This window comes from Lissotriton helveticus, chromosome 7 (genome assembly GCF_964261635.1).
Source record: "Lissotriton helveticus chromosome 7, aLisHel1.1, whole genome shotgun sequence".
NCBI classification, from domain to species: domain Eukaryota; kingdom Metazoa; phylum Chordata; class Amphibia; order Caudata; family Salamandridae; genus Lissotriton; species Lissotriton helveticus.
The window spans coordinates 597389392-597533570 of NC_136068.1; the positions used below are offsets into that span (position 1 = coordinate 597389392).

A 144179-nucleotide genomic window follows, 5' to 3' on the forward strand; every position below is an offset into this window, starting at 1 on the left:
TAAACCCCTAAGTTTTACAAAATTAGTCAAGAACATAAACTGGTTTATACTGTGAGGTTTATATACAATTTTGTGAGATCTCTAAAGCATATTGCAATCCTGTACATATTGAATATACATATAAATAAACAGGAGAGGGGAGGTAGAGTAGTATTGAAGGATTCTTACTCCACAAACTAATATGCATAAACAAAAGGAATCCTCCTTAGAATGACAGGGAAGTGTTCTCCTCAGTGGTATGGGAGCACTTAGTGTTTTGTAAAATACCCCTCACACACCAAAAGCCCCTTGGTGTCATGCTTCATCATAGGGGTCTTCGCAACCCTCTAGCGGGTTGCAGCGTGCTGCGACCTACGACTACGCGGGAGCACTTTTAAGTTATGTGGTGCGTGTGAGTGGGTAAGTGTTGCGTGTGAGTGGGTAAGTGTTTATGTGAGTGGTGGGATTCAGTGAGAAAATTAAAAAGCACCTGGCTCTTGGGTATAGCAGGAAAAAAAATTATTCATAACCCCGGGCTGGTACTAGTAAAGAAGTGAAGTGCGAGGTGTTGTTTGTTGTGATTATGGACAAAACCTCATGTGTGCGTCAACATGTTTCGGAGGCAGGGCTCCTTCTTCAGGACGGGGGCACAACTTCCCCACCTTACTCACGTTTCACTAATAGTTAAAGATCTGTTTAAGTCAATTTAACAAAAGTGAGAAAAAACTAAATATGTGTCTGTATATACAGGCTATTATGTACCTACAGCGGTTTTGGCTCAAGTAAATGCAAATTACATGACCTGAGAAAAAGGAAACAAGAAAAATATGGTCACCCTAGTCATGGGTAGCTCAAACAGGTGCAGTCACCTGGAACAGACCATCCAGCTTAATCAGCCCTGTGGAAAAAGACACTGACCTGACAAACAACATAGATAACAAATAACACACTCATAAACAGATTGCAATGGTTTTGTCATACTTATATAGTAGAGCTTGCTTGCTTCATGAGCATTCAGAACGTCTGTGGGGTGATTGCTAATATGCAGTCTAAATGGAAAAATATGTAAAGTTATCAGTGTGGTCCCTTTACTTACTTAGGTAGTCTCAGTATGCACTATGTAACACCTATACTCACGAACACGGGAGGAGTTCTCCTCGGTCTTGCCCCACACGCTGCTCCATTGGACTGAAGTGAGAGCTCAAGGCGTGTGGCTTATATACCCCAAGTTCGAGTGTTGATTGCTCGTTATGGATGCCGTTAAAGCGGAAGTCCGGGGATGCCCATGTATGGATAGCCCGGTGTTTAGTTAGGCGTTTCTGTGCTAATTGAATGATTACCAGACCTTCTATGGTGTGTCCGGTACGAGATCATCCCTGTACTGAGTGTTCTTCTTTTGCGCAAGCGTGGGAAAGCCTGACTAGACCGCGCATGTGCCGAAGACGGACTGGTCTTCCCCGCGCATGCGCTAACGGAAGATGTTTATTGTTCGATCTCGGCACGCTGTTTTTGATGGGAAAGCCATTCCATTATGAAATCAGCCTCCGCATAGGATGATGCGAGCTGCATCCTGGCCTCATATGGTATTCAGCGAAATAAAGGCATCAGTTACATTGTGTTGAGGGACACATGGTTGTCTTTATTGAGGTTGTATCGGTATTGCCAATTGAACATCTGAGCTCAAGATAGCATTGTAGTTATTGGCACAAATGGTCTATTTTCTGGAAACCAATGGCCGTGCTCATCAGATAAAATAGAATAAAATAAAATAAACGGAAGGAGGTCTTATAAAGTGCTGACACTCAATGTCTTCTGCTTAAACAAGGCTTAGGGTTCAGAATAAGTTATTACCATAACTCTGTTCTTGTAAATATCGTTGTGACCGAGCCTTATGTTGTGTGGTGACACATCACATTGGGACGTGTTCCTGATATAAAATGTGAATGTTAGGGGTAGTCATGTAGACAATTGTCCCCAAGGGACCTCATCATTCAATCCGTTCTTTTGTGTACCTAGACGGAACACCCATCTCTGTTCCTTCTGGAAGAGGCCTGTCTCGGATGGCATTTGTTCGATTACTGTCCACTTAAGATCGTTCACACAGTGTTGAGCATTCAAGTAGTGTGTTGCCATCGTTGTCGTGCTTTTTTTACAGCGGACGTTGCTTTTATGCTCGTTCATGCGTGTCTTGATGGCCCTGGTGGTCCTACCCACGTATTCCAGGCCGCAGGGGCAGGTGATCAGGTAGACCACGTTTTTACTATTGCAGTTCGTCATTTTTCGCTGCTCCCAGGTCGTGCCATTTCTGAATGTGAGTTTTGTACTTTTCTGTGTCAGATGGCAACTGCTGCAGTTCCCACAGGGAAAATTACCTTGGATGCCTAAGGCTGGTTGCCTCGGCTCCTGATTTGTTTTAGGACGCGTGTGAACGAGTATGTCCTTTAAATTTCTACCAACGCGATGTGCGAACATTGGTTTTTCAAGATTCTAAAGCACCACATGTTAGAATACCCCAGTGCTTGTTGACTATTTTAGAGACCTCGTTGGACATGGTATTGTACGTCGTGACGCAGATTGGCCGTTTGACCTCTGGTTCTGCTTGTTGTCTGTCCTCAAGGAGTGCATCTCTATTGTTATTTTTAGCCCTCTTCATGGCCTTGTTAATTATCCGTGTAGGTTACTGTTTCAGTTTCAGTTTTTCTTTGAGGTCATTAGCCTGTGATCTAAATTCTGCCATATCCGTACATTTCCGCCTCAGGCGTAAAAATTGACCATATGATAAGTTCTCCCTGAGATGGCGGGGGTGGAAGTTGTCGAATCTTAAAAGACAGTTTCTTGCCGTGGGTTTAAAGTGCGTTGTCGTTTTCAACCCTCCGTCCTCAGCATATATGTTCAGGTCCAAGAATACCAGTGACATGGTTTGACACAGAGTTCGTGAATTTGAGAAAAGCGTTCTGATTGTTTAACCAGATCATAAAGTCATTTACTGACCGTAGATCGCCTTCCCAGATGACCAACACGTCATCTATGTATCTTTTCCAGATTTTTATGTTTTGTCTGTAAGGGTTCTGGGTATTGAGAATTCTGTTGGTTTCTAGGTGGTGTACATACAGTCCCGCCAGGCTCAGAGCAAAAGTACTACCCATACTTGTGCCGTGGCTTTGCTGGTAGATGGTTGATTTGTACTGAAAGAAGTTTTTTTGAATTGCCAATGAGATGCACTCCAGGACTAAACCACGGGGCATTTGGTATTGCCATGGTGTTGTGAAGAGTACCTCTTCGATGATTTGAAGTGTCTCGTCATGTGGCAAGCTGGTGTATAAACTTTCTACATCCAAACCCAACAGCAGTTGGGTTGTGGGATTGAAAGTTACGTCCTGGAGCAGTTGGAGGACAGATTTTGTGTCCTTCAGGTAAGTGTCCGTGGATTGTACCAGGGGGCGTAGGAACGCGTCCGCGAATTTCGATAAGGGCTCCAGAATCGAGCAAATGCCCGATACTATGGGTCGTCCGGGCGGGTTGCTGATGTTTTTGTGGATTTTGGGGATGCAGTAGAAATAAGGGATGCGCGGTGCCTTCTGTGCCAAGAACTCTGCTTCTTTTTTACTTAGCCAGTCGTGTGCCAGGCCCTCTTCTATCATTCCTCCTATCCTAATTCGTAGGGTCTCTGTCGGGTCTTCCTCCAGGATGGTATAGTTCCTTCTGTCTGCCAAAAGTCTCATGCATTCTCTGTCATATGCTTCCTCAGTTTGCAAGACTATGGCACCGCCTTTATCTGCGGGTTTGATTATCATGTCTTTTTTGTCAGACAGTTCTTTTATGGCTTGTTGTTCCAGCCTACTGGTATTGTGGAAGGTGTTGGTGTTGGACGGGTTTAGTTTGTTGACCTCTGTCATGATGGCTTTCTCAAAAGCTAGTAGCTCGATGGGTAACCCTGAGTCTGGGGGGGTGAAAGTAGACCTAGGTCGCAGACCTGTGTCCGTTGGTACATTCATAGGTGTTTTATCTTTGAAAAAGACCTGCAATTTCAACTTCCTAATGAAGTCTTGTATTTCCATGTTAAGTTTGAATATATCGGGTCTGTGTGTAGGCACAAAACCCAAGCCCTTGTTTAACACATTCCTCTGTGTTTCGGTCAAGGGCCATGGGGTCAAATTAACCACTAGGTCCCTCTCTTGTTGGTTGAGGTTGAGGGTTGGTTTGGGAGGGATCCCGTCATGCTCCTGGTTGTCCGGGAGTTGCCCTGATCCTGGTCTTCCCATACGACATTGTTGCCCTTCCTGTTTCTTCCCCGTGTTCCGGGGCGGGTGCCTAAAAAAGGCTGTGGACCATAGAATCCCCCATCATATTTTGGATTCCATTGTGGATAACCTTGGTTAGTAGCTGGAGGGCCATACTGGAAAGATGTAAATGGTGGTGGTCCCATGTATTGTGGATATTGGGGTGGGGCTTGATATCCTCTCCACAGACGTTGTCTGGGGAACTGCTGCCTCTTTTGTCTCCAGCCTGCCCTCTAACTTGGAGTATATAAGCCACACACCTTGAGCTCTCACTTCAGTCCAGCGGAGCAGGGTGTGGGGCAAGACCGAGGAGAACTCCTCCCGTGTTCGTGAGTATAGGTGTTACATAGTGCATACTGAGACTACCTAAGTAAAGGGACCACACTGATAACTTTACATATTTTTCCATTTAGACTGCATATTAGCAATCACCCCCCAGACGTTCTGAATGCTCATGAAGCAAGCAAGCTCTACTATACAAGTATGACAAAAACCATTGCAAGCTGTTTATGAGTGTGTTATTTGTTATCTATGTTGTTTGTCATGTCAGTGTCTTTTTCCACAGGGCTGATTAAGCTGGATGGTCTGATCCAGGTGACTGCACCTGTTTGAGCTACCCATGACTAGGGTGACCATATTTTTCTTGTTTCCTATTTCTCAGGTCATGCAATTTGCATTTACTTGAGCCAAAACTGCTGTAGGTACATAATAGCCTGTATATACAGACACATATTTAGTTTTTTCTCACTTTTGTTAAATTGACTTAAACATATCTTTAACTATTAGTGAAACGTGAGTAAGGTGGGGAAGTTGTGCCCCCATCCTGAAGAAGGAGCCCTGCCTCCGAAACATGTCGACGCACACATGAGGTTTTGTCCATAATCACGACAAAACACGCCTCGCACTTCACTTCTTTACTAGTACCAGCCCGGGGTTATGAATACATTTTTTTCTGCTATACCCACGAGCCAGGTGCTTTTTTAATTTTCTCACTGAATCCCACCACTCACATAAACACTTACCCACTCACACACACCACATTAACTTAAAAGTGCTCACGCGTAGTCGTAGGTCGCAGCACGCCGCAACCCGCTAGAGGGTTGCGAAGACCCCTATGATGAAGCATGACACCAAGGGGCCTTTTGGTGTGTGAGGGGTATTTTACAAAACACTAAGTGCTCCTATACCACTGAGGAGAACACTTCCCTGTCATTCTAAGGAGGATTCCTTTTGTTTATGCATATTGAATATACATCACTTGTTCTTTGTGAAACTAAACAGTATTCATACTTGAATGATAAACATTACACACATACAATGTAAAAGTAAGACTTTGTATGCATAAAAGTTCGTCATCCATTTCTAGTTTGATGCCCGATGCATTTTGGGACGGTAGGGTCCCTTCTTCAGGGGCAAAACCTACAACAGATATATTTTAATTATACATATTGAAGTAAACTTAGTAAAACTTAGGGGTTCATGTTTACAAACCCATTGAACAGTGCATGGTACCAGTAGGTTCTCCTGCTGTTTATCACGTATTCACGGGGAGATTTTAATGTCACATTAAACCCGACAATGGACAGATCACACCCACAACCCCATCACTACTCTAACGCGCATCACACACTCAAAAACACTGTAGATGAGCATGACCTTGTAGATGCCTGGTGCACTCTTCACCCGCAAGCGCGAGAAGGATCCTGCTATTCCACTGCCCACTCCTCCTGGTTGCGCATAGATGAATGGCTACTCACTAAAGGGTTAGCAACCTAGATGTCACACTCGTCTCATCTCTTACGCACATACTCGGACCACACACCGGTCCTCCTTACCCTCACACCGCTCCATGAACAATCACCTTACATCTCCTGGCGGCTCGCCCCACAGACACTACTTGACCCCATATTCAAAGTGGAATTAGAGCAAGAAATAACAGACTTCTTCCCTCGAAATGACAACTCAGTGCTACACTACGCTACTATGTGGGAGGCCTTTAAGGTCACCATACGGGGTGTCTGCATCGCCAAAAGTGGTGGAATCTTAAGAGATATCCCGACCACACTTGGAAAATTGGAACTCGGAATCAAACAAACAGACCTGTTGTTACAAACTACATCCACCCCTGAATTAAAAACACTTACAGGACCTGCTTACCAAATACCAAGAGACAGCTGAAAGAGAATGTCAATTCAGAGGGAAATACCATCAGGCACTCCGCTATGGCAAAGGAGAGAGACCGGACAAAGCGATAACCTCCGTAATTCGCCCCCTCCCTTTTCCAATACCGTGTTAGAAATTGAAGATGATGATGGACAAACACTTAGAAACACCCCAGATATAGTGGACGTATTCAAACGCTTCCACAAAAACCTATACAAAACACACAGAATGAACCCTGTAGACTTTACCCCCTTTTTTGAAGACACAACCATTGCCTGGCTAGGAGACGGCCAGAGAGAATTTCTCCTTGCACATCACGAGGACTAGGAGATTATATCCGTTATAATGCAACTACAATTTGGCAAAGCTCTGCGGCCGGATGGCCTCCCAGCTGAATTTTATAAAACATTTTGACAACTGCTCATTCCTGTGCTGCGCCATGTCTTTGAAGAAGCCCATGAATCGAGTATTCTGCCCCAAACCATGCGTGAAGCACTCATTATCTCCTTACCAAAACCAGCTGCGCAATGCGACTCGTACAGGCCCCTGTCCCTCATCAATGTCGACGCCAAGATTTTAACCAAACTAATTGCGGTTCGCATTAGCCCCCTTATGCCTATATTGGTCCTCCCTCAGCAGAAGCACATCCCGCAATTTGCGTACCCTATTTGCGATCCTTCAGGATATCGACTCTCACACGAATGCTGCTCCCATTTTCCTAGACGCCACTTGCTCATTCCTGTGCTGCACCATGTCTGTGAAGAAGCCCATGAATCGGGTATTCTGCCCGAACCATGCGCAAATCACTCATTATCTCCTTACCAAAACCGGGGAAATCAGCTACGCAATGTGACTCGTACAGGCCGCTGTCCCTCATCAATGTCGACGCCAAGATTTTATCCAAACTAATTGCGGTTCGCATTAGCCCCCTTATGCCTGTATTGGTCCTCCCTAAGCAGAAGCACATCCCACAATTTGCGTACCCTATTTGCGATCCTTCAGGATATCGACCCCGACACGAATGCTGCTCCCATTTTCCTAGACGCCACCAAGGTGTTTGATTCCCTGGAATGGGATTATTTTGCCTTTGTATTACATTGTATGGGCTTTCCTCCCCCATTCCTGGCCTGGATAACTCTGCTATACACTGGCCTGCGGGCCACAGTGATGGTAAATGGCACACAATCATCCTCCTTCACAATAGCAAGAGGCACTAGGCAAGGATGCCCCGTCTCCCCCCTTTTACTTGCCCTGGCTATTGAACCTCTCGCTGCCAAGGTCTGCCAACATTTTCGAGACCACGCCCTCATCTACCCTGAAAGACAAATACTAATCTCCCTATATGCGGACGACCTCACCCTCTATTTACGGAACCCAGATGAAAGTCTGAACCCAATTCTAAGATTATTTATTCTCTTTGGTCGTCTAATTGGGGTCACCATTAATTGGGGTAAATCTCAGATATATCCCCTCACCGACTGCACCCCGCGCTTCGCGTCTGACTATCCTCTGAAATGGTGCGATGATACACTTACTTACCTCTGCATAGTCATCTCCCGCAATCGGTAGGAGCTGATGAGAGCCAACTATGGTCGCGCACTGAATCTACTAACTGACAAAATTACAAGATGGATCATGTTACCCCTATCCCTGGCTGGCAGAGCTGCTCTCATAAAAATGGTAGTATTACCAAAGCTGCTCTACCTATTCATTAACATCCCTTATGCCCCAAGCCAACACTTTTTCTCAACTGTCAAAACTCAGCTCACACGACTCACATGGGGAGGGAAACAAGCCAGGCTGAGATGGGACACTCTCACATGACCCTTTTGCGAGGGCGGATTCTAAATAACAGATCTAGAGCTATACTTCATTTGTGCTCAAGCTCATTTAGCCTCATATTGGATAACCCCCCCTTACATGCCTCACCTTGCAATTGAGGACAGCTACATGGCCCTGACTCCATGCACTGCCTACTTAAGTACCCCTGCGGTCCCGCAGCGCTTCACATCCACCACTGTACAGTGCACTACTAGCGCTGGACACGAAATAGCTAATTTGATACAATGCGCCCTGCTATACTTCCCCCTCCTTCCTATTTCCGAAAGACAGGATCTCCCAGTCACACAAGAAGGCGGCTGTTGCCGGCTCCTTCATAAATTGTCCATCCATACAAGGGGGCAACTATACATCGGGGGCAGGTTCTGCACCTGCAAATAATTGTTTGGCTCCACAAATCCTACCCCATTAGAGCGGTTTTATTACGTTAGGCTGCGTCAAGTTAGGAAAGCCCTCACCCCCTGCTTTCCACAAGAACCCACCATCATGTCCCCCTTACACGCCCTATTACAACAAACGGCTCCCGCACACGTGATTTCACTACTATATCGTACAGTACAGAAGGACAGAACATATGCCCCCCTCCTTGTCAGGGGTAGATGGGAGGAGGAACTGGTATGCTCGCTTACTGATGATCAGTGGTCCTTCTGCTGCAGACAAACGGGAGACATTTCTGCCAGCAGCAAATTTCGTGTCATTCTTTACAAATATATCCACAGTCTTTACTACACACCTGCGCAATTACACCAACTACGCCTTCGTAATAATGACCGGTGCGATCGCTGCGGGAGAGAAGGGGCAGATTTTAGACACATAGCCTGGGACTTTCCACCTATTCATAGTTTCTGGACTGAGGTACTAGCAGCACTGGACCACATGACTGGTTTGCACATTCCTGACGACCCCCTAACCACAATCCTAGGATACACAGAACCACTGGCTACCAAAATAAGTAGATACACCTCCTTAGCACTCCTCCTCGCTAAAAGAAGGATTCCCTTCAGATGGGGAAGGGGAAGAGCGCCCAAATTTAAAGACTGGCTACAGGACCTTATCTACTGCCAAGAGCAATTACACACTTATGCGGAACTCCTACTCTCTCCTCCCGCCCACAGGATGTATATGGGCCCCCCTCCAAACATACTTATCGAAACACACCACCACCACAGACTCAGCAGCCACCCCCCCCCCCCAATCAATGAAGACGAACGCCAAATTAGAGACGGGAACTGAAGCGGGAGGAACCCTACCCTTGCCAAAACACACTGGGTAAGGGAGACAATGGGTCACCATGTACTCCTACTACATACCTCAATGATCAGAATGCGTCAACACACATAGGCATGCTCCACCTCCACCAAGCATAACAATGGTACTGTTCTTTTATTGTTTGTTGTTGTTGTTTTGAAGATCAATGATTCAAGATTATCTACCGATGCTAGTGCTCCTTGTCCCACTCGACGCAGCCGGTCCGTAGTGGTTGTAGGGGGTTTGCTGTGTATTCCTCCTCCTCTGCCCTAAACGATTCCTAAAATGTTACATTGCAATGCCGGCCCACTCAGAAATTTAGGCATTATGCTGTGGTTAATGCATCTTGCCTTTATTAAAGGTTTTTGAAAAATAAAAAAAATACAAAAATACAAAAAATCTTAGCAGGAGGGCAGCAGGTTGTCTCTAGTGGGTACACTTTGTACCATGTACTTGGGATTTATAGGTAAGTTTAATATGCATATCAAGTGTTAACCAATTGCACATACACTTTGAGGTGTCACATGCACTGGGGCCAGGTCAGCAGGGCCCACTAAACATTAGAGTCAGAAAACAAGCAAATTCGGTCCAAACATTTGGGGTGGGGGGAATCACGATTGTACAAAAAGAGGCATATTCTTACATGGCTCCCCTCCACAGGAATAGTGTTAAGCAACTAACCTACACTCTCGTAGTTCTCATCATCTTAGTGAAAACCCTCAAAAGGCCATCTGCATAGGCATGGTCACTCCCTGCTCTGTGTTCCAGTGTAAACACCATACTCTGTAGGGAGATAAACCACCTCAACAGTTTGGGGTTATCTCTGCTCATCTATATCAGTCACCTGAGAGGCCTGTGGTCGCTTTGAACTCTGAAGTGAGTCCAAATCAGCTTCTTCAGGGATAAAACCACAGCAAAGGCTTCCCTTTCAATGCAAGTCTGACGCTGCTCCCTGGGGAGGAGTCGCCTACTAATAAAGGCAACTAGCTAATCCTGGCCCTCATCATTTACCTGTGCCACCCCTGCCCCAATCCCATGTTCAGAAGCATCTGTCTGGACAATAAACGCTATGCCATTCATGTGCTTCAGGACAGATGCTGAGCACATTGCTTATTTCAGGGTGTCCAAGGCCTCTGACACTCTTTTTAAGAAAGTACCTCTTTTTAAATGAACGACCCGCCTCCCAGCCACATGTTTTTGGACTGATGCTGATGATATTTCTACTCTTAAATGCCCTATGCCCTGCTGACCAGGCCCTCAAAGGTAGATCTGCAATTGGCTAATACCAGATTGGCAAATGTAACTTATCTACAGGTCCCTAGTATATGGTACATAGTGTGCCCACGCCTAGTAAGTTAAATGTCACTAATGGACTGCAGCACTTATTGTGCCACCACTAGCGCAACAAGATGAGAACATGGCTCCAGTCCTACCACTGCAGCCTAGTCACGCAGTTTTTAAACTGACATCCCAGCATGGCAAAATAAACCTTCTTGCCAGATCCAAACCGTCCTTTTTAATATTTATAAGTCACTACTAGGGAAGGTTTTTAGTAGAGCACAAGGCAAGGTGCTAAACATTAAAGAGAAATATGTTCTCCATTCATATGTTACATGTCCTGACAGTGAAAACTCAAATTGCCATCATCACTGTAGCAAGGCCAGTGGCCCCATTGGGTTGTATGAAATTTCACTAGACCAGACACTAAGGACCTGATTTAGATCCCGGCAGGCAGGTTACTTCGTCAAAATGCTGATTAATAACCTGTCCACCGAAATATAAATCCCATAGGATAGAACGGGATTTATATTTCGGCTGCTGGGATATGCGGGACCATTTTGACGGAGTAACCCGTCCGCCAAAATCTAAATCAGGCCCGAAGTGCTAACTTCATTTGGGACCATCAAACCTTGTAATCCAAAATATCTAATTGCTACATTAAACCATACATTGCTGAATTAGGATTTAAGGTTACTTTTAATATAAAGGTGACTTTGGAAAGTCACCACTTTCTTGCCCCAAAGTTCTAGTAGCTTTCTGATTAACTGCAACAGTTGTCATCTGAGACAGCCTGCGGCCCTCCTATCGAGAGAGTGAATGGCTCCCAGGAAATGGGAACAAAGAGCCTGTTGGTGAGAGGCGATGTGACCTCCTCCTGACAAGATGGTCAGAGGGATGTTGCCACAGATAGCCCAGCTTCAAAGAGGCAGCTGCCTCTGAAGGGCACATTCAAGTCACACTGTAGCCTGCCCAGTTCTTTGTTGAGGTAGACAGAATGGCATCACCCACCCAGATGGGGAAAACCTGTTGCAAGGTTTGCCAGGGGGTGTTGTTCATTATTCTGGACACACCTCAGCGGTGTTCCCATAGCTCTGACCCAGGGAAGAATGGTTCTAACATCTTGTATTTGGCCAGAGATGCACTGTGGGATTGTTTTGTTCCAACTCTACAGAAAGCAATGTGGCACCTGCTGCCACTTGGCTAGTGCTAGAGAGAACTCTTTAGCCCCACAAAACTGCAACTTTTGAGCCTAAAGCTAAAGATAATGAATTTTGGGTACAGACGTTGAAGCTCATAGACTACTGCTACTTGACGGTTTGTAGATGGCCTCAAACACCGCTGAAAACTAAGGCTTCAATCCGACCCCTGGACTTTACATGTCTGTCGACATTAAACTCAACGCCAATCTCAAGCTGCTGAGGATCCTATTGAGGAGCCAGTCAACGAGACAAAGAAGTAGAAATTGTTCTACGTGAGAATGTAAATGTTTGTTCATAAAAAAGCGGAAGGCGCACTCATTGAAATCCAACACAAGTTCTTTCAGTCCAGTAATTATTTTCTTTATTTCGGTAGTTTTTACCAAGAGCGACACACAGCCTACGCGTTTGGTTCCTTGTTGGAACTTCGTCAGGGCTCCAATAGATATATGCCAAATCGGTGTAGCAACTTGATCCAGGTCAATTCAAAGTAATAAAAAGAACACCTTATGGAGATTTGATTCATCAGCTTCGAGGTTTTCCTGTTATCATGCCGGGGACCACCACATAAGATCTAGTTCATGCCGAATAGGTTGTCACCTGCTAGCCACCGTTGGTCTGGCCGTACCAGAGGGGGTACACAGGTGCTTCTTCATTCCTTTTCATATGCCCATGGATATACATCCCTGCGAGTTTGCATTTTATTATTTGCATCAAATTTCCATCCGGTTTCGTTTTTATTAGTCTGAATTGGCCTGGAGCAAGTGTCAACGCCGTTGAGTCTTGAGCCCTTTCCTGAAGTCTGTCAGCGATGACGCAGTCCAAAGGTGGAGTGGCATTGCAGGCTTTGGCAGCAAGATATCTCGGCGAGTGTGCTGAGCGAAGGTTCCTTTCGGGCTTGTGGAAGTGTAGTCGGTGGTTCATGTAGGCAGGTCCTTGGTTGTGGAGAGCTTTGTAGGCGTGGTTCAGGATTTTGAAATGTCATCTTTTCTGGACTCGGAGCCAGTAGAGGTCTTTCCGGTGTTGGGTGATGTGGGCTCTCTTCGGCAGATTGAGGATCAGTCTGGCCGCTGCAATCTGTATCAGCTGTAGTCTCTGCATGAATCTGGTAGTGGTGCCGGTATAGAGTACTTTGCCGTAGTCCAATCAGGTGATGATGAGGGGCTGTGTTTACATTTTCCTGGTGTTGATGGGGAGCCACTTGAAGTGTCCCCTGAAGCATAGAAAGCACCTCTCTCTGGCAGTGTTTCCTTACTCTTCACACTACCTCGCTTCACACTGCTCAATTGATCTGTTCAGAAGCCTCACACTTTCAACGTTAACCATGTTTATCAAGCTCCATACATGGTTTTTACCATTTGTTCTGGCCACCTCGTTTAGTCTATTCATGGATCCCAGATTTTTTTTATGGTGGGTCCTTAGATTCTTGTAAGTCCTACCCATGGCCCCCTTCTCTGCTGCCCTTGCGGCCATTTCATGGACCTGAGGGCTGGGCAGTAAATAAATGTGACAAGACTTCGTCAAACAAAGAGAATCGGAGACTAACCTGCTAAACCCTTTTCTTATAAAACTGCAAGTCACATAGCCAGGTAGTGATAGGCCCCTAGCCTGTCTGGGCAATCCTCACTCTGCAGGTCTCGGAATGTAGTACATTTGAACCTAGTGGTAGTTCCAGAGTTCCGCTAGTAGGCTTGGATCCTAGGGCTCAGGACATAGTGCCACCCTGTGGCCAGTGCTTGGTTTCTTCACCCCGTGTGTGGTGAACATTTTCCCTGAATGCCCATGAGTTGATTTCTCTATATACTGAAAAGTTCCATCTTAACTTCGTTGTTTTTCTTTCATTAAAGTTTCTAGCAGTAGTATTATTTATGTTCATCATGCTCATTAAGAGCATCTAGTAAGCCTGATGCCAAGACACTCCGATGTTGGCTCCTCTGAGATTTTTTTGTTGTCAGTTAAAGGAAACACTTTGGTTTAATTTTGCACCAACATTTGTAGCCATGGGTGATCCACACAGTACTTCGATCAGGACTGGAATCCACACTTGATGAATACCTGCAGCTCAGTTCAAGATTTTTGTAGGGTGAACTATCGTCAGGCACTTCTTTATTGCATGAGCTACACAAATGCCGATCCACAAAAAGAAGTCCATTACAGTGCCTGTTTCGGATAATATGAAAATTGTACTTGAATTGGAATAAAGGATATACAAAGAAAAATCAACACCGCTTTATGGACTTCTTGCTTACTTAAGTGGCTGAAGCAAATTTGACTGTAATGGATTTCTTTTTGTGCCACAGCATTTGTGTAGCTTATTGTTAAACCTCAAGAGGGATTTTCCATCTTGGGAGTTGATTTGGCCTACTATGAGCAGAGGGAGGCTCTATGCCTGGAGAGCACTACAGTTCACTTACATCTGGGATAATTACTTTCCGACGGACGAATGGGATGGATGTGCATGTGTAAAGTGGTATCTCTGCTTTGTTTTTTTGGTGTATTGACTTCTTCATTGCGTCTCTCAAGTAATGTTACAAGACAAACCTCAGCAAGTTCTAATCAAGCTCAACACCTCCAAATACACCATGAGTAAACTTGAGACAACCTGAAACCATTCAAAAGCATGTGAAAACATGTTGCTCTCAAAATCACGAGTGGCAAGTATTTTTTAGCACGGTTGGGCTGACTATAGGATTCCACATGGACTGTATGATGGCGAGCACAGAACATTAGATAGGCATGCTGTGTGGATTGTTCAGTACCTTAGTACGATGTGCCTGGCATGACGGCAAACAGTGGGTACTCTGTAGTGTCCATTCAGACATCATATACATGTGTGGTTTGATGAAACTGCAAGCTTGTGTGATAGACCTCCTCGGAAGCGTTGACAGAAGTTTGGTTTCTTCAACCGAGGCCTAGATGGGCGGATTATAGAACACTAAAAGCACCTGAAGTGGATGCAAGTTTTTGTGCCTGGATAGATTTGCTTGGGAGAAATGAGGAAGTAGCAGGGTTAGATTAGGAGAAGCCAGCTGGTCAAACATTGGCAGAAGGAACATCATGCTTGTGGACATTACAGGGAATAATATCCTATACATCTATCAATATATCCTCTACATCCACATGATTGCCAAAATAACCCTTTCTAGACTTTCTCCTACTCTACCCCTCCTTGCATCATCCGACACCTCTTCTCCTATACCGATCCCATAAAACAAACCTTTCTAAATTCTTTCCTCTGAGTCCTCCCCTCCAAAACTCCTTTTTACACATCCAAAAGCCTCCTCCTATTGCTAAGACCTAAAAAAAAGCAAAAAAATAACCTTTCACTCTTTTATCCCTCCACTATTTTTTTCAATCGAAGTTAACAGACTAACATGTTCACTTCTCAAATTCCATATTAAACTATACTAATATACTACCCAAATAACTGAATAACATATCCACTACTCAAATTACTTCATATATATATATTTTTTTACTATACTAATTTTCAACAGTAATCCTTTATGGGTTCCGGAGTGGCGTGCTACTCGCCAGAAAAGCGATTCAACACCCATCAGGGGTAACAAGTGCTATATGAATGCAAATCTTTCTTCCCCTTTTATCCCTCCGCTATCCTTCTCACTCCAAGTAACTGACTAATATCCACCACTGAAATTACTTCATATTTCACCACGTTAATTCACCACTAATCCTTTGTAGGCTTCCTGAATAGCTTGCGTCAACAAGCGCTATATAAATACAAACCTTTGTCCTCCTCTATCCTTCTGCTATCATTCCAAATCCAAATAACTGACTAACCTATCCACCACTTAAAATGTACTTGCATGTTTCACTATACTAATTCAACACAAATCCTCTATGGGTCCCGGAGTAGCGTGCTACTCGCCGAAAAAGCGCTTTGACGCCTCGTCAGGGGTAGCAAGAGCTATATAAATGCAATTACAATATTCATTGGGAGTACAATTACAACTTGATTTTTTTTTTTTTTATATTTTAAGACCTTTATTATTCAACATGTATGATACACAGCGTTCTGCTGACAACCCATCCGGGCCAGCCGCATATATGGTATATGTTTCATGAACATTTTAATGGACACAGCCTTAAGGCCGACAACCCTGGGGTCCGGCGGCATATAATGGTCTATTTCTGCACTGCACAATCATACAACCATTTGGTAACGTAGAGGTATGGGTATGTAGGCTTTTCGTATTTTATATGCGAACTTATCGTTATAAGGCTCTGTCGGCACTCATCAATGTCTGCAAGTGGACTGCGGCCCGTTTTGACACATGTGGGTCATGAGGAAGAGTGTCAGTGGAGTTCACCCCCAAGAGGGTGTGGGGCAGTTGTATTGAGGGATGAGGCTACTCAGCTTCCTAAGTGTGTCGGTGAGCGAATGTCTGTACAGTTTGTCCACTCCAGTGAGAGTGTCTGGTGGTTGTACTGGTGTTCGAGCAGGATCATCCCGGCCTTGACTGCATCACGCAATGGCCCCATAGGGTAGCGTATACAATAGCCAATTTCGAAAAGCCTGGTCCAAAGGGGAACAGGACCAGCATATCAACAAACTTCAAAACAGTAACATAGAAAATGTATATTAAAGGGAGAGGGAATGGAGGTAGAGATTGCCATGTGTTTAGAGAGGGAAGTGCAGTGCCAATGTATCGATGGTGGTCCAGTGGGCGGGGAGGCAGGAGATTACAGCAGGCAGATCGCCTGTATGTCAGGCGCTCAAGGGAGACACCGTCATAAGTGCGCGTCAAAATCAATAATGCAGTATTGGTCGTGAGGCAGTCAGTAACAGTGCCCCCGGCAGTAGTTGGGCGTGTGGGGGCGCGGGGGGGCAATACACTTGCCATTGCAGGGCTGCTAGATATGTGGCTCATGGTGATCAGGGCATGGGGGTCATGTGGGCAGCGAGCAGCGCATTATATGCGAAGGTGCAACTATGTGCGGGCGCAGGGGGAGGGGGGAGAAGGAAAATTATGTGAGTAGGGGTGTCTGCTGGGTGTGGACGCTCCTCATGATGTCTACTATGGGGAGGGGAAGGGAGGGCAGTATATATCTCATCACGTGATTCCCTGTTCCACACACTTCTGCTGAAAGGATTGGAGGATGTCATCCCAGTATTGTGCAATCGGGAATTTCCTAAGGCCCGCCGTCTCTTCTCGCTGCAGGACAGTACTCTCCGCTCGCGCCCAGTTTGTAAGCGACAGGCTCCAGTGTCGGATGTGTGGGGGTGTGTCAGCCTTCCACCGCTTGGTAAGCAGTCGTTTGGCCGTGATCAGCCCGAGATCCCAGTACCTGGCCTGGACCTTATTCAGCCGTGTGCGTTTGTATAGTCCCAATATGCAGGCCTCCCAAGTCCTCGGTACTTGTTCTTTAGTGCAATGCTTAAGCAGTGTAGTCACCTCAACCCAGTAATGTTGAAGGGCAGGACAGAGCCATAGCATGTGGAGGAGGTCCGCTCCCACCAAGGAGCAGCGGCTGCAGGCAGTCTCCGTGACCAGAAAATACCTATTTATTTTGTCCGGGGTGAGGTATCCACGGTGTAGTATGTAGAGTTGTATAATCTTGAAGCGAGGGTTACGTGGGACGTTTACTGGGCCAGCCAGGATCATCGCCCACTCCTTATCCGTCCAATCCCTCCCCCTATCCGTCGCCCATTTCTCTCTCAGCTGCACAGTGGCGGGATGTGTATGGAGAAGGAGAGCTTGTGCTAGCCAGTGGATTATGTGTGTGCCATTACTCATGACATGAAGGTATTGTATAAAATGGTGTATGGGCAACTCGTCAGATATGTCACCCCAGGCGGTAGTCAGCGTGTGGGTAAGGGACGCATGTAATAGGAACTGTCCAGCTGGTAAAGACGTGTCTTCCGCGAGACTGGCGAAGGGGAGGAGGGCTCCATCAGAGTACAGGTCCCCCAGTGTTCCACTCCCACAGTAGTCCAGCTGTCAAGCTTCACAGCCGTCAGAGTCCCCGCCGTAGTCGGGGTGCCTAGTAGAGGGAGTATCGGGGCATATGGTACTGTCTCCCAGGTTAGGCGCAGGCAGTGGAGGAAACATTTGCGCACCACCGCAAGATACAGCTGTGAAGGGCGGGTAGTCCGGGTCAGCGGATGAAACAGCACTTGGACTTGCATCTGGGACCAGACAGCAGTGTCCGTAGCGGTGTCTCCCAAGCTCTTGCCACCTAGCCATCCTGACACCCACTGCATTTGCGCCGCCAGATAGTATAGCTCCATATTGGGAATAGCCAGTCCTCCTGCTGCAGCAGGCATATATAATTTCGCCAGTGCAACACGCGGCCGACCCTTATTCCAGATCAGGTCGCGTATTAGGACCTCGAGGTCACGAAATACTTGGTTGGGGACATAGGTTGGAATATAGGCAAAGTAGTATAGTAGCCGCGGCAGGACTATCATTTTTGTTAGGGCTACGCGGCTGGGAACGTTCAGTGGTAATGTTTTCCAGAACCCAACTTGCGAACGGGTGGATGCGATCGCTCGCATCAGGTTCCCCTCCAATATGTCTGCAGGGTCACGGTAAACGTGAATCCCTAGATACCTGAACGTCGTGGGATACCACTGTAACCTCTCGCCACCGATGTGTATCTCGCTCTCGGGAGCGTTCGGGTTAAAGGAGTAAGCCCCTGATTTGGCCCAATTCACCTTCAAGCCTGACATTTCCTCAAAGGTGCAGAAGATGTCAGTTAGGGACGCCGGTACATCACTCAGGTCTTTGACGTAGAGGAGGAGATCGTCTGCGTATAAGGACACCGCATGTAGGCCATCTGCCATCGGAATGCCCCACTCTACCCCTCGGGAATTGAGGATCGCAGCCAGGGGTTCCACAGCTAAGGAGAACAGCAAGGCCGACAGGGGGCAGCCCTGCCTGGTGCCTCTCTGTACATGCAGAGGGTCCGATAGCAGTGTACCGGTGCGGACGCGGACCGTGGGTCTGCGGTACAAAAGGCCAACCATCGTCTCATAATCATCCCCCAACTCAAATTTGTCCATGACTGCACGTAGGTAACGCCATTCCACCGAGTCAAACGCTTTCTCCAGGTCCAGCACCAGGCACCCTGCGCGTGGCCAACAATTTACAACTTGATGATGAATCAAATCTCCATACGGTGTTCTTTTTATTAGTTTGAATTGACCTGGATCAAGTTGCTACGCCGATTCGGCATATATCTATAGGAGCCCTGACGAAGTTCCAACAAGGAACGAAACCCGTTGGCTGTGTGTCGCTCTTGGTAAAAACTACAGAAACAAAGAAAATAATTACTTGACTGAAAGAACTTGTGTTGGATTTCAATGAGTGCGCCTTCCGCTTATTTATGAACAAATTGACCTGAACTGCACCTTGGGACGACGGGTACAGGAAGTGTGTCGCACCGAAGTTAGATTTATTGATGGTACTTGTGTTTTGGTTGTGGTAGATCTTGGTTGGTCGTTCTGTTCTTTATTTTTTCAGAATGTAAAGGTTTGACTGGGACAAACCCAGCGTCTGCTTGAAACTTTGGGGCTTAATTATGAGCCCTTGTGTCACTTTTGTGACGCATAAGCAGCGCAAAAAAATGTGCCGATGTAACGGGGTGGGTGCGACACTGCCAATGGACTGGTGGAAAGCTGACTGTACTTCCCCTCCTTCCCTTCAGTCGGATTGGGACTCCAGTCCCCTACTCCCGAACAACGAAGATTACTCGAGGGGAGGCGCCTTTAACTGGGACCTGAGTTGTGATGAAGCCACGCCCCCGTATGACGTAGGAGGACCAGGACTGGACAAAGGCCCGGAAGCCCTCTACTGGGGGTGTGTCGACACCCGGGAAGAAGGAAGTCAGGACGAGGAGAATCGAGGCGGAGAAGACGGCGTGCGAGGAGAGGACGGAGGAGAAAGCGTGGAGGACAGAGGTGGAGAGCCAGGAGGCCAACGACCCGGTGAATCGCCGTGCCACCCTCCCGAGGGAGGAGTGTGGCTTTCACAGGTACGGCGGCGTTGGGCAGCTTGGGTCGGGAGTAAAGGAGCCCGTGTGTAAATACTGTATAGCGTCCCTCCCGTTACCCTTCCCGCTTACCTCAAACCCCCATTGTGCTCACCTATCCGCCCCTCCTATCCTCACTCTCCCCCCCCCCCTTGTTGTTAGTACACCGAGCACCGTAGTACTTCTACAGCACTGGTGCCCTTCACTTTCACTGGGTTCCCCGTGGTAACACCGTTATCAGTGCATTCAACTGACGGTATCCCTCTCTGTTGGTTTTCTCATTGCGGAGCTGACCAGGCCGGACCCTCCCCTGACGTGAAGATAACAGCGTCGTCGCAAGGCAGCACACCAGCCACCACGGACCGAGTGTAGTTTGCAAAAGAACGCTTGACATTCCGGACTAGAAAGACCTTTATAAGAATAAAACCCTCTTTGCGCAGACATAGTGCTCAGCCTGTTCTTGAGTTGCCCGTCGAGCCTAGCGCGCCCGCTCCCACCCCCACGCTACAGCCATGTTGTGAAATATTTATAAAGTAGGATGAGGACATGGGGAAACCCAATATACCCTTGGAGGCTTGGGCAGTTAAGTCAATGATAAGTAAAGGTGCTTTTTCTGTTTCTTCATTCATTGAATATTTAGATTCTCTTAATTTTGACGTATGCATTGATTTTCTAAAGGTTCAGGATCTGATTGGACTGAACCACTAAGTCATTTTATGTAAAGTACACCAAAAGTTATATTTCTCGAACAAAATCCTTGTAGGCACCTCTACTCATACTTTACAAAGTGACGCATCTAGGTAGATGCATCACTTTGTAAACCTCTGCGCCACAATATACCTGCGCCAGGTATAATGTATGCAGGGTCTGCGTTCCGACACAAGTAAGCCTCGTAGACGTGACGCAGTGAAATATATGAGATTTCTCTGCGTCACTTCTAGGACGCAAATGTGTCAATATCTTACGCCTGCCTCACAGCAGGCGTAAGACTGGCGCAGGCACATTTGAAATGGGACTTGCCCATGTCAAAAATCACTTTTGTGACACACTCCAGTAATGCGTCATTTTTGCGCCTACAGATACGTCAGAAATATTGACTTATCTGTAACTCCTTGCGACATGATGCGTCATACTGTAAATATGACGCATCATTGGTGTCGCAAGGAGGGCGCAATGAAAAGTGACGCATTGCTGTTTTCACACAGCGATGCGTAACTTTTCATAATTGAGGCTCTCTAACTTTAGCCCAACATAATTCGAGGCTCATAGAATACTGCTACACGTGAAAAACAGTGATAAAACCTTTTAGAGAGAATTGCAGTGATTTACAAAAACCTTAAAAATTATAACTTCGGTTCCCTTCATCAGATTTTTGTCATTTTGGGGTCTATAAAAATATAAAAATATATACTATTGAGTAAGTTGGAGTGAGATTTGTATTGTGTCACGTCTCTTACTTATTGACTGTTTTGATTCTGTTAAATTCTTTCCACTAGTTTTTTCTTTGATTTAAACCTGACTGCTCGGTGCAACAGCTGCCCAGGACTGAGCTATAATTGAATTTAAAGAAAACTATTTGGACCTGATACAAAATAGTGACATTATTACTTGGCAATGACTACCACAACTAATAATTCACTTTTCGCAAACTAATGGTTATGCTCTTACACTGTCACTTTGGTTGCTAGGGGTTAGAGTTCTGGTGTTTCAAAGGTCATGTATCTGGTCAAACAATGTGTTCTAATGCTTATCAAATTCAAGGAAAGATGACTCCTTTCTCCCTGATTGTCAAATATTTTTCATTTCACTTTGGCCGAAATGTTCTCTTTTTAAGTAAATCATGCCTCAAAGCGATAACTAAAATTCTCTCTCCTTCACCTTCCATGCTATTCTTTAAATTATGTAGCTGTCAATAACACCTACCTATGGCACCACACATATTTGTGTTGGGGGTCAAATGTCCTAGTTATGTTTTGAGCAACAACAGTAAAGATTCATTTGTGGCCTAATGGTCAAGGGCTTAGACGCTCCTTCTGAAGGTTAAGCGTTTGAGTACTGGTGTTTCAAAGTGCATGTTTCTGGTCAAGTACAAAGGGTTCCAATGTTTATCGAATACCAGAAAAGATTATTTCTTTTTTCCTGGTTGTCAAATATTTTTCCTTTTCAATTAGGCTTAAATTACCCCTTTTTAACTAAATCATGCCCCAAAGCTAAAACAAAAATTCTTTCTCCCTCGCCCTTATCTTCCATGCCATTCTGTAAATGATGTAGCTGTCAATCTACACTCACCTATGGCACCACACTGACTTGTGGTTTTGGGTCGAGTACCCATGGTAAAGTGTCTCTCACGGCCTAATGGTTCAGGTTAGACTTCCACTCTGAAGGTTAAGGGTTCGAGTCCTGGTGTTTTAAAAGTCTTGTGTCTGATCAAATACCAGGGATACCAATGTTTATCAAATATAAGGAATGATGATTTATTTTCTTCCTGGTTGTCAAATATTTTTAATTTATTTTTATTTTTAATTTCCCTTTGGCAGAAAATACCTCTTTATAAGTAAACTAGCTGCCTGTCCCGACATTGTTCGGGTATAAAAAAGATTTACCTGAAGAACGGCAAACTTTACCGAACGCTACCCCACCGCTTTCTAATGCAGCAGGCGTCTTAGAATGCACACGCCCACACACAACAACGCTGAAGGGCACGCACACCTCACGACGTGCACGAACGCTAATCTCATCACAGTGAGATTAGCGTTCATGCATGTCGTGAGGTGTGCGTGCCCTTCAGCGTTGTTGTGTGTGGGCGTGTGCATTCTGAGACATGTGGGCGTGTGCATTCTGAGACGCCTGCGTTTATCCCCGGTTGAGATCGGTCACACTTATGCCCAGAAAGGTTGCTTCGCAACATATGTTATTATCGCTGCCTGAATGGCAATGTGCGTGAATGCGGCACACCTTGTGTCTTCTATACGGACGTGTGAGAAGTGATTATTACTCGTGAATGGAAAGGCGCGCTACTGAGTGATGCGTCCATTTTTTTGTTATAAAATTTGTGGCACGCCCCTCTGAGAACGCTGTTGTAGTACGCCCCTCTCACAAAGTATAATGTGTGTACTTTGACACGGCTACGACCACGCCCCCGACACGCCCACGGCCCTCTGAGTGTGTAGTTTGAGACGCCCACGCCCCTCTGACAACGGTTACGGCCACAAAGTAAAATGTGTGTAGTTTGACACGCCCACGAACACGCCCACGCCAACGCCCACGCCCACAAGGGACTACTTTACCCCTTAGGTTCTTTGACGTTTCTAATGTATATGGTGGCCACCTGTATAGCCTATGTCCATCTGCTGCAACTCCCCTTTCCAATGCCGTATTGGGTGTTGTGATTGGTGCTGTACTTCTTGAGTGTACCCGCCTCAAAGGTTTCAGCTCTCTCTTTATAATAGTAGTATGGATCATACCCCAAAGCTGATGCAACATTTTCTGGCCTTTTCCCTCCCTTCCATGTAATTCTTTAAATGATGTAGATGTCAATGTACACTTGCCTATGGCACCACACTGACTTGTGTTTTTGAGCCAAATATCATAGTTATGTTTTGACCCATCATGGTAAAGAGTATCTTGTGGCCCAATAATTAAGGTCTCAGACTCTCACATTGAAGGTTAAAAGTTTGAGTCCTGGTGTTTTATATGTCTAGTCAAATATAAAGAGTTTGATTGTTTATCAAATACAGGGAAAGATGATTTCTTTTTTCTTGATTGTCAAAGCCCTCACATATGCACACTTTGTCAGACTTCAAAATTCCATAACCCTACAATTTTCCCTCCAACCCAAACTGAAACCAGAGTACTCTACTCCCTACCCACACCAATATTGACTATGCCTTTGTTCCTTCCTCCCATTGTAGAACACACATCCCCCTTAAAGTACTACTTCAAGAGGAAAGAAACACAACAACTAAAATGCTTACTCTTCGATTCAAGAACAAAAAGGGTTCCCTATTTTTTATATACGCTCAGAAAACCATACCAGACCTCACCTTTATGACAGAAACATGGCTCTGCAAAGACATTGCACCCACATGCCACAAAGCCATCCCACCTGAATGTGGCATCAACTAAAACTGTATTGGCAAAATCTGAGGAGACCTGGCCCTCATCCATAAAAATCACAAAAATAGCATATATTGTAAACCAAGCCAAGGACCACCCAAACCTATACGTTGTAGGAAATCTCAACATATGGTTTGACAAAAAGACTAACCATGGCTATCAGAACCAGCTGTGATGCCTTCAACATCCAACAAATTGTTTCTGGCCCAATTCGCTCACTGCACACACTCTGGATATCATAACTTCCCCCCAATGGGGCCACAGATGCAGACAATTCCTCTGTAAGCTGAAGCAACCAAAACACAACTTTCACGATCAACACACCTATCAAGGACAAAACTTCAAAGACACCAAAAACGAAGAGCATCAAACACAGACAATAGAAACAAGCATTTGCAAGTTTGAGCTATTGACATTGCCTGACATTGCAAATAACAATGCCTTTTAGTTTTGTTTTCTTTTTAAAAACACAAATAAAAGGCATTGTCATTTACAATGCCATTAGCATAAACTCGAGTAACTGCAAGACTTATGGCATTGCAAATGCTTGTTGATAAAAAGTCACGCAAACTATCGAGCTAGATACAGCTGACACCCGAGCACGTTAAAAATGGAAGGCAATATGATCTTAGATGTGGAATTGGACCGGTCACATCCCCCCCTACAGGTGGCGGGAGTAGCCAGGTTGACGGACCTGTTCCGAACATGGACAGCGGGCTGGGGCTTGAGTGACATATGGCGCGCACTTCACCCAGAGGACAGGGAATACTCCCATTATTCACATATACACAGGTTACACCATAGGATAGATAGGTTCCTATGTTCCGACTCCGTGGTTGCGAAGGTGGAGACCCCCGCATATCTGGCCAAGACTTTCTCCAATCACCGACCTTTAACATTCTGTCTTTTATGGGGTAGGGCTCCGACTCCAGTCCCCACCTGGCGCCTTGACCCGCTCCTACTGGAGGATGGCCCCTTCCGGACTTCGTTATCTGAAACACTGGTCAGCTATTTTGCGGACAACTGGGACTCGGCCTCTACCAACTTGGTGGTGTGGGATGCCATGAAGGTGGTGATCCGCGGCGCAGCGATAGGACAGTTAGTCAGTGCCCGACAGGAAATACACCAGAAATTATGCGATATAGAGTCTAGATTACAGCTGCTGGAGAGGGAGGTGGGAATCAACCCTACAAGGAAGGCAGACTTACAGAGAGAAAACGTAGAACACGCAGATACACTAGAAACGCTCCGTGTTATCGATCACAAAGAATACCTTCGTCGACAACATACAGAGGCGGACCGATCGGGGGCACTACTGGCCCGTCTGGTGAGAGATCGCCCGGACACTCCGGTGGTAACCCAAATTCGAACTCGAGACGGTACCCTGGTAGGCACACAGAGTAACATCAACCGGGCATTCTGTGCTCATCTGACAGCGCTGTATGCACGACCTGCCCAGGAAGATGTAGGCCAAATGTCTGACTTCCTGGCCGACCTCCCTTTCCCGGAACTGACTGCGGAGGCTAAGAAGGACCTTGAGGGACCCATCACACAACACGAGATACGTGCCGCTATTAAATCCCTTAACCGTAATAAAACTCCAGGCATGGACGGACTCCCTGTGGAGTTTTACGCAACCTACTCCGACACCCTGGTGCCTGTCTTGGAAAAGGTGTACCGGACGGCGTTGGAGGAAGGTCATCTACCTGACTCCACTTTGCAGGCATTGGTGGTTTCATTGCCAAAGCCGGGAAGGGATCAACTTGACATGTCCAACTATAGGCCCCTGTCGATGCTCTCCACCAAGTACAAAATCCTTAGCAAAGCGATAGCCCATAGACTTCAGGCACACCTCCCTACCTTAATTCACAGGGACCAGTGCGGTTTCCTTCCGGGTAGAAGTACCTCCATGAACACGAGAAGACTGCATGCTATCATGGCGACCACCCCACAGACCCTCCCTAGAGCAGGATGTATAGCCTTGGACCTTAGGCAGGCCTTCGATTCTCTATCCTGGGCCTTCATGTTTCTGACCTTGCGAAGGTTTGGGCTACCGGACTCCATCTTAGCATGGATCCGACTGCTCTACACGGCACCCACGGCTCGAGCACGCACGGGCCGACACATATCAGCCACATATACAGTGCATAGGGGCACCAGACAAGGATGCCCCCTGTCCCCAATGCTGTTTGTCCTTGCTCTAGAACCCCTGGCCATAGCTCTGCGCACGAAAGAAGGCCAAAGAGGTATCCCGAGCAATGGCACATATGACCTCATATCGATCTATGCAGATGATATTCTGTTATACCTCTGAGACCTGGAGGCGGATCACACGGCCATTCATGACATATTCAAACAATTTGCAAGGGTCTCTGGCCTAACCATTAACCCGGAAAAATCTAATGGTTTTTACTTTCGGACCATCCCGAACCCAGACCCCATCCCCTTCGGGGCCCATCTTATTCCAGTGGCCTCAACTACGTTGTTCAAATACCTGGGGATCCAGGTGTACAGGACACCTGAAGACGAGATAGACAGAAACATCAAGAAAGCCATCACACGGCTCCGCAGCTCGGTGGGGTTCTGGAATACGTTGCCATTATCGGTGGTAGGCCGGATCGCAGTTTCTAAAATGGTGATGCTTCCCAGGATACTATACTTCTTTGTCAATCTCCCTGTCAGCTTGCCTCAGTCCATTTTTGCCACTTTTAATACATTACTAGTTACTCTAATATGGGGTAATGGGAGGCGCCGGATAGGTCTCCGGAAACTACAACTAGGGTCTAAAGACAGAGGGCTAGGGGCACCGGATTTCAAAAAGTTATTACCTGGCCAGTCAGCTCCAATGGCTCTCCTATTGGACGGCAGGGCGGAACCTGCACGAAATAGGCTACACACCTGACAGGCTGGACAGAGGTGAGCTACACACATTATTACTCCCGCGGAGCCGCATCCCTGCAGATGGGCACTCGCTCCTCCGTATGGGTTTGGCATGCTGTCGGAAGGCCCTGGTGTACACAGCCCGACAATAGCGTACGCGGATAATATCCCCTTATTGGGAATCCCGACGCCACAAGGTAGACTCACTAGCAGAACAATGCGCCCCTGGCGGGAGGCTGGGGTAACCGAGGTGGGTGATTTTTTCGGAGACGATAATTTATTTGACCATGCCGCCTTCCAGCAGGCTACCGGTGCCCCTCCACAATTGTATTTGCTTCACGCCACTGTTACACATTTCATACGCACCAGATGGGCGCCGCAGCGACTTCGACCTCCACAACATGAACTGGTACACCTGAAGACGAGATAGACAGAAACATCAAGAAAGCCATCACACGGCTCCGCAGCTCGGTGGGGTTCTGGAATACGTTGCCATTATCGGTGGTAGGCCGGATCGCAGTTTCTAAAATGGTGATGCTTCCCAGGATACTATACTTCTTTGTCAATCTCCCTGTCAGCTTGCCTCAGTCCATTTTTGCCACTTTTAATACATTACTAGTTACTCTAATATGGGGTAATGGGAGGCGCCGGATAGGTCTCCGGAAACTACAACTAGGGTCTAAAGACAGAGGGCTAGGGGCACCGGATTTCAAAAAGTTATTACCTGGCCAGTCAGCTCCAATGGCTCTCCTATTGGACGGCAGGGCGGAACCTGCACGAAATAGGCTACACACCTGACAGGCTGGACAGAGGTGAGCTACACACATTATTACTCCCGCGGAGCCGCATCCCTGCGGATGGGCACTCGCTCCTCCGTATGGGTTTGGCATGCTGTCGGAAGGCCCTGGTGTACACAGCCCCGACAATAGCGTACGCGGATAATATCCCCTTATTGGGAATCCCGACGCCACAAGGTAGACTCACTAGCAGAACAATGCGCCCCTGGCGGGAGGCTGGGGTAACCGAGGTGGGTGATTTTTTCGGAGACGATAATTTATTTGACCATGCCGCCTTCCAGCAGGCTACCGGTGCCCCTCCACAATTGTATTTGCTTCACGCCACTGTTACACATTTCATACGCACCAGATGGGCGCCGCAGCGACTTCGACCTCCACAACATGAACTGGTACACCTCCTGTATTACATGGGTACAGGAGATCACCTGGTACGTTGGCTGTACACCGGCATCAGGGCACATGCCGCGATTCCGCTCACGACACTGAAACATACTTGGGAGCGGGACACGGACAAGATATTGACAGAGAGGGAGTGGCAGGCAGCACTGGAACATCCTAGGAGGGTTTCATGAAATGTTAGATTCAGATTCATGCAAGTGATGATATTGCACAGGGCATACCTCACCCCTAAAAGGCTACACCTAATGTTCCCGGACGCCCCACATAGATGCCCGCGTTGCAGGGAGGATGACGCTGGGTTTCTCCATATGATCTGGCGTTGCACGAGACTTCGAGAATACTGGTCGGAAGTATGCAGGGTACTCCACACGATCACGAACCTACCAGTACCGGTCGAAGCGATGCCCTGTCTTCTAGGGCTGCGTAGACCGCCCAAACCGCAGAAAGCCAGACTGAAATTATTAGACTTCGCCATGTTACTAGCAATACGGGCATTGACAATGAGATGGAAATCTCCAAGAGCACCGGGAATACACACATGGCAATCAGAAGTATTGAAATGGGGCAGTGCAGAAGGAGTGGCCCTTAGGAAGGAGGAAGTGCGGGGTCACAGGAAATATCCCATATCCCAGGATTGGGAGGTCATGCTCATAGCGCTCGAAGATATGGATCTAGCCCCGGCACCAGGGCTTAGTTCTCAAGGTTAGAAGGTGGGAGTCAGGGACGGCAGGGGTGAGGCCTGTTGACCCCCGCAACCTGTGCGACTGTTTCAGGGCACACTACTTATCATGATACGTGAAGGCCAGTATAACCTGAGCTCAGAAGAAGAGAGTCACACAAGACACCAGGAGACGGGGAGGGAGGGGAATGTTTGGGGAGAGGAGGGAGGGAAAAGGGAGACGAGTTAATCTCTTGTTGAAGTCCCATGACACTGCGGCCTATGAATACAGAGGAGTATATTTGATATGTTACACACCATGATTGGCCTACCTGTATTGTAGACGGCTCTCCGTTTGGGAACCAACACGAGGAAGTGGGTTGTTGTGATTAGTGGGGTAAAATAGAAAATACCAGCTGATGTACCGTAGAGATTTTATACTGTCATTGTTTTGATAACACAGCTGTGAATAAACAGCCTGATTCATGAAGCGAAATAGCGCCCGCAATCGCAGCGAAAATGCAATTGCGGGTGCAATTTACGGAATTGGCATTCAAGAACAAAATAGCGAATTCGCTAACACATAATAGCGAATACGCTAACACATAATAGCGATTACGCTATAATAGTCGCAGATTCCCGGTAGTCGAGCATTAGCGATACGGAAATAGCGACCAACCACGGAATCTGCGAAATAAATAGCGAAACACAATATATTCTCAATCGGCATTCATGAAAAATATACAATTGCGAAAAACCCCAAAATCGCAGTTTGCGCGCCGCAAATTAAGGACAACTCAAAGCAGGTGGTAACCATAAAAGCCATGATTAAGTAAAATTTGAAAAACCGTTGGCCAATCACCAACAGGTCCAGGCCTGACCAATCACACATAAGGACATTCAGCAGCAGCATTAGGCGTTCCACAATGCCAGGAATGTACATGGTGGTGAGGCGGCGAAGGCTACAGCGAGCAGCACGGAGGAGACGCATGAGGCAGGAAAGGATTTACCGGCAGCGGGTCACCTTGCTGGGCCAAACCAGAGAACAGATATATGCTAAATACAGGCTGAATGGGGAAATGATCATCTGGCTGATACATGAACTTGACCCCCTCATGCAGCACCCAACAAGGCGAAACAATTCGGTGCCTACACATGTGCAGGTATTGTGTAGCCTGCACCTCCTGGCCTCCGGGAGTTTCCAGGGCATAGTAGCGGCTGCTGGGGGGATATCCCAGCCCACCATGTCACGCTGCCTCCACACTTTCGTTGACGCCATGCTCACCCAGCTCCACCGTCACATCACATTTCCCACGAGCCAACAGGAATTGGACCTGACAAAACTACAATTTTACAATGTAGCCCATTTTCCCCATGTCCTCGGCTGCATAGACTGTACCCACGTCGCCATCTGCCCACCAGCTGCCACGGAGTATATGTACCGCAACAGGAAGTCCTACCACTCCCTCAACATACAGATGGTCTGCAATGCCAAGACCATCATCACTGACATTGTCGCCCAGTACCCAGGGAGTACCCATGACTCCTTTATCTTCAGGCACAGCGGACTCCACACACGACTGCTCAGGGGAGAGTTTGGGGAAGGACACCTACTTGGTAAGTACACTTTGTCGATAATGTCACATTGCTATGAAGTAACTGCGCTGCACAGGCAATCAACATCTGCTCCTCTCATTCAGGTGACAGTGGCTACGCCCTACGGGAATACCTCCTGACCCCTTACCTCAACCCTGCCACACCTCAGCAACGGTGCTACAATGTTGCGCACATCCGGACAAGGAACTGTATAGAAAGGACATTTGGGCTGCTCAAGAGCAGGTTCCGTATACTGCACAAGACAGGTGGGGCCATGTATTACAGTCCTGCTGTGTGCTGCCGCATTGTGGCTGTCTGTGCAATGCTTCATAACATTGCAACCAAGCGCCGGATACCTGTTGACATCTCAGGCAGTGAATCAGAAGGGGACGACCGGCCACCAGCACATGCGCACCATGCACGCGGGGAGAACCCAGCTGAAGGCCACAGACGTCGCAACCACATCACAGAGAACAATTTCTAGCCCACCCTCTTCCCTCACCCCACAAATCACAATTGCATGCAAAATGTAATGATTACACAACGCTAATGTGTGCTGCAAAATAAATATATTTGTTTCATTCACAAAAAAAAAGGTAATCAGTACAACTATTTACAACTAACAGTATTCCTTCATACTGCAGTGTGAAAGGACAGGGCAGGCTTATAGTCAGCCTGTGCCAGTGATTGTCTGAAAGAGTCAATTGCGCCTCCTGCGCGTTATGCCCAAGCGCCTCTGAGGCTCTTCCTCTTCCGGGGCACCTGTACCTGGCGTTGCCCTGGTGCTGCGCCTAAGTGGCGGGACTAGTGTGGCAGATTGGCTGCTGACGCTGGAAGCCCCCTCACTGCCATGGTCACCCCCTACAGTGGCAGGTAGAGCAGGAGGGTGTAGTGCCGTTACCGCCGTGGTGAGGTGCTCCAGGACCCTGGTGATGTCCTCACAGCACTGTACTAGTTGGTGCTGCTGTGTGAGTGACCGCCGCGACAACTGTGAGGTGGCATTTGCAGCCACATAATTAGACCTGCTGTAGGAGGCCAGCCGGCTCATGAGCTGGTGGTGGCGCCGGCTTGCTGCACTGCGCTGCTTAATCATCGCAGCAGTGTTTGCCTCCATGGCTGCAGTCATGCGGCCCATGGCCGCCGTCATGCGGTCCATGCGGTCTTCCACTCCGGCCACATTGCGCCCAATCTTGTGTAGCTGGAGCTGAATGGCACCTTGCTGCTGTGACTGGCGCTGATGGATCCTCAACATGCGTCTTTCTACGCTCAAACAGGCCTGTCTCTGTCCATTGCCCCTCCTGCTGATTGCAGCTGTGGTGTGATGGCGAGAACTCCCACGCCTGCTCTGCTGGCCTGTCACAGTGGCTGGCCGCTGTGTTGGCGCTGTCGCAGGCCCAGATGTCGTAGCACCAGCTGCAGGTGGTGTCACAGCAGGCGTTGCTGGTGCGGCAGGGACTGGAGGCACATTAGTGGGGTGCCTGGCTTGGCTGTGGGTGGAACGGCAGATGCAGGGGCCACAACGGTGGGGGGCCTGGCTTTGGCTGTGGGTGGAACGGCAGATGCAGGGGCCACAACGGTGGGGTGCCTGGCTTTGGCTGTGGGTGGAACGGCAGATGCAGGGGCCAAAACGGTGGGGGGCCTGGCTTTGGCTGTGGGTGGAACGGCAGATGCAGGGGCCACAACGGTGGGGGGCCTGGCTGCTGGTGTTGTTGCAGCGGCAGGGGCGGGTGCCTGGGTTTGCGGTGGAAAATCCTCCTCCTGGGCCTCCTCATCTATTTGCAGCCTTTCACTGTCGCTGCTTTCTGCGCCACCTGTGAGGGTAAGTGGATACTCATTAGTTGCATGTGACTGTCAGACGTGCTGATGTTACATGCATGCTGGGTGACATTCCCTGGATGGCTGTGGTTTTGCGTACTTTGGAACCTGTCTGGCTGCATTGTGGTACTACTACATTGTGGACATACTACATCTCCCACAATGCTTCAGGGCATTTCCTGATGCGCAACAAAGGCATGACTAAGGGACATTATGTGAGCCTATTTGGTCAGGGACGGTCATAGGGGACAGGGTCGCAGTCGCATGCCACTTACCTTGGGTGTCTTGGGTGGGGCGGGAGGAGTCCAGAAGTGTGACGCCAACGCACGCCTCCCTCTCAAGGGTGTTCTCCACCTGGTCCTTCAAGTGTGTGTTGGGAGGGACTGTAGGTCCGCCACCTCCAGTGCCCGATGCCTCTCCAAGGCGCTCCGCCACCCTCTCCTTGGCACGACCTCGGAGGTCATACCATCGCTTCTTGAGCTCCTCCAATGACCTATCGGCCACACCCACGGAGTTCACACTGGAGGCTATTCCCAGCCAGATCCTCCTTTTGTCTTGCTCCGGGACCTTCCTGGAGTTTATCCCAAAGAGTCTGTTGTGGTTGGCCACCACCCCTTCTATCAAATTTTCGAGCTCCTGCTCTGAGAACTTTAGCTTCCTCTTCCGCCCTGTGCTGTTGCTGGGGCCAGGAACAGGTTCCTCTGACATGGCAGCAGTTTAGTAGTAATTTCGCAATCACCAGAATAGCTGCTGCTTTCCAACTTGCTCCCTCGAGGTTTGCCTCACTGTGGTGTTTGGGGGTGGGAACTGCCTGCTTCCTGGTTGTGATGTCATCACTGTGCTCGAAAAGCGACTTCCCGTTTTCCCGATCGCGCGAGATTGCGACTCGGATTCCCGATCGCACGAGATTGCGACTCGCATTCCCGATCGCACGAGATTGCGACTCGCATTCCCGACGCTGGTAGCCGGAAATAGCGATTATTCTGCGATTATCGTTAGTCGCTAACGGATTTAGCGCCCGCGTGCAAGTCGCTTTTTTTTTCCGGTAATCTACATGAATTCTGATTTGCGAGTTCTCAATAGCGATTCGCATTTTATCGCTATTTGAGACTCGCAAATCCCGTTTTTCATGAATCAGGCTGAAAGAGTTTTAAAAAAAATAAAAAATGGAAGGCAATGTGCAAGTAAATATAACGTGCTCTGATAATGCACAGCTGCTGTCTCAAGTCCCTCAACTCAACCCACGAGAAGGTATGCAATTAAGAGTCCCAGCGTTACTCACTGCAGCTTATGTCGTCATTGTCCTCTGGGATGTTACTTTTACCTTGACCTCCTGTAAACCTCCGTTAAGAAGCCGGCGGCCTGCACGTCAGCCTGGAATGGCATGCGAACCCCGGGCGTGTTTCCTCACCGCACACTGAATGGCGCTGTGTGGCAAAACCGGCTGCCGACAGGCCACATGAAACCAGTTCAAAACACCCCACCCTCAAGAGAGGAACTTCATAGCGCAGAAGGAAGCCCCACAAAGCTCTAAAGCGAAGGGGTGCAAGGCGAGGTAGGGGAAGGGAAAGATTGAGATTCTAGACTCTCTCAGACAGATGCCACGGGTGGATGCCCTGAAGGAGATCTCTAGCAATGGAATGCACCTAAAATCCTACAGTATTTTCATTCTGCAAACCACAGAAAACACGGGAAAAGCTTATCTATGAAGGCCTTCTAATGACTGCGTATTTTATTTAATGCTGTAGTTCTGCCATTGCAGTCTCGCACGTCACAGTGAAAAACAAGGGCGTGGGTGGAGGGGATGTGCATGGGGACCAGACACACACAGCGTTTCCCTTGCGGGAGAGAGCAGCAGCACCATCTGTTTGGAAGATAATTACTAACAGATTGCGCCGCTGCCCGCTCCCGCAAGGGAAACACCAAACGTGCACATGTTGCAATACAAAGTAATGCAAAACGTGCACACGTTTAGGCAAAATTGGTGATCGATTGCTAAAGGTCCCCTCCTAAGCAGTGCTTGCGCACTCCGTAGGCGAGACCTAAAAACGGGATCTCCACAAACTGAACTGCCAAATTGAAAGAAATCTAATAAATATATGACCTCAAAATATACACACCTTATACAGCTGGATCTCCATAGCACTGGACAAACGGATATCAATAAAAACCACATCCAGAGTTATCCACAAAAAGGACCCTGTATGGATTAATGACAACATCAAAAGAATGAATACACTGCTCAACATACTAAAATGCAAGTGGAGAAAATAAAGAGATGAAATGGACACGATCACACTACACCACAATAATAGAGTATACAGAAGAGCCATCAGAACCATGAAAAGACAAGACTGCTCAATGTGCATAACTAACACACACTTCCCTTCTTAGAAACTCCACACGATTCTACCAGAATTCTGCAATGCAAAGTGCCAAATCACAGAAATACCACAATCGAATACTTCTGTATAAAATCTCCATGGAATTGATCTAAACACTTAGAAAGATAGAAAATGACCTTAAAGAGAATACAGAATGCCCATTCACGCTAGGGAACCAACTTCTCCAGCATTTCCATGAGACACATACTCAAAAGTTGCTGGTTGGGTACATGAGGGCACCACCACCAGCTGCGATTTCGTATCTGTGATATATTGTATTGTAATTACATATATATATATATATATATATTACCTACTGGCGATAGCCAGTAGGTATATATAGTTAGGATTTTTTTCCTATGGGATTTTTGAAAATTCTATGTCGAATAACTTTGGCGTTTGAGGACAGAATTGGCTGAAATTTTCAGGAAAATGGAACATTGGGGGGTTTCGTCAAGGGGGGGCCGAGAAAAAAGGGGGGTCCCAAAACGTGTTTTTCCCATGCAATTTTCCATAGGGCGGTTGGCCTCACTTTTAGCCTGAACGGCTGAATGGATTTACACCAAACTTGGCAAAATTGTAGGGACTGGTAGCCCGATGTGCCTTTGCTATGTCTCAAGATATAGGCTCCAGTGGTTTTTACGAAAATTAACTTTGAAAAATATATATTGGGCTACATTGGGCTATATATATGTTGGAGCCCAAATGTAGCCCAATGTAGCCCAAAGATGGCCACCAGAGACAAAAAAAACAAATGTAGCCCAAATATCAGCCAGATGTAGCCCAACTATAGCCCAATGACAGAATGTCCCAGAGTGTTCTAAAGAACAACTAGAGTGCTAACAGTCCTACTTATTACAAAGGTATGGCACACCTGAAGCCATCTTGATTGGAATAAAGTGGTAACTCTTAAAACATTTAATTTAAAAAGGAACAAAATGAGGGGGTTCATTTTGCCATAGAAAGTATGATTAGCGAATATATGACGAAATCCCGCATGTACTATTAGGCCGCAAATTAAAATAACGAAAACTTTTAGAACGAATATGCCTTTAGCATACACTAAACAACTAAACTACCCTAAACCCTAAAACACTACCCCCAGCATGACCCTACACTACACAAACAGTACAACACTACCCTAAACCCTAAAACACTACCCCCAGCATGACCCTACACTACACAAACACTACAACACTACCCTAAACCCTAAAACACTACCCCCAGCATGACCCTACACTACGCAAACACTACAACACTACCCAAAACCCTAAAACACTACACCCCAGCATGACCCTACACTACGCAAACACTACAACACTACCCTAAACCCTAAAACACTACCCCCAGCATGACCCTACACTACACAAACACTACAACACAACCCTAAACCCTAAAACACTACCCCCAGCATGACCCTACACTACGCAAACACTACAACACAACCCTAAACCCTAAAACACTACCCCCAGCATGACCCTACACTACGCAAACACTACAACACTACCGTAAACCCTAAAACACTACCCCCAGCATGACCCTACACTACGCAAACACTACAACACTACCCAAAACCCTAAAACACTACACCCCAGCATGACCCTACACTACGCAAACACTACAACACTACCCTAAACCCTAAAACACTACCCCCAGCATGACCCTACACTACGCAAACACTACAACACTACACAAAACCCTAAAACACTACACCCCAGCATGACCCTACACTACGCAAACACTACAACACTACCCTAAACCCTAAAACACTACCCCCAGCATGACCCTACACTACGCAAACACTACAACACTACCCTAAACCCTAAAACACTACCCCCAGCATGACCCTACACTACGCAAACACTACAACACTACCCTAAACCCTAAAACACTACCCCCAGCATGACCCTACACTACGCAAACACTACAACACTACCCAAAACCCTAAAACACTACCCCCAGCATGACCCTACACTACGCAAACACTACAACACTACCCTAAACCCTAAAACACTACCCCCAGCATGACCCTACACTACGCAAACACTACAACACTACCCAAAACCCTAAAACACTACACCCCAGCATGACCCTACACTACGCAAACACTACAACACTATCCTAAACCCTAAAACACTACGCCCAGCATGACCCTACACTACGCAAACACTACAACACTACCCTAAACCCTAAAACACTAGCCCCAGCATGACCCTACACTACGCAAACACTACAACACAACCCTAAACCCTAAAACACTACCCCCAGCATGACCCTACACTACGCAAACACTACAACACTACCCTAAACCCTAAAACACTACCCCCAGCATGACCCTACACTACGCAAACACTACAACACAACCCTAAACCCTAAAACACTACCCCCAGCATGACCCTACACTAAACAACCACCACAACTCTACACTACACTAACACAACACTACACTACACAACACTACACAATCACTAACCCACGAAAAAATTAACACAAACCCACTTACCTCTCTCGTCATCGTGGTTTTCACAACGCAAATGCATTTACCATACATGCCTTTAAAACGTAATTCTTTGTAAAGGCATGCGCGATAAATGCACATGCGTTTTGAAACAATGCGGGATAATGGTATGCGAGGTCAATGACCTTGCGGGATAATGGTATGCGGACTGAAAGTCTGCGGGATAAAAAATGCGGGAAAATGGCTGCAAACCATGATTAGCAGCAGACTTCCCTGGTGAGCACTAGCTTTACTACAGTGATCTAATGAGCAACTAGAGTGCTAACATTCAGAATTTATGGCAAATGTGTGACACATCTGAATGCCTTCTTGGTAGAACCAAAGTAAACAAGCATTGAAAATGCAATAGATCTCGCCCTCGTTTAAGTTAAAGCCATTCTGTTTGTAATGAGGTGGCTTTTTAGCTTTGCTTTTATTAGTGTTTTTAAAACTTTCATGTAAATAACATGCATATATGTATATGTATGCATGCATTTATATTTATATAGATATGCAGATTATATATGTTTATATATGTATATTACCTACTGGCGATAGCCAGTGGGTATATATAGTTAGGATTTTTTCTCTATGGGATTTCTGAAAATTCTATGTCTAATAACTTTGGCGTTTGTGGACGGAATTGGTTGAAATTTTCAGGAAAATGGCACATTTTGTTTCTGAGCAGCCCCTGAAAATTTGGGGGGGGGGTTCGTCAAGGGGGGCCGAGAAAAAAGGGGGGTCCCAAAACGCGTTTTTCCCATTCATTTTTCCATAGGGCGGTTGGACTCACTTTTAGCTCGAACGGCTGAATAGATTTACATGAAACTTGGCAAAATTGTAGATATGGTTTGCCCGACGTGCCTTTGCTATGTCTCAATATATGTGCTCCAGTGGATTTTGAGAAATGAACGTTTAAAAAAATATATATATCTGTGACAGCGCTCCGGTTAGCGCCCCGGTTCGCGTACCTGACGCGTAACGGAACTTCGCGAAGCGAAGCTGATTGGCTCTCCGGTGTCTGTCAACATTCTAAACAGTCCGGAGCGGCCGCCATCTTGTCTCTCGGTACGATCGAGAGACAAGATGTGGTGAAAAACGAAGGGGGAAATGAAGGAAAGGGGGCAAGGTAGACCACTCCTGACCCCCTAGGATTGATGAGGGGGATATTAAAGTGCCCCGCGGGGCAAAAAATAAAAATAATTTTTTTTTTGCGATTTTACGCCGTAGAGGCGCGTCCCGGTACGCGAACCGGGCAGCTCACCGGGCAGCTCACCGGCAGCGTAGCTGTCAACATTGTAAACAGTCCGGAGCGGCCGCCATCTTGTCTCTCGGTAGGTTCGAGAGACAAGATGTGGTGAAAAAAGAAGGGGGAAATGAAGGAAAGGGGGCAAGGTAAACCCCTCCTGACCCCCTAGGATTGATGAGGGGGATATTAAAGTCCCCCGCGATTTTTCGCGGTAGAGGCGCTTCCCGGTACGCGAACCGGGCAGCTACCTGGCAGCGTAACGGGAGTCCGCCATCTTGTGTTTTTGGAGCGTCCGGTTCGCGTACCGTGTAGCGTCCCGGTAAGCGTAACAAGGGGAAAACCAAGAGAAACAGTAAAAAAAAAATTAAGGGAATAGATTTCCAGCAAACTTGGCAAAATTGTAGGGACTGTTTGTTTGATGTGCCTTTGCAAGGCCTCAAGATATGTGCACGTGTGGATTTTGTCTAATTAAGGTTAAAAAATATATATATATCTGTAAGCGTGCCCCGGCACGCTTACGTTACGGGTTTTGTTTGCACTGCAGAGCCGATACGTCACGGTTATGCGACGCGCCATGAGGCGTCTCACGTGGCTACGTGATACGTCACGTAATAAAGAATATATTTTACAGTTATAGATATTAGCTTTTAAAAAACCAATGAAATTCACTGAAAAAACCATAGGTTATAGACCATATATAGTTAGGAATTTGCATTTACAAAACCTTGAAAATTCACTGAAAAAACCATAGGTTAGAGACCATATATAGTTAGCTGGACATTTTATTGACATAAAACCAATGAAATTCCATATATAGTTAGTTGCACTAACTATATATCGCGCACCCGCAATCCACTGCTGATGATGTCACATATTACATCATTCATGACATGGTCAGTGACATCACTGATGACATCTCAAATGACATCACTGATGACATCATGACACACCAATACCAGTTACTGCATACGCACTCACTGATTCCTACGTCTACACACACATTCACTCATTCACCCATACAATCACTCATACATACAGTCACTCATTATTACAACACTATCATATGCACTCATACACCTATGCAGACACTCACACACTGCCACTCATCCATGGAGTTACTCACACACCTAGTCAGTCCTGTAAAGAATCAATCACACTTCCATTTCCTCATCTATACAGTTAAACACAGAACACCATACTTCAGTGACATCACTGATGACATCACTGATGACATCTCAAATGACATCACTGATGACATCTCAAATGACATCACTGATGACATCATGACACACCAATACCAGTTACTACATACGCACTCACTGATTCCTACGTCTACACACACATTCACTCATTCACCCATACAATCACTCATACATACAGTCACTCATTATTACAACACTATCATATGCACTCATACACCTAGTCAGTCCTGTGAAGAATCAATCACACTTCGATTTCCTCATCTATACAGTTAAACACAGAACACCATACTTTTCACACATATACTAACACATACTTACTCTCTTATACAATCACTGATACAAGTACACATTGATATGCACAGTCACACACCTCCCAGCCAGCCACACACACACTCAGTCTTCCATACATCCACTCATTCTTCAATATGTAAAACATATTTAAACTTTACAAAAACACACAGACACTAGATGATGTCATCAGTGATGTCATTTGAGATGTCATCAGTGATGTCATTTGAGATGTCATCAGTGATGTCACTGACCATGTCATGAATGATGTAATATGTGACATCATCAGCAGTGGATTGCGGGTGCGCGATATATAGTTAGTGCAACTAACTATATATGGAATTTCATTGGTTTTATGTCAATAAAATGTCCAGCTAACTATATATGGTCTCTAACCTATGGTTTTTTCAGTGAATATATATATATATATGGTGCTTACTACCCCTCTCGAGGCGTCAAAGAGCTTTGTCAGCGAGTAGCACGCTACTCTGGGACCCATAGAGGATTAGTGTTGAATTAGTATAGTGAAACATGCAAGTACATTTTAAGTAGTGTAGGAGTTAGTCGGTTATTTGGATTTGGAATGATAGCAGAAGGATAGAGGAGGAAAAAAGGTTTGTATTTATATAGCGCTTATTACCCCTGATGGGGTGTTGAAGAAATCCATTACTTACCTGTAACTGCAGTTATCCAGTATTGGTGTCTTTCATAGATTCACATGCCTGAATCATTCCCCGTCGTCGAGATGGGAGTCCCCGGTACATAAAGATAGTAATGTCCTGTTAGACATATAGAGAAATAGGCCTAAGGGCCTTACCTTAGTAACATATCCTTGTCCTTTTGTAGAAAGGACCAAACTCTAGAGAAGAGCCAATCAGCTATCACCTCCCTCTAGAACCCTCCTGGAAGGAGCCTCAGTCCCTCAGATTTTCGGAAGCACCGTGCTAAACAAGTACATCACTGAGAGAACTAGATGAGTCCTTCCAGGGGAGGCGGGAGGGTTGCATGTGCATCTATGAAAGACACCAATACTGGATAACTGCAGTTACAGGTAAGTAACGCATTTCTTATCCAGTATTAGGGGTGTCTTTCATAGATTAACATGCCTGAATCAGAGTAGCAAGCAATGATAAGCACATTTCGGATGGTATAGAATATACAAGTCATCAGATAATAACATATCAAGTGACCAATAGAAAATTCTATTATAAGCAGCAATACCATCAAACAATACTATAAAGAAATGTGTGTACATGAAAAAAGGATGGTGGGATGAAAGGAAGGCTCACCCCTATTGAAACAGATGGCAAAGTACTGCTTGTCCTACAGCAGCATCTTTCATGAGTTCTGTATCCAGGCAGTAATGCCTGGTGAAGGTATGTGGCGACTTCCATGTTGCCGCTCTGCAAACGTCTATGATTGGCACTCTGCGAACAGCGCCATGGATGTAGACATTGCTCTAGTAGAATGGGCACCTACTTTAGAATGCAGGGGTTGTCCTGCACGATCGTGACAGAATGCAATAGCTGCAGAGATCCAGCGAGAAATACTTTGCTTAGTGAATGGAAGACCTTTCCTGGGTCTACTGTAAGCTACAAAAAAGTTGGTTAGATTTACAAAAGGATTTTGTCTTCTCAATATAAAATTTCAGACAGCGTTTAAGGTCCAGAGAATGTAACGTTCTTTCTGCTGCGGTCTGAGGATTTGGAAAGAAAGAGCGCAAGACAACAGGCTTATTGAGATGGAAGTCCGATGGGACTTTTGGTACAAATTTTGGATTTCTCCGCAATATTACCCTGTCTTGCCTGAATTGGAGAAAGGGCTCTGAATCCAGAAAGCTTGCAGTTCACTTACTCGTCTTGCCAAAGTAAGTGCAAGAAGGAGTGCTGTCTTCCAAGAGAGGTATTTCAGATCAGCCCTGTGTACCAGTTCGAAGGGATGCTTCATGAGCTGATTAAGGACCGTGTTAAGTAGCCAGGTAGGCAGTAAAGTCTTCACGGGTGGAAAAGTCCTGAAGAGACCTTTAAGAAACTGTTTGATCAATCTGAGAGAAGGACCTGTAGTAGATCTCCTGTAATGGGATATGGCCGCCAAGTGGACCCTGATGGAAGCATGAGCAAGGCCTGAGTTTGCTAGAAGGAGAAGGTAAGGCAGTATTTGTTCTGGAGAAGAAGAAAAAGGATGTATCTTCTGAGTCTTACACCAAATGCAAAACCTCTTCCATTTCAAAGAATATGTTTTGTTGGTACTATCTGCTCTTGCCCGAGCCAGAATGGCTCTACAATCTGGCGGAATATCTAAATTCTGGAAGTCCTTGAACTCAGAAGCCAAGCGGATAATCTGAGTGATGCAAGATTCGGATGCTGGACTTGCCTGTTGCTCATCGTGCTGAGGGATGGAAACTGCTTCAATCGCATTGGTGGTTCTAGAGACAGACGGTGGAGTTCTGCGAACCAATGTTGGCGTGTCCAGGTTGGGGCTATCAGAATGAGTGTACAGGGCTCCGCTTTCAATTTCCTGAGGACTCTGGGAATCATTGGAAATGGCGGAAAGGCGTACGCAAAGACGTTGCACCATGCAATCGAAAATGCATTCCCTAGAGATCCTTTTTGGGGATGCCAGCTTGCAAAGTGTTGGCATTTGACATTGTCTTTTGTGGCGAATAGGTCAGTCAGAAGAGTACCCCATTGAGAGAATACTTGGTTGACGGTCTCCTGATCTAGCTCCCACTCGTGAGACGTTGTGTGTTGTCTGCTTAGTGAATCGGCTAGAACGTTGTCCGTGCCTGGGACATATTCCGCCCGAAGTGAGATATTGTGCAGGATTAACCAGTTCCAGATTTTCTGTGATTCGCGAGAGAGTGTTAGAGAGCGAGTCCCTCCTTGTTTGTTGAGATAGTGCATCGTAGTGGTATTGTCAGTACGTACGAGCACTAGTGAGTTCTTGATTCTTGGGAGAAAGGCTTGAAGGGCGAGGAAGACCACCCGCAGTTCGAGGAGATTTATATGAAGCCCTTTTTCGGAGGGGGACCACTTTCCGCTGATCTGTAGTTCTTGGAGGAAAGCTCCCCAGCCTCCCAGAGAGGCATCCGTTGTGATGACATGAGGCGAAGCCGGAAGTAAGAAGGGCAAGCCTTGAGAAAGATTTCGAATAGACATCCACCATTGCAGAGCCTTGACAATTTGAGGGAGTCATCTTTACGGGATCGTCGAATGACCCTGTGCATTGGACCCATTGCGCTGAGGGTGCCTCTTGGAGATGGTGCATCTTTAGGCGGCAGTGAGGAACCAGTAGGATGCATGATGACATCATTCCGAGTAGGGACTTGAAAAGGCAAACCGTTAAGGTTCTCTTTGAGGCTACGAGAACAGCCAGTGACACTAACTTTTCCATTCTCTCCTGTGATGGAAAAGCTTTTCTCAGTTCTGTATCGAGTGTAGCACCTAGGAAATTTATACGTTGAGAAGGTAGAAGGACTGATTTTTCCCGATTGAGTGTGAGTCCTAAACGATTGAAAAGTTGTAAACAAGCGTTGGAAGACCTGGACGCGTCTTCTAGGGATGGAGCTTTGATCAGTCAGTCGTCCAGATATGGAAAAACTTGATGGTGCTGTTGTCTGAGATATGCAGTCACTGGAGAGAGGCATTTTGTAAAAATGCGAGGTGCAGACTTGAGTCCGAAAGGAAGGACACAAAACTGGAAGTGTCTGCCCGCTACTGCAAATCTTAAAAAATGTTTGTGATTTTTGTGAATTGTGATGTGAAAATAAGCATCCTGAAGATCCAGGCATACCATGTAATCTTCCATATCTAGGAGTTGTAAGACCTCCTGGATCGTTACCATACAAAACAACTGCTTTTTTAGGAATTTTTTGAGGGCTCTGAGGTCTAAAATCGGCCTCCACTTCTTTTCCTTCTTCTGAATTAGGAAGAAGCGGGAATAAAATCCTTTCCCTCGTTGGGACAGAGGGACTTTTTCTATCGCCCCTTTCTGGAGCATAAGAGAGACCTCTCGGAGTAGCAGATGCAGATTTTTGTGAAGCATAGGTCGGGGAGGGGTTCGGGGAGGTCTGTGAAGGAACTCCAATGAATGGCCGAATTGAACTAATTGTAGAACCCACCGGTGCGTGGTAATTTTCTTCCAATTTTCTAGGTAATGGGAAATTCTTCCTCCAATCTTTGAGGGCACTGAGGAATTGGAGACTGGCCGAAGGGAAAGGTCATTGTCTATGAGCGTTGCCTTTTCGTTGGCCTTTACCCCGAAAGGACGTTTTGCCATATGAAGATTGTTGGTGCTGCTGTTGGCGCTGTTGAAACTGTGGCCGATGTTGCTGCCCCGAAGACTATGATGACAGATATTGATAATCCCCCTTGTGAGAGGACTGTCCTCTTCTTCTTGAGCCACGAAAGGACAGACTTTTGTATTGGAGAGTTCCCAACGCTCTGGCCATGTCTGTGTCCTTTTTTATACTCTGCAACGCCTCATCGATCTAAGGTCCAAAGAGAAATTGGCCATCATAAGGCATATCCAAGATTTTCGTCTGAATCTGGGGACGAAAGGAAGTTGCCTTCAGCTAACCTTGCCATCTCAAAACAGCTGCCCCGGCAAGTTGGCGAAATCCAGTTGTTGCGATATCCATCGCGCAGTCTATTATTTCTGACGCTGAGCGTTCCCCTTCGAGTAATATTTTCTTCACTTCTTCCTTCAATTCCTCAGGCAAGGACGTTAGATAAGGGGCTGTGTCTGCCCATAACTGTCTGTTGTAACGTCCCAAAAGCGCTAAGGCATTGGAAGCCTTTACTGTCAGAGCAAACATTGTTGAGAAACATTTCCCAATATTGTCCAGCCTTCGGCCTTCTTTATCTGGCGGAGGTGACAACGGGGCAGAAGGATTTTTGGACTTTTTTTGAGCTGCCTGTGTAATCACCGAGTCCGGCTTGGGATGTCCTATTAAACAAGCTGGCGCAGTATCAGGCGCTCTATACTTCTTGTCTAAGCGAGGAACTACCTTAGGTACTGACGATGGGTTCTGCATCACTTTAACACCTTGTCTCCACAGGTATTCTATAATAGGATTTCATTGATTTTTTTAAGGGCTCCTTAAAATCACTTAAGAAGCATTCCTGCTGGAGAGAGACCATGGGGATTTGGAAGCGTTGAGCTGCCCTCTCAATGACATTATGGAACCCTCCAATGTCTCCGGGTGGCGAGTCTGCTTGAGCCTGTACTGGAGAAGCAGGGCAGGGAATGACATAGTCATCCCATTCATCGTGGTTAGATTGAAGCTCTCCCTCTTCATGCTGGTCTTCTTCGTCTACATCGGTAGACGGAGGATGTGATAAGTTGACTGGATCCGGCTCTAAATTTAAAGGTGGAGGCCGTGGTCTTGGTGAGAGAGATACTGCTGAGGGTTGAGGTGCAGGTGACTGTGGAAACCTCTGTTTGTAATCTGTTATGAGGTATTGTAAGTCCGAGACTAAAGAGGCTGGAAGGCAAACCATTGGTGGAGGAGGTGGATGATATTCTTCCTCCTGCTCCTCATCTTCATCCGAACTTTCCTGATATTTCACATTAAGCTCAGAGGGGCTTGTCGCAGTTTGGAACATGTTCCCTTCATCTGAATCCTCCTCCTCAAGGAGACATGCTGGAGGCAGCAGTTGGACTCTACTTGGTGATGTTAAATCCGGCATTAGCGTCTTTTTTGTGATCCTAAGGTGCACATATGTGCTCTTTAAACTTGGATCCCTCGTCGTCGTCGAGCCCGTCGATGGAGTGGTAGTCGACGGAGTGGTAGTCGACGACGAGGCGTCGACGGATGTTGTAGTCGTTGGTGTTATCGTCGATGGTGCCGTCGTCGATACTGGTGTCGCTGGAGATCTCGACGACGGCGTCCTCGTCGACGGTGCTCGAGTCGACGGAGTCTTCGTCGACGATGTTGTTGACGTCGACGATGATGTCTTCGTCGAACTCGTCGACGAGTCAGTCGTCGGCGAGCGCAGCGTTGATGACTGCTTCGTCGTCGACGGTGTCTTCTTGATGCTTATCGTCGACGACACAGTCTTACCTGTCGTCGACGATGGGGTTGTAGTCGTACACTAGGTCAGTGACGATGTTGCCATCGACGTTGAGACAGAATTCGTCGACGTAGTGACATACTGCACTGAAGAAACAGCTTTCTTCGTCGTTGAAGCCGTCATTGACGATGACGTCGTGGACGGAGTCGAAGTCGGCTTCTTGAAGGTGGAAACGTCCTGAGAGGACACCTTCGATGAAACTACCTTAAAGTGGACCTCTGAAGACTGTTTCAGTGTCTTCTTTTGAGGAGGCTGTGTGGAAGGGCCAGGAGGTCACTCTTGGTCTCTTCTGAGAAGATTTGGAAGAAACTGAAGAGCCTTCACTTTCTTCAGAAGATTCCAGCTGGTCTCTATCTTTCAATCTCTGAAGCCAGATTAGGAGACGTCCCTCACGATCTTTAAGGGTTTTAGAGGAGAAGGTATGACATACCTTGCAATCCTTGGAAGAATGATCTGGATACAGGCAATATAGACAGTCTTTATGTTGGTCATCTATATGCAGCCTTTTCTTCCCACAGGAACCACAGGGCCTAAAAATACCCTTTTTTGGTGTCTCAGCCATAAAGATATTTGTAACTCTAGTCCAGAAAACAAAAATAGTACCAGAGAACACTGGAAAACCAGTTGAGAAGAGAAAACTGAGCAGAGCTCAGAGGAGACTCCCTTAGCACGACGTGCGGTAGAAAATCTGAGGGACTGAGGCTCCTTCCAGGAGGGTTCTAGAGGGAGGTGATAGCTGATTGGCTCTTCTCTAGAGTTTGGTCCTTACTACAAAAGGACAAGGATATGTTACTAAGGTGAGGCCCTTAGGCCTAGTTCTCTATATGTCTAATAGGACATTACTATCTTTATGTACTGGGGACTCCCATCTCGACGACGGCCAATGATTCAGGCATGTGAATCTATGAAAGGCACCCCTAATACTGGATAAGCACCCTACTACAGAAGCCCATAAAGGATTAGTGGTGAATTAATATGGTGAAATATGAAAGTAATTTCAGTGGTGCATATTAGTCAGTTTTTTGGAGTGAGAAGGATAGCGGAGGGATAAAAGGGGAAGAAAGGTTTGCATTCATATAGCACTTGTTACCCCTGATGTCCACTCCGTAGCCCATAAAGGATTAGTGTTGAAAATTAGTATAGTGAAATATGAAGTAATTTGAGTAGTGGATATGTTACTCAGTTATTTGAGTAGAGAAGGGTAGGTGGCGGGATAGAAGAGGGAAAGAGGTTTGTATTTGTATAGCGCTTGCTACCCCTGATGGGGTTTTGAAGCACAAGTAGCACGCTACTCTGGAACCCATAAGGATTAGTGTTGAATTAGTATGGTGATACATGAAAGTAATTTAAGTGGTGGATATGTTAGTCAGTTATTTGGATTGAGAAGGGTTGGGGAGGGGTAGAAAAGGGAAATGGTTTGCATTTATATAGCGCTTGTAACCCTGATGGGGTGTTGAGACGCTTTATTGGTGAGTAGCACGCTACTCTGGAACCAATAAAGGATTAGTGGTGAATTAGTATAGTTGAATCTCTATAAAAGGTGGTGTTCGGCAATTTTCAGACGGATCGGACTCCCGGCAAAAGCTGTATCTGGATGAAAATTCCTGGGCTTGGATTGCGGGTTCTCTAAACAGGAATAAGTCGGGCAACGATTTGAAACTGCCTTTTTAGCGATAGGCATGTTATTACGTCATGGAACATCGCGGGAAAGACAAGTGAAAAATTGCTTTTTATTCTGGAACATCCACCGTCTATCATGTTACTCCAAGAAACATGGTCCATGACAACTTTTGCAAAAAAAGAGTACTTGGTGTTCGCTAAAGCAGCAGAGGCTTCCAGAAGAGGTCACGCAAAAGGAGGCCTAGCAATCCTATTGAGAGAAGAGATAGATTGGGACCCGGAGGAAATCGAGCTATCACTCCCAAATGTTCAATGCATTAGCATTAAGTGCCGGAAAGAAAGATTGGAGTCTTTATCTGACCTCTTACTTTTTAACATATATTTTCCACCAGGAACCTCAAAAGATCAAATCCTGATTAAAGCTTTCAAGGAAATTGAATCAATATTAGAAGTAAGAGGATACCCTATGATGATAATGGCTGGGGACTTCAATGGTAAGATCTCAAATTCATTAATCTATAATAGGGGGAAATCTCCACATGAAGAAGCCTGCCAGATTCCAACTCCTGTCTTCCCCGACGAACTAAAAGCAGACAAAAGGGGGAAAATGCTTTTGTCATCCATTGAAGCAATTAGAGGTGTAATAATTAATGGGAGAAAAGATTGCAATATTCCAGCTGCATTTACCAGATTGGGCCCAACTAAGTCTTCAATTATAGTCTATTTCATCTGCAGCCTAGACTTATTCTCAAAGGTTCAATGGCTCTCTACTAGACATTCACATGAAAGCGATCATGCACTACTTACTGTGGAAGTTGAAATCTATACACAGCACCCCTCCCCGTGGTCACTCCATTCCTATGATGGCCAGGCAGCCGTAAATCAGAAAACAGGAAGTTTCCATTGGAATTCCAAAGCAATTAGTAAAATAAATCGTATGATCTCACAAGATTTGCTAACATCAGTGAGTAATACTGGTAATCCAATAAACAGATTCCAAGTAACCTTACAGACGGTAGTTGCCTCTCTCCAAGGTAGCATTCCGAGACGTGAACTTGTTAAAACATGCCAGACGGGAAAAACTTTGGAGAACGATAATTCTCGACAATTAAATAAATTGACTAGAACGCAATTCCGTTCCTTTTGCGTGCTAAGACAAGGAGAAATAAGGAATTGAAAAAACTCCACCAACAGAAAAAGGCGAAAGAAAGACAAGCTCTGAGAGATTGTGTCTGGGTAGACATCCAACAAGCAGTAAAACACAATAATAAAGCATTCTGGAAAATAATTTCCGCGCAGATGGGGATACGAAAATCTGTTGAAGCGACTCCCGTATCAGCATCAGATTGGGAAAAGTATATCTTAAGGCTCTATAAATCCAACCATCAAGACCTTATATCCCCCGGACTGGATCAGGCACTGATCAGTATACAATGGAAATCTCAGCCGCTCTGATTTCTACTTTGATTTCCTCCGCCAGGTCTTCAGCGGCAATGGGTCCAGATAAGATTCCTATCAACGTTTTACAAAAAAACGCTGATGACTGGGGAACATTTTTAGCCCCTCTTTTCCAATATTGCCTGGAAAGTGGTGAAATTCCTGAATCTTGGCGAGGGAGCGTGGTTGTCCCTCTTTTAAAAGAAGGCGTCAGAACGAACCCTGCAAACTATAGACAAATAGCTCTCCTAGACGCCTCCGGCAAGATCTCTGCTGCTTGTATTTTGGAACACATAAAAGACTGGGCTTTTTCCAGGAAAGTAATTCCTATGTATCAGGCTGGTTTTCGCCCAAAGCATTCTACATTGGACAATATTGCTGTGTTTCAAACTCTGCTTGATTAGTTTGCGAAGACAAACGGCCACATTTTATATTGTGCTTTTATCGATTTCTCAATGGCGTTCGATAGTGTAGATCCCCCGACACTATGGAGAAAATTGGCTAAAATAGGGATACCTAAAGATCTCTTAACAATAATAATCTCCCTTCAAACATCTACATGGTGCAGAGTTCAAATGGGGGGCGAAAAAAGCCTAATCAAACCCAGCCCTTAGCGGAATGGGCTAAAACAAGGATGCTTACTAGCTCCCTTATTATTTTCTATTTATATCAGCGATCTCCCAGGGCGTCTCTCTCAAAGTAAAAATTTTCCTCCAAAATTAGCTCAAGTAGATATACTGTGTTTAATGTATGCAGATGATATCGTAATTCTTGACCAGACCCCGATAGGTTTACAAAGATCTTTGAATGAATTAAATCTTTATGTAACCGAAAACTTCCTGATGCCAAATATTAATAAAACTAAAGCACTTCCCTTTAGTGGCAGAAGGAAACCTTTACCTCATACTTGGTCTTTAGGAGACAAACCGATAGAGACTGTATGTGTATTTGGGTCGTACACTCACTTCCAACCTCCTAGATACAGCCCACCTTTGCCACCTGAACCGGAAGGCAGATTCCCATGTTGGGGCTTTACAGAGATTGTACCTCTCCACAGTAAATAGACACTTTTCTTCAATGCTGGAAGTCTACAGTATGAAAATCCCTCCGATCTTATCATATGCCATGGAATATTCACAAATTAAAATTTGGCAATCTCTAAAAGTAAAGGAAGGGACCCTACTCCGAAAATTGATAAAAGTGGCACAGTCGGTCCCAGTTCAAGCCCTACGTCTTGAGCTATCGGTAACAGGTATCTCTGCCAGAGTAATATCTAATATTATTAGGTGGGCATACAATTTACTACATGCAGCCCCAGACATCTTAAAACATTTGTTAAAATTAGAGACTTTTAGAGAGGAAGCGTCTGGGTATACGTTTAATAAGAGTATGGTAAAAGCCTTGGAGGTTTCACAATGCACGCTTTAACTTTTACAGGAGTGGTCCCCAGCACACCTGAAATTGTTTTTAAAACATTTGGCCCCTAGAATCAGTTTTGAATCTGATAAAGATCACTGTTGTCAATTGAAGCACTATAAACGGTTTGCTGAGCAAAAAGAATTCAAAATTTCTGTCCCTTACCTGCGTTTTCAATTAAAGCACGGCGTAAGGCGGTGTATTGTACTTTTATGCTTGGGTATACTCCCTTTAGCCACTTTTTTAGCTAGCTGGGATGGAACTAATAATCCTAAAGGTTTATGTGAACTTTGCAAAGGTGGCCAACAAGATTTGCTCCACGTTTTATTAATCTGCCCTAATGAGAGCATAGTTAAGGCCTACCAACGTTATATAATCCAAATTCAATTAAAGTATAACGCTTTCTCTGCTCAAGATTTAATTACATTGTGTAACTTTCCGGTTAATGAATATGTTTATCATAATCTGTTGAAGTTCTTAAAAAGCTTCTTGAAGCTGTTTTAAACAATAAGTACAATCCGAAGATTTTACTTTATCAAATTCATTCTAATGCTGTTTGAGTAGGCGGTTGAACATCGCTACTGTACCATCTTGTAGTGAACCTAAAAAGCAAAAGTGTTTTAGCTAAGCATTATGAGTATCTAAAATTATTCTAACTTTGTATTTGTTGATCTCGGTTGAGGTCTGGATCAAATTTTTATTTTGACTGTTTTACTGTATAGTTGAATATGGAATTTGAGAAGTGAACATGTTAGTCTGTTATTTTGATTGAAAAGGATAGTGGAGGGATAAAAGAGTAAAGGATTTTTTTTTAGGTCTTCGCAGTAGGAGGAGGCTTTTGCATGTGTAAAAGGGAGTTTTGGAGGTGAGGAGTCGGAGGGAAGAGTTTAGAAAGGTTTATTTTAGGGGATCGGTATAGTAAAAGATGTGTCAGATGATGCAAGGAGGGGTAGAGTAGGAGAGAGTCTAGAAAGGGTTATTTTTGGGATCATAGTAGTGGTATGGGTTTGGGATAAATGAGAGAGTGGATGTAGAGGATATATTGATAGATGTATAGGATGAGAGATAGGGTAGTGCATTGGAAAGAGTAGTAGAAAGAAGTTTGAGATGCGTCTGAAGGTTGGGCTAGAAGATATATTGAGAGAAGTATAAGCTGAGAAATAGGGTAGTGCATTGGAAATGCTAAATTAGAAGAAAGTGATAAATATATAGATCCATAAATAAGTACATTGAAAGTATATAGATAGATAAAGGAGGTAAGTATGTGTAGATTAAAGATATTGATAGAGGCACAGGATGAGAAATAGGGTAGTAAATTGGATATGCTTTTTTGGAAGAAAAGTAACAGACACACAGATCCAAGTACATGGAAGGTACATAGATGCACAATGGAAGTAAGTACATGTAGACCAAAGATGATTTGTATTTATTTATTTATAAATGTTTTTTTCTTTTTTTCTAACAACATAATTATTCTTCATGTTTGTACAAAGCAATACACAAAGATAGGTACATATATAGAGTGTAAACAAATGCTTATATACAGAGGGATATGCTGTAAATTTCTGTTTGCGTATGGTGCTTATGTGGGGAAGAGCCAATTCTTGAGTAGTTTTCTGAAGATAAGGTGGTTGTTGGTGGATCTTATGTTGGGGGGTAAAGAGTTCCATAGTTTGGCTGCTTGAACAGAGAAGGATGTGCCACCCATGGGTTTTTTCTTGTATCTTGGTATTTTGAGGCGAGATACTCCTTTAGAGCGGAAGTTCCTCTGTTGAATGTGTTTGGTGATTTTATTCCTGATGAAGAGTGGTCCTATTCCATGTATTGCTTTGTGGGTGATACAAGGCAGCCTGAACATGGATCTTCTGGCAACCGCTAACCAATGCAGGGCTTTCAAAGCAGGGGAGATGTGGTTTCGCGGTTTGATATGCAATGTCATGACACCTTTTAGCCATGATTGTACCGCTGTCCGGGCCTCCACCTTCTATATACTATGTTATGCCATTGGGGATAACAAGACCAGTATGCCTTATGATGACTTTGCACTGTCTGTTTTTCCTTATGTTTTACTATTTTGTATGCAGTGCCGATAAATGATGCGGATGACATACTGCAGCTACTATCACCCAGAGTTTCTTCCTTTGTCTTGTTCTATATTAAAACAAAACAAAAAAAAAATGTTGTTAAAATGGACAATACAGACAACACCGCTCAACAAATGACTCAACCACCATGGAAAGAGACCAAGTTAATTTCCACCACTATATACATTCAAAACCTTCTCAGAAAAAGATTTCCTCAACATTACCATCACAAGTAGACCACCAGGATTACCTTAAGTCCCAGCACCTCAAAAAATATACAAAGACATCTTCTACACAACCTACGCAGGGGGGGAAGTAAGGAGCCTACTCATCAGGTCCATGCAGCTAAGTTCTATCCATCCGAGCTGAAAGCCTCCTACACTAGACTGCTACTGAAAAAGAAAAACCTCTAACTCATTCAGCTCTGCAAACTAGAAAGCCTGTATTAGATGGACTATTCTTAGGAAAAATATTTGAAAGAGCAGTATTTACTCCCCTTTCAACATTTATAGAAGAAAATAAGTTGTCAGACCAACAGTCCAGCTTCAGGCCAGTCAGAGGCACAGTCAGCCATCATATCCATTTGGGATAACCAAATACTCACAGTGGACAAGAGTGGAGCGGCCTCCCTATTGAGTCTGGATTTATAGGCTGCATTCAACACTGTCCATCACCACACGCAACTACAACGATTCCATCATCTCAGAATACCATAGGGCATGTATGCCTCAGGTCTTGCCCTTCACCTAGTACTGTACCAGTCAATAAACCATCACCAACTGAACAGGTATGGAATAACTGAAAATATCTGGTGCATACTGCTGGCTAATCAGAAGACTCTAATCTAGTCCACCAGTGCAGGTCCCAACTAGCTACACACTATGCTGCTTCCTTTCATCTCACAATGACATTCAGATGTGGGATGATAGTAACAAAGCCCATCTCAGCAGCTCACCCCACCACCTCTCTCCACTCATGCCTGCTCAGGATATAAAAAATAAAAAAACTTTAAACATAATATCTGGTTGAACAACCCAGGGCAGTAACCAGCTAAGTCGACTATGATCATCATTAATGGCACAAAGGCTCCTGCACAGCTGCTCAAATCTGCCAGCTTACTTAAAACCACACCTGCAAGTCTGTCTCTCATACCACTTAATCAACCACACAAAACTAGCCACACCGGATTGGTCATCACGCAAAATATGGCAACCTCTTCCCATATATGAATGAAAGAAAACAAACAAAGGCAACAAACACCCTTCCAGCCATACCTTGCTACCTATGCAGGCAAATACTTCAGTGCCCCACAAAGGTGTAGTAAGCTCTATAGAAATGAGCCATCCCATAGCGGGGTTGAGGTACTGGAGAGCTGGGAACACCCCGATGGGGACACAGGTCCTGAACAAAATGACTTACAGGGCATAAATAGGGATGGCAACGGAGGAGACACAAGTTGGGTGGGGATAAGAGCAGTGCCACACGGGTCCAGGACTAAGCATGGACAGAGAGGATTACATGCACTTTGCATGCCAAATTGTCAGCTGTCACCAGGCTCCAGCTGAGACATGAAGTGTGATATAGACTGTGCCATCACTCCCCTACACAACTTGGACATATGAACACCAGGGCTCCTTGGAAATATTCTCTTTTGCAGCCAGGGGTGTCTAGATTCCTCCCCCTAGACATTTTGGTAGTTACTGTTAGTTTACACCTGTTTATCACCTGTTTATCAATGCTTATCTATTATTTCCCAGATTCCCTCCTTTATTTGCGACAAATCAGTCCCTTAACTTTAAAACATACCCTCATAATAGATAGCACGCTCTATGTAATGTAGACCCAAATGGTCAGGGACCAAAGAAAATGATACGCTCACGTAGGTGGCAGGCCACCCTTTAGCTATACCGCTGCGGATCCATGAGCATTTAGCTGTGGGATGGGTGGGCTGGTGCAGACAAAATGGAACATGCATGGCCCCTCATGATGGCAATATTTACACACAATATATGGGCTCAGTTATTGAAATGTGGATGTAATATGAATGTGCTGTACTTTTTTTCATGCCAATAAAGATATGTTTAAAAAACAATGCTGCAATACAATACAATGTCAAGCCAGATAAGATCACAATTTATAGAATTTACATATTAGGATCCAGGAAGAACATTCAGGTCCCACAATCCAGTTCACTGATCTAAACACTTAAATATGGATATCCAAAAGCAACTGAGTTGCAGTAGATTCTGGCAGGTAAAGTAAGTTGTAGCACGAGGCACCATTTTGGAGTTGGCACACAGGCTATCTGTTACTGGCTTGTAGAGATTCCGCAGTGGAATAGATGCTGGTTTTATAGCCTCAAATTATTTGAATTTGTAACAAGGTATTTAAGTTATTGTCAGCAGCACAATGTGCCACTCAAAACTGTGTTATTGAAAACAACTCTGTGGACACAGCACAGTAGAGATAACTAACACACTCATATGCCACCTTGAGTCACTGGTCGTGGAGTTCACGGGTGGTGAAAACAAGTTTACTTAATTGATAAGGCCATCAAACAAAGTTCCCCCTTCAGTGGGTCATGGCAAACCATCTGCATCGCTTTCTTTTTCACATGTATTCTCCTCTGTGCTCCCTGGAAGTATAAATGTCTGAGGACCTTATTGTAATAGTTAACAAGCACCATCTGGAACTGCCTCATCTTTTTGTCAGTTAGGACAAACATTTTAAAGACCAAGGTGGGTCCTTTGAAGGTAAGTGTGCTACATTGGTCAGTTTACATTATTCATCTAAAGTGGTGAAATCCAATAATTTGCTTCATTAAGGATCATGGGTGAGGCAATCCAAATGAATAGTAAAATTCAGATGGGAATGGCTTGAACTGCTCTATAATTCAGAACCAGTGTCTATTTTCCCTTTCTGTAATTTTCTCATCACACCTATAATTGAACCTATACTAATACTTTATTTAAATTATATAAAGCACATGTATGATTGATCGATGATTGGTTAAGCTAACTTTCTATTGGTCAAGGGAATTTCATCAGAAGTAAGGAGATTGCTATTTTCTATGCTTCCTGTTCGCTCTGAAAAAGTGAAGATCACAGTAAAAATAAGGTTAATGCAATTCACAATATATCTTTTAGAAATAGCCTATTCGCTTCATATTGGGTTCTTATCTTTTATTAAGTACAGAAACTAGAATATAAAACTATTAAAAGTTATTACATAATAATAAATATAGAATCTACTGCAGTAGGGATCATTTTATTATATTTACCTTCGCCCACACTTCCTTTTTACGCCTGGCAAGTGTTCCAAGCAAAATAATGCTATTTTGGTGATGGCAATTTGAAGGTTCGAATAAAGTCCTTTCTCAATTTTGGTCAGGCAACCAGATGTAAAACAGCTACTCAGTGCATACTGCTTACAGAATGTGTGAGTGCAGCCTAGGAATCTGCCACGACGATTGCTTCGTGAGAAATAGTGTGAAAGCGGCATTTGCTGTTTGAATGCTGTTTTTGCATTAGGACACAAACTTGAATCGGGGCAAAGGTAAGGGGGCTGCTATAGAGAACGACGTACAAGAGAAATACCATCCAACAGACAATAGAATCCATGGAAACCTGATTCCAAAATGAAGGCCACCCCTGTTAACAAAAGGTATGCTTGAATAACTCTAATACGTTTTTTTTCTAATCTAGGTGACATACGGCTTGGAATTAGGTTTTCTAGACCCTCTGGCAAAGTGTATGCTCAGTGCCAACTAAAGTCAGCAAACCTGGTAGATTGTAACCCACAAACCACCTATACATTTTGTAAGGATGGTACCTTCTCTGATTTTTTTTTAAATAAGATCTTATTTTAGTGCAAATAATGGTTATCTTTATATTTATAAAAATAAACAATAATGGCATTGAAAGTGATTAAACAAAATATAAAACAAGCATTGAAAATGCAATAGGCCTCGCCTTTGATTAAGTTAAAGCCATTTGCTTTGCTAATGGTATTGTATAGCAAAGCAAATGGCTTTAACTTATAAAGAGGCTTAATAAAGAGAACAGAAGAGTTTGATCGTGACTTCTTAGAGCATGGCGGGAGCCCTTAAGAATAAATACCATGTAAGGTTCTCTGGCATGGAGTAAAGTCTACACTGACCTACCTCTGAACTAAGCCAATTTGCAGGATTGGTGAGCTCCAGCTTTGCACAATCTATGCTGCATACACAAGTCTGAGAGGTTTTGGCAAAATCTACAGGGAGAGCTGAAATTATCCCAACTTGCTTTAAAGAAGCATATAATCAACGATAATCTGCAAATAAATGCCATCATCATTCATCCACTGGGTGATTGAGAACTACCTTCTTGCTTCTTATGCTCCCCTCACACACCACAATTGTACTCCACCCTGAGCCTACTCTCCCTAATACTTGCCTGCCTCAATTAACATCACAGCACTACTCTCACCTACCTTGGAGCAATTTAAATATCTGCATATATACATCTCTATGAGGGACTTCTCCTTTGATGCCCTTAGAAGAACTATGAACTTAAAAACTCTTCTTACAACCAATAATTCAGGGATTCTCTCAGTAGCAGACTGTTAGTGACATTGTGCTTTGACTTGAGAGACAGCTTAGTAAAACTAAGGTCTTTAAACTAGCAAAAGAGGAGTGTATAGGCTTGACATAAGATTTGTCTTTGAAGCAGACTGTTAGTGACATTGTGCTTTGACTTGAGACCGCTTAGTGAAATTAAGGTATTTAACCTAGTAAAAGAGGAGTGTATAGGCTTGACATAAGATTTGACTTTGCAACAAAAAAATATCCCATGTTTTGGCAAAGCAAACCGGTCTCGCCTTTGGGACATACGGATGCCGACTTCGCCAAGGTCTTTTGGTGACGTTATGCAGCATGGCAAAAAAAAAAAAAAAACAACACATACACCACAGGCTTGATGTTTTGGCCTTGTTATCTTGTAATCGTATTTATGCGTGATGACATACGTGTAAATGAGTCATTATGCATGGGTACCTAAAAACAGTCACATTGCAGCCATTTTATTTATTATCTATCCGAGAAGGATAAGTAAATTAAAACAAACGCGCCAGCAAAAAGTAGCTCCCTAAAAGTGAGCAGTTGAAGGATAGAAGCCAGCTAATGTGAGAGATTGTAACAAGCCTATACCTCAGGGAATAGGCACAAAAGGAAAGCCACTGACTAAGAACCAAGAAAATAAGAGTGACAATGTCCACCAATGGTATGGAATGGGCAGGCATGTAAACCTCTGTAAATTCGTGGTAAGCCTACAATAAGTCTGCTTACGCCATAGGCTCGACTTAAAAAACACAACTTTAGCGTTATATGTTTCTTCGTTGAGTTTGTTGTTCACAATCTGGTTGAGCAAGCAAATGCCAAGTGATATTTAGTGACTCCTGCTTATATCAAGAAAGAGAAATTAAAGATACATTGATAATTTGTAGGAAGCTAGTTACTGAGAGGGGGTGATTAAGTGTACAGCTGGACTACAGTTCAACTGCCTTTAATTGGATTGTCACACAGTTCTTGTAAAATTGGTTTTTGTAGGCGTTTTCTCTTTACTCACATCCTTGCTGTGGTCAGCTATAAAAACAAAACAATGTAAAAGGTTTAAAAATAAATATATATATATATATATATAACATCTTACTAATCAACAACGGTGACAATCAAGGCTGCTCGTACAAGTGTCATATCAGTTACTTTGAATCACCCACCCAAAACAAGCATACAAAAAAAAGTGCGGCAAGCTAATACTAACCCTTCTGTGTCACGCCGCTGTAAGAGATCCAATCCTGCTGGGTGTGGCTAAAAGGAGACAGGGTGGTAACAAGTAGCGATTGACATGCCTTCCGTGCAATCATTGCACTGCCTTTGGCATAATTTGTGATGCCAAACGACGCGCACAAATCAAAACTGAAGGCGGAGCTGGGACGAGGCTTCTGGAATCGTATTGATTCCAAGAAGCCTTGTATGACGAGAGCAGCGCATGCACTGCTTACATCAGGCCAAGACCTAAAAATTGCAACACTATGACAGTGTGTCAGAATTTCCTTTCATGAAATGATATCTCTGTTCTCCAGTGAATCTATTCTTATCACCAGCTAAGTTGTCTTAGCATGAAGAGGGGCTGTATGAGTTTCTAAGACGGTCTTTCACCTGCATACCTCAGGTGAACAATGGTCATGTTGTTATGTACTGAGAAGGTCGCTCTAGGTCTCTGTGCTCATTAATTTGTTGAGTTCCCGGCAAGCCAAAAAAGCCATCTGGCTCAGACTAGATTGCCTGTGGCCTTCACAAAAAAATATTTAAAGCTGTGCTTGCTCGAACCAAGTCTCCCAGGAAGTCGAAGATTTTCCTCTGTCCTAATACTTGTTTGTATTCAGCTTACATGGACTTTTTAAAGTGATTATTTTGAAAAGAGTAGGCCTCACAATTAATTATGTCAAGTGCAAGAATTAACATGTTAATGGTATTGAACCTTCACTTACTTCTGTAAAAACCATACAAATACATGTGTGAATAATTGATCGGCTATCAAACGCTAATAAAGCATATGTTATACTTAAGCAAAAAATACTAAATACAGAATGCATTTATAAACGAGAAATGTGCACTCAAATAAATGAATATGTGGAATAAATTAAATCCTATGGGGGCACATGAGCAGAAAATGCAACGATTACGTCAATACAAACTTGGTAAGACGGATTAGTTAAAATGTTTTTAAAAAATCATGATTAATATGGGAGTCTGAGAATAAAATAAGCAGAAAAGTAGGAGAAACTTGGAGATTCCCTTATTCTTCTGTAACACTTTAAAGGGTTCTTGGCAGATTACACCTGTAACTTGCTCTAAAGCAAAGTGAGATATAACATAGCCATCATGGAGATTGTCTACCCTTTCACTACATTTGAATGGGTTGAAGCCCATGTAGGACTACCAGCCAGAGCTACCGGACATCTATCAGGTTACAGTCTAAAGATCAGGTTACTTGGATTGGTAAGGGTTTTTTCTGGCGGATACTCTAACCAAAGATTCCCCACTCTTTGAATTCCCTCCCGCAACCCAGAACTGATGCATTTTTTATCCAGCAATCACTCTTGCATGTCGATCGATGGGACCATCGTACTCTGTAGCAGCCTAATCCTGCTTCCGGAAGTAACAGCACAAGTCATATACATAGGTGCCACCCCTGCCCGCTGATGTTAGTTTACAATCAAGCATTCTCTCCCATTATATGCGAACAGTCAGGAACAGATTGAGAAACACAACAGTGCGAAAGAACTAGATTGAACACATATTAACAACAACAAGAAGGCCCCTCCAACTGGAAGGTTGGGTAAGAATCTGCGGTTAGTTATTGGTGTCAGGATCAGATCCCGAACTAGTACCTCTGAAGCTAGAGGCAGCCCTGGCCTAGCTGGAACAGGTGTGGCCTCTGCCAAAGCAGTAGAGGTGTGGGCCTGGCACCAGTGAGGGACCAGACAGAGTGTAACAAGGTCAGTCAGCACTGATGCAGGACCTGCCAGCAAAAGTCCAACTGGTGGATTGTTGCACGGGTGGACCTCATCGAACACATTGCACTGCAATACTCCTGTTTGTTTTAGTAAGTTGAATCTCTTTTATGAATCTCCATAAAAGTATTAGACAAGGTGAAAATATCACTTGCTGACGCTGGCCTTCAAAGTGTCCTTGTTCTTCTCCTAGCTCCAGGTGACAGTCAATGGTGGGCTGACCTCTTTTTATAGAGCACAGTCATAGCGACACTCCCCCATGTTGGTCCTTGAAAGAGAATCGATAGGTAAGTAGACATTAAAAAAATCCTAAAGACTAAAGCCCACAAATATAGCCCTACGCAAATCCTGACTGTTCTTACTTAAGATATGATCATATGGTTCTTTTCTCTTTTTTGGTTCTTTCTACTTCTTCTGGTGCAGCCTTTCTAAACTAATTCCCATAGTACGAAAGAGTTTCTGCCTCGTTGCTTTCTTTATTCCTCTTTTCAGTAAACAAATAAACCTCCCTTCTCTTCTAGGTTACTTGGTTGATAGAACAGGTTCTTGTAGTGGTTATACAGGTTTATTTTTATAACACACTTTATTATTGACTGCAAGATTGACATGAGTCACATAATTATGAAAGTATTTAACAGTCCTTTTCATTTTTCCCGGTCCCTAGTCTGCCGGGTACATAAATCATAATCATTGTCTCATTTGCAATTCAGTATATCCCTTTATCAAAAGCAAATCAGTATTTCGTAGACATGACCCAGCGTATCAATTAAGGAGCATTTTCAGTACAATTCAAATATTGGTGTACTAACGTGCATTATTTATAAGTAAACAAAAACTTCTATAAACCCTTCTAACCAAACCTACCCTAAGCCGCCCCCCACCCACTCCTGGTCTTCCCATTCCCGACCTTTCACTACCCGTGGATAACCTCGGGCATTTCTCAAACTATAGGGTACATATGACAGAAGGAGATCGTCTGTGTCAACAAGAAGGGGTCATGAACTCCAAAGTACCTGGGGGCAAATGCACATTACTGGGACCCAACCGCCTGTGTGGGAATTAGGTCGAGTGATTCGAATTCAATCAATATGGCTTCCCATTCCAGTGCTATAGGGTATTTTCGTAGCTCTCAGGGGCGGTGGGTGACATTTTAAAGTGGTGGGGCGGAAAGTGATTTACATACAGCACCGTAGCGAGCGCAGCGAGCGAGCCCGAACCCCAAAAGGGGGGTTTGGGGCAATTACCCCCCCCCCCAAGAAAATTTTGAAAAAAAAGAAGAACAATTGTGCATTTTCTTTTTTTTTTTTTTGTGTCCTCATATTTGCCACCAGATGGAATGACTCTAGATGGAAACTCTCGATTCTGCCAACACAATACCTAACTGTGCGCCCTGGAGTGTTCTTGTTATTGCGTTTAGCTTTCATGAAGTCTCCCAGAGGTAGGTTCTCTACCAGTCCAACTCCCCAGATCAACATATCTGTGCCTTGTCTTATCTTGGGGAGGACCGGACCACAAACCCCTGGCATAATCATTGGACGTTTGTTGTCTAACTGTCCGACCATCTTGTCAGTGGGGCCCAGATCTTAGCCGCCTCCTCTCCTCCACATGATAGATCCATTTTGCTAATAGTCATAACATTTTTTAGACAATCTGCAAACCTAGGGGGGATTGGGGATTTCCATTCTCTACATATCTCCCTCCTGGCAATAATAATTACGTAGAATATAAACTGGGTGATGCTGTCTCTAATATCATATTCCTCTGGCAAACCCATCAATATCAGTCTAAGGTTACACGTGACTGATCTGGACAATACCTCCTCTAAAAAGGTGCAGACCGATAACCAATAGTTCTTGATCTTTATGCAGTCTGCAAAAATATGTACATCGTCTGCCTCTATATTTTTACATCTGGGACAGAGGTGTGGTATTCCCGATATTTTTGAAAGCCTGGAGGGAGTCCAATAGACCCTGTATGCCGTGTATAGGTGATTTCTTCTGAGGTTAGCAGGTTTCACTATTTTTTGAGATGTTGCAAATGAGTCTAACCAAACCTCCGATTGTTTCTCCAGGTTATCTCCTATTGTATCCCCCCAAAGTTTCGAAATCTCTTCCTCCTGCCTATCATTTGCCCCAATTAGTGTGTTATACCATGCTGAAACCTCACCCTTCCACCCTTCTTGTCTATTAACTAGATCTAAAAATTCACAACCCACTGTTTCTGACACGCAATTTTGGCTTCCCCACCATGATGATATTTGATAGTATTTAAACCTCGCTAGGGACCCTCCCGTCAGATTAGATATAGATGTCCAATCCATTAGTTCTTGATTGACCAGGACATCTCCCAATCGTTTTAAGCCAGCCTCTCTCAAGGGAAGGGAGAGTCGATCTAGTAAGCATTCAGGTGTTCCGGGGGAGTCCCAGATTGGCGCCAAGCAGTTATAGTAGGGGATTTTCCAAATTTTGCAAGCTGCTTGCCACAATTTTAAGGCTGTTAGCAAAATTTTAAGGCGGACTTTTTTGTAAAATTTTTGGGCGCCAAATTTAAACAAAAAGTATTCAAGGCCCTTAGGAAGGTCGGATAACAAAGCTTGAAACAAACTACCGTGTGATGATGAGTCTAACTTATTGGCTAGGAGTCTAAAATTTTTCAACTGAAATGCATAACAGTAAAATAACAAGTCTGGGAGAGCTAATCCTCCTCTTTTTAGCCCCCTCCTTAACTTCTTCCATGCTATTCTTGGTGACTTAGATGCCCAGATAAACGAGCCAATTTTTCCCTGGAGATTTGAAATGTCTTTGTTACAAAATGTTAGTGGAATGCTATTAAATAAGAAAGTCACCTTGGGTAATACTACCATTTTAATTAAATTAACTCTTCCATAGATACTGAGAGGGAGGTTTGACCATCTTTGGAGAAGCTTAGTTATCTCTTTTACCACAATCTGCCAGGATACTTTGGGTGTCTCCTGTAGTTTCTGAGTGATGTGTATACCCAGATACCTAATCTTTGTTTTTGTATCTGGTATAGGAACGGGACTATTCCAACTCATTACATCTGTTTTATTTTTGTTGATACCATAGCCTGAGACTGCTCCAAATTCCTCTGCTAGATTAAATAACTTCGGGATGGCCTCTAAAGGGTTAATGGTGTATAGCCAAAGGACGATCCCTGGACAAGTTAATATAAGAGAATCCTATAACACTCACTAGCAGTATATAATTAGAATAATATCGGGATCACTGATCACAGACTAGTTTGTAACGTTCACAATTTTTTTTATTATTAAAAAGCATATATATTAAATAAAATTTCAGTATGAAGTCAATTATACTGAAAACATCAAATATACAAAAGGAATTCTTTTCTATACACCAACACACCACAATATGCAATGAAATTAAAAACAAAAGGACATTATCATGTTAAGCTATACAGCACAATATTTGAACAAATACACATTTTCTAAAATAGGCAACACACTTTTCATCTTAGAAGAAAAAGATAGACGAAAAAAAGGAGAAAACCCCACATACAGGAAAAAATACCTAATATTTAAACAGATAATTAAATTCAACCGCCTTCAAAGTGATATACTAAGATTTCTGGTATTACAATATGCAAGATATCCAGAATCCCAGAGGCTTGAATTTCATTTAAGGACGCTTTTTTCCTTTCCTGTGTATTTGTTCAAATATTGTGCTGTATAGCTTAACATGATAATGTCCTTTTGTTTTTAATTTCATTGCATATTGTGGTGTGTTGGTGTATAGAAAAGAATTCCTTTTGTATATTTTATGTTTTCAGTATAATTGACTTCATACTGAAATTTTATTTAATATATATGCTTTTTAATAATAAAAAAAATTGTGAACGTTACAAACTAGTCTGTGATCAGTGATCCCGATATTATTCTAATTATATACTGCTAGTGAGTGTTATAGGATTCTCTTATATTAACTTGTCCAGGGATCGTCCTTTGACTTTATATTGTCCCTAGTACCCTGTTCCCTGGAACTTGTGGGGTCTTCTCTCAATTTATTGACTTAATGGTGTATAGCAACAGATCATCAGCGTACAATGCCGTCTTTAACTCCAGCCCACCCATATTAAAAGGAAAAATTGTTGGATCAGTATCTATCGCTATCACAAAGGGCTCAATATAAAGGTCAAAAAGGAGAGGAGACAGGGGGCAACCCTGCCTCGTCCCTCTTGATATCTCGAACCACTCTGACAAGATCCCATTGATTAAAACCTTAGCTCGAGGACGCCCGTATAGATTTTTGACAGCCTGAATAAAGAGTGGTGGAAAGCCGAACCTTGTAAGGGTGTCCCACAGAAACACCCAGTTAACTTGGTCAAAAGCCTTCGCGGCATCTATTGCCACGATGGTAAGTGGCAATCCCTTAACTTCGGCATAATCGATTGCACCGATGACCTGAAAAGTCAACTCGTTCAGTTGTCGTCCAGGGATAAAGCCCCTTTGATCAGGGTGAATGACAGATCTGATAACTTTGGATAGTCTCTCAGCCAAGATCCCCGAGAATATTTTAAGGTCCGAATTTAAGAGGGATATAGGTCTATATGACTCTATGTTCCTTGGGTCCTTATTTGGTTTCGCTATTAAGGTGATTGTTGCCTCAAACCAGGATGGTGGAATATCTCCTCTTTGATGATAAATATTATTAAAGAGGGACAATAGATGTGAAATAGTCACCTCTTCATTGTCTTTCTAAATCTCGGTTGGCAAACCATCGGGACCTGGCGCTTTGTTCCTGCTCATCTTTTTTAGCTGAACTCTAATTTCCCCCTCAGTAATGTCTCTCGACAAGGTATTTTTATCTTCTTCATTCAATTGGGGTAAAGTCCTTTGGTACCACCATTTCTCCAAGTCTTCTATTCCAACCTTGATATTTTCTCGATACAGTTCTTCCATGAATCCTCTGGCTTCCTCCCTGATCTCTTCTTCCTCGGTTAACTGCTTTCCGGAGGACCTTTGGTTTTGAGTTTCGATGTTGTTTCTGGTCCTGTCTGCTCTGGCACGCCAGCAGTGCCCCGCACCTCTCTCCATACTCAAAGTTTTTTAATTTACTAATCTCCCATCTATCATGGGTCTGTTTATCAGCTCTAACTTTAAGACTCAGCTGTAATCTTTGAAGCTCCTTTTCTAATTCTGGAATCTTCTCCCTTTCCTCCAAGGCTGCGTGTTGGAGCTCCAGCTCTTTCTTTTTAATAGAATCTAGTGCTTTAGTTTCTATATCTTTTATCTCTCTTCTTTTTAACCTCATGTGATATCCCAATAGACCTCTAAGAAAGGCCTTGAATGATTCCCAGACAAACTGCTCTGGTGCTGAGCCCTCGTTAAATAAAAAAAAATCCCTTATACTATTTTTGATTTTAACTCCAATATTGTCATCTAAGAGAATAGTTCTATCTAGGGTCCATCTTCGTACAGTAGCGGTATTTGTGAAATTAATATTAAGTTATACTACTGAGTGATCAGAAAGGCCCACTGGAATGTGAGTGACAGATGTCAAAACTGTTTTCAAAGACTGATCTATCAAAAATAGGTCAATTCTCGAAAATTGCTTGTATCTCTTACTGTAGAAGGAATATTCTCTGAGGTTGCCGTTCTTAGTTCTCCAGGCATCCAACAGGTTATATTCCTTCATTATATTTTTAAGAGCAGAGAGGCATTTTTTGGGCAAGATGTATTTTGCTCTAGAGGTGCGATCCAGTTGAATATCTAAAATAAGATTGAAATCCCCCCCAAGAATCAGAGGTGCTCTACTCGGAATTAAGGCCCTTTCAAAATTGTGCATTTTCAAGCAAATTTGAGAAAGAAGGAAGGTTAATAAAGCAATTGTGAAAGTGCAGTTATTACATTAATAGATGGCATAACATAGGTAGCTGCTTATTCAGTATAACCACAGAGCTTCATACATTCCGTCCTATTATGCTCAGGTGCTGAATTCAGACTATAAGACTTTAAATAAATACCAGTTTGAAATACCATGTTTTAACAGTGTGGCTCATGCTCGCACCATGCACAGCTTGAGGCAATTAAATAAAGGCATGTCAGTCGCAATGATTTAGATTATCAGCTTTCACAAAGTGCTAAAAATAATGCCGTCCTGAACAGTGCCGTCCTGCCGTCCTTAGCAGTGCCCACCACATATAGTGCCCAGTAACCACCTAATGTCCCAGGTCCAAAAGAAAAAGTCTCACTATCTACTACCGCCATGTTCGAGTTGTAATGAAATATGTAGGCAGCTTCAAAAAGACTCATTATAGGTAGCATGCGCATTAAAAAAATAAAACACTTTCACAAAATACCTAAGAAGGTGTACAATTCACAGAGGCATCCGTACTTCGGGCTTCCCTCAAACGTACAGCAGGCATACTACAGGCATCCACGGTGTAAGCATCCCTAGCACACTGACTGGCTACGCAAACATGTTTCTCTCAACATAGATACAGGACACAGATTCTTGTCCTTAGGTGAATCAGCCACAAAAAAGACCTGTTTCAAGATATCATATTATGTACACCACTGTATACACTTTGTATACCATTGCCACTTTCCTCATAGCAAGAGTAGGTCATATAAACTCATCCACAGTGCAAGCTCCCTGTAGCACACACAGAAGGCGAGAAGCTGGCACTTCGAGCTCCTCACACACACACACACACACACAGAGCAGGAACAGCTAAGGGACCAGTAGCGCAAGCTGCCCTAATACAAAAAGCAGGTGCATTCGTAAGCTTTCCTCACACACACGTACGCGCACACACACACACACTAAATATTTGTTTCCACGATACAGATCTGCACTGCAAGCTTCCCACACACAGAACCGGGCCCGGATGGCATGATTCCAGTTATCAGACTGTTTATAATACTGGAAATAACAGTAAAAGGTGCCATAACGCTCACAGCAGATACACATCAGGCGTCTGCTGAGAAAGCGTCTCACACACAGGTGCAGGTATTCATAGTACCAGATTCCCTCACAAGCAGGTGCAGTACAAAGAAGAGCCACAGTCCAAACTTCCCTAAGTTCTTTGGGGCGTGATTAGGGCGATCACTTCACCCCAGGTCACTATGGACATTGTCTCCAGTCTTGACCTTTTCAGGTGCAAATGACTGACTTCAGGTGTGTTAGGTGAATTTGTTCAATGTAATTTCCCTGACGTCTTCCCATCGGCGAAGCAAGCAACTGCAAACTCGGTTCCAGAGAATTGTATCTAAGCAGGGAGCGCGAAAAAGAAACACACAGAAGGTAATAGAAAGTAGAGTAGCCAGCAACTCACTCCCCCTTGCATAGAAATTGATGGTGGTCATTTGGCATCCATTCATTTTCCTAGCCCAGTATTAATGCTTTCGTCTCATATAAGAAATCAAATCATAGATACGCCTGACATTACTGCGATGTGCAAATTTTCAGGCAGTGATGTTGGGGTTGATTATGCTAGATAAACAAATGGGAAGCACCCTCGAGTTTATGCATATTTCAAGAATACCCCTTAAAAATTCGCTGCCACTAATTGTATGTGCTTTACATTGAAGCATCTTGGAGTGCGTAAGTTGTGTGGGGGGGGGGAGGGCTGCTCTGTTTTCTTTCCTATGACCTAAACCTCACATCCTTAACTTGGCTCCAGCCTGCCATACTCTCTAAAGGAACCTACTTTGCTTTTCATCAGATAATTTGCTTTAGTTTTCTTAGTATATACAAGCACTATATACTGGGAGCTTTAAAGCGCAAAAACAAAGGGGCACTACCACCCCTGGCAACTACTGTTACCAGCAATTTTGCTACTTTAGAGCATTTTAAGCCTTAAGAAATTATCGGAAGATCCTGCTATAAATTCGGCAAAACTTCTGTTCATCTCCAGACACGAACACAAACCAGGTGTTTCTGGCAGTCTTTGTTGCCCAGGGAGTTTCATGGTAATATGTGGCTTTCTAAATATCTTGAATGACTAACCATGTTAGCAGGGCATTGTCACTTAAGGAAAAAAACCACAAGGCACAGAAAGATAAAGGGAGTTTGATCAAGACCACGCAGTTGGGTCAAGTGGGGAAAGCGGAGACTGCAGGCAAAGTTTCAATGTACCAGAATTTGATTGTTTGATTCAATTTCAATTCAATTTTATTTATTATGTTTGGCTCTGGTTAAGGGCCACATAAAATTCATAACAAGTACAGACAGAAAAAAGAAACTACATCACATATACAAAACAAATTTCATCCATAGAATCAATGGCACGAGGTCACAAAGTCAAATCTCTCCAGCTTGCCTTAATAAATAGCTAAAAAACCTTTAAAGAAATTAAAAATATAGAAGCAAAACATTTCATTTGGGGGACAGTATAAAGATCGTAAAAAAACATTGACGTCACATATACCCAATTTTAGACATATCGATTTTAACCATTTAAAACGCAATGGTCGGAGTGCAGGGCAGATTAACATAACGTGGATACAGTTCTGAGTACTCAAACTACAGAGGTTACACAAGGGGGAGGTGCCGTACCATTTAGAAAGAAGTGAATTTAAAGGCAGTAAATCGTAGCGTAACAGAAACCATAATCTACGAATGCCATGCAGTAAATTCCATGTGGCATATGGTTGGGCCAACTTCATAGTGTAGGAATTATGGAGAAGATAACTACCCCCTTTCCCTTGTATTATGTTCCTATCCATTTGATAACAAAGTTCCCACAATGCCTGTTTTAGCACAAGTTTTAGCTGTGATGATGAATACAGGAATAACATACTTTCATCTAGCTTTAAGAGTGACACAGCTCTTCTAAAATTCCTTACCATCCGTGAGAACTCGTTAAAGTTGCCCAACAATTCCTTTTTAAGGAGGGCCCTCATCGACCCTGATTCAGCTCTAGCCAAGCAAGCCACCCATCTTACCAAGGCACATAGTCCCTGAACCCAGCTGCTTCTAAGGCCGAAATCCAGCCTACAAGCTGCCAAGGGGCAGGAAGTATTAAAGTTGGATAGAGATCTTAGGATTTTCCCCTCAATTTTATTGCAGAACTCCCAATGCTTCAACTCTAAAAGTTCTATACCATACAGTATCGTAGGAGGAATCTTAGCCCTAAACACTTCAAGAAGACAGGCAAAGTGTCTCTTTCCAGTAGCGGAATATAGGGAGTTTAAGCCTCTACCGTGGGCCAGTGCTTTACGTGAGCAGTGCTCTATATGGGGCCTCTCACTTAAGTTGGCCGCAATAATTTTTCCCAGAAAGGTGTAGGTTTTAACAACCTCTAGTTTTTGGCCACCAATAAACCATCCAAAATTTACAGAACGGCATTTCTTTTTTCCAGCGATACACATAATTTTGCTTTTAGATATATTAATTTTCATACCGTGGGTATCTGCAAAAACGTGTAAAGCTAGCAGCCGATTAGCAAGACCTTTAGGGGTTAGATCTAGTACGAGGATATCGTCAGCGTACATGAGACAAGAAATCGGGGTCCCACCTACCACCGGAGCTATACCCACACATGCTGCTAAGTGAGCAGGAAGGTCTGCAGTGTATAGTGAAAACAATAGAGGTGCCAAGAGACAGCCTTGTTTAAGGCCATTCTGGGAGGGAATCTTCTGTGAAAGTCCCCTCTCACCCCCTTGGAGAACACTGCACCATGTATCTGAATGGAGTGCACGTAACAGCTCCAATAGATACACCGGTAAACCAAGGGCAGCTAATTTTCTCCACAGCGTTCGACGATCGACTTTATCGAACGCTGTGGAGAAATCAATGAACGCTGCGAACACCACTCCTCCTCTTACACGTGCATATTTATCCGTAATCACATGCAGGGTGGTGAGATTGTCCAGTGTACCGTGTTCCTTACGGAAACCAGTCTGTTCACATGGAAGAATATTATTCTCCTTGACCCAGTCCTCGAGCAAGCCCAAGATACATTTAGCAAAAACCTTTCCGACTGAGTCCAGGAGAGCAATCAAACGGTAATTCGTGGGACAATCCCTTGATCCCTTCTTAAAAATAGGGACCAATATACTTCCCTTCCAGGAGGCTGGGACAGCTTTAGTAACAAAGCAGGATTTAAACACTGGGTGAAGAATCCTACTCCAGAGTAAAGGTTCCTGCTTTAAAACTGTCATGGGGAGTTCGTCAGGTCCCATTGCGCCCGACACGCGCATATTCTTTATAGCCATTTCTATTGTTTTCATAGATGGATAGTCACTCAAATCCTCAGAAAGGAGTTCAGGAGCACTATCTAATGTCGTGTCATCGTTCCCGGCATACAACTTTCTGACATAAGCGGACCATACCTCTTCGGAGATGGGTATAGGAAGAGGACTGCTTCTACTACCACAGCCCCTCCCGACTGTGGACCAAAATTCTCTAGTTTTACCATGGGCCACTGCCTCCCGTAAGTTTATCCACAGTGAGTCTTCCTTCTCCTTTTTTAGATTCCTTCTTAATCTGATTCTCCTTCTTTTTAACCTCGATATTTCTTTAGCAAGTTCCCCAGATCTTCCTATATATTGCATTCGCACTAATTTATTTATTTCCTTATTCAGGGTGCGCAATGCACTAGGGACAAAAGGCTTCTTTCCAGCGCCACTAACCTTTTTAACATCTGAAGTGATCTTTCTCACCAAGTTTTCATAATTAGCGATTTCAGAACCACACCAGCTATTTAATTCCAGTGTAGTTTTGCATAAAATGTCATATACACCGTGTTAGACCTGTCTGACTTTTTGGCGAAGTCCCTCCTAATTTTTATTTATTTTGTCCCCTTTTTGCCCCTCATACCCTTATTAATTTTTGTGTCTACTGGATTTTTATAGGTGTTGGCCAGGGGGATAGGTGTTCCCTCTCCCCCTCATAGTTTTTTACCTCAGGTTCAGAGGCCTGTTCTGACAGGAAAGTTGGCACCACCTAAAATGGTGGCCACCAACTGCCCCAACTGTCACCAACAGAACCTGGCTATAGACCAACATAGGGCATTCTAGAACCTTCTGGTCCATTCTGGACCACTGAAGGGCAGCCTATATAAGGCGGAATGCGGGGCAGCCATTTTGTCTACCTGTGAGAGTCAGCTGGAGGACAGGCTATCCTGGCAGGTGGGAGGAGACTAGTGTAAGGGTTGAACTCCTGGACTGGGAAGCAGCCTAATAATTCCACTTCTCTATTCCTCCTGTGGGTTCCTTGTCCTGTCCCCGCTGGGAAAGTTGAGGGAGACCCTGGGCGCCTGACTGACCCCTAACTTCAAAATAGTAGGGTGTAGGTAGGGTAAGGAGACTGCAGCGCAGTGGAGCGCAGTCCTCTGCCCAGCAGTGGAAACAAGAAGATAACTGTTGTCCTGGGTGGCGCTGGGCACCTCTTACCTGGGACAGAACTGGCAAGGAGCTGACCCTGTGTTAATGGACCAGTGGTTGGAGCCTGGTGGAGGATTCCCTTGAGCCTGGGCAACCTTGTGAGGCCAGCGCCGAGAACGGGACCCCGGGGGCACCTGTCGCGCTGTGGGTCAGTGTCCAGTGAATCCTGAGATAAGTAAGAGCGCAGTGCTCCTTCCCGGCGCCAGCGCGCTAATCCCCCAGTGAAATTGCAGGACTGTGGTGAGAGAGAGGGCCGAGCATTGAGCAGGCCCGGAGCGGAGTCGCTTTTCCCCCGCGCATGCGCAGTGGAGGCCGGGGGTGTGGAAATCGACGTCGTCACCTTTTGCTGAGGAGGCGGCTTCGGCGAGTGTTTGTAAGTGACCTGCGCGCCGAGGGACAGATCCGGTTGTGAGGAGCAGCCTGGCAAGCGGCTGACGCGCTGTGTGCAGCGCTCCGGTTCTGTTCTCTCCAGAGGCGGAGAGATCGAGGCTGTGTGAGGAGCAGTCCCAAGGTACAGGGGGTGGGCGGAAGATCCGTCTGCCGGCCCCCCTTTTCAAGTAAGCAGGGAGGAGTGTGGGATAGCGTGGGAGAGCTGGTCAGGCCTCCTACGCGTTCAGCTTCTTCCTTCCACTGACCCTAATTAAGCACAAGAGGAGGAGAGCCTGAAAACAAAAGCCTTATTAAATAAAATACTGGCTGACTCAAGAAGCCGATTACCAGTGGGGGTTCCAGGAGCATAAAGTCGCTATAACACCCTGGGCTCTTGATCACTTATGACAGTTTGCCCCCTCCCCCCTTCTGCTACTGGAGTTGAGTTCTTGGGTAATCCTTGCTATGAAAAGTTGGTATATTTGAACCCTCAGAGTTTATGCAGTAAGAAGAAGGAGGGAACTCTGGTGCTGGGGGAGACGCCTATAGTACATTGCATAATACCCATACACAGTGTTTCTGGAGTCTAAGCTAGTGCACTGTTGAGGCTTAACTTACATTAATAGACCTGAGAGTGTTAATATTGACTAAATGACAAATGTATTGTAATGTTAAATCTATCTGGAGAATTGCCTAGCCGGTTAGAAGTGCTTGCTATTACTAAGTTAACTCGAAATGTATTAAGTGACAATCTGCCAATAATTTAAAAAGCGTAATTGTTGACCCTGAAAGTGATTTAAACTGCTTTGAATTATTTACATGTGAGCTACTGAAATTTGACCACAGAGAGAATATTATTTTTACATAAAGCAGCACGTATTTTCATATAATTTTGGTGTAGTGTTTTTTTCTTTTTGAGTGCTATTGCGTGAAGTTACCTTTGGGTGGTCTGCAACCTTTACACTGTGCCTCTAGATGTTAGTCTTGCCCTAGGCCAGGCTACCTAATTCCAACATATTGGTGCCTAGCGGTGGGATTGCGGACTTGGTTGCAGCTACTTACTAGTAATTTGACGTAATACACCTAACCTACACCAGGAGTTTTCTCCTTGCGGCCCTCCCAATTAGTCCTTTTGTTTTTTCTAAATTTATTCCTGGTGGTGGGTGGAGTTGGTTTTAGGTTACCCTTACCCCTCTGAAATTTCTGGTGTGTGTCCAGGTTTGCCAGACTCACAATGGAGTTTGCAGTGGAAAACCTGGAGGTCTATTCCGTGCCCCAATTGAGAATGTTCTGCCAACAAATGGGGGTCTTTTTCAAACAGGGTGCCAGGAAGGGGGAGCTCCAGACTAGCCTTAGGGCCTGGGTGGAGGCACACCAAGAGACAAAGGAGGAGGATGAAGAGGTTGACCAGGACATGCTGGGGGAGGTAGAAGAGTTATTCCGCGATAAGGGGGAAAACTTACTCACCAAACCAATGTCCTATTCCAGTAAGGGCAGTAGCATCTCTGGGAGAAGCCTAACAGAAGCCGAGCTCACCGATAGGAGAGAGAACAGACAGCTAAAGTGGGAGTTGGCTAAGTTGGAGCAGGAGAAAGAGGAGAGGAGGATGGTCCACGAGTTTAGACTGAAGGAACTGGAGCTCCAAAGTCTGCAACGGGGGTCCTCTCCTGTTAGGAATGGTGGCAGCGAACCAAAAGAGTCAGCCAGGGAGACCAAACCCTATATCCCAAAGGACCTGATAGCGAGTTTCAGTCAGGGGGATGATGTAGCTAAGTGGCTGGCCGCTTATGAGGTTTCTTTGAAGGTTCATGGAGTGCAGGAGAAGCACTGGGGGGGTAGTTTGTACAAGTACATGCCTCCTGCTGGTCGGGACACCTTGCTGGCCCTGGATCCAGAGGAACAGACAAACTACCCCACCATGAAGTTGGCGTTATTGAGGAAGTTTGGGCTCACCCCAGAGAGGTACCGACAGAAGTTTAGGGGGAGTCACAAGATGGGCACTCAGAACTGGGTGGACTTCCTTGATTATGCCAGAAAGGCCTTAGAGGGTTGGGTCAAGGGCAGTGAGGTAAAGGATTATGAGGGGCTGTACAATCTATTTTTGAAAGAACACCTCCTCGAGAAATGTTTTCCCGAGCTGCGCCAACACCTGGTAGACAGCAAGCTGACCAATCCCCGGAAGCTTGCAGAGGAGGCGGACATCTGGACAAGTACTCGGGTGTCCTCCAAGGGGACTGGAGGGGAATCTCAAAAAGCCGGACAGGGCGCCCCCCAGAAGAAGGAAGGGGGGGAGAAAAAGAAAGAGTTCTCTAAAGGTCCCCAAAATAACTTCCAAGGGAAGGGAGCAGGTTTCACCCCTAGGGCAAACCCGCCCCGGAACCCTTATCCTGGCCAAAGCCAGCAGCCCAGGGTTCCCCACTGTTTTGAATGCGGTGGCGTTGGACATTATAAGGGAGATGTCAGATGCCCAAAGAGACCACCCCCTCCCACCGGAGGAAAGTCACCGGGAGTAGCTAGTGTAGCGCTCGGGGAGGAGTTGCCCTTAGATAAGGGGGGTGAGTGGGCGGGTGTCACCTTAGTGTCCCTGGGAGAGCGGGAGATGGTGCCAAAGATCCAGGTGCCCCCAAATACTACAAAGTATGGGCAATGGGTTACCGTCAATGGCCAGAGAGGGGAGGCTCTGAGGGATACAGGAGCCAGCATGACTATGGTGAGAAGTCAGCTGGTGTCCCCAGAGCAGGTTGTTCCTAATGTACTCCACCCCGCCGCGATGGCTGACGGCAGAATGGGCCACTATCCAGTGGCTGAGGTTCCCTTTGAGTGGGAGGGGGTTGCAGGTTCACTTCGAGTTGCCGTAAGCCCTGCCGTGCCAGTCGATTGTCTGTTGGGGAATGACATGGAACACAACACTTGGAGAGAGGTGGAATACCGGACGCATTCTGCGATGCTGGGTACACCTAACTGGGCCTGTGTCAGCACAAGGTCTGCGACTGCCCGGAGAGGGAGTTCGCCTGGGTTGGAGCCTGGAACAATGGCCCAACCCGCTGCTAAAAAGGGTCAGAAACGGAGACAGGGACAGCCTGCTCCTGCTTCCACGCCCCATGTGACAGATCGGCCACCTGCAATGGTAGGCCAGGAGTCCGTGGAGGGGGAAGTAGACTCTCTGGAGGATTTGCCCATCCCTGCTGAATGGCATGTGGAGGGAGGCCCTACCAGAGAGGAATTCTGTAGGGGGCAGAGGGAGTGCCCTACCCTTGAGGGACTGAGGCGTCAGGCTGAAGCCCAGGCAGCAGGTGATGCTACGGGACACCACCATATTTACTGGGAGGATGGCCTCCTCTACAGTGAACCTAAGGTTCCTCTACCTGGCTCATCAAGGGCCTTGGTGGTCCCGCAGCAATACCGAGCCTTTCTGCTGGAATTGGCTCATGCGATACCACTGGCAGGACACTTAGGCCAGGACAAGACCTTTGCACGGCTTGTTCTCCACTTTTACTGGCCTCAGATGAAAGCGGCGTCCAACACATACTGTAGGACATGTGTATCCTGCCAGGCCAGTGGGAAGACAGGGGTGAAGCTAAAGGCTCCCCTGGAACCACTTCCTGTCGTTAGCACCCCCTTTGAAAGGGTGGGCATCGACATTGTAGGGCCATTGGATCCACCAACAACAGCTGGTCACAGGTTCATCCTGGTTCTGGTGGATCATGCCACACGGTACCCAGAGGCCATCCCTCTGAGGACTGTTACTGCACCTGTGGTGGCTAGGGCCCTGATGGGAATCTTTACTAGGGTAGGATTCCCAAAGGAGGTTGTGTCTGACAGGGGGACTAACTTCCTGTCTGCTTACATGCGGACTATGTGGAAGGAGTGTGGGGTGACCTACCGGTTCACCACTCCTTATCACCCCCAGTCCAATGGACTGGTTGAGAGGTTCAATAAGACCCTGAAGGGCATGATAAGAAGTCTGCCAGAGAGTTTACGGAGGAAGTGGGACATCCTCCTACCTTGCTTACTGTTCTCCTACAGAGAGGTGCCACAGAAAGGAGTGGGCTTCAGCCCATTTGAATTGTTGTATGGGCATCCAGTGCGTGGGCCTCTCAGCCTGGTGAAGGAAGGATGGGAGAAGTCTCCCAGAAAACCTCCCCAGGATGTGGTGAGCTACATGTTGGCCTTCAGAAGCCAGATGGCCAAGTTGTGGAAGCAGGCTGCTGACAACTTGGAGGCCAGTCAGGCGGTCATGAAGGAATGGTACGATCAGAATGCTCACCCGGTGGAGTTGGAGCCTGGCCAGAAAGTCTGGGTGATGGAACCTGGAGAGCTAAGTGCCCTTCAGGATCGTTGGACAGGCCCCTTTGAGGTGTTGGAGAAAAAGGGTAAGGCCACTTACTTGGTGGATCTTAAGACCCCGAGGCAGCCCCTACGGGTGCTGCATGCCAATCGCCTCAAACCCCACCATGAGAGGCCAGAGGTCATCCTGATGTTGGTGACTGATGGTGCTGAGGAAGCAGAAAGCGAGCCTCTCCCAGACCTCTTTTCATGTCAAGAGAAGGATGGGTCGGTGGAGGGAGTGATTCTCTCCCCGTCTCTCACTCCTGAGCAACGAGAGGACTGCCGACAGGTATTGGGGCAGTACTCTTCACTGTTTTCCCTTGTCCCAGGCAGAACCCACCTGTGTACCCATGATGTGGACACAGGAGACAGCCCCCCAGTGAAATCCAAGACCTATAGGCTGTCGGACAAGGTGAAGGCTAGCATCCATGGCGAAGTTGCCAAGATGTTGGAGCTAGGGGTGATAGAACCGTCCAGCAGCCCTTGGTCCAGTCCGGTGGTGCTAGTCCCAAAAGCTGCCCCACCGGGCACCACACCAGAACTGAGGTTCTGTGTGGATTACCGAGGACTGAACTCAGTTACCAAAACTGATGCTCATCCCATCCCCAGGGCGGATGAGTTAATTGACCGGCTAGGAGCTGCCCAATACCTCAGTACCTTTGACCTCACTTCAGGGTACTGGCAGATCTCCTTGACAGATGGAGCAAGGGAAAGGTCAGCCTTTTCCACGCCCGAGGGACACTTCCAGTTCTGCGTGATGCCCTTTGGTCTCAAGAACGCTCCTGCCACATTTCAGCGACTGGTGAACCAGGTCCTCTCTGGAATGGAGGGATTCTCGGCTGCTTACCTGGATGACATTGCTGTCTTCAGTAGCAGTTGGGAGGACCACTTGCAACATTTGCAAGCAGTTCTCCAGGCGCTGAAACAAGCTGGATTGACCATCAAAGCCAGCAAATGCCAGATTGGGCAGGGGTCGGTTGTGTACCTTGGACACTTGGTGGGTAGGGGGTCAGTGCAGCCCCTGCAGGCAAAAATTGAGGCAATCATGGCCTGGGAACCCCCCAAGACACAAACTGAGGTCCGGGCTTTTCTGGGCCTCACAGGTTACTACCGTCGCTTTGTGAAGGGGTATGGCACTATTGTAGCGCCCCTCACAGAGCTCACCTCTAGGAAACAACCTCGACGGGTAGTATGGACAAAGGCTTGTCAGCAAGCCTTTGAAAAGTTGAAGCAGGCAATGTGCGAAGCACCGGTCCTGAAGGCTCCCGATTTCTCCAAGGAGTTCATTGTTCAAACAGATGCATCCGAACATGGCATTGGGGCAGTGTTATCGCAACTAAATGAAGAGGGCCTGGATCAACCTATAGTCTTCTTATCCAGGAGACTGCTTCCCCGGGAACAGAAGTGGAGTGCCATGGAGAGGGAAGCTTTTGCGGTGGTGTGGGCTCTGAAGAAGCTGCGGCCATACCTCTTTGGCTCGCACTTCCTGGTTCAGACTGACCACCGCCCCCTTCGTTGGCTGATGCAAATGAAGGGGGAAAATCCCAAGCTGTTGAGGTGGTCCATCTCCCTACAGGGAATGGACTTCCGGGTGGAACATCGGCCTGGAGTGGACCACGCCAATGCAGACGGTCTCTCCAGGTATTTCCGCCTTAGTGATGAGGACTCCCAAGGGGTTGGGTAGTTCTCCCCACTTTCAGCTGGGGGGGACGCGTGTTAGACCTGTCTGACTTTTTGGCGAAGTCCCTCCTAATTTTTATTTATTTTGTCCCCTTTTTGCCCCTCATACCCTTATTAATTTTTGTGTCTACTGGATTTTTATAGGTGTTGGCCAGGGGGATAGGTGTTCCCTCTCCCCCTCATAGTTTTTTACCTCAGGTTCAGAGGCCTGTTCTGACAGGAAAGTTGGCACCACCTAAAATGGTGGCCACCAACTGCCCCAACTGTCACCAACAGAACCTGGCTATAGACCAACATAGGGCATTCTAGAACCTTCTGGTCCATTCTGGACCACTGAAGGGCAGCCTATATAAGGCGGAATGCGGGGCAGCCATTTTGTCTACCTGTGAGAGTCAGCTGGAGGACAGGCTATCCTGGCAGGTGGGAGGAGACTAGTGTAAGGGTTGAACTCCTGGACTGGGAAGCAGCCTAATAATTCCACTTCTCTATTCCTCCTGTGGGTTCCTTGTCCTGTCCCCGCTGGGAAAGTTGAGGGAGACCCTGGGCGCCTGACTGACCCCTAACTTCAAAATAGTAGGGTGTAGGTAGGGTAAGGAGACTGCAGCGCAGTGGAGCGCAGTCCTCTGCCCAGCAGTGGAAACAAGAAGATAACTGTTGTCCTGGGTGGCGCTGGGCACCTCTTACCTGGGACAGAACTGGCAAGGAGCTGACCCTGTGTTAATGGACCAGTGGTTGGAGCCTGGTGGAGGATTCCCTTGAGCCTGGGCAACCTTGTGAGGCCAGCGCCGAGAACGGGACCCCGGGGGCACCTGTCGCGCTGTGGGTCAGTGTCCAGTGAATCCTGAGATAAGTAAGAGCGCAGTGCTCCTTCCCGGCGCCAGCGCGCTAATCCCCCAGTGAAATTGCAGGACTGTGGTGAGAGAGAGGGCCGAGCATTGAGCAGGCCCGGAGCGGAGTCGCTTTTCCCCCGCGCATGCGCAGTGGAGGCCGGGGGTGTGGAAATCGACGTCGTCACCTTTTGCTGAGGAGGCGGCTTCGGCGAGTGTTTGTAAGTGACCTGCGCGCCGAGGGACAGATCCGGTTGTGAGGAGCAGCCTGGCAAGCGGCTGACGCGCTGTGTGCAGCGCTCCGGTTCTGTTCTCTCCAGAGGCGGAGAGATCGAGGCTGTGTGAGGAGCAGTCCCAAGGTACAGGGGGTGGGCGGAAGATCCGTCTGCCGGCCCCCCTTTTCAAGTAAGCAGGGAGGAGTGTGGGATAGCGTGGGAGAGCTGGTCAGGCCTCCTACGCGTTCAGCTTCTTCCTTCCACTGACCCTAATTAAGCACAAGAGGAGGAGAGCCTGAAAACAAAAGCCTTATTAAATAAAATACTGGCTGACTCAAGAAGCCGATTACCAGTGGGGGTTCCAGGAGCATAAAGTCGCTATAACACCCTGGGCTCTTGATCACTTATGACAGTTTGCCCCCTCCCCCCTTCTGCTACTGGAGTTGAGTTCTTGGGTAATCCTTGCTATGAAAAGTTGGTATATTTGAACCCTCAGAGTTTATGCAGTAAGAAGAAGGAGGGAACTCTGGTGCTGGGGGAGACGCCTATAGTACATTGCATAATACCCATACACAGTGTTTCTGGAGTCTAAGCTAGTGCACTGTTGAGGCTTAACTTACATTAATAGACCTGAGAGTGTTAATATTGACTAAATGACAAATGTATTGTAATGTTAAATCTATCTGGAGAATTGCCTAGCCGGTTAGAAGTGCTTGCTATTACTAAGTTAACTCGAAATGTATTAAGTGACAATCTGCCAATAATTTAAAAAGCGTAATTGTTGACCCTGAAAGTGATTTAAACTGCTTTGAATTATTTACATGTGAGCTACTGAAATTTGACCACAGAGAGAATATTATTTTTACATAAAGCAGCACGTATTTTCATATAATTTTGGTGTAGTGTTTTTTTCTTTTTGAGTGCTATTGCGTGAAGTTACCTTTGGGTGGTCTGCAACCTTTACACTGTGCCTCTAGATGTTAGTCTTGCCCTAGGCCAGGCTACCTAATTCCAACACACCTCTTATTGAAGTGCTGTTCCAGCAGCACCTACCCGAAGTTCCCTGGAAGGTGACCTCATTATTGCCAAGCGACCAAGACTCAGTGGGTGGGGGTTTAATAGAGAGCGTTATGGAAATTATGCAATGATCACTAAAAGAGGTGGGGGTTATCATTAGGTCCTGGACATGAGGGAAAATGTTAAAGTCAGAGATCACATAGTCCAGGATAGAGGAGCTAAAAGGAGACTTATGCGTGAAGTTCGCAGGCGCATCAGAAGGAAATCTCCCATTTAAAATAAGCCCCTCAACAGCCGATAATTCCTCCAGGAGAATCTTCCCTCTTTTATTAGTTATAATTTTATCGGGGAAAATCGATTGTGGAATGAAATAAGCCTCTTCTTTGGGTATATTTCTAAATAAATTTAAACTGGCGTTCGAGATTTTACAATTCAAATCTCCAACTAGGATAACGTCCGGTGGAGAAGAAACATTCTTAATCTGTCCAATATATTGAAATACATGCTTCACTAAAATGTTATAACACTCTTCAGGGGGGACATACACATTAATAATTACAATGCCAGATTTATTAGGGAAATTTGGGAGATTCGAGATTCTTATAGCTTGAAAGAGATTACTTGGATCAATGTAATGCGAAAATCTCCAGCTCAGTTTATTAGTTAGCATACAAGCTATTCCCCCTTTAGCATGACCTTTCCTAGAAGGGGCGGCCGGTGCTTCCAACACAAAGTATTCCTTCCCTCCACTAATATTATCCGTACACCATGTTTCTTGGATACAGATCACACTTGCTCCTAACGAGAATAAAATATCAAGTTTCTCGGGGCTACTGTGTGTCCCGGCTGCGTTCCAAGAAATTAATTTTATTTGATTATTAAAGATGATGAAATAATTTGGAATTATCGGTGCTCTTGGTTGCAAGGGCACCATGCAGCCAATTCCACCGATGATTCTCATCTACTGGTGCAGGGTTCTGGATTGGCGGAAGAAGCAGTGCTTTAGAGACTGACCGTTTCCCCTTTGAGACCCAGATCTTTAAGTCCTCAAACGGAGAGGGTACCCTATCAAACTTGTCACCCTTTCGGGTCATCCCGTGGGGAGAAATGGTCACATCAGAACTAAAAATAGGCAGAACATCAATGCCTCTACATTGAAAACTCTCCATTTGCTGTAGTATCAAATTTACAATGAATTTAGAATAAAATTTGACTCTAATACTGGTCACACTATCTTCACCTAACAGAGACACTAACTCAATATCCCTTGATTGAATAAGGTGAAGGCATTCCTGATCACTAAGACATTTAAGCAGCCATGATCTATTTAGAGGCAGATTTTCATCAAATAAAGGAACAAAGTCCAAAACAAAAGTGTCCACATAATTCATTGCTTTTTTTGCCTGAGGGCACTGGGGCGGGCCTATATCTGCACCAACCGTAGGGGCAAAAGAGGGAGCAAAAGGATTAAGGTCCCCCAGTACAACCGGGGTAATGCTTCCTGTCTCAGCCACCAGCGGGGTAATCGGGCCATGACCACCCTTCTTGGACAAGTCTTCTAGAGGCAAAGGCAAAATATTACCGTTAGTCTCCATACCCAAGTGTTCATGATAAGATTCACTTGCCCTTTTGATAATCCCCAAGTTTGAATTAGTGGTGTTCTCCTCATTGTTAATTGACACAATAGAATCTTGAAAGATTATCCGCCTTTGTCTTTTCTTCCTATATTTACGTAGAGGTTTCCTTTTTTTCCCTTTGTTGTTTCTGTGTTTTCCAGTTTTTTTGCTGATTTCTTGATCGTCCTCTTCTTGTAACTCTATTTTCCCGGGTTTAAAAATCTGGAATAATTCCTGTGCTACTGCACTTGGTACACCAGAGTGAATTTCTTCCTCTATTACAAGATCAGAGTTATTTACACAATTGTTTGCCACTGGAGCTGATGTAGCCGTAAGGATGTTTTCTTGAACCATAGCTATCGGCTTTATATCAGGCTTCTCCAAAGGTACATGTAAGTTCCCCATTGTTTGGTTGGTATCAGTCACATTCCAGGGAGCACTCCTCATTTCAGGGACCTTGTGCAACATTGCATTCAGTATTTTAGTGACAGTCTCTAAGATACAGTCCGAGCTGCCCACAAATTTACCCAAAAGACATAATATAGATGAGAGCAAATTTTCAAGGGCAATCAAAGACTCCGATATTGGTTTTTCGCCCGTAGCAACAGGAGGACAGATTCCTGAAAGATGGAATTCAGGAGACACAGAAACATTTAACAGTGCGGACATATCCTGCGCATTTATGGAGGGAGTACTACTGTATAGCAATAGGCCAGATGGAGTCTCGCCCACAAATGGTTTAGAGGTTTCAAAGAGTTTTGGACTTCCTGTACTCACATAACGGCCACAAAGTTCGAGGTCGATAGATGATAGAGAAACACTCCCTCTGAGCTGACACGTGCATTACCAGCCTGTGGCGCCGGGAAATTGGTAGTGTGTTTTCCTTCCATTAAATGCACTAGAGGCCCAGTGGGGCCATTATCAATGGGACCATTATCAGTGACAAGAGCAGGTCTTATCCCAGCAATAATTTCTATTTGAAATGGATCTATCAGTGATGGAGAAGAGACCATATTGTCAGCCGCTTGAGATGGACCTGCCTGTGAGAATGGTCGGAAACCGTCAATCGTCTCCATAGCTGCTTTCTTATCCACAGCTTTTTCCCAAAGGTCAAAGAGCTGACATTGTCCTTTAAGCGAATAATTAATCACAGATTTATTTCTCAAGGGGTTAGATTTTGTTTTTGCACAGGTCCTTCCCCCCACTAATCTCCCAGAGCGGAGTTTCTTAGTCATCCTTACGAGTTTCCAAAGGGATTGACACCGCGCAAGAGAGGGGTATGTCCACTGATATTAAATTGAAATAATTATTAAATGAACTTTAAAAGTAATATAAAAACAGGAAAGCTGGAGTGATGAGAACAATCAGCCCGCAGACAAAGTCTATGAAATAAAAATGAAGGTACGCTGAACCCTCGGTGCAGACACTTCAATATCCAACGGAATACAAGTAGTTGTGTCAATGGAAATGGAAATAACCGGGTCCAGCTCAGCCTACCTCAGCCACCGAGGGCCACAGAGGGCCCGCCCTTTGCCCGGGCTTAGCCCCGGGCGCTCCCGCGACGCGGGGATGACGTGCCTTATCAGCGCCGCCTGGCGCGCTCTGGGGCCGAGATTCCCGCCGCAAGGGCTGGCGGAATTTGGAGTTCAATGCCCCCCTCTGCTCGGCAGCCGCGTTGATGTAGAAGGCGGCGGCGAGAGGGGGACAGGCGGCAAACTCCGGCGCTCAAAAAGATCTCCTGCACAGCACTGGGCAACAGCTATCCCACCAGGTCAGTACGTGTGCCCAAAGTATTTTGCAAAGCGTCGGACTACAAAGCACCACTGCTACCACTGCTGCCTCTGCCACCTCTGCCACCACTACCAGACCTCTTGCGGCTCCTGCCTGCTCCCGCCCTGCTTGGGTTTGGCTTGGGGTTTGGGGCAGAGACTGGAGCCGAGGATGAATAGCAGCTACGGAAGGCAACGAGCTAGCGGGCGAACAGGGGGTGCAGCCAGCAGTGCTTAAGAGCCCCCCCTGACACGGCCCCCCGGTGTCAGTCTGGCTCGGGTTCCTCCAGCTGAACACGCCGCCACCTGTCGGCTCACACAAACCTTCTCCCCGGCTCCGGTTAACGCTGTGGACCTTGCTGCTCCTGCTTCCGCTCACAAGCCGCCACCGCAGCAACCGTCAGCCTCGCTCAGCGCGGCACTGGGACCGACGCGGAACCAACGCCACAGGTCCACGGCTTCAAACCGCGCCTTGCCTGCGGTATCTGATTTCCCAAATACCCGGTATTTGGGTCGCGGGTCTGGTCTGGGCTGCCGCTGCTGCTGCCGTGTGCCGGCTGCCTCTCGCTCTCGCTGTGGCTCCGGCTCTGTGCAAAATCCGGACTGGAATGTACCAGAATCTACAAATCTCCTACTGGTTGATACCTACACTTTTCCACCTATATAAAATGCTTTATGCATTCTTGTCTTTCTGGACATAAATAAGTTCTCTGTACTAGTAAAGTAATACTGGCATGTACTACAAATGAAGATTGCACGGATGTACACTGTGTTTGTGCACCAAAGATAAAAAATTGCTCGTGGAAAACACCTTTAACATTTTAACAGAAACGATAACTGCAAACGTCAGTAACAACCACAATTTATTTTTAGCTCATAAAATGGTTAACATGCCATTAAGTGAACCATGTGTTGGAGCTGCATGGCCAGATAATAATACCCTAAGCACTGTAGGTATGCCAGGTACATTTCAATCTCGCCAGGCTGACTCTTTTCCTCCTGCTGTCCCACAATAGTTCCACAATCAATGTATCCAGGTCTGTAAAGATCTGTCTACGTATATCAAACAGGGTTCCCTGGAAGAAGTATAATCACCTGGAAAGTATTACCATATTTTACCCATGTCTGCCTCCTCGAAGTCCTGACCCCGTGTGCAACTCGGATTGCCAGATACCTGGCTATCCTCAGTTCCCTGGGGAGATCAAGAGATGGCAGATCATGTTTTGGCCTCCCTGCTAGTATGCCCAAAGGAACAAATTTGGACTTGGTGCGGCTTACATGAAGCCCGGTGTTCTCACCAAATTACGCCAGAACTGCCAGCATGATGGGAACAGAGTAACTTAAGCTTCGTAGGTATATTAATGCATCATCCACATAGAGGGACACCACGTGGGTGGCATCCTCAATCTGGATACCCCACCCCCGTAGCATCATCCTGAGGCGGCAAGCCAGTGGCTCCATAGCCACATACAAAAGTAATGGTGACAATGGTAAGAGGGACATGGTACAGCTCCCTTGTGTTGGTGACAAACAAGACAAATCCATTTTACACAATGGTGTTGCTTGGGAAGTAAGGAGTTTTGGAAACAGAACTTCCTCTGGCCAGTTCTACAGAAAGATTTTTGCATCAGGGCACAAATGACAGAATGATTTTCTTAACTACTGCTACACCTATACACCATAAAAAGTTGCTTTAGCATAATTGCATGAAATGTAGGAAAATTACACATAATTACACAAAATACAAATCTATTATTTAGTGTTGTATTTTAGGGTAAAGTGCGTCCTCACATCAATTTGACAAAAGTATACTTTTTGCTCAAAACAAATCGGACAATACATAATTGCATCAAAAAACACGGCTGCTCACATTCTGGTTGATTGCATCGCCCTCGTGCTCTGTCACTATAATTTTACAGTGAATGGTAGCATAAATATACAATGTGGCTTCACAGTGGAATTTCAGCTAAGAAGGGTAACATCTAACTCCCCACAATTAGACTAATTATTACACCGGCATGAACTAGATTTCACCTGGGCCTAGTTGTAATGCACAAGTTACTACTTGTGTAACGATATATCTGTAAGAGACATTAGTTAGTATTAGATTCCTTACCTTAGAATATCCCCAGGCGTCAGACTGGATCCAGAAACTTTTGCGTAGCAGTACCCTTGCGCGTCGGTAGGCGTCGTCTGCGGCTCCGCGTCCGTCGTCGGCTTGACCTCGTCGGAGTACTTAGACGCCGCCTCCGCGTGCTGACGTCAGTTCTTAGACACAGCTTTTCCGCGCCAGAAACGCAGAGCCATGTTAAAAACTAACACTGGTGCCATTGAAACTAGGGCCCTGAAAGGGGACAACCCTAACCCTAGATATTGGTTCGCAGAACGGGGAGGATGGGTGGGTCGGTAAGGAATCTTATACTAACTAATGTCTCTTACAGATATATCGTTACACAAGTAGTAACTTGTGCATCTGAAAGAGACACGTTAGTATTAGATTCCTTACCTTAGAATAGATACCCCAGCAATACCAACCCCGGTGGTGGGTCTGCGAACCAATAATCACACCAGAAAGTCCTGGAGGACGGAACGGCCAAAGAAGCCATCCCTCCGGACTTGGCTGTCCAGGCAGTAGTGTCTCGCAAACGGGTGCAGCGACGCCCACGTAGCTGCCTGACAGATGTCTTGTAAGGGCACACCCCTGCCCAGGGCAGTGGTAGTCGCCGTGGCTCGGGTGGAATGAGCCCGCAATCCAGCCGGGGGCTCCTTCCTAGCCAAAGAGTAGCATGCCTGGATACACAAGATGATCCACCGGGAGATGGTCCTCTTGTGCACCGCTTTCCCCTTCTTAGCGCCCACGTAACCAACAAAGAGTTGGTCATCCACCCGGAACTGGCGTGTGCGACTCAAATAAAATGAGAGCGCACGTTTTGGGTCCAGACGGTGGAGCCGCTCTTCCTCTTTAGAGGGATGCGGTGGCGGGAAGAAGGTTGGCAAGGTGATAAGACTGCCCGATGTGGAAAGCCGTGACAACCTTGGGCAGGAAAGAAGGTTTGGTACGTAGCACCACTTTGTCCGGATGGACAGAAAGGAAAGGTGGAGTACAAGAAAGAGCCTGGAGCTCACTCACCCTCCTGGTAGAGGTGATGGCAACCAGGAAAGCTGTCTTCAAAGTCAGAAGGCGAAGAGAACAGTTGTGAAGTGGCTCAAAGGGAGCGCACATCAGAAAGGTAAGAACCAGGTTCAAGTCCCACTGAGGCATCACAAACGGAACAGGAGTGAACGTGTGTGTGATGCCCTTAAGAAATCTGTTTACAATAGGGGACTTGAACAAAGAAGGCTGATCAGGTAGCCTGAGAAAGGCTGAAAGGGCAGAAAGATAGCCCTTGATAGTGCCCAGAGCAGAGCCCTGCTGGGCAAGAGAAAGAAGGAAGAGAAGAACCTCAGAAAGAGGGGCAGCAAGAGGATCCACAGCCTTTGCTGTGCACCATGCCACAAATCTGTTCCACCTGCAGGCGTATACCGACTTTGTGGAGGGACGCCTGGCTGCCAGAATGACGTTACAGACTTCAGGAGGCAAGTCAAATGGCCTCAACTGTCGCCGCTCAATCTCCAAGCATGGAGGTGGAGACTGGACAGGCTCGGGTGGAGGACCGTCCCCTGCTGCTGCGACAGAAGGTCCTCCTGAAGAGGCAGACGAACCGGGGGATCGACTGACATATTGAGTAGCTCTGGATACCAGTACCTTCTCGCCCAGTCCGGAGCCACAAGGATGACTTGGGCCCGGTCGCGCTTGATCTTCTTCAGCACTCTGGGTAGAACTGGTATAGGCGGAAAGGCGTACAACAGACCGCAACTCCACTCGCGACGAAAAGCGTCTCCGAGCGAGTGCCGCCTTGGAAATTCCAACGCGCAGAACTGATGACATTGCGCGTTCTCGTCGGTGGCGAATAGATCTAACCAAGGCTCTCCCCATCGCTGAAAGAGGCCTTGCGCCACGTCCGAGTTCAGACGCCTTTCGTGATCCATCATGCACCGACGGCTGAGCTCGTCCGCCCTGGCGTTCAGAGAACCTGCCAGGTGTTGAGCCACCAGGGTCACGCCCTGGCGTTCCAGCCATTGCCAAAGGCAAAGAGCCTCCTGGCAAAGGGTCCACGACCCCACCCCGCCCTGTTTGTTGCAGTACCACATGGCGGTGGTGTTGTCCGTGAACACCTGCACTACACTCCCCCGGACAGAGGGGAGGAATGCCTTCAGTGCTAGACGAATCGCCCGCAACTCCAACAGGTTGATGTGGAGCCGGGCCTCCGCCGGAGACCAGAGGCCTCTGATCTCCGCCTCTCCCATGTGGCCTCCCCAGCCCTGGAGGGACGCGTCCGTCACAACTATGTGCTCCGGTTGGGGAAGGGAGAGGGATCTGCCGCTGACCCAATCGCGGTCTGTGAGCCACCACTGCAGCTGTCTCGCAGTGCCCTCCGAGATCAGGACGTGGTCGGACAGATTGCCCTGATGCTGGGCCCACTGAAACTTCAGGTCCCACTGCAGAGCCGCATCCGCCACCTGGCGTGATGCACCAGAAGGATGCAGGAGGCCATCAGCCCCAGAAGCTGCAGCGTCAACCTGACCGAGACCCGGGATAACGGCTGAAAGATGGGAATCAGAGCCTGAATATCCCGGACCCGCTGTTCGGGTGGATAAACCCGAAACTGCGCCGAGTCCAGAACCGCTCCGATGAAGAGGAGCTTCTGAGAGGGACACAGGTGTGACTTTGGCACATTGATGGAGAACCCCAGCTGGTGCAGGAGATCTGCCGTAGTCTGGAGGTGGCTGACGACTGTCAGGGGCGAGCCCGCCTTCAACAGCCAGTCGTCCAGGTAGGGGAAGACTGAAATCCCGAACCTGCGCAGATGAGCTGCGACCACCGCCATCACCTTCGTGAACACCCGTGGGGAGCTGGTAAGGCCAAAGGGGAGCACGGTAAACTGAAAGTGCTCGTGGCCAACCGTGAACTGCAGGTAGCGTTGGTGGGCCGGCAGGACGGGGATGTGGAAATAAGCGTCCTGCAAGTCCAACGCTACCATCCAGTCTCCCGGGTCCAGGGCAGCTAGGACCTGAGCCAGTGTCAGCATCTTGAACTTCTCCTTCCGGAGGAAGCCGTTGACGTTCCGTAGATCCAAGATAGGGCGTAGGCCCCCTTTGCCCTTCTTGGGTACCAGAAAGTAGTGGGAGTAGCAACCACACCCTACTTCTGGCCCAGGAACGCGCTCGATGGCCCCCTTGGCCAAGAGGGCCGTAACTTCCTCCTGCAAAAGTCGCAAGTGATCCCCCGATACACGGTGGTTCTGCGGTGGCATGGCTGGAGGAGTCGCCTCGAAGGGGAGGGAATAGCCCCTTCGGTCGATTTGCAGCACCCACCTGTCCGAAGTGACAGTGCGCCAGTGGAGGTGGTGATGGCGAACCCTGCCCCCCACTGGCGTCACATGGGCCTGAAAGCACGGACTAGGAGGGTTTTGAGGCGGATGCTGCGGGGGAAGGTGTGGACTGACCTCGCCGCTGCCCCCGACCGCCCGGACGGCGGTTCCCACGGCCGCCACCGCGTTGGGTATTGCCCTGCGGAGCGTGGCTGGCGGCGCGTGTGGGCGCACCCCTTCCGTGGCCATGAAAGGAGTGAAAGGCAGCCGATTGCTGGCGCTGGCCCGAGAGGCCCAAGGACTTGGCCGTAGCCCTGGAGTCCTTAAAGCGCTCAAGAGCATGGTCTGCCTTGTCGCCAAAGAGGCGACGGCCATCGAACGGCATGTCCATGAGTGTGCTCTGGACATTAGCCGAGAAGTTGGCGGACCTCAGCCAGGCATGGCGTCTGACCGCCACCGTCGTTGCCATCGCTCTACCCAGCGAGTCGGTGGTATCCAGCCCACACCTGATGGAATACTTGGCTGCATCCCGGCCCTCCACAAGGGATTGGCCGAGTTTGGCCCGTACCTCCAACGGACACTCTGGCAGCACTTCCGCGACCTTATACCACACAGAGTGGGTGTAACGTCCCAAGAGGCAGGCGGTGTTGGAAGACTGCAGGCCTAGACTAAGGGATGAGAAGATCTTCTTCCCATACTGGTCATACCTCTTGGATTCCCTGTCGGGCGGGGCCGACGGGAATGCGGTCTGGGAATTGGAGGCCTGGATGACCAGGCTCTCGGGGGTAGGGTGGGAGGACAGGAAACATGGGTCGGCCGGGGCTGGGCGGTGGCGTCTGGCCACGTTCCTATCTACGGGCGAACCCGTAGCACGCTTGGACCAAGTGCCCAGAAGAACGTCGGTCAAGGCCTCATTAAAGGGCAGCAGAGGCTCGGCCGAGCTTGACTGCGGTTTAAGGACCTCAGTGAGGAGGTTAGTCCTCACGGCCGCAACGGGGAGCTCAAGGCCCAAGGCCTTGGCAGCCCTCATCAGCACCACACTATAGGTTGCCCCCTCCTCCGAAGCCACGGTAGGAGGGGAGACAAAACCAGTGTCTGGAGAGGTGTCCAGGCCACTGGCCTCCCCAAGGTCTCCTGTCCAGTCCTCATGAGACTGACACTCCCTGGTCAGAGGGTCCTCAGACCCCTCCCAGTCCTCTTCATCACCCATCTCCTGAAACCCAGGGTTCTCAACTAATGGGGCCTGTTCATAAAAGTGAAATTCACCCAACGGCGTCTGGAGCGGCGCCCATCGGGGCCGTCCCGACGACTGAACAGGAACGAAGGTGGAACCGGGGACGGCGCCGCCCGAGGACGGCGCCGGAGGCGACACCTGCGGGTCCGACGCCGGGGAGGCCGTAGGATCCACCGGCGACGAACCAGATCCCGAAGGAGGGCCAGCGGAGTCCTGCGGCGCCGTGCCCGAAGGCACCGGCAGCGCCGGGACAACTGAACCCCCCGGCGTCAGGCCCGAAGGCGCCGGGGGCATCGGGATAGGGGGGACCTGCGGCGCCGGGCCCGAAGGCGCTAGGGGCCCCAGACGGGTCAAGGCGCCGCTGAGCCCGCCAGAGGAGAGAGTTTCCTCATGGCCATGAGGAAGCGCTCGATTTCCTCCTGCGTCGCGTTCAGCCCAGGGACCGGAGGGTGTGGAGCTGAACGCGGCGCCCGCGACTCCGACGGAGCCGCGTGGGTGGTGTCACCCGAACCCCCGGCGGCATCGTGCGAGCGTCAGGGGGAGTCCGAAGAGCGATGATGCCGCTTGGACTTCTTGTGCCTCTTACCTGACGACGACTTCGACCCGGAGGAGTGCGGCCTACCCTCGGAACTGTGGTGGCTCCGAGCCCGCGACCTGTCCCTCGACCTCCCATGGGATCGGGACCTCTCGCGGCGCGGGACCGACTGCCGGAGTTCGAGTCGCCTGCGGGACCGCTCCCGCCTGGCTTTCGAAGAGAGGGCCCGGCAGTCGGAGCAGGCCTTGTCGTCGTGGTCGACGCCCAGACAAGACAAACAGACGCGGTGAGGATCCGTGACCGACATCAGGCGGTCGCAATCGTCACAGTGCTTGAAGCCGGGCATCCCTACGGCACCGTTCGGAGTTGAGAGACTCGAAATAACAATCAAAAAGTGATCAAAAAGGTAGTCAAAAATTGACTAGGGTTACTGCTTTTTCCAGATCTGCGCTTGCTGGCGCGGAAAAAAGAAGAACTGACGTCAGCACGCGGAGGCGGCGTCTAAGTACTCCGAAGACGTCATCAGGGCTCCCCCGACGCCGACGACTGACGCGGAGCCGCAGACGACGCCTACCGACGCGCAAGGGTACTGCTACGCAAAAGTTTCCGGATCCAGACTGACACCTGGGGATATTCTAAGGTAAGGAATCTAATACTAACGCGTCTCTTTCAGATACAGATTTTAGTCACTACATCCCAGTCAATAGAGCAAAATCAATTCGCCCTATTGGTGTTCCGTCTGCCAATAGTGTGCGATAAAGTGCAGCAAACTGATTTTGCCCTGAACTCCGCTGTCTTTTCACGTTTGAAAATCAGGACCCGTAATTTCTTTTAAATTGCTTAATGTGAAATCAACTTGCCCTATGTTTTCCTCTGGAGGAAAACTACTTTTGGCCAAATAGTAGTTACACAATTCCCTTTGCTGGACGCATCCCAAATGATGCAACTAGATTCGCTCTGGTTTATCTGCACCACTAAAGTACTTTGTAATACGGTTATCTTCTGCCAATTGTAGGTGTTCTTCCACCAGACACAATGAACGAGAGCATGTACATTGCTTTCAAAGTAGCTTTGAGGATATTCAGAGAGTCGAGTGAAAATGCTAGATGCACCAGAAGTAAAAAACATAAATAGACGCATGAGCCACATTTAGTGCTTACGTATGATGGGCAGATAATGATCCTTTCCACGCTGTGGTTGTGGTAAACTAAATTTGAGTAAATCATTTGAATGCAGAGCCTATCGCGGGCCTTCCAATGTGTAATGTTTTTCAAACACTTTTCTAGTTAGAAAGGCTTCAGAGCCTGCAAGGCAGCCTTGGGTGGGCAATAAAGCGAGCGGCCCTGGGTTCGGCTCAGTCAGTGCAGTGGTAGTGAAAGCACTCGGTAGCAGCAAGTGCTATGTCAAAATGCACTATTGTTATGAGGAGGGGTTCAATAAAGATTATGCAAGAAATGAGAAAGCGCTGATCTTTAGAGCCACGTCTCCGTCACTCTGCAGGCACAGCGTAACTACACTACGAGTTTTGGGAACACAGGCAGCGCCATCAGTGGGATGCGGTTATAATACTGCAGGCCACATGGGAGGGTATCCTCAGGACAGTTGTCGCCCGCCTGCAAATGCATCGAATTTTAATTTGACAGTAGTGAGTAGTCGCGTACGCATGCGGTTCGGTTAGCACTTGTGTGATACGAGGTTGGAAGTGATTCGAGGTTGGAAGTGATTCATTTAGCGACGCTTTTGTTTTCCAGAAAATGCCTTACCCCAGGTGGTGACAGCTTAGACAAAGACTCGAGTGAAGTGCTGTGTCGGACGCCAACGGACGTCTGCTGCTGCCTGCCCGCGCACACTTGGCGACAACTAGAGCCCCCTAGTACACACTAGAAGTACAAGTAAAGTACAGTAGAAAACTAACTACTTACTGAAAACGTCACGGCGCGCGTCCCGAATGGCCAATCACTGCATGGCTTCACCTGCTGAAGTCACACAGTGATTGGCCATGATATGCAGTGCTGAGGCAGAGGCAGTATGCTGTGTGCCACCAACGACGCGCGGCATCCAATAGGATTGCCTGCCCTTCTGCGCGGTGGACTAGCCAATCCTGGCACTGCATGCAGCGCCAGGATTGGCTAGGGGGGCACACTGACTGCTCGCCCTGGTGCCTTTCAAACCCCGGGGCCCGGCTAAAGCAGCACCCTCCATCCCTTCGGTCCCTCTCTAATGGGAACTTCACACTGTCACTGACTGCCAGCCACTAACGCGCATGCTCGGGCTAGATACAGCCCGAAAATCCTCATGCATAGACAGTACTGTAACTGTAGTACTGCTGCTGGCCTGCTGAAGACAGCCAGCCCCACCCCCTACGCACTCCACATTCCATCGGGTGTGTCCCGGAATTGAAGCGCTGCGCTGCAGCGCTTTATATTTGTGAATTATAATTGCAGGCAGCAATTATGCTCTTGTCACGGTGCGTCCAGGCTTAGTGGGGCTACGCCCCTACGCCCCAATGGACGCACCGCGGCTGGTAGCTCTCTCTCCTCCTCCCTCTGGAGGGCCGCCCCCTTCGCCCGACCCCACTGCACTAAGTCCGCCTGCCACACAGTCACTGCAGGGGGTCTGGGAGACTTCCATTTCATCGTTATGACCCTTATGGCCAAGACGAGTGCCAGATCTAGGAATTTTAGCTTGACTTTTTGCCTGCCTGAGCGGCGGCCGCAGTCCCACAAGGCAGGATAAGGCCTCAGCAGGAATCGGCAGTTGTGTCAGAGTCCTGAGGGTTTGGCAGACCTCGGCCCAGTATCCTCGTAGTCGAGGGCAGGACCACATCATATGGACAAAATCCGCTTCTTCCCCCCGTAGCGAGGGCAACAATGAGGGAAGCCCGGGAACATACGATTTATTCTCTTGGGGGTGAGATATGCTCTATGGTGTACCATCGTTTGAATAAATTTAAGTCTGACATTACGTGATACTCTTTTAGGGTGTTCCAATATGGTCTTCCATGCTCTATCCGTAATTTCAGTGTCTGCGTCCTCTGCCCAGCGTGTTCTAAGGGTCAAAAGCGGGATCGCTGCGTGTGGCCTTATCCCTGTATATAACCAACGGACCAGATGGCCTCCCGGTCCCATGTAATATAATAGGGGTACTAGTTCATGTTGTGTGGGTTTAGTTCGTTGTGGTGCCCTAGTGGTCCTAATATAATGTGTCACTGTGGCGTGTAGCAAGTATAGGCGTGGTGCAGCGCCAGTGATCTGCACAAAAGTTTCGTGGTCCAGTAGGGCGTCATCCCCAAACAAAGGAACCCACTTCCTCCACCCCACTATCTGTCCATCCTTGAAGTCTATTTCGTGTGAGTCTACCCTGCGGCGTGGGGATGCCTAATAAGGGGATGTTCGCCACATAGGGTGGTATCGCCGACGTGTATGAAAGGGCTTTCCTCCAACAAACTAAAGCCGTTTGGGGGGGGCAATCTGGAGGAATCCGGGTCTTGGGCAACAATAAAGAATGGAGTTCTCCCCGATTAAGTCTTTCTGGCGTGAAGCCGATCTCATGCAAATTCCTACCCGCAGTCCAATAGGAAAGCCATTGGAGCTGACTAGCGTAGTAGTATCCTCGAAAGTCGGGGGTCCCAGCCCGCCTGCCATCGTTCCCAGCTGAAATTTCCGAAGGCTGATCCATCTCCGGCCTGCCCCCCAAATAAGAGTGATCAAGATGGTGTTCAGTGTACCAAAAATAGATTGAGGGAGATTCACTGGTAGATTCACAAAATAATACAGGAGGTGAGGGAGCATAACCATTTTTGAAATGGCGATTCTTCCCATCACTGATAGGGGCAAGGAGGTCCAGAACCCTACACTATTTCGGAGTCTCGTTATTGCGCTTTGGATGTTACCATCAATCTGATCTTCAGGTGTCCTATACACCTGTATACCCAGGTACTTAAAGGTAGTAGGAGCAACCGGCATACAATGTGTTCCAAACGGTATGTGGGTTAGTTGTGGTGTCTCTCGGAAGAAAAAACTGATTGACTTTGCAGGGTTTATCGCTAGTCCTGATAACTGCTCAAACGGGTCAAATATGTCAGGTATCGGATTGTGATCTGCTGTAAGGTCGCGGAGATATAACAGAATGTCGTCTGCGTATATACATATAAGATGTTAAATTCCGTCAATAGGGATGCCCAGGCGACCAGCCATTCCCCGAAGGGATAATGCTAAGGGTTCAAGGGCAAGCACAAACAAAAATGGGGACAGGGGGCAGTCCTGTCTCGTACCTCTGTATACCCTATAACGGTCTGAGATATATCGACCAGTGCAAGCCCTGGCCCTAGGATATGCATACAATAGGCGGACCCACTCCAGGAAATTATCCGGAAACCCAAATCATTTCAAAGACTCGAACATAAATTCCCAAGACAGAGAGTCAAATACTTGTTTGAGATCAAGCGCTATGAATCCGCGCTGGGGAGCTCACGTGAAGTAGCTGACATGATCGAATGCAATCTACGAGTGTTCAGAGAAGTGCTACGATTTGGAAGAAATCCACATTGAGCCTGGTGAATAAGTGTGGAGAGGTGCGACTGTATACGGTTTGCAAGGGCCTTACTTAGGATCTTGTATTCAATAGAGAGCAACGAGAGGGGGCTAAAATTGGTCATTTCTAGCACGTCTCGTCCCGGCTTAGGTATCGATGCAACTAACGCTTGCATGGTGGAGTCGGGTAGGTGGCCAGTATCGAATGCTACCCTATAGACAGTTTCCTGTACCGGCACTAGAAGTTCCGAGTACGTTAGGTAAAACTCCATAGGGAGACCATCCATGCCTGGTGTCTTATTGCAGTTCAGGCTCTTATTTGCGGCCCGTATCTCATGTTGGGTAATGGGGCCATCGATATATTTCTTTGTGTCTTCCGACAGTGTCCGGAATGGGAGTTCTCGTAGGAACTCATCGATCCTTGCACCGTCTATTGGCTTGGGGGTGTATAGAGCGCTTGGAGATGGTCGCGAAATGCAGTATTTATTTCCGCTTGCGTGTTGACTATGATGCCCATCTGTTTACGAATACTGGTTATGTTTGGTGGATCAGGTTGGTCCATCACCTGTCGGGCAAGCAGTGTGCTGGATCTATGAGCCTCGGTGTGTCCCCGCTGAGTGTATTCCCTGTAGTCTATCACCCTGAGCATCTCTAACGTTTCAGCGTGTTCAATGTGGGCCGTTTGCAACTCTCCTTTCCTCCTCGGGTTGAGGGCTGCCTCCCTCTCCAGTGTCTGCAGTCTATTGTCTACTTCGCAAAGTTTCTGGTTTAACTCATGTCTAGCCCCTACTAGTTGTCCTATCGTCGCTCCCCTGACCACTACCTTTAGGGTGTCCCACTCTATCAAATTCGAGGAGGCAGTATTCCAATTCTCTCTCAGGTAATTAGAGATAGTGATAGATAATAATGAACGAAAGGGAGCGTCCTCTGGTAAACGTGTATTTAATTTCCAGGTGGGTACCGGGGTCGGCACCCTACCCCAGAGAAGTGTGAGTGTTGGGGGCCTATGGTCAGAGAAGGTCTTAGCTAGGTATTCTGACCCGCCTATGGCTGTGATGATAGCCCTGGAGCACAGGAAGCGGTCAATCCTAGTGTGGAGGTTGTGTATTGGAGAATAAAAAGAGTATTCCTTATGTGTGTGCTGGAGACTCCGCCATGCATCAGACAATGTCCAGCCATCTACCCAGGAGGTGAACTGCTCGGTCAATCTGTTCATTACAGAGGCCTGAAGTGGGGGATGTGATCTATCTAATCCTATGTCTAGTATCACATTCCAGTCCCCCACAAGAGCCCAAGGGATCCCATCCCACTCTGCCAAAACCGTACCCAGCCTGTTTAGAAATTTATCTTGATCAAAATTCGGAGCATAAATGCTCTCCAGGACCAGCAAGGAGCCATCCAGAGTTCCCTTCACTAAGATATATCTCCCCTAGTCGTCTACTCGACGTTCAATCTCAACAAATGGGATCCCATGTCGTACCCAGATAGTTGCCCCCCTAGCAAAGGCCGAATAATTTGTAGAATAAATACATCCCCTCGATTTGTTCCGCATCTTCTGAGTTTCAGCATCTGTGAGGTGGGATTCCTGGAGGAACGCGATATGTGTTTGGTGTCGAAGAAGGAACGCATGAAATGCGGTGGCGTTTTTGAATTGAGCTTAACCCCCGCACATTCCATGTGAGTACATTAAAGGACCCTTTAGTTTCAGCTGATCTTGCCATATTCCCAGTGATAAGGTGTTATCTCTTCTCGTGTTAAGTGCTCGGGTAGGCGCGACCAGGAGTCCCCGTTCGCCCATAACTATAACTAAACCCGGCACAGCGCTAGAACTGCACGGAGCCCAACAATAGTGCAACAGGCAAATTAAACCAATAACGGTGCATACGCTTGAAGGGAGGTGGCCAGTCGTTTGCCTGGCCGTAGTGCAGCCAATCGTTGTTACCCAATGGCTCTACGGAACTCCATCCCGAGGGAGGGTGGATGTTAGAAATGCGGAGGGAGTGGTATGCCTGGACCTAGCCCCACAGCAAATTCCAAGTAATCGGGAGCTCTCTGACCTCAGTGCAGAACCTCAGTTGCATCCAGATTGTAAAGCATTCAAACAAAAGTCATAATCAGGAGACCCAACCCTCGGTGTATTATCAAAGCATGGCTACATACGTGGTCCAAGGAACCCAGTTACCACATCGGACAGCAAATCCAATCCCCAAATGTTACAACAGCAGTATCATCAATACTCGTAATCGAAGGTCGTAAGGTAAGAATTCGATCCCTACAGTCAATTATCCATCAGGTCATCCGCTGCTCTAGGGGTGATGGTGGGGAACAGGATGGCACTGTGTTCCGAGTCTGAATGTAGGGTGCTATCATCTGAGTCAGTTGTGATTTTGTGTGAGTCTTCTGGAAAGGCACCTGCCATTGCTAACGCCCCCTCATGGAGGGACACCTGTTGTTCCTTCAGGGGGCCGGCTCCTCTGCTGCCTCGGCTGGATCTCGGCGAGTGGCCCGCTCCAGATCCCCCCAGAGCCCTGCGTAGACCCCTCCGGAGCGCTGACCTGGCTTGATCCTATGCACATCACTTCCATCCACTCTTCAACGTCCGCAGGACTCTCAAAAAAGTGTGTTTTCTTCTCATGAATGACCTTCAGTCGAGAGGGATATAGAAGTGCATATTTGAGTTGTACATTCTGTAGTTTTTTCTTTACTGCTTGGTATGAGGAGCGTTGTCTTTGGACCAGCATGGTGTAATCTGGGTATAAGGACACACGGTGGTTCTCATATTGGATGAGCGCTTTCTCCCTAGCCTTTTGTAACAGGGTGTCCCGGTCTCTATAATTAAGAATCTTCACAATCAGTGGGCGGGCGGCAATCCGGGTTTAGGTTGTCCAGTCGGAATCCTGTGTGCCCGTTCCACACAGAAATACGGCGAGAGTCCTTCGGGCGCTACATGGTCCTTTGACCATTGCTCCATAAAGTCCGCCACCCGGTTCCCTTCACAGTGCTCCAGCAGGCCAATAACACGTACATTGTTGCATCTATTTCTCCCTTCTGCATCTTCAACCGGTCCAGGAGCGTGACAACTTTCAAGGAGGTGGAATGTTCCGCCACTGTTGGTGTGAGGTCCATTAAGGTTATGCCATGTTCCTTGACTTGGTCCGCTAGCTTGCCATGGTCAGCTTTAAGGAGAGTCAGACCCGTGGTAAGAGTGCCTAGTTGTAATTCCATCGCCGCCCCAGATTCTCATATCTCCTTAAGAATTAAGTCCAGTTTATCCGGGGGGGTGTTCATCCACGTGTCCAATCGAGCCCCCGCTTGCATCACCTGCCATATTACGAGGGGTATCAGCACCGTCCCGTCTCTCTTGCCCCTTTGCTCGGTTTCTGCCCATGATATCGGGTATCTGTCCAACTCCCCACAGGGCCGCTACCACGGTCCGCTAGGATAAGGGACGTTCCGGCCTCCGAGGTCCCAAGGTCGAGCTGCTATGTCTGGTCACGGTGGCACCCGCCCGCGCCTAACAGGGTGGTCTTCAGGGTGAGACAATTACTCCGCAATGCGCAGTGTCGGTCCAATGGAATGCTGTGCGAGTTAGAAAACACTCTATCTCCGACCTCTAGAACAAAGTCCAGGCCAGAAGAGGGCAATCCGCGAGGGCCGTCCCAGTCTATCTCCCTCAGGCGGACTAAGCTCCAACCACGAAGCGGCGATGACCCGCAAGGGGGTGGGGGGAGGGGGGCGGCGAGAAACGAAAAGAGTTAAAGAAACATGGGGCCCACCGGGAGCACCCTCACTCACCGCTACCACTCCGCTGGGCCACTCCTAGTTATTTCGTCTCCCCCGCAGTCTCCGTCTCCAGGTCCAACCAGCCCCGTCAGGGGGCACAAGCATGGCCGCCAGTGAGACTAGGCGACGAGGTCCAGGAAATACTGCAGGTGTCCCGGCTAGCAGGCGGTGCAGTCTCCAAGCCTGTTGTTATGGCCCGAGGCTTCCTGGATGGTAGTGTCTCATTCCCTAACCTCAAAGCCAGGCAAAGCGTCTCTGAAGCTCCAGTCTGTACCGGCCTTGGGCACTTCTAGATAGTCGCGCCGCTCCCCCCGGGGCAGCATCGGGCCCTCGGCAGCCTCTGGTATCTCTGCAATTAGGCCTGGGTAGTGCGTACTCCGTGATTGTGGTCAGCGCACGGGCCCCCACGTCGCAAGCTGCGTCGGGCCTCTTCCGCTCTATCTGCACCCGGTAATCAATGGCCCAGTCTCGTGGGGCCACTCATAGGCACAGGTCTGCACGATGCCCACGTAGCACCCGATCTCGCAGCGGGCGTCATCCAGCTCCACAGCAGGCACCGGCTGGACCGGCCACCGAACACAGGCGGCCCTATTCGACTCCTCGGTTCCAGGAGGGGGCCCTCACCTTCTCCGACAAGTCTTTAATGTCCTGCTCACCCGTCCAGATTCCTTTGCGAGGCCCGCAGCCGGCCCAAGTCCAAGCAGGCCTCACCCGCTGCAATGGCCTTGCGCCGCCCCGCACTCCGCTGCGGCTCTCGGCCAGGTCCCGTGACAGGTCCCTCACACTCGCGGTCCGCTCTCCACCTCCATCCGGATATCTGCAGAGGTCAAGCGACTTCGCCGCGACCCACCGCCGTATCCACAGCACTGTATACGCGGCCGCACTCCAAGGGTCTCAGTCATGGCCTGCAGGAGGAGGCTCCACAGAGGGCGGGCCACACCTCCACCAGAGCTCCCGGCTGCGGCCCACTCCAATCCGCAGACAGGCCTCCCCGTGTTCCTCCGGCCCAGGGCAGTCTTCAGGAACGATGCGGGCATCTAGGGGCACCAGCGTTACCCTTTTCGCTCTTGTGCGAGTGTAGGCGCCGTCAGGACTGCGCCTTCAAGGTGATTACCCCCGGGAGGATCCGGAGCTCTATCGGGCTGCGACCTCCATCTTGGCCGGCTAGCCACGCTCCCCTAGTGGTTATACAGGTTAAGAAGGTTCCCATGCATTACCCCTCTTCTTGGGGTTCTTACCCATCTTTATTCTGTTACCTTTTCAAGGAAAATTTAAATTCCACAAGCCCAGTGAAACATAAATTACATTTGTGCTATTTGCTTTGATCCTGTTCTGAGTCCTACCATCCACCTGAGTAAGCAACAGCTCTCCTTAGCCATCATGTGAAGTTTCTCCTTATGGAGGGAGCCCATGGAAGAAGTCCTCCTCCAGCTCGTCGTCCTCACCTTACCTCTACTCTCCTGGTGAAGCCGGCAAGTTGCTGTGCCCAGTTCTCTCTTTCTAATTAGTTGTCAGTGCTCAGACTTCCTTTAAAGGCCTGTTTAGGCTAGTCTCTGCTCTATGTGACATTTATGTCCAGTTGCAGCCTTTCCATGTAGTCGTTGCCACTCCTTAATTTGCGTTCTCTTCCCACATTTCATAGCATGAACGTTCAGGATAATGACTTTTGTAGTCTGTTTTTATACGTTTCGGCTCCCTTTATCCTATCCAGTCTTTCTTCCCATCTTGTTCTTAGTTACTTTATCTGTCTTTTTTCCTCTTCTTCTTTTACCTAGTTTTCTCCTCTTTCCAACTATTTAATACTAAGCCCTTCCTCTTTTTAACCTCATTTTACTCCTCAGCAATCCGCTCCTCCCATTGGAGACCTGCTTCAGGGCCCTTTCCCAAAGTAAGTTTACTCTTTTCGCTCCACCTGGGCCGGTGGCTCCCTATGGAGCTCAATGGTGCTCCCGGAGGATCTAGAATAGTCCAGAAAAGCTGCAGGACAGTCTCTTGGAAGGTCTGTACCTGCTACAGACTCAAGAATGACTTAGGAAATTCAGGGTTAACCAGACCCAGCTGTGGCATAGGGTTGGAGTCAGATGACTGTTTAGGAGTTAGGCCCTTAGAGTACAGACTACGCAATCTCTCCCTGGAGTAGGAGGGACAGGGGAAGGGGGTTAGGGAAAGGACACCTGTCTGGGTGAATCTAAGATGAAATCTCGATTCAAAAAGATGTTGTCTAAACACTGGGACTTGGAGCACGCCAGAAACATGGAGTGAAACTGTCATTTGCTTGGTGATCCACTTCCCACTCCATGATGGCTTTCAAGTACATAAGGGAGCTCCTCACACAGGCGGAATTTGGCACGTAGCACTGCTCGCGCTGACTATTAGCAGCTTGAACGTGTTCCACACTGTAAAATCAGCACAAGCTGCACCACGCGGTGGGCCCATAGGGTGCTGTTTCTCTCTGCTGCTTAAATAGATTTTCTAAACGAGCAGCAACTTTCTCAACGAGAACGGTTGCATTGAGAAATCTCACCGGGATGTGCATGAAAACCATGCTAGCGGGCGCAAATTCTCACTTGCGCTCGCCAACGTAATGTTGGGCGAGCTGCGCTTGGGAAAAAACTTGTCCGCTGGCAGAGTGGAATTTTCCCTCACCCCTAAAGAAAAGGAGGTGACAGCGAGTATGGGTGACACTTATATATGGATCCACACCGTCCAGAGGTGCGACAAGGCTGCAGCAAAGTCTAATGGTATCACTTACAGACATGCAGGAGCAATTACCAGAAAATATTTCCTGACCAACTCTGACACCTGGGGGTAATTCAAAAGGTGAAAGGTTTGCAGTTAGAAGTATCCATCAGGAGAACAAGTTACATTCAGTAATGCTCTTTATGGTGAAAATTCTAGCTAACCAAAGATTCCTCACCTTGTGAACCTTCCCAAGCATCAGACTGGAAAACATTCTTCAATTGCTCCTGCAGTCCAATGGGTGGCACCATCAAGCACTGTTGCAAGTCTGCCCTGCCTCCACATGTGACAATAGTGAGCAGCATAAAGGTGCCACTCCTGCATATAGGCATTAAGTTATAAAATGACAATTGACGTAGAGTATTACTGACAAATAGAGAACATTGGAAGTGTGTGTAATCTAACTTGTAACCTTATTAACTCTGCAAAATCCAATACATAGAACAGTGAGGAGGTTTGGCAGTGAGGATTATACACCACAGCGATGCCCCCTTATAGAGGTGGTGCTGAGGAGCAGACTTTAAACCAGATGTCCTGCAGGACAGAGTGGTCAGAAGGACTATCCTCAGACCCGAGAGTTCATATTGTAGTGGCTGATGAAAGTATGGACAGATGCCCACAGGGCAGCTTGATTGATTCCCAAAGCAGAAACACCAAGAGCCAGGGTTACAGTAACGGCCTTCACCCTGGTAGAATGAGCCCACAGACCCTCACAAGAATCCTATTTAACTAAGCCATAACACAAAGGACAAACGTTATGCAAAGGACAACCCACAGTAATAAGATCTGTTTTGGACTGGCTTTACTTTTTTCATACCAGCAAATCCAACAAAGAGCTGATCACCCACTCTGTAGTACTTAATCCTATAAGTGTAGAAATTAAGTGCCCATTTAGGATTCAAACAATGTAACCACTTCTCATTAGAGAAGTAAGGATCCAATTCAAATCCCACTGCAGCATTGTAAGAAAATGCCTCTTTTTGCATGATCACCCCCAGTGTTTTAGACTGATGCTGCTGGTATTTCGACTGTGAGTGAACAGAGGCCTGCTAACCAAACCTCAATTCCAGTGCTCTAACCCTTAAAGGTGTAATGTTTGATTGGCTTATACCCAATTGACATAATTTAACTCACTTATGTGTCCCTAGTGTATGGTACCAGGGGTACGTAGGACGTGCAAGTTGATTTGTCCCTCATGGGTGCAGCACTTATTGTCCCTCCCTGAGTGTGGCAAAGTAAAACATGTCTCCCAGCCTGCCTCTGCAGACTGGATGAATCGGTTTTAGACTGCTAACTCAACTTGCTGATTTAAACTCTTTTTCATATATATATTGGCCACCCTGCTTTATTTTAAAAAGTAGGATATGTATTTCTGTGTCCTTAAAATAAAAACCTAAAACTATAATCTTTACTGTGGAAAAGTTAGTAGCCCCATCGGCGAGTACAGGTTTACATGCTAATAACCCAGCATGCTAATTGGACCACTAAAGTTGGTACTGCAAGGTATGAAAATAATCACTACATTAAACTCGACTTGATTTCTTAGTCAAATTTAATATAACTTTTGAATAAATTGAGCTTTGAGAAAGTTGCCATGCCATTGCCCAAGTTTTCCGATGGCCATTCGAAGATGATAGCCACAGGACAGCCTTCTGTCCTCCTAGGGAGAAGTGTAAAGGACCCCCAGGAAAAGAAACAATAGAAGCCTACCGCTGGAAGACGTGTCACCTCTCCCTGGCAATGAGCCACACAGGGTATATGTCACTGAGGTTTCCTTGCTGTTTGGACACACTGTATAATACACAGAAAAGCACTGGTAGCAGGAAACGTCAGTTAAGAACTGCATGGTATTCTGACAATAGTAACCAATGTGGTACATTTTATTAAAACAAGACCAATGAAGGCACAATATTTCGCTAAACTGTGTGATGACATGGGTGCCAAACACTCATGCTTCATGTTCTACAGCAGTTCTCGGTGGCTGTCTCTCGGTAACTCCCTGCTTAGAGTGTATGAGCTGAGGAACAAAATATACTCATATCTACGTGATGCTGAACATTGTTTCGCTGACAAATGTATTGATGCAGACTTTCTAATACAAGTGTTTTTTCTTTCTGATCTATTTGAAAAACTGAATGCACTGAACAAGTCCTTGGCAAGGCAATAATACTAGCTAACTATCTTGCAACTTTCAGACTAAGGGTCTCATTTACAAGAAAGTGCTGCAGCATAGCACCTCAAGCCCTTTGGCTGTGCCATGCTGTGGCACTTTCAAAGTACAGGGATGCGTCATATCTACAAGGATATGAAAGATTCCTGTCCGCTGGTGCACAATTGGCTGCCATGCGCAAGGATGCCTGCCTCACGGGGATGATTGCTTATGTGCAGGAAGGGAACAACCTGAAATGGCGTTTTTAAAATTCTGTGTATGCTGCATTAGCACACATAGAACTTTCAAAACGTAAATTATCTAAATGATTGTTTATGTGCAGAAAGGGACACCTTCCTGTACATAAACAATCACCAGAGGTGATTTCCTCATTCTATGTGTGCTGCAGAAAGCATCATGCATAGAAAGAGATAAAAAAAAAAACAGGAAGAAGAAATTAATACATTTCTCCTCGTTGTGCCTCTCTATGCTTCCCTTAGGGAGGCGTAGCATTCAGACGCATTTCCAGGTTTACAATTTCTCGTAAATCTGGAAATGTGTCAGGTTCCATGGGTGTTGCGTTGGAACACCCAGAGCAATACCCATGGAATGCCCCTTTTACGCAAAGTGCTGCATGTAAAAGGGCCATATTTACAAGGAAAGGAAAACCACGCAGGTGGCTTTTCCGGACCTTGTTTATATGTGGCAGGAAAATGCTTCGCCTGTGCGTCACAAAAAGCCCCTTAGTTTCAGACTTTAAGAAGAAAGTGATCCTTTGGAAAAGCAGTGTAAGCAAAGGTGATTACGAATGTTTTCCTTCATTCGACTAGTTCCTGCAAGACAATGAGATGGCGTTAAAGGAGGCACTGAGGACAGTTTTTGTTCTGTATTTGTCACAACTGCATTTTTACCTTGACAAATATTTTCCAGAGGATGAAGTGGAGCCAATAAAATGGGTGAGACCCCTTCAATGCTGAGATACCTCAGCATTTCAACAACGAGGAAGTAGGACAGCCTATTTATGTTTCAGGTGACTCAACATTGAAAGTAAGGTTCCAGTCTCAGTCACTGCTTGAGTCCTAGTGCCAAACTGAAGATGAATACCCAATGAAAAGCAAGAAAGTCCTGGGTGCTTTGACCCGGTTTGCTACTTCTTACCCTTGGGAAGCTGGTTTCTCAGTAGTTGCAGTTGTAAAGTCAAATATAGGGCAAAAATTAACCTTGAAAAAGAAATGCGTGTTGTGATCTAAAAAAATAACACCAAAGGTCCAGTAGGTATTTAAGGAAAAACAAGCACATCCATCTCACCAGGATTTTTAAGATACATTCAGACTCGGTGGTTTTTCCTGTTCATTGAAAAACATATTTTCTAACTATTGTTGTGTGATCAAGGAACATTTTTGGGCAATTAATATTGTATTGTTTCTTACCTAACTAATTAAGGTTTGTTACAATTATGATTAGAATTTCATTAGCTTCATCCCAATTAATTTCAGGGAGAAAACTGGAAGTACTCCCGAGGTCGGGCTTACATCCTCCCACCGGTAAAATAAAAACAGTAACATGATGGGGAGCTGAGGCAAACTGCCAATTAGGTCAAGGGAGTTGGGGTTGAAAAAGTTTGGGAAATACTGCCTTAAGCCCTCAGGAGGCTGCTTTTTAGTCAGCGCATAGCAGATGTCTATACAGAATGACCCAGCGCGAAATAGACTGCTACTGTACTGCTCGGCCTTTTTTAGCCCAGGAAGAGTTGATTGTCCACCCGGAACTCTTCTGTGCGGTCGAGGTAGAACGACAACACTCTTTTTGATGTGAAGGAGCATGGTGACCAGTGAAACCAATTGACCCAAATGGAATGAGGTCACCACTTTAAGTAGGAGAGAGGCCCGGGCACAAAGCACCACCGGATCCAGAAATACCATAAGATAGGCAGGCTTAGATGATAGAGCCTGCAGCTCACTCACCTTCTGGGCACATGATATTGCCATTAGAAATGCTGTCTTGATGGTCAGCAACCGGAAGGGACAATTATGTAGTGGCTCAAAGGGGGCACACATGAGGTAAGTGAGAACCAGGTTCAGATCCCATTGAGGCATAACAAAGGGTGTAGGGGGAAACACGTACATGCCCTTTCAGGAAACTATTTACAATAGGGGACTTGAATAGGACTTGAATAAAGAGAGTTGGTCAGGCAGCCGCAGGAAAGTGGGCAGAGCAGATAGATAATCCTTAAGAGTGCCTAAAGCAGAGCCCTGCCGGGACAAGGGTAAGAATAAAGAGAAGAATATCAGAAAGAAGGTCAATAGACTTTTCTGTACATTATATTACAATGTTTTGCCAACGGCAGGCGTATACCATTTTGGTGGAGGGCCGCCTGGCTGCCAGAATAACTACATACTTTGGGAGGAAGGTCCAAAGTTATCAACGGTTGCCGCTTAATCTCCACGCAAGGAGGTGGAAAGTTGACAGGTTCGAATGGAGAACCCTCCCCCTGCTGCTGCGATCGAAGATCCTCCAGAAGGGGCAGCCCGATTGGAGGATCGATGCTCTGGATTCCAAACTCTCCAGCTCAGACGGGAGCCACATGAATTACTTGAGCCTGGTCGCTCCTGATCTTCTTGAGAACTCTTGGCAGGAGTGGTATGGGTGGGAAGGCATTCATGAGGCCTGAGCTCCACTTGCGATGAAGTGTTGCAGAGCGATAGCCGTCTAGGAAACTCCAACGTGCAATACTGCTGACATTGCACATTCTCTTCGAAGGTAAACAGATCTAACCAAGGCTCTCCCCACTGCTGAAAGAGACCTTGCGCCACCTCTGGCTGGAGACGCCATTCGTGATCCGCTAGGTGTCGACGGCTGAGTTTTTTCAACCTGGCATTCAGAGAACCTGCCAGGTGTTGAACCACCAGGTGTAGGAAGCTGGCTCTGTATATACTATATATAAACAAATGGGAGAGTAAGGGAATCTATTCACAAAGGTGAATGGAGAGTACTCCTAGTCCCCTGGACTAAATATCTAAAAAACATGGGATGAGTACCACCAAGAAGTGCTCAAAGAGCAATCTGAGTGGGATGACTATAGTAGAAGAAGAGAGTCCTTCTTTTGTTTATAAACCCCTCACTCACCAACCTGGTTGGTGACATGCTTCATCATCGGGGTCCACCCTGATAGCCGAGTGCCATCAGGGTGTGCTTCGACACCTGGATTACAGTGGAGCTGGTATTTGTATGAATGGTGCAAAAAATAATGTTAAAAAATGTCCTGGTATAACTTATGTGAAAAATAATTTTATTCTAAAGCTACTGGACAAAGTTAAAATAGGTGTATAGATACAGGTAAGGTTTGTTATGACCAAGTGTATCAGTATGTGAAAGGTCTACATGTTTCAACCCGTGGATGGAAAATGCCGGGTTTTCTTCAGGACCAGAGGAAAATGGGTGGTCAGGGCACACTAACGCGCCTCCAGTCCTAGATTCCTTCAACCTACTGACAAAAATCTGTAGTAGGAAAGTATCTCGTTCCCAAATGGGCGAGAAAAATGCAAAAAGACCTGTGGGAGAAAAAGGGGAACAGTCATAAATAGACCTGTTACATGCCTGTAACGTAGTGCAGTGCTGACTCTCACGTGTCTGCTCGCTCTGTGTGCATCCCATTCAGAACTGATGCGAACTGGCGTGTACTGTAAGGCTCCCAATCAATAATATATACTTATGATGGTGCTTACATGTATTTAGCTAACATATATTAAGACAAAGCCCTTAGTGGCTTGCACTGGCACACCTATCAATCGTGGCGTGCTCGGTGATCAAATCATCGTTATTTCATCGGTCTCTCACACTCATCGATTATTGGTGCGTGGCTCGATTTCTCTCACTGACATTATCGTGAGTTTACAACGACGTGCGGCATATTCTTTCTCCTTTCAAACATTCATAAAATACAAGACAAACACACATAAAAAAAAAACGTTAGTCGACAGGGCTTACTCCTGTTCCAGGTCTTAAGGCTTCACGGGGTGGAGGGAAGGTTGGCCTCTGTTAGGGAAAAGGGAGCGGTGAAGAAAAACACACAGAATGATAGTTAAAAAGAACCCTCACTCACCAACCTGGTGGTGACATGCTTCCTCACTGGGTTCCCACTGGAAGGACCTAGCGTCCCCCCAGTGTGCTACAACACCTGGTTACAGCGGAGCTGGTTCTTGTGTGTGTTGGAGTGATCAGAATAAACCAATTGTGCTAAGTGAGTGCAAAGATAAAAAATGCTAGGTTGTGACTGTCAACTATTTTATTAATAGTCCAACCAGCACTAGTTAAAAACAGGTGATGAGTGGACTCATAGGTGTTGTCTCAATTAATGGAGACCCCTAGTCCTCAATAGATTTTAAACAAATTTGGTCAACATGTTTCTGCTAAGAGAGCCCGAGTCGCTCAGCATTCTTCAGGACAAGTTGTGTGCTCCCCCGGCGGTCTGCATGCGCTAAGGTGCATCCAACCGTGGGGATAATAGTGTGAAAAGTGGTTTTAATTTTTTTTAAACTTTTCTTGTAAATACTCACGGCAGTTGCCGTATGAGGCACACTCAGCTAATTGCTGGGGCCAAGTACCTGTAAAACAAAATTATGTTAAGCAGATAAAAACCCTTCTTTACTAATGTGTGATTCTTTCATGGAATACATTATTATATCACTCCCTTCACCAAATTCACAGTTCCCCGTGATCACCAATAAAGAACAGGTGAGGAAATTGAATATGCAAAACACATTCACACATTCTACTGTAGAATTCAAACAGCATATCGAAATATCTGTCTCAAGTGCCTGTTTGCAAGTGGCAGGCAGGGTATTCAAGGTCCACCGAATTACTTTATATGGTGAATGGAATAGGGTCCAATCTAATTAAAGTTGAGCTCTATTTCTGAAAGAAAATTTCTTTTTAAAAAACGGCGAAAAATGCACTTTGTATAAACCGAACCTGTCAGGGGCTCGATTAGGTTATTTTTGAAACGAGGAAAAGACAAAGGCTGCTCAAATAACTCACAGGAGGCGTTTATTTATCGCATTTCCTGGGCCGACACGGTACGGGGTTATCTTCACGTCGCGTTCTCTGTATATAAAAAACAAAATATGTTTCAGTTAAACAGAGACCCAAATATAACGAGCTCTCTGGTATCGCATACTGCGCTAACAGAAAACCAAAAACACAGTCAAATTGGCTGTCCACTTACTAATACGCAGACGACTCCCCGCAGGTTACCTAACCTTTCTCCACCGCGACCCGAATGAAGATTGAATCTGGGCGCCGCGGTTAGAGATAGCGTTGTTTCCGCGTCATGTGACAGCGGCACGTAACGCTCAGGTGGTTGTATCCTCCGCTCTTTCTTAAAGTGGCCATGCTTAATTTCAACACCAGAAACCAAACTTTATTGGCAAATGCACAAAACATTTGTTATTATGTGTTCAGCATAGTATTATATAGTAAGGTATTGCCTCAACTATTTAGGTTAAATGGAATAAGATGGCATTGTACTTTAGTTGTTAGGCTATCAGGACACTCGGTTGTCTTAATAAAAATACGAGTTAAAGAGTCAATCGGTATCGTGGATAATCGGGTTTTGGGGACCGCTGTTTGCAGAGTGATTTGTATGTGAACAGACAAAAGGTCAGTTGGGCCTGGATTAACAAAAGCCTTATTGTCAAGTTAGCACGAGGTCTATATGCTGGCTGACAGTAAAGAAAGGGCGAAGAAACAAAGTCCCATTTCCATAATATTCTACTAAACTGAGAAAGAATGTTGCAGTGTGTGTATAGGGAACTAGTTAGTCGTCTAACAGAATACCAGGTTGAAAAATGTTTGAGAAATGTTAGCGTCTCAATACAGAGCCCCACGGTATTTCATCGTTCAATCCTATGCGATGGCTTGATAGACGATGGATCCATCGCTGTTCCTTCTCAAATAAGACTTTCTCATCACCCATGACATGTTCAAGAATCGTCCAGCGCATGTCATTAGGCGTGTGATTCTTCTCAATGAAGTGATTTGTGAGTTTCGTTGCATTCCGTTTGCAGCGGATGCTGCTCCGATGTTCACAGATCCTCAGTTTTACACGTCTGGTGGTCATTCCCACATAATTCAAAGTACACGTGCAAGTTATTAAATATACAACGTTACTTGTGTTGCAATTGGTGTGACTGCGTTGCTCCCACTGTTTGCCCGGTTCAATATTCAGGAATTTCGTGTGGGTGGTCAGATGGCAAATACTGCAGTCCCCGCAGGGCAAATGGCCCGTCACCGCTGGGAGCCCCCAGGCATTCAGTACTGTAGGTTCTTGATTTCTCTGTTTTTTTACCGGACGGGTATGGACTAACGCGTCTTTGAGACTTGCTGCTCTTTTATAGGAAAAGAGAGGGTTTTCCCAATCAAAACGGTTGCTTGTCACGATCTTCCAGTTTTTTTGTATGCTCCCCACATTCGATAGGGAGTTGAATGTGGTTACACATGTGAGTGGTACTTTCTGTGGTGTATCCTTGGGATACGTCTCCAAAAGGGCATCTCTGTTTTGATTAGCCGCTCTTTTTCGACTTCTGTGAAGGATCTTTTTTGGATAGCCTCGTTTTTCCAGTTTAGCCGTCAAATCATCAGCTTGTCTTTTAAAATCGGCTGTTTCGCTACAGTTCCGCCTTAAGCGGAGATACTGTCCATAGGGGAGGTTCTCCCTTAGGAGGCGTGGATGAAAGCTGGAAAAAAGCAACAAATTATTTTTAGAAGTATCTTTATAGTATGTTTTCGTTTGGATCAAGTGATCTCGTTTGCTGATCTTCACGTCGAGGAAGGTGATACTCTCTCTGGAGTATTCATGAGTGAACCTCAGATGAGGGTCACAGGTATTGATCCAAGTGAAGAAAGGAGATAAGGTGGTTTCCTCCCCTTGCCATATTATCAGAACATCGTCTATGTAACGTTGCCATAGAACGATGTTAGCGGAAAAAGGGTTCGAAGGGACCAGGATATGTTTCTTCTCGAAGTTGTAAACGTACAATCCTGCCACCGAAGGGGCAAAAGTGCTGCCCATGGAAGTCCCTGTTGTTTGAAGGAAGATTTGGTTTTCATATTCAAAGTAATTCCTCTTCAGTGCTAGTGTGGCACAATCCACTACGAAGCCTCCGGGTACTGTAAAATTCCAGGTAGTTTGATCTAAGGCTTCTGCTACCACCTTGATAGTCTCATCTTGTGGTATGCAGGTATACAGGCTTTCGATGCCAACAAAGTGACAAGGAAGCTTGGTTCCTCTGGTATCTCAATAGTACGTAACATAGCAAGGAGGCTCTTCGTATCCTTGATATATGTTTCTGTGGACTGTATTATAGGTTTCAGAAAGAAGTCGCAGTATTGGGAGAGAGGTTCTAATAATGATCCAATACCTGAAACTATTGGACGTCCTGGTGGTGGCAAGATGTTTTTGTGTGTTTTCGGTAGGGTGTAAAAGTATGGTACTTTACCACCAGAGGATGAGAGGAAATCAGATTCCCGCTTCGATATCCAACCTTCTCCCTCAGCTGTAGAGACTAGTTCTAAAATCTCATTTCTAACATTTTCGGTTGGATCTTCTCTCAGGGGAGTATAATTGGTGCTGTCATTCAGTAATCTTCTGCATTCTAGATCATATGCTACCTTGTCCTGGATTACTGTACCTCCGCCTTTGTCGGCACTTTTATTCACAATCGTGGAATTTTTCTTCAGTGACTGGATTGCCTGGTATTCAACTGCTTTCAGATTTTTAAATACGGTTGGGCAGGTGAGGGCTTCTACCTCATGTAAAACAGCCTGCTCAAAGGCCAGAATTTCTGGAGGTATGAGATGTGTTGGAGGCGTGAAATTCGATTTTGGTTTAAAAGGTGTATCAATTTGAATCACATCAGTTTGTTCGGTGTCCTTATTCTCAAAAAAGCTCTTCAATCTTAATTTCCTAAAAAATTCATTTAGCTCACAAAGCAATTTAAACTTGTCAAAACAGGGGGTGGGTAGAAAACCCAAGCCTTTTTCCAAAACGGCCCTCTCAGATTCAGTGAGTGTATAAGATGACAAGTTCGTCACTAGGCTCATTGATTGCTCGGGCCTGCCCTCTGTTCCCCCGTCTTGCTTCGGGTGTTGTCCCCCACTGCTTCTGGTTGTTCCCAGTGGACCTGGTTGGTTCCCTTGCGTTTCCCCCTACCGCGTCGGCCCTGGTCTAAAAAAGGCTGGAGATAAGTATTCTGCTGAAAATGGGGCTGTGGCGCAAAATGTGGGTTCCACCCCATCATGGGTGGAGCAGGTGGTTGGAAGGGGTTGTTCTGAAAAGGCGCTAATCCTGGATGTTGAAAAAATGGTGGCCACCCTTGATAGGTAGGAAAACTCTGGTTACCACGACCACGCCCACGACCCCTTCCCCTATTGCCTCTTTTTATATTGCCACCACTGGAGCTACTTGTATTAGAGTCAGCTGAGGAGTCTGAGTTGTAATCAGTCCCTGTCGGTTGGACATATTCCGGACTAGAATAAGGATAGACACGAGTATAGGACCAGCGTTTCAAGTCTTTTTGTAATTTTTGTGCCTTAGATTGCGCTAGGTTTTCCTTATATTCATCTGTTCCTTATTTAGCTCGTCCAGCTTTTTTTTAAAACCCGTCAGTGTTGCCTTAAATTGAGACTCAGTTGTTTGAATTTCTATTAAGAGAGTTTCGGACAGACGAAGTGCTGTTTTTATAATTAAAATCCCCCAGTCCCTGGTACAGTGCCAGGCAATTTGTGCCCACTCCTTACGGAATGTGGCATCATCCAGAAAAATCCTAGGGGCATTCGTCACGAGTAACCCTTTTGGTGCTGCGTTGTTATTGAGGTATTCTTTAATCATTGTCCCATGTAGTATAGCCCTAATGCGGCTTCTTTTAAGTTCTCCTAATTTTTCCCAGTCTTCTGTCTGAGAAATAGTTTGTGCTAGTAGGGTGTCTGCAAAAAGGGAGTTATCCCCTAGTAAGGCATCAACTTCCTCCTTAGAGAAAGAAAGGCCTAAATCTTCCATCGTTTCAAAAAAACACATAAGGTACAAAATTCGTGGGAAAGTGCAATAATTCGCAGAGTTCTCTCGCAGCTGTGCGCTGCCTTAATCACAATCAAACAACAGGAGAGTAAGGGTATAAGTATTCGCTCTCTTACCCCTAGTCTTAATATTGATCAACAACAGGAGAGTGAAACGGCTGAGAAAACAGGAAAACCTCACAAAAAAATCATGTGAGGGACAGTCAAACGGGAAGGAAAAAGGGAGCGGTGAAGAAAAACACACAGAACGATAGTTAAAAAGAACCCTCACTCACCAACCTGGTGGTGACATGCTTCATCACTGGGTTCCCACTGGAAGGACCTAGCGTCCCCCCAGTGTGCTACAACGCCTGGTTACAGCGGAGCTGGTTCTTGTGTGTGTTGGAGTGATCAGAATAAACCAATTGTGCTAAGTGAGTGCAAAGATAAAAAATGCTAAGTTGTGACTGTCAACTATTTTATTAATAGTCCAACCAGCACTAGTTAAAAACAGGTGATGAGTGGACTCATAGGTGTTGTCTCAATTAATGGAGACCCCTAGTCCTCAATAGATTTTAAACAAATTTGGTCAACATGTTTCTGCTAAGAGAGCCCGAGTCGCTCAGCATTCTTCAGGACCAGTTGTGTGCTCCCCCGGCGGTCTGCACGCGCTAAGGTGCATCCAACCGTGGGGATAATAGTGTGAAAAGGGGTTTTAATTTTTTTTTACTTTTCTTGTAAATACTCACGGCAGGTGCCGTATGAGGCACACTCAGCTAATTGCTGGGGCCAAGTACCTGTAAAACAAAATTATGTTAAGCAGATAAAAACCCTTCTTTACTAATGTGTGATTCTTTCATGGAATACATTATTATATCACTCCCTTCACCAAATTCACAGTTCCCCGTGATCACCAATAAAGAACAGGTGAGGAAATTGAATATGCAAAACACATTCACACATTCTACTGTAGAATTCAAACAGCATATCGAAATATCTGTCTCAAGTGCCTGTTTGCAAGTGGCAGGCAGGGTATTCAAGGTCCACCGAATTACTTTATATGGTGAATGGAATAGGGTCCAATCTAATTAAAGTTGAGCTCTATTTTCTGAAAGAAAATTTCTTTTTAAAAAACGGCGAAAAATGCACTTTGTATAAACCGAACCTGTCAGGGGCTCGATTAGGTTATTTTTGAAACGAGGAAAAGACAAAGGCTGCTCAAATAACTCACAGGAGGCGTTTATTTATCGCATTGCCTGGGCCGACACGGTAGGGGGTTATCTTCACGTCGCGTTCTCTGTATATAAAAACCAAACTATGTTTCAGTTAAACAGAGACCCAAATATAACGAGCTCTCTGGTATCGCATACTGCGCTAACAGAAAACCAAAAACACAGTCAAATTGGCTGTCCACTTACTAATACGCAGACGACTCCCCGCAGGTTACCTAACCTAACCTATGATTTCGAAAAGAAGTTCATCCTGAGCAATCAGAATCCATTCCAGGATAACATAACATTTTGGAAACGCTACATTGACGACGTCCTGGCAATTTGGCAAGGACCTATCGACCGGCTGACTGAATTCATTACCTGGATCAACACTTGTAATCAAAATCTAAAATTCACCAACTGCTTTGACAAAGAAAAGATAGTGTTCCTTGATGTTGTCATCACCAAGGAGAATGAACGCCTGGAGACCAGAACGCATTACAAGCCTACCGCCAAAAACAATTTGCTTAGGTTTGAAAGCTTCCACTCTCGACCCCTCAGGGAAAACCTCCCTTATGGGCAGTTTTTAAGACTACGACGTAACTGTAGCAAGGTGACGGAATATAAGAAACAAGCTTCCGACTTAACTGACAAATTGGTGTCACGAGGGTATCCAACTAAAATTGTCAACAAATGTCAAAAGAGAGCCAGGAATCCAACCAAGAGAAGCCCTCCTGGAGAATAAACCTCCTTCAGAAAACACCATACCACTAACTTGTGTGACTACTTTTAATGCCATCTCCAATCAAGTAACTAGGAGCATCAACAAACATTGGTCTATCCTGAGTACTGGCAACCTTCGTTGGGAGAAACCACTGTTTTCTTTCAAAAAATCACACAGTCTAAAAGACACATTGGTGAATACCAGGCCAAAAATCAAAAATGCAAATGAAAACATATCAATCACAAAAGCCTGGGGCTTACCGGCGGTCACTGGGCATTATCGCTGTGGCAACTGCAGCGTGTGCCACCTAACAAGGAAGACAAAAACACTTGACATCGAAGAAGGTAAGGTGTGGAGACAACAATCTCACACTAACTGCAATAGCTGCAACGTGGTCTACTTAATTGAGTGCACCTGCAAAAAACGGTACATAGGGATGACAACCAGTAAGATAAAGCAGCGAATCTGCGAACATCGCAGCACCATCCGGTGCAGAAAAAGTGCTATCAGGCTAACTGACCACTTCCTTGAAAACAACCACACGCCCAACGATATGATGTGGACAGTTATTGAACAGATCACCACAGGACCCAACCTGCAGAAACGCTTGTACGAGAAGGAACAGAGATGGATCTACAGATCATCCACTCATGTCACAGGACTCAACGACAATATTCCTTGGGCAAACGTCCTCTAAATTGGTGTTGTATTGACACCAACCCTTAGTCCTGTGTAATGCAAAAATATTTTTCCTGTGCATAGTGTTTCTATGAACATCGCCACTCATATGCACATCCAATTGCTGTGCGTATCCTGCTGTGACCCCTTGTGTGGTCCTCATAAGTTTTACCACCGATTTGCACATCCAACTACTGTGTTTTTTCTGTAATATAACCTATAATATCACCACTCATTTGCACATCCACCTGTTGTGCTTTTCCTGTTGTGACCTTTTGTGCTGTCCTTTTAATAAGTACCACCCATCTGCACATTTAATCTATTGTGCTTATCCTTATATATAACCTCCCTTCACTCCTGTTTTTTAATCCATTAGCTTGTTCATTGTAACCCCAGCTATTCACTGTTTAGCGTAGACCTTGCCCACACCACTACGGAGCATTTGTCCGAGTCTCCTCGTGTGCATTTAGGTTGCTATGCAACTAGCACACTCACTGTCTTAGTTTTTTTGTCCATAGGCACCACCCCTAGCATAGACTGGGGCGGAACCCGACACTGCGTCATTACGCGTGCACGTGACTCCGCCCACCCCGGAAGCCGATTGCAGCTTACTACACACGCCGGCCGGCGTTGTATTATTGCGGGGCGGTATGGAGAGGCGAGTAGGTACCTAGCCAAATTACCTCTGCGAAACTGTGAGTATTAATCATACCTTATGGATCTGGCGCCGTCATGAGGCAACCCCGTATTTTTCTTGTGTTTTTTTTCAACTCGGCGAGTCCTAATCCAGTTCCCCTCTCCCAACAGAGTATGTCCCTAACAGAGGCCAACCTTCCCTCCACCCTGTGAAGCCTTAAGACCCGGAACAGGAGTAAGCCCTGTCCACTAACGGTCTTTTTATGTGTGTTTGTCTTGTATTTTATGAATGTTTGAAAGGAGAAAGAATACGCCACACATCGTTGTAAACTAACGATAATGTCAGTGAGAGAAATCGAGCCACGCACCAATAATCGATGAGTGTGAGAGACCGATGAAATAACGATGATTTGATCACCGAGCACGCCACGATTGATAGGTGTGCCAGTGCAAGCCACTAAGGGCTTTGTCTTAATATATGTTAGCTAAATACATGTAAGCACCATCATAAGTATATATTATTGATTGGGAGCCTTACGGTACACGCCAGTTCCCATCAGTTCTGAATGGGATGCACACAGAGCGAGCAGACATGTGAGAGTCAGCACTGCACTACGTTACAGGCATGTAACAGGTCTATTTGTGACTGTTCCCCTTTTTCTCCCACAGGTCTTTTTGCATTTTTCTCGCCCATTTGGGAACGAGACACTTTCCTACTACAGATTTTTGTCAGTAGGTTGAAGGAATCTAGGACTGGAGGCGCGTTAGTGTGCCCTGACCACCCATTTTCCTCTGGTCCTGAAGAAAACCCGGCATTTTCCATCCACGGGTTGAAACATGTAGACCTTTCACATACCGATACACTTGGCCATAACAAACCTTACCTGTATCTATACACCTATTTTAACTTTGTCCAGTAGCTTTAGAATAAAATTATTTTTCACATAAGTTATACCAGGACATTTTTTAACATAATTTTTTTGCACCATTCACACAAATACCAGCTCCACTGTAATCCAGGTGTCGAAGCACACCCTGATGGCACTCGGCTATCAGGGTGGACCCCGATGATGAAGCATGTCACCAATCAGGTTGGTGAGTGAGGGGTTTATAAACAAAAGAAGGACTCTTCTTCTACTATAGTCATCCCACTCAGATTGCTCTTTGAGCACTTCTCTGTATATACTATACAAAAGTAAGGTATAGTGTGCACAGAGTCCAATGGAACCCCAAAGGTAGACAGAGGTAAAAGTAGGTAATACCTTACTATTTGTCGTAGTGCGGGCAAGCAGTAAGGCTTTATTGGAGGGTGGCGTTAGGCATTTATTTTACACACTCAGGCAAGAAATTATGTGACACACTCAAAGACTGAACTCAGACCAATTTGTTTGTATAAAAATATTATTCAGTTGTATTTTATTTCTGGAACCAAGCCAGGCCTGGTGCAGGTAAGTGAAATAACACTTTGCAAGAATAATGTAGTTGAAATGCAGTAGAATGCAATTAGTTTGTTTACAGGTATCAACAGTTAAAATTAATTTTAAGTTACTATTGTAATTGCTTTACAGTTACTTTTGGGATTACTGTTTTAGTTACTTTTCAGATTACTTTTTTTACTCACTGTGTTATACCTAGATACCACACAGGGAAATTTCTGGGATGAATGTAAGTAATGCAATTCATTATCACAACACACTTTTATGCTTTTTCATAGTACTCCCAACTCCACACTTTGAACTTTTTACAGAAAAGCAGTCAATACAGTGCTATGGGAAGAAATTAAGTTATCGGTTTCAAGGTAAGTACTTTGTTCAGGGAGTTGGGTGTTTAGGGTTAGACCAAGGGTTCACCCAGAGTCAAGGATGCACTCTCAAAGCACCCTTAGCGGCACTAGAGCGGCCGGGTGCAGAGTGCTGAGGCCCAATGTAATCCAGTGGGAGATAGGGGGCCTCCGGTTGGTGGCTGCTCACTAGGAGGCACAGGGTTGTGGGAAAGCTCCTGGACTTAAGCTCAGGGCAAAGGGGGATCCAATTTGGCGCCCAAAGGGGCACAGGGGCGGCTGGGTGCTGTTTTGGCATCGGGTGCCCTGTTGTTTTCAATGGGGATTCTCCGGTTGCAACAAACACTGCAGGCTCGGGAAGGAAAATCTTTTGGAGGCGACCACTGGTTGGAGAGGTAAGATGGGATGTCGGAACACCGTCGGTTGGGCCACCCAAGGCAATGGGGCGTCGGGTGCACGGGTGTCTTTTGGCATCGGATTCTTCTTACCGGCTCCGGTCGTAGGGATCCTCCAGAAAGGGGCTGCAGACTTGAGGTAGGTCAGGGATCACCAGATCCCAGGTCAGGATTGCAGAGGAGACCTCCTCGTGGTGTTGGGCCACTCAAACTCGGGTCGTGGGCGTCGGGTGCAGAGTGGTGCAGACTCACGGATTTGGCCGGAGCCAGAGTCTGTTGGTAAGCAAATCCGGTGCTCACAGGAGATAAAGTTTGGTTTGGGAAGGCAGGGCAGGTCCTCCTCCAGTTCTGGGGGGCTATTGACTGCAGGACACACTGGGATTTAGCTGAAGCAGATCGAGGTCGGGATAGGCCGGTAGGGCTGGCGCCAAGTCAGTTGGTGTCCTCCTCATCTTCTTTCAGCACGCTTCTTTTGTCCTTCTTCTCTCTTCTTGTCTGAGGAGACAAAGTTCGGGGTTGCCCCTAAATACTAAATTTAGGGGCGTTACAGGTAGGTAAAGGTCGGGACAAATGGTCGGGACAAATGGATCACTTCCTGGGGATGGGTACACCCCCTATTATGCCACCCTCCAGTGGGAAGGGACATAAGCCTCACTCTGGTTGGCTGGGTCCCCCCATCTTCAAGATGACTGGGACTGAGAGTTGTGCTTCACCTCGCCTCCCCGACCTGAGGGGTGGGGTTGCCAAAGGTGGGCACACCTCTCTTCCTAACTTGGTTTTCCCACTGATTTTTCTGTTCAAAGTGGGGTCAGAATCAGTGGGGCCAGTTGCTGGGAGCAGCAACTGGCTGGGGTAGCTCACAAAGGTGGACCCTACCCATCCTGGGGGAGGAAGCTTGGCACCTCGACCCAGGATGTGCTTTGTTTCAGGACCCGGAGAGCCGCATGACCCAGGAGTCCGGACACATGTCTGGTGGTGACAGCTGGCGAGCAGCCATCAGCCAGGACACTGGAGTTAGGTCATTTTTCAGGGGGCATCTCTAAGATGCCCTCTGAGTGCATTTTTCATTAAATCCCAAAGTGGCATCAGTGGGGGTTTAATGTGGCAAGAAATGTGATATCAAACTTCCCAGTTTTCAGTAAAGCCATTATGGTGCTGTGGAGTTTGTATTGACAAACTCCCAGACCATATGCTCTTTATGGCTGTACTGCCCTTACAATGTCTAAGAATGGACTTAGTCACTGTTGGGGTGCAGGGCTCATGCACCTGTACCCTCACCATTGGTATAGTGCACCCAGCTAGAGGGGTGGCTTACCTATGCCAGGGCAGTGGTTTGTAGGCATAGCACAGGAATGTGTGCCATGTCGACTCTTCACTTTGTTCTGCACCACAACACGCAGCCTGCAATGGCAGTCTCTGTGTGTGTTTGTAAAGGTACAGGGCCTCTGAGGGTGGCACAAAAAGTGATGCAGGCCTTCCCTGTTCACAGTGCCTTTGGTACTCATGGTACCTTTTACATGGGACTTACATGTGGCCAGAGAGTTGCCAATTGGGTTTTGTAACTGTACAGTTTAGGGAAAGAACACAGGCCCTGGGTACCAGGTTGTCAGGAGCCCATGGCACACTCAGTCAAAGTGCATTAACATTAGGCAAAAAGTGGGGTGGGGGGGGGGGGCACCCATGCAAAAAGGGACACTTTCCTCCAACAGGGTTATGCCCTGCTGTGCCAGCCATGTCCAGAGACGCATGGCCTCTTGACAAGAGGGATAACCTGATCACTCCTCTGTGCTAATAAAGCCAAATGTTTCCAAAGTATAGTTAAACAGTTCAAAGTTGTATTCACTTTGTATTTTCGCTTATTGATCCATGTGTGTCTCCACTTTTATAATTTCAAATCATTATATTTTCCACACATCGATATTCACAACTTGATTATATCCAAGGTATTCAGAACGCGTTCTCGGAATGGCGTTTCGGCACCAGCATGATTCCTAATCACCTTCAACCCTCTAGTACAATCTGAACCCCCTGACGAAGAGGACATTCCTCGAAATGCATTGGGGACTTCAACCATGTACATAATGTGAATTTTGTGAATTTCTGAATACCTTGGATATAATCAAGTTGTGAATATCGATGTGTGGAAAATATAATGATTTGAAATTATAAAAGTGGAGACACACATGGATCAATAAGCGAAAATACAAAGTGAATAAAACTTTGAACTATTTAACTATACTTTGGAAACATTTGGCTTTATTAGCACAGAGGAGTGATCAGGTTATCCCCCTTTTGCCTACAAGGTTTCACAGTGTGATTTACTCTTTCGCCCTTCCTGGACAGTAAGGGCAGCATCCTGATCACCCTAAGAGACTCGACTTTCCCCAAATACCCAGTTAACTACTTTTGTTCGTACTCCGGAGTGCAGCGGACACCCTTCTTTTCTTCTTTTCCTCTTGACAAGAGGCCCATGACCCCACCCTGCCCTGCTTGCTGCAGTGCCACATGAACGTGGTGTTGTCCTTAAACAACGGCACTTCCCCTTAACGGAGGGAAGAAATCCTTTTAATGCAGGTCAAATCACCCAGAGCTCCAACAAGGTGATGTGGAGTCCTGATTCTGCCGGAGACCAGAGTTCTCTGAACAGCAGCTCTCTCAAATGGCAGCCCCATCCCAGAAGTGATGCATCGGTTACTACTGTGAGATCTGGTTGGGGAAGGGAGTGGGGTCTGCCTCTGACCCAATCACAGTTCGTAAGCCACCATTGCAGGTTCTTTGTAGTTCCTTTGAGATCTGGACCAGCTCGTAGAGATTCTCCTGATGCTGCGCCCATTTGAACTTCAGGTCCCACTGCAGAGCCCGCAAACGCCATCTGGCATGTTTCACCAACAGGATGCAGGAAGCCATCACCTTGGTGAACACCTTAGGGGCGCTGGTAAGGCCAAAGTGACACACAGTGAACGGAAAGTGCTTGTGGTCTACCTTAAACCGCTGGTAATGCCTGATGGCAGGCAGGATGGGGATGTAAAATAGGAATACTGCAAGTCCAGTGCCAGCCTCCTTGGTCTAGAGCAGACAAGACCTGTGCCAATGTGAGCATCTTAAATGTCTCCCTTTTTTTTATTTCAGAAGAATTTTATTGAGAAACTTTTGGTCAACAAATGAAGAGAGAGAAAGGGACAATCAGAGAATACAAGGGTCCAGTTTAAAATATACAGTACAAATGCTTACATTCCTGGAGGATTGATCGAGACCCGAGGGTCTAGATTTACAAACAAAATCCAGGAGACAGATGATAAATAAGAGGAAAGCATCAAATGGAGATTCGATAAACCCAAAGACGTGTAGTATAGCGTAAAAATAAGAGATAGAAGTAAAGTAAAATGAGTAAAATGAAAGGGGGAGAAGAGGGGGGCACTAGTAGGTATGGAGACAATCACATGTACAACTGTGTAAAATCCAAGGAGATCTTAACAAGTTTTAAATGCAGTTGCAATCCTGATCATATGTTCCATTCAGTCAAAGGGTTCAGTCCAAGGTTTTGAATGGTGGTGCTAACTGTTTTGAATATGTGTTGAGCTTAATCCATGGGGAGTTTTGTTCTGCCCCTCTCAGGAAGGAGATCCATTTTAGACAAGGACGGAAGGAGGAGGCGGCTGTGTTTTACCAATTCGTTAGTATAGATTTCGGGCAGCCGTAAGGAGGATATCAATTAGTAGGCTGTCATTGCGAGATCTGATGTTTGGGTCTAGAAATCCCTCTAGTAGTTTTAAGAAAGATGTTCTCTTTTTTTGAGGAAGAGATTGACGGTTTGGAGGTCTAGAATAGGACAAAATCTTTTGTTCTTTTTGGGTATTAGAAAATAGCGGGAATAACAACCACTTCCTACTTCTGGTGTTGGAACATTTTCTATTGCCCCCTTGGCCAGGAAAGCTGTAACTTCTTCTCAGACCAAGATAATATGATCCTCTGCCAGCCGTTTGCAAGATGGCGGTGAAGGGAGAGAGAAAGACTGGAAAGGGAGGGAGTAACCCCTCCAAATGCAAGACCCACTGGTCTGATGTTATGGACTGCCAGTGGAGGAGATAAAGTTGGATTCTCCATCGGGGTACCCATGGTCTTGCAGAACCAAACTAGAAGGTCTTGGAGTCTTCAGCTACCGGGGTGTTGGTGGCAGATGACTTATGGCTACTATTCCCACAAGGTCGGAATGCACTGCGTCCACGTTTTCACACAACGTAGGAAGTCTGTGCAGGACAGTGGCTGACATGGTTGAAGGCCCACTCCATTGGGCCGAAAGGCAGTCTGGGGGTGAGGTGTCACTGAGAAGCCAAGGACATTGCGAGTTCTTGAAGCGCTCCAGCACCAGGTCTGCCTTTTCTCCAAAGAGACGAGTCCCATTCAATTATAAGTCCATGAGGTTGGCCTAGACATCCCTTGAAAAGCCAGATGTGATCTGCCAAGGACACTGTCAACAAAACCACTCCACCCAGCGAACGAATCGTATCCAGACCATACCTGATTATGAACTCTGCTGCATCCCCCATCTCTCACTGCTTGGTAGACCACGGCCCGGGCCTCCTCCGGGACCTGTGGCAGCACTTGCGCAACCGTTTCCCATGAGAAATGCAACAAATGGACCAAAAGGCTGCGATGTTCACCAACCACAATGCTAGACTGGCGTAAGAAAACATCTTCTTCCAGCGCAGTCACTATTATCCCTGGGACTGGTGTCAATATTGCTCCTATCACTGATGGCCATTTTCTGTCCGGTCTTTTCGTTCTTGGCATTTTTCCTTACTTTCACTTGTTCAGTTAATGTCCCTGATAAGACCAGATCCTATGTTTTCTATTGCATAGATCACCAATCCAAAATGTCAAGGCGTACGTCTGCACTATCTTGTGCTGTTGTTTGAAGTCCAAAAGTGGAAAATGAAATGTCTTGCAAGATCAGGTTTTTCAACCCACTCACGAGCGGGGGATTTGGCACAGACAGTTCCAGCACACTATTTAAGTCTATTCCAGGACACAACAGCCTTATATGAATTATTAGTTGTGACTCTTCTACTCTCACCTGTATAGACCTAAGCCTTCCCGATCAGTTTGCTGGCATTTGTCATAAATGTGGTCTACTTCGGTGTTGGCATATCCTTAACCATGCGTTCAAATTAGTTCTTTGATGTTCCAAAGTCTTGTCTTCGATATGTAACTAGCGGGTGATGCACCGCTATGTGTCTTATTGGAGCATCACCAGCAACTCTAACTAGCGGGTCCTGCACCTCCTAGGGGTCTATTTGTGCAGACACCAGTTAACCATTTAGAAGAAAACGTTGATGCCTTGATGGTGTACCATCAGAGGTTACTAGCACATGACAGTTGGCACTCCCTTGGAAGGCAGCTGGTACAGACGTCTTTGGAGAGGTGACACCCAGAGGCCTGGACCTGGACGTGTTGTGCGCAGTAGGTGACTGCCTCTGGTGTCTTCTGTTGGAGGCCTAACCTGCCCCAAACAGGTATCTGCCTCTGGTGTCTTCTGTTGGAGGCCCAGCCTGCCCCAAGCAGGTATCTGCCTCTTACTTCCCGTTGGTCTTGTCTTGCGCGGTGGATCAAAGGTTGTACCTGCCTGGTGTTTCAGATGTCACTGGTGGTGCTGGTGGAGCTGGTTCTCTGCTATCTGGTCCTTCTGCTTTCTTGGTGTGAGAGCTGTGGATCCAGGATGTCAGCCCTTGGCACTTGACTGCTGTTGCTGTGCTGAGAATAATCTGGTGGGGTCCCTTCCACCTTGGCTGGAGGCAGTGCCGTCGGGTGTGGGCCTTTACCCAGATCCAGTCACCAGGCTGCAGGTCATGTGGCGGTGGAGTTGTTGCTTCTGGAAGAGCCCGCAGAACCTGGCGGTGAAGATAACGTAAAGTCTCTGTTAATTTCTTACAATAACATAAAAGCAGATCATCTGTTACTGATAGTGGGGGCGTGGACATATGGCCTGCAATGTTCATGGGGCGGCCAAATACTATTTAGTGGGGGCTGAGTGTTGTTATTCTATCTGGTGTGCTCCTCATTGCCAGCAGGGCTAGTGGTAGTGCGTCTACCCATGAAAGTACAGTTGATGCACACATTTTTCCATCTTATTCTTCAACACCCCATTCTTCCTCTCCACCGCGCTCGCTGCCGGGGATGATAGGGGCAGTGTAGTTTCTGTGTGACCCCCAAGTCCCTTGCATATTCCCCCTATTACATCTGTCGAAGCTCAGAAGGGCTGGTATTCCACAGTGTGGGATAAGTTCCTGTAGGAGGCATTTACCAACCCTATGTGCATCACAGTTCTTTGTTGGTTATGCTTCGGGCCACTTACTGAACATGCACACAATTACCAACACATGTTTGTACTTGTGGGTGGGGGCATGTCAATAAAGTCCAGCTGGAGGCTCTCAAACGGTCCGTGGGGTGGTGGGAAGTGGCCAGGTACAGTTTATGTACCTTTCCCAGAATTGTATTGTGTGCAAACGGTGCACTGCCTGCAAAGCCTTTCTGCTATTTGGCAAAACTTGCAGCTGTACCAGCATTGGGAAAATAGTCGGATCATTCCATCTCTGCCAACATGTGAGGGGCCATGAAAAAGGCGGCGCCATGGAGGGGAGCATGGATGAAGGTAGGCATAATTTTTCATTTGGCCCTGTCCATAATCCCTCCTTTGTTTGCACACACCCTCCCTTTACCCGCTCTTCCTTTCTTCTTTCTCCACTTTGCTCTGAATGTGTATGGGGTCAAAGTGTAGGGAATCATTGGTAGCCTCTGTGTTATTGCTGATGCTTATCATCTGTACCATAGCTAGCTGACAGCCTGTCAGTGCTATTCTCTTTGCTTCCCCATCAATGAATGCATTTCCTTTTGACACATAGTCTTGTGTGAGGCACATTTGATGATAGCCACCTTTGATGGTAGTAGCAGGGCATGGAGGAGGTCACTTATCAATTGGGCGTGTTGGATTTGTTGGCTTGCTGATGTGAGAAATCCCCTCATTGACCACAGCTGGCCAAAGTCATGGACCACTCTGAAGGCATACTGGTTGTCTGTATATATATTTTATCTTTTTCCTTTAGCCAATGCGCATGCCCTCGTTAGTGCCACGAGTTCAGCTGCATGTGCGCTCTTGGCATTTGCCAGCCTTCCCCCTTCCAGTAGTTTATTAGCTTTGCCCACTGCATAGGAGGCCTGCAAAGTTCCTTCGTCATCCCGAAGACATGACCCATCTACAAACAAGTTCCCTTGTTCATCGGGAAGTGGTGTGTCTTTCAAGTCTGGGCGCACCTTCGTGTGTCTATCAATGGCTAATACACAATCGTGAAATGTGTTGTCTGATTCTAGGTCATCCAACTCGTGCTCTGTTGGCAAAAGGCATGCTGGGTTCAGGGTGGTGGACCTTCTGATGGCAATGTGTGGTGCCAGCAGTATCAGTTCATACCTAGTAAGACGTGCAATTGTCAGGTGCCGAGTCTTAGTGGACGTGAGTAGGGTGTCCACCGCATGGGGAACGTGCAAAATCATGGTGTGTGCCAGTACTATGCTCTCTGACTGTTCTACTGCTAGTGCAGCTGCAGCCACGGCTCGGAGGCAAGGCAGAAGCGTGGAGGCCACTGGGTCTCGTGTGGCTGAGTAGTATTCCACTGGGCGGCAGTAAGATCCGTGCTTTTACATCGGCTTTCGACTGCGTGTCTCACTCTAAACTATGGGACCTGATGTCACGGCTGGGCGTGGAAAAGTCGATAATTCAATTTTTAAGGGAGTTATATTCAGGAGCCACTGCTGTTGTGCGTTATGGCAAAGGGGGGGAATGCAGTAGGTCTTTTGGAATAGGGCGCGGAGTGCGCCAGGGGTGCGTCCTGGCGCCCTTTTTATTCCTTATCTATATAAATGGCCTGGAGAATCATCTGTTGCAAGAGTGTGGGGATATGCCTAAGATTGGAAAGAGGTTCATCCCTGCACTGCTGTATGCAGATGACGCCGTCTTAATGGCTCGTACCCCCATGGCCCTGCAAAAACTGATAACATCCTTTAACCGGTTTATGCTCAGCCTTGATTTAAAAATAAATTGCAGTAAGACTTTCTCTATGAACTGTGGCACACGCATTAAAAAACAAATGAAATTGATGTACATAAATAACGCCCCTTTAGAAAGAACATCCACCTTCCCCTACCTTGGAATCTTGTTCCACGAGACCGGCTCCTGGACAAGTGCGGTGAAGGCAAGAACGCTCTTGTTTTCCAAGACAATTATGGCTATATACTCCTGAGGCACAGCCGGGAGCTCTGCTGAAAAATTGTATGAAAATTTTTATGTTTTTTTAAAGTGTGTGTAAATTGATTTTAGAATTTGTACACCTCCCACTAACCTGTTAGGGGCACTCACCTAGACTCTGAAAACACCCGTGCAGCCGACCTAAACACTGCCACGGGGAAGAAAAGTCTCCTTCACCGCCATTAGCGAGTGAGCCTGATTACAGGCCACGCCCACTACTTTCGGCCACGCCCCCTTGACTACTTAAAGCGCCGACGCCCAGTCTCTCTCAGAACCTATACTCCTGAGGCACAGCCGGGAGCTCTGCTGAAAAATTGTATGAAAAATTTTATGTTTTTTTAAAGTGTGTGTAAATTGATTTTAGAATTTGTACACCTCCCACTAACCTGTTAGGGGCACTCACCTAGACTCTGAAAACACCCGTGCAGCCGACCTAAACACTGCCACGGGGAAGAAAAGTCTCCTTCACCGCCATTAGCGAGTGAGCCTGATTACAGGCCACGCCCACTACTTTTGGCCACGCCCCCTTGACTACTTAAAGCGCCGACGCCCAGTCTCTCTCAGAACCTATACTCCTGAGGCACAGCCGGGAGCTCTGCTGAAAAATTGTATGAAAAATGTTATGTTTTTTTTAAAGTGTGTGTAAATTGATTTTAGAATTTGTACACCTCCCACTAACCTGTTAGGGGCACTCACCTAGACTCTGAAAACACCCGTGCAGCCGACCTAAACACTGCCACGGGGAAGAAAAGTCTCCTTCACCGCCATTAGCGAGTGAGCCTGATTACAGGCCACGCCCACTACTTTTGGCCACGCCCCCTTGACTACTTAAAGCGCCGACGCCCAGTCTCTCTCAGAACCTATACTCCTGAGGCACAGCCGGGAGCTCTGCTGAAAAATTATATGAAAAATTTTATGTTTTTTTAAAGTGTGTGTAAATTGATTTTAGAATTTGTACACCTCCCACTAACCTGTTAGGGGCACTCACCTAGACTCTGAAAACACCCGTGCAGCCGACCTAAACACTGCCACGGGGAAGAAAAGTCTCCTTCACCGCCATTAGCGAGTGAGCCTGATTACAGGCCACGCCCACTACTTTTGGCCACGCCCCCCCTGTCGGTATAAAATCATGTGCCGCATTCGGACGCGCAGCGGACGGGCGCAGCGGGCGCGCCGTCAGCGCGCCAAAGGCGCGCCAAAGGCAAGCCCGTCTGGGCCCGTCCGGGCCCAGCCGGACCCGGGCCCAGTTACTCTGCCCATTTCTGTCACGAAATGCCCGAACTACACCCGGGACAGGCTCCTGGCCCTGAACACACAAAAACACCCCCTCTGCAATTACACCTATTCGGGCGACAATCCTTTTACCGGCTGCAGTTTCTGCAACCCTCCTGGCACAGACTCGGCACCAGGCGGACTACAACTAGGCCTCCTCAACTGCAGATCGCTCGCTAAACATGCGCATGAAATTAACCTCTTGATTCTAAACCACGCTATGGACATTCTGTTTCTCACTGAAACATGGCTTACTCACAACAATGGCCCTGATATAGTCCTAGCACTCCCTCCGGGCTATCAAATCTGCTCATTGAATAGACCAGTTGGTAGAGGAGGCGGCCTAGCCATAATATCTAAGGACGTGTTCTCCTGTAGAATCTCGGATGGTAACATCAAAGGTTGTGAAAGCTGCCACTTCTCCATCCAAATCTCCCCAGTAACATCCCTGTCGGGAATGCTTGTATATCGCCCCCCTGGCCAACTCACCGATTTTCCTAGCAAACTCACTGACCACATCACCATGGATTGCACGACTTCCTCCAACTATCTCCTACTGGGGGACCTCAATATCCACTTCCTGGACCCGGTCGACAAACAGGCTGTAGAACTCCTACAAGATCTTTCCTCTATGGGCCTCGGCCTAAAAAACGCACAGGCGACTCACGACAAAGGACAGCTACTCGATCCCATATTCACTAACATCCAAGACCTGAGCACTCGCCCCCACGTCCCCCTCCCTTGGACCGACCACTTCCTGGTCCCCTTCGAATGGCACATTAACATCCCTCCACCTCAACCTCCTAAATTCAGAACCCTTATTAGACGCTGGCATAAACTGGTCCCAGAGGAATGGGCAGCTAAACTAAGTGAAGATACCCCTCCCCCCTCTCAAGACACTATCACTGCTGACACCAAATTTAACACATGGATCTCCCAATCTCTGGACGACATCCTCCCGAAATCCAGCACCCTCAAACGTACCAAGAGAGTCACCCCTTCCCCCTGGTACACCCCCGAATTAAACTTACTACGGAAGGAATGTAAGAGGAACGAACGCTTATGGAGGAAAGATAAAAAGGCAGACAAAAAAGATATATTTCGGGCCTCTTTAAAATCCTATAAAACGGAACTCCTCAATACTAAAAGCGCCTTCTACGAAGATAGAATTAAAAACGCCTCCTGCTCGGCACATGAAACCTTTGCCGTCCTTAAGGAACTCCTCCAGGCCCCAGACCCCCCAGTAAAACCTCTGGACCCCAAAGCAGCGGAAAGCAAATGCATTAACCTTGCCACCTTCTTTGACGAGAAAATCCATAAAATTCTCGCGGACCTACCCCCAATCACGGCTGACAACCTGGGCGGGGATCCTTCTAAATCTCCCATTTACTGCCCTCACTCCCCTGATGGCAACCTACCCTTTCTGGACACCTTTGGCCCAGTGTCTACGGAAGAGGTAGCCGCGACATTGGCTACAATTAAAAGTGGCTCTCCTCGCGATCCCGCCCCCCTCCGTTTTCTGAAAAAAGTGTCCAGCACCATCCTCCCCCCCTCACGTCCCTCATTAATTCCTCCCTCTCGCAGGGTCTAGTCCCTCCTAGCTGGAAGGCGGCAGTGGTCAAAGGCCTTTATGTTTAAAGTATTTTTATTAAGTACAGTACAGCAGTGGAGATATAAATGAAAAGGCGATTAAAGACAATCCGCGACAAAATGAGTCAATGCTTCATCCAGGGCCGCAGCTACCCATAGCGGTCAACAGTCCCCGCCGCGTCAGAGCCGCCCTGGGCAGCTCGCTAGTATTGCGCACTCGTACATTGGACTATAGGCGTATAACAACCCCGCTGTACTTCTCTTTCAACAGAACAAAACACCCCAACAACCCCCTGTCCACCCCACTCCCTTTCCCACCCCCCTCCTGTCCGGTGCTGCATCAGATAAAACTCGGACACTCGCATATCCCACTCGCAGAAACCCTTCTGGCACTAGTAAGGTTTACTCCTCTCCAGTCTGTCCATTCACTGTATCGGTGGTGTGAGTCGCAGAAGTCTCAAGTATCTCGGGCAGGTAAGCTCCCTGAATTCAGTGGCCAGCAATGTGTGGAAGGGTAGCCACAGGTCTTGGAATTGATCTACTTCCCCAGCCAGTGTAAGTGATATTTTTTCCATTCCAAGGACATGCCACAGCCTATGTAGCCAACCCGTAATGGAGGGGATGGTGGGTGTACGCCAGTGTATTAAAATGTTCTGGATCGCTGAGCCCAGCGCAATAGCAATGTGCCTCCCCCTCCTGGATTTCAGTGGGTACATTAAGTCATTGGGGAGCCCCAATAAGGTGTAGGCGGGGAGGCGGGGCAGCTCGATACCAAAACATGCATCTATCTCATTGATCACCTCCGTCCAGTAATCCTGTAGCAGTGGGCAGTCCCATAAAATATGTGTCAGTGTGCCAACTTGCCCGCAATTACGCCAACATGCAGTGTCTAGGAGGCGGTTCATTTCATGTAGGAGCTCCGGAGTGCGGTACCAATATGTAGAGACCTTGGTGAAGGTTTCGGTGAGTCCTACATGATAAGCAGAATGTCGTGCCCTGTATGAGATTTGTTCCCATTCCTTGTGGCTAAGTGTTCTCCCCAATTCTCTGTCCCACCTCTCCCTACCGGGGTTATAGAGATGAGAGGGCGGTGGTTGCAGCAATTTATACAGATCAGATATTAGTTTAGAGTTTGACTTGCGTGTCGCCAGCCACCGTTCATAAAGCAACAGGTTCCTGTCTGCCGACTCCCGCACCTGTGGCTGCAGGGCCCAGTGCCGAACCTGCCAATACTTCATCCTATCTACCTCGGTCAGTTGGTAAGTCTCTTTGAGAGTCTCAAAGGGGAGGACTCCCCCTTCACCGTATACATGAAAGAGTGCTCTGCATCCCCTCCCCCGCCAGTGTGTATAGGCTCCCGGTTCAGTCCCTGGTGTGAAGTCCGGGTTGTCCACAATGGGCGTGAACGGTGAAGGGAATGTGGTGAGGCCAAAAGGCCCGTAAGTGCCGTCCCAAATCCGCAGCGGCACCCGCGTGATATGGGATGCGTAAAGGTTCGGGGGGCGGTGCTGTCTGCGCAGGAACGGTATTTCTTGCAGGGGCCGGCCCGCCACCGCCTGATCCTGGAAGAGCCAGTGCTTATCTGACTCCCACCTGCTCCATTCCACCAGATACCTTAGCTGCGACGCCTGGAAATACTTTTGAAGATCAGGGACCCCCAGCCCACCCGCCTCCGGCGCCAGAGTCGTCAACGTCCTTTTCATTCGGGGTTTACGGCCTTGCCAAACAAATCGGGATAAGTCAGTCTACATCCGCCGTATCCAACCCTGAGGGGGCTGCAGCGGAAGCGCACGGAATAAATACAGAATTTGGGGTAAGACTGTCATCTTAATTGCTGCTATCCTACCTAGCCAGGATATCGTCCCCTTGCTCCATCTCCCCAACTCCTCAGTAACTCTCTTACCTAACACCTCATAATTAGCCGCCACCATCGCCTGTAACGTGGGTGCTAATAGGATACCCAGGTATGGCACGTGGTGCTGTGACCAGTGAAGCGGGAAACGCCTCTGCAGGTCCTGTCTCGTCGCAGGCGCCAGGGAGATATCCAATGCAGTAGATTTCCCTACATTCATTCGAAACCCAGCTGTGTCCGCAAAAGCTTCGAGCTCCGCCATACATGCGGGTAAGGCCCGCCTCGGGTCCTCTAGCGTGAAAATGACATCGTCCGCATATAGGCTAACCGTGTGAATGTACCCTCCCATCCGCACCCCGATCGCATCCGGATTCTGCCTCACTCTCTGGGCAAAGGGCTCCATGTAGAGCGCAAAGAGAAGAGGGGATAGCGGGCACCCCTGTCTTGTGCCCCGCTCAATATCAAAGCGCCTTGAACCGCAGCCATTGACACGCACCATAGCCGACGGGAATTTGTAACAGTTAAAGACCATGCTCCTAAACTTCTCCCCTATACCCATCCGTGCCATCACCCGTTCCAGATATGGCCAGTGCACCCGGTCGAACGCTTTTTCGGCGTCAACCGAGAGAAGCATCCTCTCCCCCGGGATCCGCAAGGCTTTTTCCAGTATATGCACCAACCTCTTAGTATTATCCACTGTTTGCCTGCCAGGTACAAAGCCGGACTGGTCCGGTTCAATCAGCCCAGGAAGATACTGCGCCAATCTCGCAGCCAGGATCCCCGTATAGATCTTGAGATCTACATTTAGGAGAGAGATTGGTCTATACGAGCTACATTGAGTTCTGTCCTTCCCCGGTTTAGGTATAACTGACACGGTCGCCTGCAGGAGATCTGGTGGGATTGCACCGGGGCAGGCGAAGGAATTGAACAGCTTGGTCAGTATGGGTGCTAAGATCGTGCAGAACGTTTTGTAGAAAAGGGAGGTGTAGCCGTCCGGGCCTGGGGCCTTCCCCTGCTTCAGCCTGGAAATCGCCGCAACAACCTCCTCAATCCGAATCTCGCGTTCTAGGTAATCGGCCTGTGCCGGAGCCAGGGACTGGAGAGCTACCGAATCCAGGTAGTCATCGGGCTCACCTACCATCGAGTTATCCGCCGTGTAAAGCTCAGAATAGAATTGGCGGAAACTCTCAGCTATTTCGACATCTTCGGTGACTGACTGCCCCCCTGCAGCCGCAATTTCTTTCACTCGACGGCTCTGGTGCGCAATTCTGAGCTTAGCCGCTAGTAACCGGCCACAGCGATCCCCCCGAGTAATAAGCGTGTTTTAGACGCAGCGCCGCATATTCAGCCCTGTCTAAATCCAAAGACGAGAGGAGTTTCCTTGCCGCCTTCAGCTGTTTCCAAATCCTGGGAGCCCCAGTGCGACGATGTGCTTGCTCCAATTCCCTGACTTTCTGCGTGAGCTCCTCCCGCTTAACCTTTCTCTCTTTGTTTTTGGCCGATGAAATCGCTATGAAATCTCCCCTCAGAACCGCCTTGAGTGCTCCCCATTGTGTTGCCAATGTAGTGTCGGGGTTAGAGTTATGCAGCTGAAATTCCTGCACAGACTCTGTTATGCGCTGCACCACGGTCTTTTTGTGTAGGAGAGTGTCCCGAAGTCGCCAGACCCCTCGATGTACCGGGGTCGATGGGGGGAGGAAGGACCCCGAGACCGGCGCGTGATCCGAAAGAGAGATGACCCCTATCCCGGAGGCAGTGGCCATGTCCCGAACCGGCCCTGAGACCAGCAGATAGTCCAACCGAGCGTATGTTTTATGTGCGTGTGAGTAGTAAGAGTAGTCCCTGTCTAAGGGATGAAACCCCCGCCAGAGGTCATGCAGATCCAAATCAGCTAATTGTGTTCTCACTATGCTCGACAATTCCCCAGTCTGTGGGTGACGCTGCGCTGACCTATCTAGAGAGGAATCGAACACTAAGTTTAGGTCCCCTCCCAGTATGATGTGTCTGTCTGGTGACGCTGTGACATCCACTAATGCAGAGTGTAGGAAACGGTCCTGGTGCTCGTTTGGGCTGTAAACTGACCCTATCGTAAACTGAAGGGGGCCCAGCTTAAACCTATAGACTAGCGGTCTCCCTTTCTGTTCTACGAGTTTGTGTATGACCTCCCCTCTAAAAGATTTAGACACTAAGATAGCCACTCCAGCCGTTTTTGTGGTACTGGAAGAAAAGAACTGCGTGGGAAAGGAGCGGGACCGTAACCTATGGCAGTCCCCGGCTAGCAGGTGTGTTTCCTGAAGCAGACAAATGTCTGCCTGAGAACCCTCCAGTAAAGAGAGAATTGCTCTTCGTTTCGTGGGGTTGTTCAACCCTTTCACATTCAGGGTCACTACTTTCAGCCCCGCCATACCAAAACAGAGTCACCGCTTCCCAGCGGCCGGATCTTAGCAGAGAGTACCACACCATTGGACCAATAGGCCTGCGAGCTCCGGCAACGCTGAATGGACTTGGTGACAGCACCGGACAGATCCGCCCTCAACTCCCCCCTCCCGGTTCCCCTGTTCCCCATCCCCCAACACCTCAACACACCCCCCTCCCGCGCCCCAACTCGAACCCCAAACTCCCCCCACCCTCCCATCCCTCCCTTCCCAATCATGACCCCCAGTCCAGATAGTCCCAGTCCTGCCCTCACCGGACAAGTCTGTGGTAAATGACCTTCGTGGGCGACCTGCCACAGGCATCCCTCCTCCGCCCCCGCCCTCCGGCCTACCCCTGCGCCTGCTTCAACAGTGATGCGTAGTCATTCTCCCCCCGGAGCCAAATTATGCGGTCAATGCCACTTCCACCTCGACCGCCGAAGACCTGGAAACAGTTTGAATGGCATCCTCCATCTCTGCCCTAATGGTGGGCGAGCCCGGCCTCCGAGGAGCGGCGGACGACCTGCGTCTCGAAACTCTCCGCCAGCCACTGTTAGGGGGATCTCTTCTCCTTGGCGTGGAGGATTCCTCCTCCTCTGCAGTGATCCCCAGCACTTCGCACTCATCCAGAAGAGACCGTAGCTGATGTGATTCCCCATTCCATCGGAAGATAAGGCGAAAAGGGTGCCCCCATGAGTAGGGCGTGTCGTGTTGCCTCAAGAAGTCCGTCGCAATCTTAAACGCCCGCCTCTTCTGGAGAGTTGTCGCTGCCAAGTCTTGATACAATGCTACTGGATGGCCTCGGAAAGTGATCGAATGTTTCCTCCTCGCCTCAGTCATGATCCGCTCCTTCAGCGGAAAATCGGGTAGAAAAGCTAGAATGTCTGGGGGAGGCCCCGTAGCACGCCGTTGCGGACCAACCCTATGGGCTCTATCTATCCTAATGGGGAAGTCGGCAGACTCGCCCAGGATGTCACGGAACAGTCCCTGCAGATAGTCCATTATGCCAGTGTTCTCTTCCGAGGACGGCACTCCTCGAACCCTTATGTTGTTCCGCCGAGATCTGTTCTCCAAGTCCTCATTATGCAGTTGTAGATCTATGTGCTGGTCCCTGAGGCGGAGCACCTCCTGCTGCAGGTGCGTGATCTCCTCATCTTGCCTCTGAGTGGAGCTTTCGACCGTGGCCACTCTCTCGCCTAGTCCGTCCACTTCTCTACGTATTTCACGCACTTCGCCGGCCACTTCTTGCTTTAACGCTTGAAAGTCCTCCCTAAGCGTCCCAAAAAGTTATTCCAAAAAGGATTTGGTGACTGGGGGCTCTCCACTGCCCGCCATGTGAGAGCTGCTGGCACCTCCCGGCGGCGTTGCGTTCTTGTCTCCTTTCCCCTGGGATTTATTAAGCATCTCCGGAAGCGTGCGACTGCTCCCCTTGCCACCCTTCTGTCCAGCCATTTGTCCTGTGCCTCAGCAGCACGTGCGCTATGTTCCTCAACACCAGCCAATCCGACACTCAACGTCAGGCCCAGAACGCTAGAGCCCCTTCTTCCGTCGATCGCCCCAGGAGTTCACTGCTACTCAATCGCCGGCGAGGCCACGCCCAAGGTCAGCGCGCCGCTTCACCAACTGCTACTGTGGAACCTGCTATGCCTCCAATGTCCGCTCACTCTTGGGGAGCCTTTCCCTGCTCAGTCACCGCACCCAGGGGCCACTTCCCCCTCTCGGTCAGGCGCTACAGGCCAGGCGCCGCAGCAGCTCCCAGATTTCTCCGGTGTGGTGCGCTGCAGGCTCCGATCTGCAGTGTCTCTGGAGCTCCGTGTCACCTCACTCCCCTCCAGCTCCCTCCTCACCTCCACTGCAGAAACCGGGGGGGGGGGTTCGTGTCCAGGGCCCCGCTCCGTCTCTGCACTGTCCCGAATTTCGGGCCCTCACCGCTCCAGCCCCCGAGCACACTGCGCAAGCCGCCCCGGATCACCTTCGCTGAGACTCGTCACCTCTCCAGTGCCGCCTCGCCTCCTGCGTGCTTCACTCTGCCTCCATGCAGTCCGCGGGGGCAATTGCCACCGCACCTGGGCCCCCGGCTCGGCTCCACACCCCACTTGCTGCCTCCTCACCTCTTCCGAGTGACCTGGGGGGGGGGGGGGCCCGCTCCGTCTTCGCCCGATCTGCAGCTCTCCCGGCCTCCCTTGCACCGCGCTCCGGGTGCGCTGGTATGGGCACTGCAGCGGGGGGTCACAGGCGGGCTCACTGGTCTGCAGGCACCGCTGCTGCGCCGAGTTCTCCTCCGCCGCCGGAGCCGCCCCTCCGCAGTTCTGATCACTGCCGCCTTCCGGCTAGGCCACAGCCGCGGCCTCAATTAGCCGAGGGGCGGGCTCAGGGGCAGGCAGTCATTAGGGTTGGCGCCGTCCTCGGGGCTCCGCTCCTCCTTCACCGGACTCCAGCGCTCGTCTCCGCCGGGTCACCGACCCTATGTGCACCGGCTCTCAGGCTGGACCCCGGGGGCGCCAGGCGCCGCGACACCAGTAGCCGTGCTACAGCTCCGGCCCGCTTCCCTGCAGCACTTCGGGGCTCTGAGGCCGCCTACACCGCACCCGGCCCTGACAGTGACGGCGAGTCCGGACCCCTGTCCAGCGGTGACCGGAAGCTCCCCCAGTCAGCTCCGCTACCTCAGGTAGGCAGGGGGGGGGAGAAATTGCTCAATTTAGGGGTTTCGGGCCTGGCCGGGAGCGGGAGCTCGGGAAGGACACGTCTTCCTACTCCTCCATCTTGGCCACGCCCCCTCAAAGGCCTTTTAAAGAAACCCTCTCTAGACCCCCTGGACCTAGCCAACTACAGACCTATCTCCCTCCTCCCAGGAAATAGCAAGATCACGGAGAAGCTAGTGAATAAAAAACTATCACTATTCCTTGAGAGCAACAACCTACTCGGGACCTCCCAGACAGGGTTTCATCCAGGACAGGGCACTGACACAGCCCTCCTGGCAGCAGTGGAGAAGGCCAGAAGCATTCTGGACACGGGAGGATCAGTGGCAGTGATCCTCCTGGACCTCAGTGCGGCCTTCGACACTGTGAGCCACCACACCCTAATCCAACGACTGGGAGACATCGGAGTAAGGGGCACGGCCTTGAAGTGGCTAAAATCTTTCCTAGACGGACGCTCCTTCCAAGTCTGGGAGAATGACAGCCACTCCCCCGCAATCCCCCTCCGTTGTGGCGTACCGCAGAGCTCATCCCTTAGCCCTACGTTATTTAACGTGTATATGTCCCCGCTGGAGAAACTGGTCAACCCGTTCGGCGTCTCGATTATCAACTACGCCGACGACACCCAGCTGGTGGTAACCCTCTCACACCCGCACCAATCCCCACCCGACCTTCACAGCTGTCTCTCGGAAATTCATAACTGGATGAACTCCTCGGCACTGAAACTGAACGGGTCCAAGACCGAGATCCTGCTGCTCGGACATAAAGAGCCCTCCCTGCCGCCTGACATCTGGCCCGTCCGTCTAGGTGACCCCCCTACACCGAAGGAGGAGGTCAAGAGCCTGGGCGTATGGCTCGAAAAGGACCTGAGCTTCAGATCACAGGCCAAAAAAACGGCAGGAATCTGCTTTGGATTCCTTAGGGCCTGCAGAAAGGTCTTCCCCCTGCTCCCCGCTACCTCCAAGAAACTCCTGATTCAGGGCCTCATTATGGCGAGGCTGGACTACTGCAACGCAATCTACCTGGGTGCCCCCGAAGCCACCCTCAATACCCTGCAGAAAGTCCAAAATGCCGCGGCCCGCCTACTTACCGACACCCCCGCCAGATCCTCGGCAAAGCCAGCCTTGAAGCTCCTGCATTGGCTCCCAGTCAGAGAAAGGGTGGCTTTCAAGGCCCTCTGTCTGGCCCATAAGACCCTCCATGACAAAGGCCCACCCATCCTCAAGGATTTCATCATCCCTTACAATGCGAGTAGGGTCCTCCGCTCAGGCGGAGAGAACTTCATCACTGTTCCCAGAGTCAAAAAGGCCCGGTCCGGAGGACGCCGCTTCTCGGTCCACACGGCCAAACACTGGAACAACCTTCCTCGGAGACTGAGAACTGAACCTAATCTTCTCCAATTCAGGAAGGCCTTGAAAACCTTTCTCTTTCCTTAAATCCCCCCCCTTCGATTCTGACCTCTCCTGAGTTCTGGTTCTAGCGCTGGGATGCTCTAGGGTTACTACGCGCTCTATAAAACCTTAAAAATAAAAAAAATAAATGGCACTGAAGAGCTTTATAAGAAAACTGGGAATGAAACCGATCAGGGAAATTTTAACTATTTATAATGCACCGTGTGTATCTGTGGCAATATATGGAGCTGGGCTCTGGGGTTATTCTAACACAAAAGCACTCCAAACAGTTGAAAATAAGTTTCTACGGCACATCTTATCACTACCAGAAAGTACAGCGACTTTTATTTGCCATGCTGAGCTGGGGTTGCCGTATATTTCAGATACAATTAGAGTACAACCCATTCTCCTCTGGCACAGAGTCTGGACTGTGAATGAATGTGTATTAAATCGTGCCATATTACAGGACGTTCTAAAACTTGGTAGAGTAAACTGAGTCGAATGGCTAAACTATATTAGAACATTCCTGAAGGAAATTGACCGTTCACAATACTATGATGATCCGTTTACCATGGCACACATCCCCAGAAAAGCACTGAAAAAATTGTGTATGGATTGCCTTAGTGAAAAAAGACTGCTTGAAGAATCTAAGAAAAATTCTGTGACTTCACATCAGTTAATTTTAACCAGAGACAAACTACAGCCATACTTAAGCCTACATATGTCCAATTATGACAGATTCCTTTTAACACGTTTCAGATCCAATATTGTTTTTAGATTATTTACCTTCCCTGAAATGAACTCGTGGTCTAATGAATTGCCAGTATGCCCCTGCGATGAAAAATCTGTACAATCTAACATGCATGTTTTATTTTTCTGTAAATTTTACACACTGCCCCGTAGAAAACTGATCGTCCCTATCCTAAAGGAGATGAATTTGTACAGATGTCGCCCAGCGTTTTTAGAATTGCAAAAAATGGACAATGTTTTTACTGTTGCCTCGTTATCTGAGTATTTTAAACAGGTTTTTAAATATCGGAAATCAATTTGTTCAAACGAATTGTAACAGTGTAAATACTATGTACCATATTAATATTTTCCTTGTAAATTGCTGCACTATTCAAAATTGTAAATGAACTGTGATTTTCTGTTGCTTTTATGATTATTGCTTTTAACCGAATAAAGTACTTTTTGATCTTGACTCAGTACCCCCAGTGCGCACCCTCCCTTCTCATGGCAGAACAGGTGGAAATCTTTGCTGTAATCTGGGAGGCCTAGCGCTGGTGCTCCGATCAGTTCGCTCTTGAGTCTGTTGAATGCCTTGTCATAATCTGGTGGCCAAGGTACCACGTCTGGGACCTCTTTGTGTGTCAGGGCTTGTAATGGCTTTGCAATGAGGGAGAAATATGGGATCCAGTGACGACAGTATCCTGCCACCACCAGAAATGCCCGAACCTCTTTTTGTGTACGTGGTCGGGGAAAGTGGGTAATAGTTGATATCTTGTCAGGTAGTAATCTCCTGGTCCCTTCGGACAGTTTGTGGCCTAGATACCTCACATCAAGAAAACAGCGAAGGGCCTTGACTCGGACTCAGTAAGGCTGAGCCAAATAACTATAGAACAACACAAATGCCAATACTGAGCTCAACTCCTTATGAATAAAACATAATAGTCTGCTTTTTAAATTGCACCATCCAATGGTTTATTCAACTTTTTTTGCCTTCAGTATTTTTGCAAAAAAAGTGATTTTTTGTGCATGAAAAAACATAGAAAACACTTGAAACAGATTATATACAGAAAATATATATATACAATTCAATCCAAACTACCCTCACTCAACACACTGGCACACCATCCCTTTTCACAAATTTGGCCAAAACATACAATCCTCATTCAAACATCAAACATCCATCCTACATAAAGGTCCCAATGTCAGCAAAACAAGAGAGTAAAGCTGATTTTCAAATACAAAAATTTCCTTAGGTTTGTGTATTTTATAACATGATCCAAATCAAAGATTTGTCCTCCTATTTACAAAATTATTGGTCGACGCGTTTCGAACCCGCGAATTAATGGGGTTCTCCTCAGGACCAACAGACTCTTTAGTCTTCAGGATCAGTGATCCTCTTGCGTAACTCAACTCTAGTGTGTCAGTCTCCCCGGTTTTCTTATGTCCTATCTGGGTAGGCAGCAGTATACCCGTTGCATTTGCTGCTGCCTCCAACTCGCGGAAGTAATAGACCGGCTTTGACTGAGAGGACGCGCCCGTAAATTCGCTATTGAGCGCATATAAAATAACGTGCAGCGTCAGCTGCTGAAGGTGAAAAGGGATGGTGTGTCAGTGTGTTGAGTGAGGGTAGTTTGGATTGAATTGTATATATTTTTTTCTGTATATAATCTGTTTCAAGTGTTTTCTATGTGTTTTCATGCACAAAAAAAATCAAGTTTTTTTGCAAAAATAATGAAGGCAAAAAAAGTTAACATTTGTGTTGTTCTCTAGATACCTCACAGCAGTGAGGCAGAACTGTAATTTCTTTGGGGAAACCTTATAGCCTTTCATTGCTAGATGGCACAGGACGGCAATAGTGTCCTGAATGCAAGCCTCCCTTGAAGGTAAGGCCAGTAGTAAATCATCTATGTACTGGACAAGAGTTGAGCCACCCTTCAGCACTAGGGAGTCTAGATCTGTCTTCAGTGCATTTGTAAAGATGGAGGGTGATTCTGTAAAACCCTTGAGGAAGCCTACACCAGGTGAATCTTTTACCTTTGAAGCAGAACGAAAAATATAATTGGCTGTCAGGGTGCAAGGTGATGGTAAAGAAGGTAGAGCTCAAATCCAGTACTGTTTATTTATTTATTTATTTAATGTGATTTTATATAGCGCGAACATTACCCGAAGGTGTCAGAGCACTTTACATAAGAACTAGTTGCGATACATAAGGACTTAGGATTACATGAGTTACATAAAAGATACAAACAGAAAAATTTGCAAATGTACAAGTTGTAGAGTCACACAAGGAAGAGATACAAACAGATTTTTTTTGCAAATGTACAAGTTGTAAAGTCACTCAAGGAAGAGATACAAATGGATAAACTCTAAGAGTCACATAGGAATAGTAGAGAGTACAAAGGTCTACTAGAGTTATCTCTATATACATATATATACAAATAGTAGATTTTCTCAGGTCAAGACCCAAAAAACCAGGAGAGCAGACTGCTATTAAGTGGGTCAGAGGGGGGAAGCAGTCACAGCACCAAGGGAGGGCAGTAGAATGTCTGCAGTTTCGCAAGATGGTGGATCAAGGACAAGAGCGACAACAGGAGACGGTCCTAAAGTGGCGGGGCGCACACGTGTTTCCAGTCTAAAAGTTATGAGGGCCAAGTCCGAAGCAAACCAGGGAGCCGAACCAATGGAGGAAGAACAAGAAGATGAAAGGAGCCAGACAGACAAAAGGCGGGTACGCGGTCTCCGAAGCACAGCCATGCTGCCCATGTGCACAGGTCCCGGGCAGCGGTGGCAACAGTGTCCAATCCATTCTCCCACGTTGAAGGGAGATCGACACAGGCTTCAGGGCAGAAGTCTAGAGAACAGGACACCACAGAGTCTGAGCCAGAGGGGGCGCCTCACTGGCAGGGATGGAAACAGACAGGCTCAGAAAATCCTGGAGAGCAGCGCCGCAGTTCCCACCCCCACCAAAGCCTCCAGCCAGGCAGGCGGACCAGCGGTAGCGAAAAGCAGTGGCCGTGGAATCAGGAGGGTCAGGAGGAGAGAGCCCCAGTCCGGCTCATCCACTGTGAAGTGTGTGGCTGTTACTGCGATATTAGACACTATTGTTGCTGGGTTTGGAACGACTGAGAAGGAAGGTATCACTATTTTGTTCAATTCTCTCAGGTCCTTGGGTGCTTTCTTTACAGGGAGTATGGGTGTATTGCATTGGCTAGAGTGTATCTCCCTTATTATTCCCTGTTTCAGGAGGTCCTGTATTACTGTTGCTATGCCCTTCTCCCCTTCTTTTGAAATTTTGCACTGTGGTACTCACGGGAGCGGGGCTCCTGGCTTCAATGTAATCTGTACTGGTGGGTAATTCAACACTTGCCCTACATCATTTGCACTGGTAGCCCAGACTTGGGGAGGCACGCAGTCACGCAGCTCTGAGGGTATGACTGGGTCAGTGCAGGTCATGAAGGCCTGTAGCATTAGACCATTAGGGCTGTTTTCCAGGAAGACCCCTGTTAGTGAGCAGTGTATGGTGCATTGTAACTTACAAAGCAAGTCCCTTCCTAGCAAGTTCACTGGGCAGAATCTGCTGAGGATAAACTGATGGTTGACAGTTATGGTGCTTACCCTTAATTGCAATGGCTGTGTTAGATATGCATCTATTGGTTGTCCTATCAATCCGACTGCCGTAACCTTTATTCCCGAAAGTGGTGCCTACGGCGTCACTGACGATTTAAGCATTGATCTTCGAGCTCCTGTGTCTATCAAGAAGGTTACAATTTTACCCAAAACTGTCCCTTCTACATATGGACCTGATTGATCCACTGCTATGGCTGGAGCTATTAGGCAGTCTTCCACTTTCAGGCATCCCTAGAATAAATCTTGGGGTGGTGGTGGGAAGCTATTCTCCTGCTGTCCCCACCCGTCCCTCCCTGCCCAGTCCTGTTGTGTTGAAGGCATTTCGTTGGACATGTACCCCTGCTGTTCATTGTTTCTATGCTCTGTGCGCTGAGTATTATGCTGGTATTGTTGTTGGTCCTGTCCCCTATTCTGTGTGCCTGCCGTCCGCATTTTTCTTTTTTAATATGGGGCAGTCTGCTTTCTAGTGCCTGTGGTCCTTATAGTAGAAGCAAGCTGTACCTGGTGGCGGTAGGGAAGCTGACCTGTTGCCTTCCCATACCCTTTGCCCTACCTCGGCCCCTCCCTCTTCCTTGTTGGCTTATGTAGAACATTTCTTGCGCTACCATTAGTCTGACCTTTTCCTTCTTTATTTTCTCTGCTTCCATGGTCTGTACATTGGACTGATAGTCAGAGCAGTACCTTGCTGCTACCAGCACCTTTTCTATTGGCGCCTGCTGCCTGCAAACAAACGAGGTTTGTAGATGTATTTTAATAGGCGGTCTCAGGCCTTGGATGAAAGTGGTGACAAAGGCTGGCATGGCTTCTCCCATTGGATTGTTTACCCCACTGTTCTGCTGATAGACTTGCAGAAGGCGGTCAAAATACGAGTTCACACTCTCATCCTTTTCTTGTTTAGTATGTGTAATCTTGTTCCAATCTACCTTGTCTTCTGGTATTTTGTCTTTTTAAGTATTTCACAACTTCTTTGTACTTCTCATCTACTTCATTTCCTGGTGCTCCTCCCTTCCCCCTTCCTGGCTCCCCTTTTGGTCAATCCACTTTCCTTTTACAATCTTCCCACAGATCCTTTGGAACTATTATATTAAATAAAGTGTCCAAATCTTGCCATAACAGTCCTCCCAAAACCACCATCCCGTCTAGCTCAGTGTACCATTTCCTTGGCTCCTTCTCTGAGCTTGGGAAAGTCTTTGGTAAAGCACATAATGTCTTGTCTAGACCAAGGGACATGGACATATGCTAATTCGTTATCTTTACTACCTGGTATTTCTCTAAGGGGCATTATTAGTGCTGGTGTGGCAGCCGTTGATGGTGCTAGTGTTCCTATGTGAGGGGTGAGGGTCTGAACTACTTCCAACACTGCTGTGCACCAGCTGCTTCCACTGTTGCAGTTTGTCTACCGCATATTGTAGTCTATCTTTCATGTCTTCCACTTTGTATGTTTGCAAATCTGAGTCTGTGAAACTGAACCTCGCTATGTCCCATTCATACTGTGCAGGTAGTAGTGGGAGTATACCTGTAGTGTCTGGGCCTGGGGCCTTTGCTCTTTGGATATAAGCATTATGGGCCTGGGGTCCCTTTTCCATTAACTGTGCTTGTGACAGGACTTTTTCTAGGTATAGCCTGTGGGGTTGTGTGAAGTCTTCTACTGTTAGTGTTCCTGCCACCATCTGTTGTAGTAAAGAACAAGTTACTTACCTTCGGTAACACCTTTTCTGGTAGATACAGTATCTGCCTGTGGATTCCTCACCTTGTGAATATCCACTTGCGTCAGCAACATTCGGAAATTCTTTTTGTAGCTTCGCGCCGACGTGGACGACGTCATAGAGGCATGGCATCGCGCGCGTCTCCGCTAACGTCACCGACACCATAATAGGCCCACGCCGGCGTGATGACATCAGTTCCGTCCTTTTTTCCGTGCCTTCGAGGCACACGGACGGACCAATGACAGTAGATATATACACAGTATACACAGTACACAAATGTCAAGATAACACACACAGTGTGAAGCAAATGCAGGAATGCAATTGAAATAAAACATCTCCTTGAAAATAAAAATATTCACATTACAATAATCTCAGGTATAAAAGAGTGGACAACGGGGAGGTGGGTGGGTCAGTGAGGAATCCACAGGCAGATACTGTATCTACCAGAAAAAGCGTTACCGAAGGTAAGTAACTTGTTCTTCTGATAGATACATCTGCCAGTGGATTC

General features: G+C 47.0%; 1 long non-coding RNA gene across 1 annotated transcript; it reads right to left on the minus strand.

The window, feature by feature from the left end:
• Positions 1-51834: 51834 nt before the first annotated feature.
• On the minus strand, positions 51835-108909 carry LOC144766914 (uncharacterized). Its single transcript, XR_013597977.1, has 3 exons — positions 108848-108909; positions 108661-108726; positions 51835-52560 (listed from the first exon to the last, which is right to left on the minus strand). It is a non-coding gene; the product is annotated as an uncharacterized LOC144766914 (long non-coding RNA).
• Positions 108910-144179: the final 35270 nt, after the last annotated feature.